The sequence below is a fragment of the Phlebotomus papatasi genome, chromosome 2 (genome assembly GCF_024763615.1).
Source record: "Phlebotomus papatasi isolate M1 chromosome 2, Ppap_2.1, whole genome shotgun sequence".
Lineage (NCBI taxonomy): Eukaryota > Metazoa > Arthropoda > Insecta > Diptera > Psychodidae > Phlebotomus > Phlebotomus papatasi.
The window spans coordinates 73284201-73428379 of record NC_077223.1 but is presented as its reverse complement, the minus strand read 5'-3'; the positions used below and the strand labels follow the sequence as shown (position 1 = coordinate 73428379).

At 33.6% G+C, this 144179-nt stretch overlaps 11 protein-coding genes and 1 long non-coding RNA gene across 17 annotated transcripts; 7 read left to right on the top strand and 5 right to left on the bottom strand.

Moving 5' to 3' along the window:
- Window positions 1-3844: 3844 nt before the first annotated feature.
- On the bottom strand, window positions 3845-5762 carry LOC129804330 (protein DENND6A). Its single transcript, XM_055851537.1, has one exon. The coding sequence runs from the start codon at window positions 5622-5624 to the stop codon at window positions 3984-3986; it is 1641 nt and encodes a 546-aa protein (XP_055707512.1). The 5' UTR covers window positions 5625-5762; the 3' UTR covers window positions 3845-3983.
- A 7305-nt stretch (window positions 5763-13067) lies between these two features.
- On the top strand, window positions 13068-16044 carry LOC129804322 (carnitine O-palmitoyltransferase 2, mitochondrial). The gene is made up of 3 exons (XM_055851512.1): window positions 13068-14462; window positions 14525-15031; window positions 15130-16044. Exons 1-3 carry the CDS (start codon window positions 13712-13714, stop codon window positions 15825-15827), a joined length of 1956 nt encoding a protein of 651 aa, XP_055707487.1. The 5' UTR covers window positions 13068-13711; the 3' UTR covers window positions 15828-16044.
- LOC129804378 (putative peptidyl-tRNA hydrolase PTRHD1) lies at window positions 16036-16631 on the bottom strand. Its single transcript, XM_055851633.1, has 2 exons — window positions 16387-16631; window positions 16036-16228 (listed from the first exon to the last, which is right to left on the bottom strand). The coding sequence occupies exons 1-2, from the start codon at window positions 16558-16560 to the stop codon at window positions 16040-16042; spliced, it is 363 nt and encodes a 120-aa protein (XP_055707608.1). The 5' UTR covers window positions 16561-16631; the 3' UTR covers window positions 16036-16039.
- Window positions 16632-24737: 8106 nt separating this feature from the next.
- On the top strand, window positions 24738-25522 carry LOC129804380 (uncharacterized). The gene is made up of 2 exons (XM_055851635.1): window positions 24738-25133; window positions 25200-25522. Exons 1-2 carry the CDS (start codon window positions 24916-24918, stop codon window positions 25303-25305), a joined length of 324 nt encoding a protein of 107 aa, XP_055707610.1. The 5' UTR covers window positions 24738-24915; the 3' UTR covers window positions 25306-25522.
- Window positions 25523-36332: 10810 nt separating this feature from the next.
- On the bottom strand, window positions 36333-39126 carry LOC129804371 (uncharacterized). Its single transcript, XM_055851625.1, has 2 exons — window positions 38614-39126; window positions 36333-37249 (listed from the first exon to the last, which is right to left on the bottom strand). Exons 1-2 carry the CDS (start codon window positions 38632-38634, stop codon window positions 36749-36751), a joined length of 522 nt encoding a protein of 173 aa, XP_055707600.1. The 5' UTR covers window positions 38635-39126; the 3' UTR covers window positions 36333-36748.
- Window positions 39127-50727: 11601 nt separating this feature from the next.
- Window positions 50728-51939, top strand: LOC129801035 (uncharacterized). Its single transcript, XM_055845793.1, has 4 exons — window positions 50728-50845; window positions 50911-51087; window positions 51148-51587; window positions 51666-51939. Exons 1-4 carry the CDS (start codon window positions 50816-50818, stop codon window positions 51937-51939), a joined length of 921 nt encoding a protein of 306 aa, XP_055701768.1. The 5' UTR covers window positions 50728-50815.
- Window positions 51940-64199: 12260 nt separating this feature from the next.
- LOC129804377 (holotricin-3-like) lies at window positions 64200-67747 on the top strand. 2 transcript variants are annotated; one of them, XM_055851632.1, is made up of 3 exons: window positions 64211-64335; window positions 67272-67557; window positions 67624-67747. In XM_055851632.1, exons 1-3 carry the CDS (start codon window positions 64321-64323, stop codon window positions 67641-67643), a joined length of 321 nt encoding a protein of 106 aa, XP_055707607.1. In that variant the 5' UTR covers window positions 64211-64320; the 3' UTR covers window positions 67644-67747. The 2 variants fall into 2 exon arrangements, with proteins under 2 accessions (XP_055707606.1, XP_055707607.1); XM_055851631.1 differs by having other exon boundaries at window positions 64200-64335; window positions 67272-67747.
- A 5446-nt stretch (window positions 67748-73193) lies between these two features.
- On the top strand, window positions 73194-82369 carry LOC129804365 (acanthoscurrin-2-like). Of its 2 annotated transcripts, XM_055851616.1 has the most exons (4): window positions 73194-73440; window positions 78043-78358; window positions 78970-79239; window positions 82031-82369. In XM_055851616.1, exons 1-4 carry the CDS (start codon window positions 73426-73428, stop codon window positions 82135-82137), a joined length of 708 nt encoding a protein of 235 aa, XP_055707591.1. In that variant the 5' UTR covers window positions 73194-73425; the 3' UTR covers window positions 82138-82369. The 2 variants fall into 2 exon arrangements, with proteins under 2 accessions (XP_055707591.1, XP_055707590.1); XM_055851615.1 differs by lacking the exon at window positions 73194-73440 and having other exon boundaries at window positions 78113-78358.
- Window positions 82370-82602: 233 nt separating this feature from the next.
- On the bottom strand, window positions 82603-86757 carry LOC129804379 (uncharacterized). The gene is made up of 5 exons (XM_055851634.1): window positions 86607-86757; window positions 86336-86416; window positions 86074-86236; window positions 85972-86007; window positions 82603-82780 (listed from the first exon to the last, which is right to left on the bottom strand). The coding sequence occupies exons 1-5, from the start codon at window positions 86613-86615 to the stop codon at window positions 82737-82739; spliced, it is 333 nt and encodes a 110-aa protein (XP_055707609.1). The 5' UTR covers window positions 86616-86757; the 3' UTR covers window positions 82603-82736.
- A 17400-nt stretch (window positions 86758-104157) lies between these two features.
- On the bottom strand, window positions 104158-109460 carry LOC129804385 (uncharacterized). Its single transcript, XR_008751975.1, has 3 exons — window positions 109152-109460; window positions 106547-106861; window positions 104158-106481 (listed from the first exon to the last, which is right to left on the bottom strand). It is a non-coding gene; the product is annotated as an uncharacterized LOC129804385 (long non-coding RNA).
- Window positions 109461-109736: 276 nt separating this feature from the next.
- On the top strand, window positions 109737-133564 carry LOC129804331 (coronin-6). Of its 4 annotated transcripts, none has more exons than XM_055851542.1 (8): window positions 109737-110006; window positions 110702-110954; window positions 115323-115445; window positions 120291-120673; window positions 127611-127785; window positions 127843-128136; window positions 128928-129107; window positions 132575-133564. In XM_055851542.1, the coding sequence occupies exons 2-8, from the start codon at window positions 110757-110759 to the stop codon at window positions 132809-132811; spliced, it is 1590 nt and encodes a 529-aa protein (XP_055707517.1). In that variant the 5' UTR covers window positions 109737-110006; window positions 110702-110756; the 3' UTR covers window positions 132812-133564. The 4 variants fall into 4 exon arrangements, with proteins under 4 accessions (XP_055707517.1, XP_055707514.1, XP_055707515.1 ...); XM_055851539.1 differs by having other exon boundaries at window positions 128907-129107; XM_055851540.1 differs by having other exon boundaries at window positions 109756-110006; window positions 110620-110954.
- A 3184-nt stretch (window positions 133565-136748) lies between these two features.
- LOC129801034 (uncharacterized protein K02A2.6-like) lies at window positions 136749-143848 on the top strand. The gene has a single exon (XM_055845792.1). The coding sequence runs from the start codon at window positions 137023-137025 to the stop codon at window positions 141169-141171; it is 4149 nt and encodes a 1382-aa protein (XP_055701767.1). The 5' UTR covers window positions 136749-137022; the 3' UTR covers window positions 141172-143848.
- Window positions 143849-144179: the final 331 nt, after the last annotated feature.

Genomic DNA, 144179 nt, shown 5'->3' with positions numbered 1-144179 from the left:
CCGTATTCAAAAACAAAATTAAAATAATATAACTTTCCGATATATCATAAGTTCATAAGCCCACCGTTAGGAGATTTGTAAGGACCCAAAGAGACTCAGCCTGATACTCGAGAATACTTAGTCTGCAGAATTTGATAGTAAAGATTTATCCGAAATTGTAATACGTTGAGGACTTAGGATCATCAAGTAGAGATCCTTTGCAAAAAGTGTTCTGAGAAAATTTGCATACCCGCAGGCGATTTATTTTGAATGAATCGACCGTAGAACGGATTTCAGAACAAGTAGTCAGAACAAAAATATTCAACTGTTTAAAAGAAATTCATCAACAAACAATACTTTTTGGACAGACTTCTTTAATAAATTGTTAGAAATTTTACCTTGATAAAAGAAACTATAATTTTATTCTGAAAAATAAGCATTAGGGCATATAGTTTTCAAAATCCCCGCATCACAAATAATATACATTTAAGCGTATTTCAAAATGAATTTCACAAACTGACTCCTAATGGTATGCAAACTTGCATAATTGTATGTACAGTAGACTCTCTCTCAATCGGGAATATGGGGCAAAATGTCATCCGGTTTAGCGGTAGAATTGAGCGTCAAAGCCTTTGCAAATTCCACAAAAAGCGCTCAATTATAAAGAATCACGATAAAATAGGAAGAACTGCAGCGAATTTGAGCGAATTAACTTCATAATTAAACGTGAAAATTGTCAACAAAATTTGTCGCCCGATTGAAAAGAGCCGATTGAGTGAGAGTCTACTGTACTAGTACAAACGGGAAACCAAACAGACTCATTGACTAGGTTCTCCTACTCTCTTACTCTCTCTGTGAGTATATACCCATCTTCCCATTTAAGTGACTTAAGTCCCGGAATTATGCACCTGACGAGATTATGCACATACAGTAGGTGTCAACAGTTTGTTGCCTCATGTATGTTCTGGAAATTAAGTGCAAAAAATGATGGAAAAAATTACTTTTCAAAACATGTTAAAAAAGTAAAACTACAACCTTTTATTCAGATTGGTCTTACTAACCAATAGAATATTGCAAACCACCCAAACATTCCTACCATTTTCTCTTAATATGGGCTTGTTTTTGTAACAGTAGGGACCTGTGTTCCTTCAACAATCAACTGACTGTGAATTTTTAGAGCAGACATTATTGAGTCACTATCAGAGATACTTAAAATGCTGTTAACAACCCTCTGAATTGATACCCTAGGTTTGCCAGTAGCGTTTTTTAGATGTGCTCATGCCTCATTCAAATAAATTCTGATGATTTTATATATATTCTGACGTGATTTTCCTTAAAATTAAACAATTGACGATGAAGATTCATTCCGGCAGTATCTCTGGACGATTTTCCTTCTTTTAACTTCTTCTAACTTGCCATTTAAACCTAAATTATGAATTATTAAAAAACAGATTATTTTTTGTTATTTATCATCACTTTTATACACATTGCTATTTGAAAATTACAAGGGTCCAACTAATTTTCGCGCATTTTTCAGGAGACAGCATGAAAGATTCAACTTTGTATAAATAAGTATCTCAATTTAATGACTGAACAAAAACAATTTATTTCTCTTATATTTGTATGAGCACTAATATAAACATCGAAACTTTTATAATTTTACCTTTAAAAATATGTTTTTTAATGAGTTAGCTCCTTATCTTTCTAAATGATGTGCAAATTTTGCTGAAATTAGAATGACAAGGTATCAACTTGCTTGAATTAGTTCACTGTTTCACAAAAATTTGAACGATGAATATATTTTGTGCCCCTTTACTTCAAACAAAATTATGCAAGTAATCAAAAAGATTAAAATTTTGAAAAACTTTTCTAATAACGAAATTTAATGACTTATATCATCTGAAAATTTATTAAATTGTCTTTCTAAGTGCATTAGAGTGAGTTGACCCCTTGTAATTTCCAAGGCGCGACATGTATAAACTTAAAATATAGCCGGTTTACTTTAAGTTCGTTGCATGTTTTTAAACAATGTGAGTCAGTAACATTTCAAATGAGGCAACAAACTTTTGACGCATGAAAAATGAATAACTTTTAGAAAACAATTATTTTTTGTATGAAAATGAAATATTTTTTTTCGAAATTCATAAATAAGATCTACGGATTACAAGCAACTAATTTGCAAAAAGAAAAATTTTGAAAAGTAAGTTTTTCTATCATTTTTTGCACCTGATTTGCCGAACATACATGAGGCAACAAACTTTTGACACCTACTGTACAATTATGCAAGTTTGCCTCCTTTTGGGAGTCAATTTATAAAATCATTTTTGAAATACGCCTGAATGTATACTATTTTGTGACGCGGGAAATTTGAAGACACTATGATTATTTTTCAGAATAAAACTTTAATTTCTTTTATTAAGGTAAAATTTTTAAGTATTGTAACTATTTATTGAACAACTCTGACCAAAGAGTAACTGTTGATGAATTTCTTCTAAACAGTTGAATGTCATTGTTATGACTACTTCTACTCCGCGCGAAATTCGCGCCCGAAATCGCCTGCGGGTATGCAAATTTTCTTGATGCATAGTCATTTCGCGCGTTTTTTTCGTTCACAAAAAAGGGCATAATCCCGGGACTGAGTGTACGTGCAAATGCGCGGTCACTAAATATACAACAAATGAAGGGATTTTCCAACGTTTTCATCCCGAGGTTGGAATCGACGCTAAGACGGCGATGGCCGCACGGGGGTAAGGAAAAAACAGAGATGAAAATAAACAAATCAAATCAATAATCTCGTCTGATGCATAATTCCGAAGTGCATAATGCCGAAAAACTGTGAGTGTATTTATGAATTCAAATAGGTCTCGTCTTTTGAAGTTTACCCCTTTAACGACGAGACAGTTTTCGCTGACCGAAAATCAACAATAAAAATTAAAACCGATAAACAAAACTTATCAAACGTCTTACATCTAACCTTCGAAAAGCCAACAGAGTCTAATTTGGTGTCTATGAACGATACGAACAAAATAGCTAAAAATTTTAAGTAATTTTTCTGACGATACCAATAACTGATTATTTTCATTCTAATGAAAAATATTATGATTGAGTATTGTAGTTTCTTTTTCCAAAATAATTTTGCTTAAAAAAAACCTGGAAGTATAAAAAATAATTAAAATCAATTTTCAATATGAGAATTTAAAATTCGTCATTTTTGAGCTTAAAAATTTACTATACAGCAAATAGCTGGAGACTTACAAAAAATATCCTAGATTCCTTCAACCTTCTGCTTTGCCTACCATTGGGAGTCAATTTATTAAATCATTTTTAAAATACGCCTGAATGTACTATGTTGCGATTTGGGAAATTTGAAAACATTTTGATACTTTTTCAGAATAAAACTTTAATTTCTTTTATTAAGGTCAAATTTTTAAATAATCTAACCATTTATTGAAGTACTGTTTGTTAATTCATTTTTATTAAACATTTCAATCTTCTTATTTTGACTACCTTTCCTCCGCGCGAAATTCATCCTACGGCCGATTCATTCAAAAGAAAGCCCCTGTGAGTATGCAATTTTTCTCGAAGCATAATGCCATTTTTCGGTCCCGAAAATGTGCATGATCCCGGGACTGAGTGTATGTAGGAAAAACTCTTCAATATGGACATAAATTTCTCTAATGTGTGTAGAGGCCATAATTCTAATATTTAAATTTAAACCATTCGCAGCGTTTACAACTACCTCTTGTTTACTACTGCATCGACTGCATCGGTTCCTCCTAATCCTTTAGAGCTTAATTTTATAAGTTAAATATTCTTGAGGATCAGTCTGAGTTTATTTGTGCCCTAAGAACACTAAAAACAGCCATTTCGGTAGAAAACGTGTGTATTTGAGTATGTGTTGTTTTTTGTACAAAAAAATGGGATATTCGATGGAGTCCAAGGGCAGGGGTATGAGATTGAGCTAGGGGGAGATTGGTGAAGGCACATTTGACGGTACGCTGGCATCAAGTGGGCGAATTGGATTTTAGTAGCAATCGCAGATCCTCAGGCAATCTCTGTTCAATGTCCCGAAGATGACGTTCTAGTTGCCCACGAGTTCCATCATCGCCATCTGTGCAGCTGGCAATCTTATGCCTCAATTTCAGCACCATATCCACCACTTCTACCTCATGCTTCCCCACCATCCATGCACTCAGGTCCACACTGGCGAGAGCCTGTAGATGGAGGGCATGTAGGGCATGTGTAAGTTGGGTATGGCGCTGTTCATGCCATGTCCGGAAATTCCCAGAGCGGAAGAATCGTCTGTACAGTCCCTCCCAATCCCCCCGGAGACTCGTAGTAAGTTGTGGTCCTGCCTGCGGAAGTGTGGCCAGGAAGTCTTCTTGTTTGAAGTGATGTGGTGTCGGTGGTGCCCCAAAGGGTGATACATCACGCATCAGAGGCATCAGGCTACCCATGTACCTCTCCAGCGGGATCATGAAGCTCTGCGTCAGCTCCAGCAGATGCCGTTTTAGCATAGCTGACTGAATAGGCATAGGGCGTCCCGTTCTGCCCATCACCTGACGCACCAGCGATCGTTCCTGCTGGAGATGGGCACGGTAGTGAGTGTAGACACCTGGTGTGGCTTCAAGAAGGCGTCCTGTTGATTTTACTCGTGGTAGGGTAGCTCCCCCCGATGGTCCATGGGCATCCGTGAGACGAATTGTATGTGGCCAATGTTGCAAGGTTTTGCTGAAGAATGGATTTGTGACGCCTAAAATGACTCCCGGAGCCCCATTGGACTTTGTCGTGAACTCCCGGAATTCACTATCGTGGATGGTGAAATAGGGTCTAGCCTCACCGCTGTATGTCAATGGAGCTATCATTGATATGAGACAGTGTACCAGATGGCAGGAGTCCGCTGGGGATGAGGCCATCACCACAATTGGCTCGCCCGTGAGTACAAGCTCCCAAAGCAGTTGAACGTGTGGCAGGAGACTAAGGAGGCCATGAAGAGTATCTGGTTCGTGAAGTGAAGTAATTCTCTCACAAGATTCATCCTGAGTGTCATTGTCTCCATCTCCGATGCAAGCTGAGAATTTCCTGGCCAGCAGGGGAAGTACAACGGGTCCCTGTGCTAGTGGAGGCCATTTCGCCACTGCAGAGGCAGCCTCTTTGAGCACAACTTCACTGTCTGTGGCCTCAAATACCATTGGAGCCATGTGATGGGCAATCCGGGTGAAGAGGGAGACAAATGGCAGACGAGACAGCAGTACGAAGCTCTTCTGGAAGTAGCCGCGGGGCAGATGGGGTGCCCGTGTCTGTCGGAAGTAGACAAAGCCCCAGAGATGCCCGGGATCAGCACGATGGGCATCGGTGGTGTGACGATTGTAATTGACATGGTTGGGTGTCAAATGATTAGGTGGAGCCCCATCTGGAGCACATCGCAATCTCACATGGTACTCAGTGTCCCCCATACATCCGGAATTGCTGTCGGGGAAGGCGAGGTAGCAGATATTGGTGCGTTCGCGCTCTGACAGTGTCACATGAGGTGGATAGATGAGTTCCAGGGCTTGGCCCAATTCCAAATCAAATGTCACGATGCAAAAACTGTGAATCCATTCGCTGAATCTCCCCCAATCGATGATGCATTCGCCAGTTGCCATGGTTCAGCATAATCTTCTCCTTTTTGGCTGGAGATTCACCAAGCACGTCAAAACACAAAATCTCACACTGAAGCTCAATTACTGAACTTCTCAATCAGCGGGCAGCGTGTAAAATGTCATAGGGAACCATTGCGGCTCTGAATATGGATAGGGAAGTGCGAGCGAGTTTTTAGAATGCTCAGTTGTTTGCATGCGGGATGCTCCCACGTTTTCTTAGTTTTTCGCTAATTTCTTAAATTTTTATGAAAAATAACATTCAAATTACTTAAAACAAGTGATTTCCTAACATATAGTGATGAAAAACTAGTGAAAACAGTCCAAGAAATGGTTAAAATCGCTAAAAGAATGAAACACAACCTAATTTTGAAGTGTCAAATGGACTCCGATATTTCACTTCGAAAATGGGGCATAAGTTATTAAATGGGGCTTCAAAATCGGTAAAACTTGGTTCTGTGATTCATGTGCAAGTAGCCTTCAGTGATTTTTACTCGAAATTAAGTCAATTTTTAATAGTTTTAACGCAATCAAAATACACCAAAAACTCCCTGATAGTTAACTACCGGACTGACTTTATGCAAGAATGGGGCCTTATTTGTTTGGTGGATCGTCAATAAATGTTAGAAAAGTGATTCTTTCGATCATCTAAAATAGGTTTTCAGTAATTTTAACCAGAAATTAAGTGATTTTTGTATAGTTTTGAATGACACAAAATACGTGAATAACTCCCAGATATTCCCTGACGTTTTCTTTCTATAAGATTGAGGCTCAGTTGCACGCACAGTTAGGGCAGAATCACATTGGCAATAAAATACTCGCCGTAGCCTCATCGTATTTCGTTAATTTACACATTTTCATTGCCATTCTTATGCAAATTTTCCATTACCGTATTACCTTATCTCAAACTCGGAGGCACTAGGTGAAAATAATTCAAGAAAATTGAAAAAAAATAAAAGGAAAGTTCGATAAACGGTGAGCAAAAAAAACTAACAGAAATTAATCGTACATTTTTTTGCTCACCGTTTATCGCATTTTCGTTTTGTTTTTTCAATTTTCTTGAATTATTGTCACTTAGTGCCTCCGAGTATGACATAAGGTAATACGGTAATGAAAAATTTGCGTAAGAATTTCAATGAAAATGCGTAAATTATCGAAATACGGTGAGCATTTTACTGTCAATGTGATTCTGCCCTTAATCGTGATTAAATGTTGGAAAAGTAAATCTCTGGATAACCTAAGACGGATTTTAGTGATAAAAATATCTGACGATTCTGGAGAGAGGAAATCTTGTTCATGCATCGGATGACGTAAAGTTTATGGTCTTTCACATGGTCCGTATTGTTGAAGAACTTGGAAAGTGACCGTAAACTTGAATTTTTTAAAGACAATACTTTAAGTGCATTGATAGAAGTTACATTAGATAGTGTTCGGTCAGGAGGTTAAGTAACTGATATTGAACAATTTGTCAGTTAAATCAGCATTTGTCTTAACTTCATTTTTGCGATTTTTTATATACATATTTAGAATCGGCGTAATTTTGTTTATTAAACGCGCTTGAGAAAAAGAAACTTTTATAAGCCCATTAAAAATTATTTTAAACATAAATTATCGTGAGTGCCCCTAATTAATAAAAATGTATCAGAATTTGTCGTAACTTCCATTTTTGGGGAAGTTACGACAAATTTTCATACAAAATTTTCTCTAATCAGTATTTGCAGTACAGTAGAGTCTCGCTATAGGCCATCGCTCTATAGTCCACAATTTATCGACCGTTGATTTCAAAACACTGATTTTAAGTTAGGTTATGTTTTTTAGTATGCGACATGCATAATTATTTTAATATTTTTGGCAAACTTTATTAAGTAGTTGTGATAATTGTGATCCACAATGAAGAGAGCAAGGACAAGTACCACAATCGCAAAGAAAGTGGAAGCCGTCGAGCAATTTCAATACTAAAAATCGTTGATAATTTTAAAAAATTACATGGACTTACAAGGGAAGGTCTCGGACCTTCGGACGAATTTCTTTATGAAACTTTGCATATTACCTAATTTGGGCACGACAAATACGATGGTGATAGTAAGAAACCTTGCAATTTGTTGTGTCACCCGTTACAGGGGGGGTGTTTGGGGGACAAAATTCACATTTTTGGCTGTAGGAGCCAGAGGGTTGAACATAGCGACTTGGGGTCTTCGGGTGACCCCCCCATAAGTTGACCTTGGGAATCTAAATATGACCTTCGTTTTTCCCCCACCCCTTCCCTTTCCCTAAAAAACACGTTTTTTGTAATATCTCGAAAAGTACTCTTCGGATAATTTTCATTGGCTGATATGTTTTAGACCTTGTCCAGACGGATATTTCGTCCATACATGCCAATGACCTTGAAAAATTTCTTCATGGTGTTTTTCAAGGTCAAATATACTACGCTAAAAAAAAACACTTTTTTCACACAATTTTATTAAAGTATAATTTTTTAAGAACCCTAATCGATTGCTTAATCAATATAAGCCAATTTAAGCCACTTTAATTCCATTGACACGCTTTTGACATTTATATATATATTTCAAACCCAAATGTCATTTTAAAAATATTTAATGTCTACCTACACCTAATATTTGATTTTGACTGATTTCCTGAAGTAAGACATCATGGTAATGAAATTTTCATGAAATTTGTGAAATTTATGAAATTTTATGAAACTTATGAAAATTTACTGGATAATGTTTTAACGACTGCTAAAATTAATAATTTTAAATGTATAACATGGATTATCATTTGTAAATTAAATGAAATGAGCTATATTAGGAGAAAACCAACATCTATTACGACAATAATATATTGAATTTCAAGTATATAAAAAGATCTATATGTAATCATGAACAAAAAATGCTACTTTCTGGAAGGCATAATTTTCAAAACTAAACATTTTAAAGTCATACTAAACATTTTTAAAAACTACGCAGATCCATCACAAAACGATAAAAAGTATATTTAAAACAAGTGTAGTTCAAGTATAAAACGACTAAACCTGTCCTACAAATAGCTCAAGTATAAAATGGTTAAAGAAAATGCTACAAATACGCACAGCTCAATCATAAAACGGTTCACTTTGCGTCTAAAAATACGCACATCTTTATCATAAAACGGTTAGGATCGTTCTTAAAAACTAGCATAGCTTGAAACATAGAACGGTTAAGATTGTGCTTAAAAATACGAACAACTGAATCATAAAATGCTCAAGATTGCGCTCAAAATTACGCACAGCTCAATTATAAAACGGTAAATGCGTTTAAAATCGCGCACAATATTCAATCATAAAACGAAAAATGCGCTTAAAATCACTCAAAGTTCGATCGTGAAACGGCAAATGCGCTTAAAATCACGCACATCTCAATCATAAAATGGCAAATGCGCTTATTATTACGGACAGTTCAATCATCGGTAAATGCACTTAAAATCACGCACAGCGCGATCGTGAAAAGACAAATGCGCTTAAAATCACATACAGCTCAATCATAAAACGGTAAGTGCGATTAAAATCATTCACAGTTCAACCATAAGACGATAAATGCGCTCAAAATCATGCACAGCTCAATCATCAGCAAATGCGCTCAAAATTACGCACAGCTAAATTATAAAACAGTTAAGATTCCGCTTAAAATCTCGCACAGCTCTATCATAAAACGGTAAATGTGCTTAAAATTACGCAAAGTTCAATTATAAAACGGTAAATGCGCTTAAAATTACGCACAGCTAAATTATAAAATAATAAATGCGATTAAAATCATTCACAGCTTAATCATAAAACCGTAAATGCGCTTAAAATCACGCAAAGCTTAATTATGAAACGGAAAATGCGCTTAAAATCACGCACAGGTCAATCATAAAGCGGTAAATGCGCTTAAAATTACGCACATAAAACGGTAAAAGTGCCTAAAAGTAGGCACAGCTTAACTATGAAACCACAAATGCGCAAAAGCTCAATAATAAAATGCTAAAGATTACGCTCAAAATCATGCACTGCTGAATCATAAGACCGTTAAGGTTGCGTTCAAAATCACGCACAGATTATTTATTAAACGGTTAAGATTGCGCTTACAATCACACACACATGAATCATGAAACGGTTAAGAATGCGCCTTTTACTGCGCAATCTTAACCGTTTTATGATTGAGCTGCGCGTGATTTTAAGATTCACCGTTTTATTTTTGAGCTGTGCTTGATTTTAAGCGGAATCTTAACCGGTTTATAATTGAGCTGTGCGTGATTTTGAGCGCATTTACTGTTTTATGATTAAGCTGTGAATGATTTTAAGCGCATCTGTCGTTTCGCGATCGCTCTGTGCGTGATTTTAAGCACATTTACCGATGATTGAACTGTGCGTAATTTAAAGTGCATTTACCGTTTTATGATTGAGCTGTGCGTGATTTGAAGCGCATTTGCCGTTTTATGATTGAACTGTGCGTGATTTTAAGCGGAATCTTAACCATAATTGAGCTGTGCGTGATTATGAGTGCATTTACCGTTTTATGATTGAATATTGTGCGCGATTTTAAGCGCATTTACCGTTTTATAATTGAACTGTGCGTGATTTTAAGCGGAATCTTAACCATAATTGAGCTGTGCGTGATTTTGGGTGCATTTACCGTTTTATGATTGAATATTGTGCGCGATTTTAAGCGCATTTACCGTTTTATAATTGAACTGTGCGTGATTTTAAGCGCAAACTTGAGCATTTTATGATTCAGTTGTTCGTATTTTTAAGCACAATCTTAACCGTTCTATGTTTCAAGCTATGCTAGTTTTTAAGAACGATCCTAACCGTTTTATGATAAAGATGTGCGTATTTTTAGACGCAAAGTGAACCGTTTTATGATTGAGCTGTGCATATTTGTAGCATTTTCTTTAACCATTTTATACTTGAGCTATTTGTAGGACAGGTTTAGTCGTTTTATACTTGAACTACACTTGTTTTAAATATACTTTTTATCGTTTTGTGATGGATCTGCGTAGTTTTTAAAAATGTTTAGTATGACTTTAAAATGTTTAGTTTTGAAAATTATGCCTTCCAGAAAGTAGCATTTTTTGTTCATGATTACATATAGATCTTTTTATATACTTGAAATTCAATATATTATTGTCGTAATAGATGTTGGTTTTCTCCTAATATAGCTCATTTCATTTAATTTACAAATGATAATCCATGTTATAAATTTAAAATTATTAATTTTAGCAGTCGTTAAAACATTATCCAGTAAATTTTCATAAGTTTCATAAAATTTCATAAATTTCATAAATTTCACAAATTTCATGAATATTTCATTACCATGATGTCTTACTTCAGGAAATCAGTCAAAATCAAATATTAGGTGTAGGTAGACATTAAATATTTTTAAAATGACATTTGGGTTTGAAATATATATAAATGTCAAAAGCGTGTCAATGGAATTAAAGTGGCTTAAATTGGCTTATATTGATTAAGCAATCGATTAGGGTTCTTAAAAAATTATACTTTAATAAAATTGTGTGAAAAAAGTGATTTTTTTTAGCGTAGTACATTTGACCTTGAAAAACACCATGAAGAAATTTTTCAAGGTCATTGGCATGTATGGACGAAATATCCGTCTGGACAAGGTCTAAAACATATCAGCCAATGAAAATTATCCGAAGAGTACTTTTCGAGATATTACAAAAAACGTGTTTTTTAGGGAAAGGGAAGGGGTGGGGGAAAAACGAAGGTCATATTTAGATTCCCAAGGTCAACTTATGGGGGGGTCACCCGAAGACCCCAAGTCGCTATGTTCAACCCTCTGGCTCCTACAGCCAAAAATGTGAATTTTGTCCCCCAAACACCCCCCCTGTAACGGGTGACACAACAAATTGCAAGGTTTCTTACTATCACCATCGTATTTGTCGTGCCCAAATTAGGTAATATGCAAAGTTTCATAAAGAAATTCGTCCGAAGGTCCGAGACCTTCCCTTGTTAGTGCGACCTAAGTGTCAAATTTGAAACCAAATATGGACTATAGCGAAACTCTACTGTAACTTCTTTTGCTCGTTTGCGTGGCTTGTAATTTGCAGCGAAAATGTAAAATTTCTCATTAAAACGTTCACCCAAATATCGAAAGACAGTGCGAATAATGCAACATTAAATCATTTTAATTCAATATTTGTGAGGAAAAAGAAAGAAAAAATCCCTGTCCATCTGTCATTAATTCAAAACAAAACAAGCGACACGACGCACAACATTTATTTAATAAAATTTATGAAACGAAAGCTTTTAGGGACAGGGATAAGAGTTTAATTGATTAATTTAGTCAAATAAAGGCACTTATTATCACTAGTCATTGAAATTGATATAATGCATTTTTGAAAATTGTCGTAACTTCCAAGATCTCCATACATTGGAAGTTACGGCTTTATAAACGATGGAAGTTACAATAAAATCCTATTGTGATTCATTGGACATATATCTCAGTATCTCACCTTTTAAATCATTTTATAAAGATTTTCTCGAGTTAACTTAAAGATTATTAGTGCCACTTTTATTATTTTGACTCAAAAGTATCGTATTCGGGGCTCATTTTCAAGAAAAATAAAGCTGAACTGAAAATTTCGTCTCCTGAAAAGTTGTCAAAAGGAAGTTACGACAAATGCTGATTTAGCTGACGAATTATGTCCAGTATGTAGAGTTCTCAGTGAAAATATTTTTAAGATGGCCTTAAGACCGATGGCGAATTTACTTTTAATAAATTACACAAAAAATGTGAACTCCTGCTAGGACGATAAAAACTCTGACACAGACAGAAAGTCTACCACTTTCATAAGTCGGCGATAATTTTTTTTTAATAAAACTTGATTTCATCTCCTCAGGTTTTTCAATGTCTCCATTTTGCATTTCTTTTACAGCGTTTAATACACGCTCACTTCCCTATCCATATTCAGAGCGGCAAGAGTGGGGTATCTCATGCAGACAGGTAGCTTCTTCCAAATAAGATTGTCATCATTCTTTTTATTCAATCATGGCTTCCTTGATGATTCTTGGTTTGTCTTTTTCTTCTGGAGTTTTTGATATGAATTTTGTTTCTTACCAGGGCCATATTTAGAAATGTGAGAGCCCAATGACCATTTGCAGAGTCCCAAAAGTTTTTCGTTTCCTAACGCGGCGGAGCCTTAAAATATTGCATTATATGCTCTCTATATACTTTATAGCCTTTATAGATATGTTTAGTGGTGGACGATTTAATTTAATTTTAATGTTAAGGGAACCCACCCAAATCCGGCGTGGTCCTTCACTCATCAATTAATAACTGGAACAAGGTTATTTTGTGGTGATGCACCCTGTCTAGGCTTTATGTAGGTATTTTGTAAAGTAAGCAGAATGTGTAGTGGTAGTGTATAATTAAGCCAATAACTGTAAGTACGTTCCAATAAAGTTATCAAGCTAATAAGCCGTGCTTTTTCAATTTTGCATTCGCTGTGTTATCGTATATCGCTTTGTCGCGTCGCGAACTCATTCATACCAAAGTCCAGTTCGCGAATATTTGATTAATACGCAAATTCCTTTACATGGCACTTGCGCCAATTACAGTTGATGCAGAGGAATGCCGCGAGGCTAAGCATTTCCTCCGCCACTGAGTCAGTTCCAGCTTGGCTTTTGTACTAATCAATCAGTACAATTTTAAATAAAATGTTTTAATTAGAAGGGATATTTGTGTGTAAGTTATTTGAGCCCCTACAGCTTTCCGATTCCGATTCCGGTTGAATAAATACTTTCCTCTTGCAATTTCTGATGTTGCACGATGTGAATTAAGTGGAATTAAGTTGTATCTGTTTGTATCAAAATCCAATTTAGAGGAGCAATAATATTTCGATTAGTAAGTGAATTCTTTTATATGGCACATGCCTCCGAAGCGGAGAGACGTTCTCTCGATTGATAGGAAGCGGGTTTCTCAATAATTGAACCCCAGTTTCGCTGTCAAATGTAGATACAATCTCCACCATAGTGCTATCGCCAGAGGATTAACCCAGAAAATCTTACTGGAATGATATTGTCTGATCCCCAGATTACCAGCAGTTGACTCTGAACCATGCTACTGAAGACGTTCACCCGTGCCTCTGGGAGGTTCTACTCCACCCTCCCTCACTCCAACTACCAATTCCTCCAACGCAGCTCTGTTCCGATGCTCCACTTCCAGGCATCTCTGCCTCGACTACCCATTCCTGAGCTCTCAGCCACCTGCACACGCTATCTCGAAGCCCAGCAAACTCTCCTGACGCCCGAAGCCCATGCAACTACAACGAAACTCGCGCAGGATTTCCAGAATGGACCTGGGAAGGAGCTTCAAGTACGCCTGAAAGCTGTTGACAGTGCCAATAAGCACACTAGCTACATCTCTGAACCCTGGTTTGAGATGTACCTCAGTGATAGGGCTCCACTGCCTGTCAACTATACTCCTCTACTTGGGATGAAATTAATTCCAGCTGCAGGGGCTTCTGTGGCCACTCAGGTAGCCAATATCCTTATCACTAGCGCCAGATTTATGAGAGCCCTCCGTGCACAGTCTTTGGCTCCAGAAGTCTTTCACCTTAATCCCCAAACAGCTGATTCAGCACTCTGGAAGACTGCTGTGAAGCTTTCTCCTCAGATTGGAGCCACCTATGTTTCCTATGCCTTCAAAGCCTTTCCGCTGGATATGTCACAGTACCAGGGACTTTTCTCTGCTACCAGGATTCCCCAAGAAGGCAAAGACAAGATCTTCAGGGCTTCTAGTGATCCCCAACATGTTGTGATAATGCGAAGGGGCAACATCTATCGACTGGATATCCTCGATAGAGATGGTTAGTTTACCGGGACTCCTATCCTCAAAATATGAGCTGTAAGATATTTTCTATGGTTTTAGGCAATATCGAGTCTCCTAGTGTTATTCTTGGGCGTGTCCGGCGTCTCATGGCCACGTCAGAAGCCCATGATTCACCTCAGCATCCTCTGGGTATCATGACGACGCAGAATCGGAACCAGTGGGCTGAATTCCGACAGCACCTCGAAGGCCTTTCTGAGAGAAATCGTAGGAATCTGCAGCTGTTAGATTCAGGAATCCTATGCGTGTGCCTCGATGATATCAGCTACAGTCCGGAGGATGTTACTTGCCGTGTCAGGGACTATCTGTTCAGCAATGCCAGCAATAGATGGTTTGACAAGTCACTCTCGGTTACTGTGAGTAAGGACACCAGGGCAGCCATAACTTTTGAACACTCTTGGGGGGATGGTGTTGCTGTCCTGCGGTACTTCAATGAACTGTACAAAGAACTGTCCACACAGCCAATAGTTACGGATGATATGGAAGGTTCTGCAAATGATGAAGGAGCAACAGAGCTACTATCTTTCGACTATGATGACAAACTTAAAGGTTAGAGTTGCTAACGGCTCGAAGAAGCATGATTCACTAAGTTTCCTCTACATAACCTCATTTCTTAAATCTTCAAACTTGTAAATTTCATCTTTCAGCGGGGATTGAGACGGCTCTGAAGAACCATTCAGAGGTTGAAAATAGCCTAGATGTCAACTACATGATGTCAGATGTTGGGAAAAAACACTGTAAGGCTGTCCAAGTGAGTCCCGACGCTGTGGCTCAATTGACCATTCAATTGGCGTATGCACTTATTTCTGGAGGCGGCACTACTGCCACCTATGAGTCTTGCAGCACAGCAGCCTTTCGATGTGGCCGTACAGAGACAGTTAGGCCAGCTACAATGGCTACCAGAGCCCTTTGTCAGCATTTGCTGGCATCCAAGGGCCATGCAGGACCTGAGGAATTGGCACTACTGCGCCAGTGTTCAGACAAGCATACCAAACTCACCAAAGAAGCCGCTATGGGTCAAGGTTTCGATAGGCATCTCTTTGTACTTCGCTATCTGGCTGCGAAAGACGGATTGATCCCTGAATTCTACAAGGATACTGCTTATGGTGCAATTAATCACAATATCCTGTCAACTAGCACTCTGTCATCGCCAGCTCTTGAAATCGGAGGATTTGGGCCAGTGGTTCCAGATGGCTATGGAATCGGCTATAAAATTGACAACGATATGCTGGGCGCCATGGTCACAACTTATCGATCGAAGCGCAATGGCGTTGAATTCGTGCAAGCTCTCTCAGATGCTGCTAAGCAAATTCGTGAGATCCTGCATGTGCAGGACAAAAAGTAAACTTACTAAATTTTCACGAGCACAACTTTTTTAATCGGTGTTAAGACTGGACATTTAGGCAAGAGCAAAAAGTGGAACTGATGAGTGAAAAACAGACGAATAGGACGTCAATGCATGGAATGGTGGTGCTACCTATAGGAAAATATTGGAACTAAAAATAGCGGTTTACAGGAGTCATTTTTTTTATACAATTGGGATTACAAATAAATTTGTTAAACAACTTTTTCAGCTTTAATTTTAGAAATATTGAGCCATTCACTAACTTTTACAAAAGATTCTGGGTAAATTTTAGTGCAGAGGCATGTTTTGATGTTCTCTGGTTGTTCAGTCCAAAGTTTATGGTCGACTTCTAAGTCTTTTAGGGTCTGGCTCAAGGATTCCAAAGCGCTATCTGTTGGAACCTAAAAGAAGAAAAAAAAAATAAAAGAACTGTTTCTCTTATAGCGATTTGAGTAAATTTTATTCCAATTTATTAAATATATTATCAATTTGAGGTTAAAGAAAATACAAAACAAGCATTTTGTAGCATAACCTCTGACTTAATGCATACCATGCATACCTTGAACACCTCCATGGTTATGAGATTTTTGTTACCAAAAACTGATTGAGTATTGGGATGATTGTGGTCCAAGTAGTTCACAGCAGAAGAAGCGTGACATGCTTGGGCCACGAGAGCCCCCGGCGGCCACGGTAGGTCCCCCCGAATGAAGATACATTGCACCAATTTATTCATTTGAATACCGAAAAATCTAAAGTAATGTAAACAATCGAACTGAAGAATGTGTCAATACACGATATGCATATGATAGGTATTGGGTAATGACTTGTATGCTGTGAAATAAAAACACATTAACATAATCATAACACAAGGTTGAACTTTAACTCAACATGAATCATAACACATGGTTAAAATTTTGTCATAATGATGTTATTCACCAATTTGACAAAACTTTTTCCAACATTTTTTTACAGAAAACACATTTTTGACAAACTTTTAACAACACTCAGTTGATCGTCGATTTATCGATTTAACAAAATTTTTATTTTAAGGGGTTACATGGGTCTCTCAGGTCAAAAAATAGGCCTTTTTTCTAATAATAATTTATTGTGTCGAATAATATTTTAGAAATTCCAACTTTTCCAATATGAAAGAGTAACATAGAACGAAATTAAAAAAAAATTGTTTTTAAAAATTTTGAAAATTCGACCGTTGGTAGCTGATTTTCGGAACCATTCCTCAAAAAAACAGACCTTAAGGTAGGCAGGATTTCTCCCAGTAGGTTCATCTGAAATCAAAAAACCAGATATACTCTGTTAGAGGAGTAGTTGGACCCCTGGATGAACGAAGGATTTTTGAAAAAAAAAACAAAATTTGGATTTTTGGCAAATGTTTTTGTAAAAAAAGTATCGATTTTACCCTATTTTTCAACACATTTTGTATTGTAAAAATTGTTCTGATTAAAGAAAGTGCAAATGCTTCGTTCAAACAGTAGATTATTCTTCTCAAAACAATTATGTAAAATTTTCAGAAAGATCGGTTCAGTAGACTCTCAGTAATCTTGACAACCGCCTTGTAAAACGGTGTTTTGAGAAAAACGCGTTTAAAGTTCTATGTGCGCGCGCGGGCGGAATGCATAACTAAAACTGTCACTGCTCTACCTCCGAGAGTTTTACTCCGATTGACTTTAAATTTTCAGAAAATATTTTTCAAATGTTATACCATAAAATAAAAAATAAATAAAAAAATGATTTTTTTTGACCTGAGAGACCTATGTAACCCCTTAAGATTATAAAAACTAAAAAAAGAAAAACTTCAGATTAATTTATAATCAACCATGGTGAGTAGTATGTCCTCTTTATGGGTCTTATTTTTCCCATTCTTCTATAAAGTGCTTTTAAATGTGAGGTTATGTTGAATATAACCTCAAAAATAGCATATAAAACCTTTTCAATTTGATAGATTCCTTTTTTTTTAATATTTGCTTTAAACCTAAAACCTAAAAGCAATTTAAAGCAAATTCATTTCATGAAAAATTTAAAGCAATTTAAAGCAAATTCATTTCATGAAAATGAAATGAATTTGCTTTAAATTGCTTTTAGGTTTTAGACCAAAACTTGGAATATTTGTCTTATATTTTTAACCTATTCTAATATAACCTTCAAATATACTCGCTAAGATAAATAAGAAAATTTATCAGTCTGTGTCAAAGAGTTGTAAATATTTCATTTTGTCGAATTTATTATTAAACTGTTGTTAAATATCTATTGACATAAAAAAAAAGTTCAAAATCCTCTGTATTTTATAAAATCTAAGGTTATGTTATGAATATAACAGAAATATGAATAAATTTCTGATTTTTTGCGGTCTAATGTTTTTTTTTTACTTATACTTGTAAAGTTAGACCAATTAGTTCCATTACAAGATTGAACCGATTTTCAAAGGTTTAATTCAGTATAAATTCATGATCAAAAATGTTAAATAATTAGTTCTAAAATCTTCGAGAAGAAGCGATTTTTTAGTACTTCATTGAAATAAAACAAAATATTCCCATAAGTAAAACATGGCCAAAGCTTTTGCAGAAATTTTAAATGTATTTAAACTAAAATCAACAATCAAGAAAAGAAATTATGAAGATGTTTTTACAAGTGTAGCTCCTTTGAATTATTTGGATGCCTTACGTAGGGGAGACTGGGGCAAAACTTGTCAAAACGCATATTCAATTCTTTCACGAGCTCTGAGAAAACTTAAACGTTTTATAATGAGCATATTCTTATAGGAAATTTACTGCTCTACAGCATTGCAGAAGACTATTCTCCTTTATCTCGAAAGAAATGTGATTTTCGAATCATTTTCTAAAAGTCGATTTTGTTGAGATTCTTAAAATTGCTGCGGCAAATTTTGTCAGTCTTCGGATAATTTATGACGTTTAACTCTCGCAAACGTTAAAAATATCAAATAGGGTTATTTTTATAGAAAATTTATTCCTCTACAACTTTGTCGAAGATATTTTTTCTCTATCTTAACGAGAAATGTGCTTAAATTGAGCTAATCAGTATTCATATTTCCTGTAAGCCAAATATTCCAAAAATAGGGCTCAAAATTTCATTTTTTTTAATTTTACATAATCCTTCCTCGAATCCATTGAAACTTCGCAAGTTTAAGAAGGTTTATGAAGGCTATCTATGATAAAAATTTCAAGTTCTCAGTCTCTTTTATTTTAGAAAATAGTGAATATTGAAATTTTCGTTTTGACTAATTTTGCCCCAGTCTCCCCTACCTTACGTATATTGCCTAAATTGCAATCATTCAGGCGCTTAAACAAAGAGTTAGTTCAAAAAGAATCATGCTTAACGTGTTCTTGAAAAGTTCATTATGCAATCATAAGAAATAGTCGTATGACTATATTGTTTGGAGAATACCACAGAGATTTTAATTAGTTCAACAAATATTTGGGATAGTGTAATCATAGACTATTCCTAAAAAGAATTGTCACGGTCAGAAAATTCATGAGTAATTGTATATGTAGCTATTTCCCAGATTTCCCCATAATAATTAAATTATTACACAAACTGGGGAAACTGCAACAATAATTTTTATTTCGGACATGGGTACTCTTCTAACTTTGATGATTAATCCAGACTTTTTTAAGAGGATTTATCTGCTTTCCAGAAAAATCCATGTAGATCTTTACACACCTGCTCGATAAATGGATGTTATCGCGTTATCGCAAGTTAGAATAAATTTTGTTTATCAGCCATTTAAATTATCGTACTCCAAAGTTTTCTCAGCACTAACATTCCATCAAATATTTGATATAAGCATTTGATCACTTGTCCAGGAACTCTGTCTTTCTACTCCTCCAAATTCACCAAACAATGTCTTCTGGAATCAGGCAAAAATGGTGATATTTATCGTGCCCAATTATCATGATGATAAGTTGAATAGCACAAGGGTGTTAATTTTTATGTGTATGATCCATAAAAGCGTGCTAAAAACGTTTTATTTCAATTCAATAAAATGCGATTTGGTCTAAGTTCCAAAGTACTTGCAGAAAACTCACTCTTCCTATTAAATTTGGTGGCCAGAAATATCTATCCAATTTGCACCAAATAACAGATATTTATCGATGTTTATGATTTTTTTTTGCAGAAAAAGTGTAAAAGCGGCAAAATATTTTGAGGCTTGTGAGAAAGTTAATCGATTTGTTTGGAAAGTTAAGTCAGTGTGACAAAAATACCGAAATGTCTCCTAAAAGAAAATATCAAAAAAATATATAAATAAAAAAAAACTTGTACGAGGGAGATATGAAAGTTCAATAAACCCGTAACTTTTTATCTTTCCTGAGATTCTTAAAAAGCCCCTCACAGAATTTATTGAAGATTTTTTTTGCGACTTTTTTGTGCCAGGAAAGCAGTTTTCAAGCTGCGAAATGAAAAAGAGTTTCATCTTTTATCATAAACAACATAAATACAAATATAAAAAATAAACCGTTGTAATGTGATTTTATTATAAGAAATTTTGTATAGGCTTAGCAAATTTTTCTAATACGGGGTATCACGTGGATAAAGTTAAAATAATAATCTTTTACGGTAGACTCTCTAAAATTTCGGTATTTGGAACCGATATAACACCTGAATTACAGAGAAATTAGGGCGTGAAAATGTTTCAAATGTAACGATTTGTTGTTTATCCATATCCAGTTAAATTTACATACTCATAATTATTGTAAATTCCATTAAAACCCTCAAAATTGAAATATCACAACGAAATTAAGAAAAATTATGGCAAATTTGAGCATATTTTGCTTCAATCAAATCACAATCGGACTTGTTATTATTAATAGTATGGGGATATATTGTTATGTCTAACGCACAATAACCTTTGTTTTTTAAACATGTTTTTGACATTTCGATGAGAGTATAAAAAAGATCTCAATCTAGTCATCTCGCTCATTCTCATGGGAAATTTTGAAAACATGTTTACAAACAAAAGTTATTGTGTGCTGAGCATTATGCCCAACGCACAATAACTTTTGTTTATTAAACATGTTTTTGACATTTCAATGAGAGTGAGTGAGATCTAGATCTAGTGATCTCTCTCATTCCCATGGAAAATTTTGAAAACAAGTTTACAAACAAAAGTTATTGTGCGCTGGTCATTACAATGTAATCATGTTATATTGTTGTTTATCCCGTGTTGGAAGAATCTGCTAAGTCTGTTTGTAGATGGCCCAGGAGCGGCTTCCCTGCAGATGTGGATGTTCTTCCACGCTCCTGGAGTTGTTGAGCATAGGCAGTGTATTGGGTGCATTTTTATTAAGTTTTATTCCGTGTGAAAATGTCTCTTTCTGAAAATTCAGTTGTATTGCAATGGGCGGGACTCGAATTCACAACTGTGAGAGTCGACTCAGAGATCTCATCCGCCCAAAACCAACTGTCTTGCCTATTGCGCCACTGAGATCCCCATAATCAGACTTGAAACATGTCAACTAACTATTTTCGAATTTAACTGCCGTCCGAATTAAAAAGTAGCCCGATCTTAAAAGAACCGAATTAGCGAGAGTCTTTTGTAATACAAATATCTCAATAAGATCAGTTGCAAGATCTTAAATTTCCGTTTCAGTTTTTTTTTTTGTTAAATTAGGGCAGCTGCACAAAATTTCGGCATAGTTGCATATAAGCGCCAAAGTCTTAGGGAGTATACACATTAGAACCAATTTTCGTCAAAAATTACATTTTTGACAGAATTTTAACATTTCCATCTACATCACTACGGGAATTTTCTTAAAAAGCATTTTTTGATGAAAATTGCTACCAATGTGTAGAGATCTTTAAGTTCTAATTGTAATATTATATTTTTAATATAAATTGTTTTTTCTTGCTTTCTTTAAGGAGCATTACTTGGAGTCTTCTAACTAGTTTATCGTCTTTGTTTTCTCCAAAATCATACGTAATACATTTTAAAATGAATAAAAATATAGACATTAGCTTTGGATCACCTTGTTTCTTATTAGTTCCTTGGCTTTCCCGAATTCTTCATAAGATTTTTTTACATCACCTCGTTCGTAGAAGTGACATATTTTGTTATTTTTTGCATTTTTATAATATCTAGATTATGAAAAAGCTAAAAATTCATCGAAATTTGAGAACCAAAGAAGTGGCCGGAATTGCAAGCTGGCCGAAATTTGATATAATTACCCAATCTTTAATTCTGAAGCCTTGAATATTTCGAAAAGTTTAAATAATGTTACATTTCTTATTAAATATTTTGAATAGTGATTTGTAATTTTATTGATACTCGTATTAGAGGCATCGCACAATTATTGGAAAAATATCTTAATTTGAAAGGTTTTAGATATTTGAAGCCAAACCTTAAAAACTACAGTAGAGTCTCTCAAATTCGAACGCTTTGGGGGGTATTTTTGACATTTATTTTTGATACAAATAGCACAGAAATATGATTTTTAAGCATTCACAAGACGAATTTCTTAAAAATAACCTAACAATTGACATTTTAAATCCAACCGGCGCGCGGCATTCGAATTTGAGAGATTTCGATTTGAGAGACTCTACTGTAGAAGAGATTATTTTTTTAGAAGAATCTCTAATTCTGGAAACTTAATATGTTTTCAATAATGCCCTAGACACACTTACGACTTAAGCCGAGAGACAGTGGAAAATGATGGAAATGTAGTTTAACCATTATTTCTAATATGATTACGCTCAAGTCTGTCAAGGCCCTAAGCTTCATGTTGAATTTTGTCAATTCTGTTAAAATTTTGTAATAGAACGCAATAGAAATAATTTAGTTAACTTTCATTGTATTTCAAAATTCTTTCACTTTGTGTTTAATTTCCATTTCGATTGACATCGAATATGAATTCTTAAATTAAGAAAAGATGTTAATTATTCCAAATGTTTTTTTTTGGTTAACCGATTTTCCGATAGTTTTCGGTTTTATATGTCATCACTCACACCCATAAAAGATTTACAGTAGTCTTCCAAATTCAAATTTTTAGAGTAACGTATTTCTTTTTAATTTTTTACATTATAATGTGTGTAAATATACAGGAAAGTAGAGAAATATCGTTCTTAATCAAGCTCAACACGATTTTTTTTTAAACATAACCTCTTCATATGACATTTTTTTAAATTCAGTGTCATTCAAATTCGAGAGATCCAGATTTGAGAAACTCAACCCTATACTTCAATTTTAATGATTTTACATTTTCTTGTATTTATGTCAAATGAATAAATACTAATAAAATATTTACAATTTGAAGGAAAACACGCAAATTTAGAGCTGCAAATTTTAATATTTTTTGGTAAAAAAAAGTGTGACAAATTGTACTAGAGTTTATTGAACGTAAGATAAATTGATGAAATTCACTGATACTGGTAACTTTTTCCTCAGTATTAGCGCGTTTTTACACAATAGGCACTGAAACTGTTCTTAATTTTCAAGTTTTAAAAAAGTTCGTTGCAGTTGAATAAATTGACTAAAATTGTCTTAGATTCTCAGAAGATGTATTCCTTCTTGAGTTAAGATTTTTTTCACAAATTTTCTATCAAATGTCCATCATATGAATAGACCACTAAAAGTGGAAGATCTCTTACAATGAATTTATCTGATTTATTCTTTTAGTATGCTTTTGAGAAGTTTAAATATAATGCTAAAGCTGTAACATCTCCAACAAGAATGGGCGACAAAAATACTACGAAAAGCTCGCAAAAAATTACCTGTGTTTAAATTATTTCACTTAGTTAATTTTTAGCATGCATTCTATTCTGCCAATTAGTACAATTAAATTTTACAACCAATTTTTTGTACATGGGAACAGAAATAATACTTTGCGAGAGGTTCTTCTAGAAAAAGAATTCTACAAATTAGTAGATATTTTATTACGAACCTTGTCCCATTAATTAATTCCGAATTTATGGCAAAATTTTTGGTATTTATACCGATATTTCTAAAATTAGTTATTTTGATTATACTTTATGGTATTTTTTTGGATATCAAAGAATGAATCATTGGTAAGATTGAACCTTCCCCAAATTACGTATATTTTTGGTGCTAAATCCCCTGTGAAAATACCCCAAATTATCGATCAATCGAGAAACGAGACTATCGAACGATGCCGTCATACCTTTTGTTGATCTTTTGATTCTGATGGCGTAATTCGTGCACTTCGTACGGGGCTAATTCAATGTTTTTACTACCTTTTAATATACCTTCTGTGTACGAATAATATTTTCGGTTTAAAAGCTTTTGTAATGGAAAGTTCAATTGAGATCATCAAATTTATTTTGGGAGGTGATCGAGATCGTCATCATAAGGGTTGATCATGATTTTGCTGAATATGGAGTTTAGGATTGGACTTTCCCAGAAATTCTCACACGATCAATTTAAGCTTTTGTTCTTGTGCTGAAAATGCGCTAATTTTTTAGATTTGTTTGAACAGGGGACAAAATTGAGTGGCGAGTGCAGAAGATCGGAAACTGGTTTTAGCTGGAATAGTGGTAGAAAAATTCTGCCTACGACGAAATATTAGTGAGTAATGCTTATAAATTAAGCAGAGAAGCATGGAATTGTCACCATACGTGTGGCTTGATAGAATTTGCAGGAAGATCGCGGTGAGGAAAGGATTGGCTAAATGAGATCAAGTCACATGTACGATGGATGCTCGATGAATCCTCCAATTCGCTGTAGACCAATCCAATTAGCGACTAAACTATAATCGCCCGAGACACTGCCAGAAGTACCGCGATCTCTCGAATGTCAGGGATTTGTTGTTGGAGTATGTTTTTCATCTCACGCCTCCTCCGTGGATCGCCAGCCTCTTGTGACTTTGTTTGTTCATCCACTTAAGATCACCGGCAAGTTAGTATAAAAGCATTGGAGTTTCTTCCTCGTAGCACATTCAGTCTCTGAGACTATTTCTGATAACAATAAAGTGTGATCTTTGATCATTTCTAAAGAATAAGCTAAAAGTGTGTGATTTTTTTTGGCAAAAATTCTGAGTGAAGAAAAATAATCTTGTGAATTCTAGTTAAAATCCTATACGAAAAATTAAATATTTGTGCAAAAATGAGGAACTTTGTGATATTCCTTTTGGTGATCGTCACTGCCACAACTGTTTGTGCTTTTTACGTGCCAGATGAAAATGTAGCAGACGATCCTGGAATCACTGATATCCAGAATCCAGAAATTGATCCAGAATCTGACATCATCGATGGTGACCAATTGATCCTTGTCCGGAATAAACGGGCGAGATTTGACTCTTTCTACGGTTCATCCATTGATAGGTACTTTAACTAACTCCTCCGTTCTTCCTACGTATAAAGCTAACGATCATCTCTGATCTTTTGCAGTGTCGAGTCTCCTGGTGGTAATCAGCTTTACTATCAGCCACTCTTCCGGTATCGCCAGACCAAGAAGAAGCGCAGACGTCTCTTTGTTCCAAATCTCTGGGGTTAAACTCTTCCATTATGCCTGCCTCCGAGCATCTCTGAGGTTCAAGCAAAATCTGTTTTCTTTGATGAAGATCAATATAACATCAACAGATCATCCAGTATCTAAATGTAGAATTACTATTTTTTATAATGTGATAACATTTTATTCCTAGACTATAAGATACCTATTTATATACCGCAAAAGCACTTGTTAATAAAAACACCGTTATTTTGTATAAAAATCTTAAGATTTTTCTTATTTGGATTCGTGGCTTTCGCAAGTTTTGTTGAACTGATGCATCAGATTTACTCGTCAAAAACGGAATTATTAGTGGTTACTCAAAATCTATTCAATAGAAAAGAAGCTTTTAGTTAGTACAGCTAATTGAAGTGTAAAACCATGACCATTGGTAAAGTGTTTCTTATATTTTCACTTGGAACATTGGCCCAAATTAAACAATTATCGAGAAGCCTAATCACTCACTTTCTCAACAAAATGCATCTGAGTTTTTGGAGGAAGACAAATCTTCATTAAAACAATTTAATTTCATGAAAAGTGTGTAACATTTCTCCTATGTTTTGTATTAGAGTCTAAATGTTAATTTTATAGCTGAAAGTCAACGTGAGACAACAATCTAAATTAAAAAGGGCAATTACGTTAGAATTGATAAATCGAATGAATAAGAAGAGAGAGGACAATTGATAAGTACTAATATTGTATAAATTAGTAAAATAAAGCCATTATTCTCTTGTTCAAAAATAAAATAAGAAGCACTTAGGGTAAGTGTGCCAAATTCCGGTCAGCTTGCAATTTCGGCCATATTTTTTGTTCCTCGAATTTCTATGAATTTTTAATTTTTTGCATACTCTTGAGATTGTACAATGCAAAAAATAACAAAAAATGTCACTTCGACGAGCAAGATGATCTGAAAAAGACATTGAAAGAATTCTGGTAGGGCAAGGAACTATATATGAATGAAGGTGGTCGAAATAGACCACCAATGCTATGTCTACATTTTTGTTCATTTTAAAATATATTAAGAATGATTTTAGAGAAAATAAAGTTGATAAACTGTCTGCAAGGTTCCAAGCAACACTCCTTATAAAAGAGTAACAAAAATATTCAAATTTTATTTAAAATATTACATTTCAAACTTGAGACTTTGTCGCTTGCATGCAACTATGCCGAAATTTGGCACACCTTACCCTATTCCATTGAGTATAGTAAGAAATTAAATTTTTGATCAGTAAAAAGTCAATATCTTAATAAGTAGGATAGAAAGAGCACCTATTGACAATTTATAAGAACTCGTTTCAGGACCTATTGGCACCCTGGGTATGATGTGAAAATGTAGATTAATGATAAATGTCATATTACATACATTTTATTAGATACATGAAACAAATTTTAATATTTTGAAGAAATTGCCAAAAAGTGTACCCTACCGAAGGTTCTTTCGATCCTCCTTAATTGAGAACTTTGAAAGAAGGAAAATAAAGAGTTTTTTATTTTCCCTGTAATCATGGCTTTTACAGATTCACTGATCAAATGTTTCTTTTTTTTAATTAATTGCGTAGTTTTATATACAATTTATTTTTGAATTTCATATCATGAACGAAAAGGAATATTAATTTTTTATAAATTGAAATTCTTCTATATTTCGCACCATATTTTGTAATATTTTCTTTTCCGTAATATTCCATGACAACATTAGTAAAATTATAAATAAATTGAATAAATTAAACAGCTTCCCAATTTTACTCCACGAACTCAAAGTGAGAGCAGTTACATTAATCGTCTTTTTTTCAACTTGTCACCGTTATGGAGCTTAAACGGTAAGAGATATCGACTTCCAGTCTTCGATGCCCCCCAATAAAACAAAAGCAATATTTCTAGAGGTTTTTCCACTCCTACCCTTCTCTATTCCCTCCAAAACCATGTTTTTTGGTTTTTTATCAAAATTGGACCAAGCTTTTTCAATGATTTTCGGATATGTTTTAGAGCTAGTCCAGGCGAACATTTCGTCCAAATGTACCTATTAAATTATTTTTTTGAATTATTGAAGGTGAAAGTCAATCTTTGGAGGGCCCATTTTTCAACGGATTTGGTGTAATTTGAAATTTTTGGAAAAATATTGTAATTTGGAACCCGGCTGTATCGGTCTTCATCGGTAATGAACCGGTTAAGTACCGATTTTTTTGATTTTCAAATCCTTTTGTGATTTATGAATCAATTTGATCTCTAGTAGACCAGTAAGCACCAAAAGATCATGCGAAAAACTAATTCACGGTGAGCTTTATCTCGTGAATTAAAGCATTTCGCAAAGCCTGGAAAGCTTTGCTATCTCTTTAGAGTTATTATTAATCGTATCGGTATATTTGTAACAATGTAATTATGTTGTGTTAGGGTCGAAGGAATACCTCTTCAACAGGAAACCCCTATTGACACTTTTGTCAACATGATGAAATTTATTTAATGTATCTGGTAAAATGCAAGTAATATGATGTTTTTTCTGTAATCTACCTTTTCTTATAAAAAGAGATGTTCAATTTTCATATCTTAAATCGGTACTGAAAGTATCAATACATATGGCATGATAAATTCTTAAAGTGTCAATAGGTGTTCCTTTCACCCTATATTGTTGTTGATCCCGTGTTGGAAGAATCTGCTAAGTTCGTTGGTAGACCGCCTAGGAGCGCCTTCCCCACGCAGTGCGAATGCTTCTTCCATGCTTCCAGAATTTTTTGGGCAGAGGCGGTGCATTTATTAGGGGATATCATTAGGGGAGACTGGGGCAAAACTTGTCAAAACGCATATTTAAGTCTTTCACGAGCTCTGAAAAAACTTAAACGTTTTATAATAAGCATATTCTTATAGGAAATTTACTGCTCTACAACATTGCAGAAGACTATTTTCCTCTATTTCGACAGAAATGTGATTTTCGAATCATTTTCTAAAAGTCGATTTTGTGGCGATTCTCAAAATTGCTGGGGCAAATTTTGTCAATCTTCGGATAATTTGTGACGTTTTACTCTCGCAAACATTAAAAATATAAAATAGACATATTTTTATAGGAAATTTATTCCTCTACAACTTTGTCGCAGATAATTTTTCTCTATCTTAACGAGAAATGTGCTTAAATTGAGCTAATCAGTATTGATATTTTCTGTAAGTCAAATATTCCAAAAATAGAGCTCAAAATTTCATTATTTTTTATTTTGCATAATCCTTCCTCGAATCCATTGAAACTTTGTAAGTTTAAGAAAGTTCATGAAGGCAATCTATAATAAAAATTTCAAGCCTCAGTTTCTTTTATTTTTAGAAAATAGTGAATATTGAAATTTTCGTTTTGACAAATTTTGCCTCAGTCTCCTCTACGTTATATCACAGTGAAAATCTATTTTTCTAGCCATTCAGTTGCTTGCACCGGGCGGTACTCGAACTAATTTTTTATTTCACATACGGTTTTCCTTAATTTTCCAAATGTTATCCTGCTGATTAAGCTGTTTATTTTTTGCAACAATCTTAATAGTCACTCCAGAAGGAAAGTTTAACCCCATTTGTGAGTGTTTTTGCAAATTACAAAATAAGTGAATAATTTTAAAGTGTCATTCAGTTTTTTGTGCAAGCCACAAAAATCTTGTGGCACATTGTTCAAATATTTCACGATTTTATGAGTATTTAAACTGCAATTATAAAAATTCTCATTATAATTCTGGGTGAAAAAAATTTCTAGACTGTTTTTGTATATATTGAGGATTAGAAAGTGTTCTGATCGATGCACTTCCTACCTTACACTGGAAATTTTAACTTATAGAACTTAAACTATCCTAAATCTTTGACAGTCGAGTATGAGTATTCAACAATTTACATTATTTTCAAAAATCTTTTATATATTTTTTGTATACTCTAGAACCCTATAATGTGAGCGCTTTTATTAGTTAAACATTGTCAAAAGCTTTCTTTGTTCCTTACTTCCTTCATTATTTAAATTAAACCTCTAAAACTGAAGTAATAATTTCAAAAAGTATGATCTTTAAAAATATAGTAAAATTGGGCCAACGGAGAATAAGCTCAATTTCAGACCAAATTTCCTTTCAGCGTGAAACAATTTTTCGTCGAATAATATGTGAGAAAATAAATGACCATAAAAGGTGTTGAAAAACATCTGCGAAGATATAATGCGATAAATATGTGGTTTTCCAATTAACTCCACCAGTTCTAACCAACTAATTTCTTTAGAATTTGGTGCAAATTAACCGTGACAATATTTTTTGGCTGGACCTTTATCGTTGACTTTACTCAATACACTTTCGTTAAGCTTGTTTCCAATTTCAAAGTCCGTGCAAAATGGCGCCTGAATGCAGGCCAAAATATTGACAAACAGTGCTAATGGTAGATGGGAAAAATATTTACCCATCTTGTATTTTTCTCAAATGCTTTTTTTCTTGAGTCAGATTCCTATGAATGAAAAATATTTTAAATGAGAAAATTAAATAAATAACATCTGAAATTTCTGATGAAACCAAAATTCTACAAATGGCACAAATATCATTCATATTTCCAAACTTTCCAAAATTTGATGTTATGATTTAATTTGGAGGAGATTAGGTGAGATTCTTAACAATCTCACCTACTATAATCCTAACAAAATTTCATGTCGTCCGATCGACCTCAAACTTGGCCAAAATGTGTTTCGCCACTTCCTGATCACGAATATATAAGTGGCTATTTTACGTTCCCGGCCGGCCGGCAATAGCTCCTAAACTAAAAAAGATATCGACTTGCGGTTTTCGGCAAAGGTTATATATGGGGTGAAAATTGCAACATGGTGCATTGACCCCCCACCCCCCACCCCTCCTTCCGCCATTTTGAAGACCTCCCTTTTTTTGTTTTCTCAATAGCTCCGCCCCTATGGCATCGAGCGGGCTCAAATTTTAGTATGTTATAGCTGGGCCTTAGAGCTTTCCATCAATACCAAACTTAAGGTCCCCCGACCCCCCTGACCCGAGCTATAAGGGTCCAAAAAAAATTTCTTAAAATGGCCATAACTCCGGTTCTAATTGTCAGAATTTAAAAAGTGAGGGCTTTTTGGAAAGCTCTCGTGAAATGCCACCTCCCCTTCTAACATCGCAAGTTCATAAAACCACCGCTAGGGGCGCTATTATTAAAAAGAAAATTTTTAAATCTTATAAGTTAAATAACTCAAAAATTCCATTGTGCATCGGGCTGAAATTTTAGTATGTTGTAGCCGTTGATCATACCTATCAAACAAAAAAAACCTTAAGTCGATCCATAACCCCTGACCCGAGCTATAAGTGGTCAAAGTTCGAACATTGACCGGCCTCTATCTCCGGTTCTAATTAACATAGCGACATAAATTTTACCTTTTTGGTTTCGTCTCGATGAGCACTTTCAGATGGAAGTTCAAAAATTCACCACAGGTGGCGCTGTGATAGCGTCAAAATTCATCGAAATTCAAAGTCACTTTTCTCAAAAACGGCATTGTGCAAGTTAATGAAATTTTAGTATGTTGTAGTCCAGTCTAGGACGTTTCCAAAATGGTGCGTAAGTGCGCTGTGGTTAAAACAGAACCGGAGATATGAGGGGTCAAAGTTCACAAAATTCAAAAAATCATATCTCCGGTTCTATGTGACCGATTTTGATGAATGAGGGCTTAAACGAAAGATCTCACCAAATACTACAACTTTCTAAAATATTTGAACTTCGTGGAACCAACACCAGGGGCGCCACAGTCGAAAAACCAATTTCAATATCACATAACCTCAATTATATCGACTGTAGCTGAACCGATTTTGATGATTACTTCGACATAATTGTAGAGCACATTTGTCTCTACATTTCGTCCATACATCATTTTCCGCTCAGACTACGCTATCACTCCGATTTTGCCGTTTATGTGTGAAAAAATTGATTTTTCCCATAATAACGCTTTGAAATCACTCAGATGCCAATTTGATTGCCTCTACTCCACAAAGACACTTAAAATATGGTTTTAAATGGAAAGTCCCACAAAAGACAACAATTCTTTGATATAGTTGAAGTTCAACAAATGACTACTTGGGGAACTCTGGATGAAAAAACGAGTTAAGAAACAAAAAACCTCGCTTATCTTGGCTTCTGAGTAATCGATGAGTTCAAGTTCTACGGCAAAATTATAGAGAACATTCTGGTCTACATTTCACCCATATATCACTTTTCTGTCAGTTCATCCAAATCCTTGATATTTTGGTTTAAATACAAAATTTGTATAATTTCACGAATTTGATTCAAGATAACTGAATGGCGTCTCCCAACTTCAGCTCCAAATCGAATTTGCATGCACTCCGAGTTAGCTCACGTTAAGAATCTCACCTACATAAGCCGGTTAGGATTACCTGTCCCTTTTTCAAACTTTTCAATGAAACGAACACAAAGAAAAAGTTTCAGTTGAAATTAAATCAAGAAGCATATGGTGCAAAATTTGTAAGGTGATAATCTACAATTCCTCACCTGTTGGAAATATTAGGTGAGATTCTTAACAATCTCACCTACTATAATCCTAACAAAATTTCATGTCCTCCGATCGACCTCAAACTTGGCCAAAATGTGTTTCGCCACTTCCTGATCACGAATATATGGGGGGCTAAGTTACGTTCCCGGCCGGCCGGCCGTCCGGCCGGCCGCTCTTTGGAGCTTAATAGCTCCTAAACTAAAAAAGATATCGACTTGCGGTTTTCGGCAAAGGTTAAATATCGTATGAAAATTGCAACATGGTGCATTGACCCCCCACCCCCCACCCCTCCTTCCGCCATTTTGAAGACCTCCCTTTTTTTGTTTTCTCAATAGCTCCGCCCCTATGGCATCGAGCGGGCTCAAATTTTAGTATGTTATAGCTGGGCCTTAGAGCTTTCCATCAATACCAAACTTAAGGTCCCCCGACCCCCCTGACCCGAGCTATAAGGGTCCAAAAAAAATTTCTTAAAATGGCCATAACTCCGGTTCTAATTATCAGAATTTAAAAAATGAGGGCTTTTTGGAAAGCTCTCATGAAATGCCACTTCCCCTTCTAACATCGCAAGTTCATAAAACCACCGCTAGGGGCGCTATTATTAAAAAGAAAATTTTTAAATCTTATAAGTTAAATAACTCAAAAATTCCTTATGCAATCGAGCTGAAATTTTAGTATGTTGTAGCCGTTGATTATACCTATCAAACAAAAAAAACCTTAAGTCGATCCATAACCCCTGACCCGAGCTATAAGTGGTCAAAGTTCGAACATTGACCGGCCTCTATCTCCGGTTCTAATTAACATAGCGACATAAATTTTACCTTTTTGGTTTCGTCTCGATGAGCACTTTCAGATGGAAGTTCAAAAAGTCACCACAGGTGGCGCTGTGATAGCGTCAAAATTCATCGAAATTCAAAGTCACTTTTCTCAAAAACGGCATTGTGCAAGTTAATGAAATTTTAGTATGTTGTAGTCCAGTCTAGGACGTTTCCAAAATGGTGCGTATGTGCGCTGTGGTTTCAATAGAACCGGAGATATGAGGGGTCAAAGTTCACAAAATTCAAAAAATCATATCTCCGGTTCTATGTGACCAATTTTGATGAATGAGGGCTTAAACGAAAGATCTCACCAAATTCTACAACTTTCTAGAACACTTAAACTTCGTGGGACCAATACCAGGGAAGCCACAGTCGAAAAACCAATTTCAATATCACATAACCTCAATTATCTCGACTGTCGCTGAACCGATTTTGATGATTACTTCAACATAATTTTAGAGGACATTTGTCTCTACATTTCGTCCATACATCATTTTCCGCTCAGACTACGCTATCACTCCGATTTTGCCGTTTAAGTGTGAAAAAATTGATTTTTCCCATAATAACGCTTTGAAATCCCTCAGATGCCAATTTGACTGCCTCTACTCCACAAAGACACTTAAAATAGGGTTTTAAATGGAAAGTCCCACAAAATACAACAATTCTTTGATATAGTTGAAGTTCAACAAATGACTACTTGGGGAACTCTGGATGAAAAAACGAGTTAAGAAACAAAAAACCTCGCTTATCTTGGCTTCTGAGTAATCGATGAGATCAAGTTCTATGGGAAAATTATAGAGAACATTCTGGTCTACATTTCACCCATATATCACTTTTCTGTCAGTTCATCCAAATCCTTGATATTTTGGTTTAAATACAAAATTTGTATAATTTCACGAATTTGATTCAAGATAACTGAATGGCGACTCACAATTTCAGCTCTAAATCGAATTTGCATGCATTTCGAGTTAGCTCACGTTAAGAATCTCACCTACATAAGCCGGTTAGGATTATCTGTCCCTTTAAATATGAAAAAAATTGATTATAGGAAATTTATTTACTCTAATTTTTACAAATTGCAAAACAGACCTTTTTCTTTATTTAACTTGTATTTTATTATTTTCTTGATACAACAGTAGCGTTTAATTTCTTTTTAATTCAATATAATTTCAATATAATTTAACAATAATTTTAATTCAAAATATGCACTAAAAATTTGCAAAGTATCACAGAATTTAATATCCTCACTAGTATCTTGCTCACCTTAGTTTTTCACAAATATCCAGTGATAAATTCAATTTCAATTTTCAATTCAATTTATTGACTCACAAAACTTAGGGTAGTTCCCTCTTACAAATTTGTAGCATAAAAAAATAGTTAAAAAAAAAAATTGGCGTTGATCCTTGAGTTCAGCTTTTAATTATTAAATTATTTGTTTAGGAAAACACAAAAATATTAATATTCATGAATTTGAATAAAAAGAAACCATATATAAAGCATAATTTTTTACCTGCGATTTTTTAAAATTAAAAGCTATTAGTAATTTTTAAATGTAAAACTTTCATGCTTTTAAATTCAAATTTAAATATTTATTTCTTTAATTATTGCAATTGTTTTCCTTGTTTTATTCAGAAAGATGAAACATTTTTTTTTAATTCCAGATCTTTTCCTTTACTGAGTTCCAGTTATGAATACAAATAAAGTACCTTACCTACTAAAATATTTTTAATTCTTCGTACTAGAGGTAATATACTAAGTTAAAGAAATTTAACTTTATTAATACTTTAATTATTTATATTTTTCAAAAAAAAATAAATAATTTTATTTCATATCAAAAATAATTGTTTTCCAAAAGTTGGTCATTTTTGAAAAATCAAAAGTTTGTTGTCTCATTTAAAAAACTAATTTAGAATGGTCAAAACATACAACCAACTTAATGTAAACCAGTTACATTTTGAGTTTATGTCATTTGAGAGGCAAATGGTGGATTTGTACATTTTTAAAGTTGCGAATAAAAAGGGTAATATTTACACCGATTTTATGTAGATCAATACTACATGGTAAAATTAACATTTGCGGAATGTTATTTTAACTTTTTCGGATTTCTCACAGTGAAAGTGCTTCATAAAAGCCTTTCCAATGGCCATTCAATGCTCATTGGGCTTTAATGTTCTTCTGCCCTCGAATTTATTATGCAAATTTTTCATATGACATTGTCACGTTGTTATAGAATTTCCCTACAGGGTTGCTTTACAAGGGCAAGGCTATCCTGATATTCTTTACTTTAATACTTTTAAATACTTTCACGAAATATTATACACTCTCAGACCTTCTGCACACTTAAAAAATTGAAAATAAAATATTTACATTATTGTAAAAATGGTTCAAATTCAACTTTAAAAAAGTTGTTTTTTTTTCAAAAATATGGTGAAAAGGTATTTTACACATTTCCAAAACCATTGTTAGAGTATTTTTAAGTAAGTATTCAATCATTCTATTTTTGGTGTTCTAAAATATTTCGTAATGTATGAACCGGTATGAAAAATTATTGCATTCTTTTATTAGAACTGCCTGAAAGTCTTTCAACCTTTATAAAAATTCATTTTCTTGCGCTCTTTTGCAATAAATAACGGTTTGATAGCTTTTCTTCCTGTACAAAATATAACTTTGAGTGTTAACCTTTCACTAAAAAATAATCAATTAGTGCAATTCTTAATACAAATAGCGGTATTGCCATTTCATTTTGCATTTACAGAATTTATGTAAGTATTGCATAAACAACACATTTTCTTACAAGAAAGTTTTTTTTTTGAATCGAAGTTTTCGAAGTATCAATATCATCAGTTCTATTAAATTGAGAAAAAACGGGGATGCGATTAACTTTTTTCCTAATTTTTTAGGTGTAAAAATATACAGTAGAGTCTCTCAAATCTGAATCTCTCAAATTCGAACGCCGTTTGGATTCAAAATGTCAATTGTTGGGTTATGTTAAAAAATTCGTGTTGTGGATGATTGAAAATCATATTTCTGTGCTGTTTTCTGAATATTTACTTACATTATGAGAGAATAAAATGGAAAGGAAGTTCGTCACCACGAAGATTTGTGAGAAATTCTGGGCATTTGATTCAAAGTGCAATTTAATCTCACGTAAATTCCGTTAGTTTTGAAAATATCGTTCGAATTTGGGAGGTGAGAAATGTCAAAAATACCCCCCAATCGTTCGAATTTGAGAGACTCTACTGTATCATTTTTTAATGTTAATATTACACCTTTTTAAGGGTAAAATTAACATGAAAAAGGGAAACTTTAACCCCTAATACACCTAAAAAGCATAATATTTACACCGATTTCGGATCAATACTGCAGGGTAAAATTAATATTTCCGGAATGTTATTTTAACTTTTTAAAGATTCAGGGAGATCACCTCCTTCCGAGGGCGTCAGTAGTGTTTCTCTTTTCAGGGACACGAAAAACACACAGGATTCTGTGTGTTTTTAGAATCAACTTAGAATCCTGTGTGTTTTTCGTGTCCCTGAAAAGAGAAACACTACTGACGCCCTCGGAAGGAGGTGATCTCCCTGAATCTTTAAAATTCTACATAACGTCAGTTACCACTCGAATGTTCTACGTTATTTTAACTTTTTCGGATTTCTCTCAGTGTAATTAAAAAATTTATGAGAAAATCACCTCAGAAAACATGTAAGTAAAAATGAAAGTCTCAATTTCTGTACTCGTAATCATTAAAATTTATTTAAATACATTTCTTAATCTCTTACTACAATTAAATAATAATTACAAAAAAATGCATGAACTATAGACTAATTAAATAGAATTTTCAGGGAAATAATAAGGAGACTATCAACACATTCATCAAAAAATGAATGGAGATCATAACTAAAGAGCAACATGAGTTGCATCACAACGATTTTTTTTGTCATCAACAACTCTTGAGTCCAATGTTAAAGTGATTAGCATTGAGATGTGATAAAACGGCATTAAATTTCAAAATGACTTGTTCCAGTGACTTTGAACTTGGTCTCCTTAGGAGATTTGGAGTTTTGGTCTCCTTTTGGTGGATTTATCTCATGACTTTTGGGGTAAAAATTCCTCTTTTTTTTGGTTCACTGCCTTGAGTGGATCATTTCTGGTACGGGTACCTCTGTCCGTACTGATAGGGAGCATAGTAGGGATTGTACTGTTGATAGAGTTTATTGTTGTGGACAATGAAGTGACTTGTGTTGGCAGGAACTATTACTGAAGGCTTAGATGATGATGATGATTTCTGTGGTTGCTGCTGCTTCCGCTTCTCTTTCAGCTTCTGCCGCCTCACCTGTTGCTGCCGGTAGACGAAGAGAGGCCTAAAGATGATGGCTCTCTTGTCTCTTGCATGATCTTCAAAGTCTTCTTCAGGAAGCTCCCGCAAGGGATTTACAGGCAACGTGTCAAGAGTTAGTGGTTTTTTTGATGTATCATGTCCATAGAGTTTGTTAATAAAATCAACATATTCTGCAGAATGGACAGGCTTTTTGAGGGGTGATTCAGCTACTGGAAAGAATTCAGGTGTCAATTCAGCTGGGAGACTCTGTGGAGCCCCATGGCAGACGACCAAAAATGTTATTAGATGTAGTAAAGACAGCATCTGAAAGAAGAATTAAAATTAATTTAATTTCAATGAAAAAGATTAGAAAAATTTAGTGAAATTATTAGTTTATTTAAATCATGATTCGTATATAAATTTTTAAGTCCAATCTCATGCTTTGATTGGTTATGGCTTTAAATGCCTTCCGAAAGTTTAGCCAATCAGAAAATGAGATGAAACTAAAATATTTTATGTGTTTAAATATTTATTTACAAATGTGTAAGCTTTAAATAAATATTTTTTTTTAGATTGAAATAAAAGTGATAGTCCTTGCTAACAAACGATTACAGATCCTTCTCAGGCTTATTTTAATCTAATGTACATTAAATCGGAATAAATAAAACAGAAAATTTATAATAAAGAAAAAATATTTAATTTTAATTACTTTATTGTTCAAAGTATGTATTATTCACATGAAAATTTTTATTTTATAAAATATTCTACTTTCATGGCTCTTTTTGAATGACTAAAGCTTTGACTACTTTGAATACTTTGAAGTTCCAGTCAATCAGTGAACGCGAATTATTCCATTGAATCCCATTAAATATTTAATGGGATTAAATATTTAATTACAACGCAAAAGCAGAAGCACAAATGCAATTGGGAATATTTTTAAAAGACAAAAGGTTCACAAAACTGAATTTTTATGTAAAATATTCAAATATAAAATTTTAGTAAGGATTTAAATCTGTTCTAACGATATTGACTTCCCGAAACAAAAACTTTAGATAATGAACTTTTACTGTCAAAAAACTGTCACAAATTTTAAAACAATGTATTCATTTAAATTTGATTCATCTCTTAGTTACACAATTTTGTGCAAATTTAACATAGGGTCGCTTGAAGCAGCAATTGTCATAACTGCCTCATCGCCTATTTCAGCAATTCTTGTAGCAATATTTAACTGCATAGAATAAATAAAATTGCACATTTAAGTGATGAGTAAACCACGACAATTGTTGATTCAATTGACGATAAGTGGATTATTCATAAAAATTTCCGTTAAAACTCTTTATCAGAAAAATTCCACGAAAAGCACGCCAAATTCTTGGAAAATTTTAAAAATTGCAAAATCAAATGAATAACAACTTCACCGCAAAGCATTGATCGTCAGAAGTTTTCTTTTTAAATAAAATCATGAACACATTGCCAAAATATTTTTCTAATAATTTCTAATTAGCACAGCGAAAAAATTTCACGACTATTTGCACTGAAATATAAACAAACAGCGGAAATATTCCACAAAAACCAAAATCACGATCATGGCACTTTTTATTTCTCACCCACTGTTCCAAAGGTGAAATATTTACACAATAAACAATCTTTTATTGGAAATATGTATGATAAAAAGATAAAAATCTCACTTTAATATGCGATTGCTCCATTCTTCAAAAATTCACGTTTATTTTTTTCTCTCTTCAATGGCTCTAAGCACGAGACTTTTTCTGGGATCCTTCCGTTGTGCCGCCAAGTCTTCAACTGTTCAGGATGAACTTGGTTCAGCATCTTTTATACAGCTTTTCGTGAGCAACAAATTCCAGTGGATTTTCACACTTTTTTTTTACCATCCAGCATCCCAATACATTTACTCAGCTATATAACTATTGGTGACAAAAATTCTGCAAATTGCTGCTCTTGAAGTTCTTCATAAATTGAGCTTAAAAGGGTGATAAGTATGTTTTCGCACTGGTATATCTCACAGTGGAAAGTACACGCGCTTCTCGGAGGTGGTTTGTTAATTAGTTTATGATTTATTTTTTTTTGCTTTCTTCCTCATGACTCAAGCCATGGGCTTTTGTGTCTATTTTGGGATGCCAATTTGTTTAATTAAATTATTTTTGTTTTTTTCAAAAAATATTAAAAATCATACAACAGAATTGTTCTTTTGAATGTGAATATATCCAATATATTAATTAGGGAAGTTAGGTTTAAATTTTGGGTGTGTTCCTTTAAACAAATACAAATTTATTTTTACAGCTGAATTTTTATAATTTTCTCAGTAAAAATTAAAAAAAATAAATGCGTTAATTGAAAGCTTTAAATAAAGAGTAAATAAATTTTGAAAATTGCATTTTTGAAACAATAATCCTATAGTAATATTATGGGGGCTTAGGACATAAGGCTTAGCCATATGGATTACCTGGGGTAATTTTTCAATTAGCGATATTTGAAAGAAAATTTTTACTTATAGTTTTTTATATTTATAACAATTATCTTAATGTATCTTGAATAATCTCTGCAATTGCATCTTATTTAGAAAATTTAGAATTTAGACCAAAAATTGGACTAAATCTCTAGACTGAAGATCGGTTTAAAGAATTGGTACTGAAGCCTAATTTTTTATTTATTTACTGAGCAAAGTATTAAAATCATTTTTAATCCATTCTTAATGTTTTTATTTTATTTGTAGCAATCATATTTTTAAATTTATTAAAAAAAATTGAACAATATAATTTAACGGGTTCTGGTCAAAATCCCAAACGCCAAAATCCCGAACTCCCAAATCCCGAACTCCCAAATCCCGAACGCCAAAATCCCGAAAGCCAAAATTCCAAAAGCTAAAATCTCCAAAATGTCTAGGGTAAGTGTGCCAAATTTCGGCATAGTTGCATATAAGCACCGAAGTCCTAAGTTGGAAATGCAATATTTTGAATTCATATTGATATTTTTTGTTACTTCCTTTTCGGGAAGGTTGTGTGGTACCTTGAAAACTAGTTTATCATCTTTGTTTTCTTTAACTCACTTTCTAAAATATTGAAAAATTAATAAAAATATGGACATTGCTTTGGGTAGTATTCCGGCCACTTTGAGTGAAATACCGGCCATCTTGTTTCTAACCACCTTTTGTGAAGTAACGGATAGAAAATTTCAAAACGTCAAACGGAACGAGTTTAATATTTAGTTTAATACGTTTATATGACCCACAAGCCCTGAGATCTTCCGCGTAATTTGTCCTGAAGACCTGAAGAGTAGCATCTCAAATTTACGCGCAGATTCCCGTAGCAATTTGCCCTTCCTGAACTCTTCCAAGGTCTTTTCCACATCATCTTTTTCATAGAAGCGATGGTTTTTTTTCTGGACATTGTAGAACTCAGAAATTGAAAAACAAAACACACAAAATGAATAAGAAATTTAGGAAAGCAAAAGATGTTGCCGGAATAGGCAACATTACTTCACCGAAGAGACGCTCACAAAGTATATACTTTTTTACGCGAAATACAGGATCCAGCTGGGAAATTTCACCCGAAATTTAAAGATTGATTAACTCTATTAACATAAACAGAAACAATCTTTAATAAAAACTACAGTAGACTCTTCGATATCCAGCACTTCGCTATCCGGGTGACAGCTGCCAAACACTGGCGGTTGATATATTCAAAATTATTTTCACTAAACATGAAGTTTGTCCAGAGTGAAATAAAGTATTATTAACATTGTATCGAAGTTTTTAATACATAATTGTGATAAAAAATGAAACATAAGCACACCATGAAGAAAATTCTCTTTTTCTTTGTCAGACAGAAAATAAATTCACACTGCACAAAATAGAAAAACCGTTGATCATTCAAAAAACCTAAATGTCATTTTGTCCCCCAGTCAGCCGGATATCGAAGAGTCTACTGTAATCAATTTTCATGAAAATCACCGAAGGAAAACCTTTTGCACTTCACCACAAATCGTAAGACTGCTAGAAACACAATCGATCTGTAACATTTTTTGTAAGACTCTTTCCACACTGAGTTTCTACAACGCAATTTAAATTAAAATTATACCTAAAATTTACCGGTCTTAGTATTAATACATCCTAAAATGAATAAATATTTAAAAGCAAAATGAATTCATTGACTATTCGAAGATAACATACATAATTTTAATTAATTTATTTCCATGGCCGAAATTACACTCAAAGTGGCCGAAATTAGAAGCTGACCGAAATTAGGCACACTTCCCCTAAATCGAAACATCGAACGCCAAATTTCGAATAGCCAAAATCCTGAATGAGTCAAAATCCCGAATCCTTAAAAATGTAGTAGGTACATTAACGACTGCACCCGTGTGTGTTGCAGGTAAATGAAATATTCAGTGTTTTGGCAAATTATTCCACTTATTATCTTACGTATAATTTCGTTCCTTTCAGGATTTAGATCATTTGGAATTTTGACATTCGGGATTTTCGGTTTCAGGATTTTAGCCTTTGTGGTTTTAACCCATAAAAATCCCACCCAAGGATAAGTGTTCAGGGTTCAAATCTTCATTTAAATCACAGAAATGAAATGTCAAAAGACTAAATATTTAGCATTAAATTGAGATATCTTGAGTATTTTAATTTTATTTTTTCTAAATTTTAAATTTAAACAAGACCCAGGAGGGGAATTCTATAACGCTCTGGCAATGCCATATGACAAATTGGGTTCGAACCTTAGGAGAGCTTTTTCGAAAATGCGATTCTGTAGCCGTGATATTGTCATTTCAGCTCACGTGGCATTGTCACAAGTCACATACGTATTTGAGATTTCTGGCAATTCAAATGACAATGAATTTTGTTAAATAACGAATTCTCTGGCAATCAACCAAGACGTACTGTATTTTCATAAAATCATCAAGTAAAGGGATTTTATTAAAAATTCAATAAATTGCATTTTCGAATTCATGACAAAAAAAGTTCGAATGGCATTGTCAGGTTTCGAACTCACGCATGAAAATACCACGAAAATTACAGAATTCCCCTACAGGTACACTATAGAAAAAAATTAAGGCGATACTCCTGTTCTTTTATTTTTTTTAATCAGATGATCACAAAAATAGTTACAGATAAGTAGGGCAACAGACTGGGTACATTATTATGATTCTTTTACTTTGGAAATGTATTTTTTTGTTTTTCTTTTTATTTCGCAAAATCTTTTGAGAAAAAACTGGAATATTCAATGAACTTGTTCTATTTTTAAGGTTTAATTTGTAAAGTACATACATCCATCGTATCTAGCAATTTTTGGGAAAATGACTAATTAATTAGCGCAAATCCAAATTGGCTAAAGCGTGTCCCAAGAGAGGTCTTTAACTTGCTCGCTATATTAATTGGTCAGTTTTACGAAAACCTCTTTCCCTCTCTATTGTTTTCTTCTCAGCAACTATGTCAAATCAATGGAAATATTGAAAATTTCTCATGAGTGCCGATAATGAGTCAAGGCTTCGAGGAAGATTCGAAGTGCCAAATAAACTGGGTCACTCTCTATATCCGACCACCTGATGAAAGATACTTTCGAAACTCCTCTCACGCGACTTTTCAAGACCATCGACTTTCGGTATTAATGATCCATATAGAATTTGATTAAAATGGAAAAGTTGATAACTAAAATAATTAAGAAAAAATTAAGAAGTGATAAGCTCTATGGTGGGTTCTCCTGTGATGCATCCCTGTGAATCATCTATTGTCATCTTTATTAATTGCAAGCTTTAAAAACAAAAAAATCTAGACTTGCTAATTGCTTACAAATAGCTTGGAGAGGAATTTTACTCACACAGATTTCTTGCAAGAATCTTTCTGCTTGCGTAATCCTGAATGAATAATTAAAGCTTCATTCACACAAACGAGTTTATGGAAGATTTTTGTGATTTTTCCACCTGCTTTCTTCCTTATTTGGTATCTTCTGAAATACTTTCACTTCCACACGATAAATACTTGAGAAAATGTAACACTTTCCTGTTGCAAATTAATTGTTCCACAATTTCGTATTTCATGATATTGAAAATATCTCAAATAGCCCAAATTTTTGTCTACTTTTAGCACTAAAATGACCCAAAATATTCTTTTTTGGACAAAAAAAAGCATTTACTTAAAAAATCAGTATCATTTGAAGCTTCCGACCGTTTATGTAAATTAATTTGACCACATCTTTTGTGCATTATGAGATGTCCCCATCGAGCCATATTGTATGCATCATCGTAAAATTAGTATTTTTCATTAGCACCTCAATTTACGTATGATTTACGTTTGAGAATATTGAACCATGGAATCTGACATGGAAGAGAGCTTTCAGTCAATAGAAGCTTTAGCAATTTTTCACAGTTTAAGATCAGCGATTCTTCGGATTGTGCAGGTGAGATGTTGTACAGAAAAAAAAACAAACCAAGGACCTATTGATGAAATACAGTAAATTTATCTTCAAGAAGTCTTAAACTCTCACTCATGCGTCTATTATGAGGATGCTCAAGGTAAAATGTCAAACGAGATTATTTGCATAAAACACGTTTCTTTGACTTGATTATGATGATTTTATGCTTCCTGATAGTAATTAATATTCATCTCTTATCTAATTATATTCTGTGAATCATCTGTAAATCACAGGAAAAATATTTGACCTATATAAATTGTCAGGAACGAGTTTTTATTCATATGACCAGGGAATTTTGAAAAATATCAAAATATATAAACTAATATTTTATAGCTGTGATATTAAAATACGTGTAATTTATGTGATAAAAAGAGAAAAATGGTGTATTTTTTTGTAATACAAATGTGATAATAATTATTGTTTTTTATAAGAATTGTAAGAACATATAATCTTTCTAAATTTGGACATAATTTATTTTTTAAGTGTGTAGAGGCCATTACCCTCAAATTCGACTCAAAATCGAATTAGCAAACATTCTTAAACACTACGAGTTTATTTGTAAAAAAATCTTAAATATCAACAGCTTATCTGGGTTTATCATTGCTTATTTTAAATAGTTGAATGAAAAAGAACAGTACAGAACAGAATTAATGAAAATTGAATAATAAAAGGGATACTTTCCGAAATTCTCAAACTCGTGATTTCGCATTATTTACCTTTTAATGATTAATCAATTAATTTGAACCGATTCATAAATCACGTATCGTAAAAGATGCCCCGAAATAGTTTAGATTTTAGTTTTTGGAATTAGTTTTTGGACAAAAATACTTATTGGTTCATAACTGATTCATAAAAAAGTTCAGAACCGATTGGAAGCGGTTTAATCTTGTTCGAAATTCCAAGATCTTTTCAATAAGGACACATTTTAGCTCCTTAGGTTGAGAAATATGCTCTCTAGGGCGATTTTGAGCTTTGAATTTGGAAGACCGTTACTAGGAATGATTCAACGGTATTTTCAGAACGAAGTCTCCGCCTAGGTAACCTCTAAAATCCCAAGAAATCTCAAAAATATGGTTTTGAAGGAGAAGGAGAGGGTGGAGGGAAATGAGCGAAATGAGAGGCTCGTTAACAATCCTTGGATCGAGTTACGGAGGGGTTCATCAAAGGTCCTAAATCTCTATTTCTAAGAGTTTGTCTTCTACATTTTATGACAACCGCACTGACAAAAGCGTGTCATAAAAAAACTCGAAACTTCAGATTTTCAAAAAAAAAGAAATCTACCAAAATACGATCCAGACCAATCACAAATTTTTTTAAAGTAAAATTTCTTTAAAATAGTCTTTTAAAAATAAATAGTCTTTTGAAACCTTGCTTGAATCTTTAGATTTGGATTTATGTATTTTATATAGTAATAATTTTGTATCGAAAATATCCAAATAGTAAAATATTTAGGGGAAAGTGGCCTTCCTTTGAATGCGGCAGCCTTTGAATATTTCAATTTTTCTCTTGATTTCCAAAGTAAAATCCCTTTTCTCTAAACTATAGTCAATACAACTCACTATCTTCTATTAACTTCGATTAACAAAATAGAATTTTTGCTTTGGGAAATAAGAGAAAAAAAGGGACAGATAATCCTAACCGGCTTATGTAGGTGAGATTCTTAACGTGAGCTAACTCGGAGTGCATGCAAATTCGATTTGATGCTGAAGTAGGGAGACGCCATTCAGTTATCTTGAATCAAATTCGTGAAATTATACAAGTTTTGTATTTGAACCAAAATGTCAAGGATTTGGATGAACTGACAGAAAAGTGTTATATGGATGAAATGTAGACCAGAATGTTCTCTATAATTTTGCCGTAGAACTTGAACTCATCGATTACTCAGAAGCCAAGATAAGCGAGGTTTTTTGTTTCTTAACTCGTTTTTTCATCCAGAGTGCCCCAAGTGTTCATTTGTTGAACTTCAACTAAATCAAAGAATTGTTGTATTTTGCGGAACTTTCCATTTAAACCCCTATTTTAAGTGTCTTGGTGGAGTAGAGGCAGTCAAATTGGCATCTGAGTGATTTCAAAGCGTTATTATGGGAAAAATCATTTTTTTCACACTTAAACGGCAAAATCGGAGTGATAGCGTAGTCTGAGCGGAAAATGATGTATGGACGAAATGTAGAGACAAATGTGCTCTACAATTATGTTGAAGTAATCATCAAAATCGGTTCAGCGATAGTCGAGATAATTGAGGTTATGTGATATTGAAATTGGTTTTTCGACTGTGGCGCCCCTGGTGTTGGTCCCACGAAGTTCAAACATTCTAGAAAGTTGTAGCATTTGGTGAGATCTTTCGTTTAAGCCCTCATTCATTAAAATCGGTCACATAGAACCGGAGATATGATTTTTTGAATTTCGTGAACTTTGACCCCTCATATCTCCGGTTCTATTGAAACCACAGCGCGCATACGCACCATTTTGGAAACGTCCTAGACTGGACTACAACATACTAAAATTTCATTAACTTGCACAATGCCGTTTTTGAGAAAAGTGACTTTGAATTTCGATGAATTTTGACGCTATCACAGCGCCACCTATGGTGACTTTTTGAACTTCCATCTGAAAGAGCTCATCGAGACGAAACCAAAAAGGTAAAATTTAGGTCGCTATGTTAATTAGAATCGGAGATAGAGGCCGGTCAATGTTCGAACTTTGACCCCTTATAGCTCAGGTCAGGGGTTATGGATCGACTTAAGGTTTTTTTGTTTGATAGGTATAATCAACGGCTACAACATACTAAAATTTCAGCCCGATGCACAATGGAATTTTTGAGTTATTTAACTTTTAAGATTTAAAAATTTTCTTTTTAAAAAAAGCGCCCCTAGCGGTGGTTTTATAAACTTTCGATGTTAGAAGAAGAAATGGTATTTCATGAGAGCTTTCCAAAAAGCCCTCATTTTTTAAATTCTGACAATTAGAACAGGAGTTATGGCCATTTTAAGAATTTTATTTGGACCCTTATAGCTCGGGTCAGGGGGGTCGGGGGACCTTAAGTTTGGTATTGATGGAAAGCCCTAAGGCCCAGCTATAACATAATAAAATTTGAGCCCGCTCGATGCCATAAGGGCGGAGCTATTGAGAAAACAAAAAAGGGGGGTCTTCAAAATGGCGGAAGGAGGGGTGGGGGGTGGGGGGTCAATGCACCATGTTGCAATTTTCATGCGATATATAACCTTTGCCGAAAAGCGCAAGTCGATATCTTTTTTAGTTTAGAAGCTATTAAGCTCCAAAGAGCGGCCGGCCGGCCGGGAACTTAACTTAGCCCCCCATATATTCGTGATCAGGAAGTGGCGAAACACATTTTGGCCAAGTTTGAGGTCGATCGGACGACATGAAATTTTGTTAGGATTATAGTAGGTGAGATTGTTAAGAATCTCACCTAATATTTACTACATAGCAAATAGCTAGAGACTTGCAAAAAATATTCTAGATTCCTTCAACCTTCTACTTTACAATTATGTACAGACATAAGAAAAAAAGGGACAGATAATCCTAACCGGCTTATGTAGGTGAGATTCTTAACGTGAGCTAACTCGGAGTGCATGCAAATTCGATTTGGAGCTGAAGTTGGGAGACGCCATTCAGTTATCTTGAATCAAATTCGTGAAATTATGCAAATTTTGTATTTAAACCAAAATATCAAGGATTTGGATGAACTGACAGAAAAGTGTTATATGGGTGAAATGTAGACCAGAATGTTCTCTATAATTTTGCCGTAGAACTTGAACTCATCGATTACTCAGAAGCCAAGATAAGCGAGGTTTTTTGTTTCTTAACTCGGTTTTTCATCCAGAGTGCCCCAAGTAGTCATTTGTTGAATTTCAACTATATCAAAGAATTGTTGTATTTTATGGGACTTTCCATTTAAACCCCTATTTTAAGTGTCTTGGTGGAGTAGAGGCAGTCAAATTGGCATCTGAGTGATTTCAAAGCGTTATTATTGGAAAAATCAATTTTTTCACACTTAAACGGCAAAATCGGAGTGATAGCGTAGTCTGAGTGGAAAATGATGTATGGACGAAATGTAGAGAAAAATGTGCTCTACAATTATGTTGAAGTAATCATCAAAATCGGTTCAGCGACAGTCGAGATAATTGAGGTTATGTGATATTGAAATTAGTTTCTTGACTGTGGCGCCCCTGGTGTTGGTCCCACGAAGTTCAAATATTCTAGAAAGTTGTAGCATTTGGTGAGATCTTTCGTTTAAGCCCTCATTCATCAAAATCGGTCACATAGAACCGGAGATATGATTTTTTGAATTTCGTGAACTTTGACCCCTCATATCTCCGGTTCTATTAAAACCACAGCGCGCATACGCACCATTTTGGAAACGTCCTAGACTGGACTACAACATACTAAAATTTCATTAACTTCCACAATGCCGTTTTTGAGAAAAGTGACTTTGAATTTCGATGAATTTTGACGCTATCGCAGCGCCACCTGTGGTGACTTTTTGAACTTCCATCTGAAAGTGCTCATCGAGACGAAACCAAAAAGGTAAAATTTAGGTCGCTATGTTAATTAGAACCGGAGATAGAGGCCGGTCAATGTTCGAACTTTGACCCCTTATAGCTCGGGTCAGGGGTTATGGATCGACTTAAGGTTTTTTTTGTTTGATAGGTATAATCAACGGCTACAACATACTAAATTTTCAGCCCGATGCACAATGGAATTTTTGAGTTATTTAACTTTTAAAATTTAAAAATTTTCTTTTTAAAAAAAGCGCCCCTAGCGGTGGTTTTATGAACTTGCGATGTTAGAAGGGGAAGTGGCATTTCACGAGAGCTTTCCAAAAAGCCCTCACTTTTTAAATTCTGACAATTAGAATCGGAGTTATGGCCATTTTAAGAAATTTTTTTTGGACCCTTATAGCTCGGGTCAGGGGGGTCGGGGGACCTTAAGTTTGGTATTGATGGAAAGCTCTAAGGCCCAGCTATAACATACTAAAATTTGAGTCCGCTGAATGCCATAGGGGCGGAGCTATTGAGAAAACAAAAAAAGGGGGGTGTTCAAAATGGCGGAAGGAGGGGTGGGGGGTGGGGGGTCTATGCACCAAGTTGCAATTTTCACCCGATATATAACCTTTGCCGAAAACCGCAAGTCGATATCTTTTTTAGTTTAGGAGCTATTAAGCTCCAAAGAGCGGCCGGCCGGCCGGCCGGCCGGGAACGTAAATTAGCCACATATATATTCGGAATCAGGAAGTGCTGAAACACATTTTGGCCAAATTTGAGGTCGATCGGACGACATGAAATTTTGTTAGGATTATAGTAGGTGAGATTGTTAAGAATCTCACCTAATAACTTTAGGTAGTCAGGAAAAATTATTTTCTTTATGGGACACCAGTGTTCCAATCGTCCTTAAAGGGTTAATAGACTTTTCTCTTTTGAAAACAATTCTCTACACGGTAAAAAATTTCGGCACATATTTGTTCCAAAAATTAGCTCGTCCAAGGACACCATAATTTTTGGCACAGTATTATTCATTTTACGAGACTCAAGAAGATAATCAATATTAGTAACAAATTTGTTCCAAAAAGTAGCTCGTCCACGGGCACCGAAAATTTTTGGAATAAATTTGTATTTTCTAGGAGAAACAAAAAGATACCCAATATTAGTAATGAATTTGTTCCAAAAAATAGCTCGTCTAGTATAAAATCGTATCCCTCCTCTCACACTCAGTCACTCCTCACCGAAGCGAGGAGGACACCAAATCTTCTTGCAATTTTCGTGCAACATGGTTTCACTTTTTTAATTTTTTTCACTTTTTCACTTTTCTAATTCGAGATTCCTTCCCCTCCTGCTGCCAGAACTCGCATATGATTTCGTCATGCACGAATCTGTATAAAACACTCTTAAGTTGATTCTTATTTGATGTTCCTTGTGAACTTTCGCCACCGAAATCCATCTCGACTGAAGTATAGGCCTTAACTGTAAGACAAAATCACTTACACGAATTTGTTCCCGACAATGCGAGCAAAAAAATCCCCATATGAGTAACAATTTCGTTCCAAAAATTACCTCGTCCACGGACACCGAAAATTTTTGGAACAAATATGTGCCAATGTACCGATTTGTTCCTGACAGAGGGAACAAAACAGCCGAGTGCAACAAATTCTATTTCAACTTTCAGGAACAAATTTCTATAAAACGAAATCAACTCAAATTTGTAGACATTCCACCGTATCAAAACGGTTCCGAAAAGAAAACTCTAATAAAATCGTAACTATATTTCGTAGCAAAACTGTAAAAAAAACTTTTGGGAACAAACAAATATCTTCTCTAGGTACAAATTGATTCCAAAAAAAAATTGCTCTAAGGAAAACTTGTTCCAATATTTTGGTCAGTGTCGAAAAGTCTTTACCGTGTAGTTCTGTAAGGAACAAATTTCATATAAATGTTCTGTGTGTAGTATTTTAGCCGAGATTCTTTACAATTATCTTAGTACATTTACTAAATGGGTTAATTTAAGTTTGTACTAAAACTTTTTGCACGATAATCTTGTTTATTTGGATAAATTTTCGCCTGATATAAAATGATGAAATGATCGTAAATAGAAGTATAAATAAAAAAAAAATATTATTAGTAATAAATTATTATTATAAATCATGTCGAGGCCAAATAAAATCTATTTTTGGCCTCGTGATGGAAGGATTAGTCACTCTCCGGGAACCGTCCAGGAGCATCGATTTAGTTCCTATGAAAGCCCTAAATACGCGTGGAGGTTCCTTCCTTGTACCCAGTAAAAAATGTTATTATTTATAATATTTTCTCATTGCTCTTTAATTACATTTTCCATCTTTTTTTTGGCGGCTAGTCTTTGTTTTTGAGCAAGATATGATGCTAGATATTTTTATGTGGATCAATCATAGCATATTAAATCAAATCAAAGAACCTTTTCTGAGGGATCCGAAATAATTGAAGTCTGATGCATTCGAAATCTGACCACATTGCCCTAAAAGTAAATTTGAAGCTGATTAAAATTTTATTTATGATATTTTAGATGATATTTAAAAAAAAGGAATGAAAGATATAAGTGTTAGAGGCGTTAGAGGTCAAAGTATTCAGGATATTGGCAAATTTCACTGTAAAAATAGGTGTCGCACTTTCATTGCTCAACGTTATCAAATTCTTCAGCGATGTTTGAAAGTGAATTTTTCTGCATAAATCTGCAATTACCCCGGGGGATGGTCAATGTGTGTCTGTGGCGAAGAAATTTCAGTCATTTGATCCCACCTATGCATTTCACTGAAGAGGATCCACAGAAAGTATTTAAATGGGTCACATTGCCCTCTGACTCCATTAGTTTTCTTTTGGTGTTTGCAGAGTGAAATTTAGTGCTTGTGGATAAAGTGCATTACCTGGGATATTGACCATCTGGACTGTGTGGAAGTTTAATCATCACAATGAACACTCAACAGTGGCTCATTTGTGGGGTGAGAATGTGAAGATAAAAGTGCCATTTGAGAAGGATTACTTAAAGGATATTTTGCTTCTGCAGTTGCTGATCGCTGTCCTAACACAAGATGTTGCCAATGCCTTTCCTCATACAGTTTTTGCAAAGAAGCTTATTGAGATCCAGAAACCCGTGGTGGAGGCTAAACTGAGGGCAGCTCATGAAACCAAGGCTTTAATTAAGGCCAAGGCAGCTGATGCTGCAGGAAAGGGTGTGGCTGCGGTAAGTTATTCCTTCTAAGGAATTTTTAGGAAGAAAAATTGTATAAATTCTCCCTTCTAGGCGGCCTTTATGAAGAAGAAGGCTCTCGCTGTAGCTGCTGCTCCTGTTGTCGTTGCCAAGGCTCTAAAGGCGAAACTTCTAGCCAAGAAGTTGGGACTCGCAGCAAGTCCACTCTTGCTCAAGGGTCTCAAGAAGCCACATCCAGTTGAAGTTCCGCCACCAGCTGTTAGCTATGTCTTCCCACCACAATATACTGCTGTTGCTCCTGTCGTCGAGGAAGTTGTGGTTCCAGGTCCTGAAGAGTTCACCTACATCGAAGAGGGAAAAGCTCCAGTTCCAGTTGGTTTTGTGGAGAATGCCCTCGAGAGCCTGGGAAATGCTGTTCCAATCCTCCATCCAATTACAGATCGCATGAGCAGACCATTTGCTTTCATCAGAAACGCCCTGAGTTCTGCAGTTCCAGCTCCGGGTGTCGTTGCGCCTCCAGAACCTCTATACCAGTGAGTAAAGCTCTTCAAATGTTAAGGGGATAATTTTGGCGCGAAATTCAAGAAATCTTCTCAATTATTTTATTTCAGGTTCCTGCCAGAACTTCCACCCAAATTCTTGCCAAAGTATACCCATGTAGAGGCAAATGTGCCTACAGGAGAACTGGGATTGGTCTCTGTTGAACATGATATTGTCCACGAGGAAGTTCCACATCCTTTCCCACCACCTGTTGAACAGGAAGTCCATGTAGAGGTGCCGCATGAAACCTACGGTGTTCCACAGAATCTCCCACACAATCAGTCTTACGATGCGCCCCAGTTCAGGCCCATCACCAGCTACGGAGCCCCCATAGAACACCATTGAGATCACGTAGAGATCTATCCTTGTTTTATTTAATCCTTCCCCTTCAGCACAATTTAGGTTAACATAGATTGTTCCTTTCGAGATCATGCCAGGAAATCCAAGAGGAGTGCACATTATATGGATCAGCCTCTTTAGTGGGCACTTTCACTGCGAAAATCTCTCCCGGAATTCCAAAACCTGCAGATTTCGCAAGAGAAATGTGTAATGAAATAAATGAAAGTCTCACACAAATTTCCCGGATTTTATGCCACTTTCTCATAGCCCCCAAAAACTCATAGGAAATGGTATTGAACCTTGTTCCCGTCGACTGGCTTTTATTACCTGCTTTTGTGAATCATCTTCTGGATGGCAATAAAAGTGCTCTCGAAGTGATGTTTTGACACTTAAAGACCATTGACCTGAGCCTTAATTGGCAAAAATAATTCGGTAATCATGTAGATGGGTTATAAGACTCAGCTTCCAGCGAATCCTCATTGAGACGCATGATGAAGTGGATTTTGGCGGACTCAACCGTTTTAAATAAACCGCAGTTAGTAATGTAATAAAATAATAAAGATCCTAATGGACTTCGCAACATTTCTTGATTTTTCTTTTGTGTTTTAACATCCGTAGTGGATTTGATCCATGGCTCTTTTCAAGAAATTTAAGGCATTGGACTAGCTTTTAAAATATAATATTATATAATGAGTAAAATTAATTAAAAACATATTGTAAAAACGAATTTTTCGAAGATTCAATCATCGCAACATATCACGCTTTCACCTATTTGGTCTTTTCTAGCTAAAATATCGTAAAAATTTTAAAAATGTAATTAAGTGAAAGACTTAAGCTCTGTTAGATAGTTTAAATTTAAAAAGATATGCCTTCAAAAGTACAATTTTTAACCCATTAACCCTTTAATGACGAGACACTTTTTACAGACTGAAAATCAACAATAAAAATTAAACTGAGAAACATAATCAATGATAAGTCTTACATCTAACCTTGAAAATTCCAACGGAGTCTGATTCGGTGTATTTTGTGCTTCTATGAACGATAGGAACAAAAATAGCCCAAAAATTTTAATAATTTTTCTGACAATACCAATAAATAATAGCCGTACTCACTATGGCGCTGTTATCTTGTAATATCGTTATCTCGTTATCTCGTTATGTTCTCGTAATGTATTTTATAAATGAAAAATTATAACAAGATGACAGATTACGGAGATTACGAGATAACAACGCCATAGTGAGTACGGCTAATATTTTTCGCTATAGGGCAGAAGCACATTGTCAATAAAATGCTTGCCGTAACCTCAACGTATTTCGTTAATTTACGCATTTTCATTGAAATTCTTACGCAAATTTTCCATTACCGTATTACCTTATGTCATACTCGGTTAGCAAAAAAAAACTGTACGATTAATTTCTCTTACAGTTTTTTTTTGCTCACCGTTTATCACATTTTCGTTTAATTTCCTCAATTTTCTTATATTATTTTCATCTAGGGCCACAGAGTATGACATAAAGTAATACGGTAATTGAAAATTTGCGTAAAAATTGCAATGAAAAAGCGTAAATTAACGAAATACGGTGAGGCTACAGCGAGCATTTTATTGTCAATGTGATTCTGCCCTTAATGAAAAATATTACGTATGAGTGTATTATAGTTTTTATTGCCAAATGGGTTTTGCTTCAAAAATTGGAAGTATAAAAAATAAATAAAATCAATTATGAATTTGAGAATTTAAAAATTCGCCATTTTTGAGCTCAAATATTTACTAAATAGCAAATAGCTACCCAATCAACATTTTCTTTCTAATTGGAAATCTGTCCAATTTCAGTCGACACAGTGTCGACAGATTCTGGGCAGATAATTTTCCAAGCGATTGGAAAAATTTCTGTCCACTTTTGTCCCAATTGGACAGAAATTGGACAGATTTTCGAAATTTTTCTTTCGAAAAAATCTCGAAAGAATCTTTCGAAATTTTTTCGACAAAAATTGGACAACAATCTTACCATGTTCGTTGCATTCTTCTTCTTCTTCGTTTTTCTGTTCAGTTGCTTGGTGCAAATTGTTTTGATTGTGTTTTTATTGAAAGAAAATATTGATTTAAGCAGGGCCTCGTTTAGTTGACACCGTAAAGTATTTAAACTTGTGTTTGAGTTAATATTTGGACATTTAAGGAGACCCAGGAAGTGGATAATATTTTACAAGCAGGTGAAGTATTATTTTGACCATAATTTTTCTTTATCTCTTTCTTTCTAATCTTTATTTCTAATTTTTTCTTTTACAGATTTAATAAATTCCGATGTAATGAATGGCACTATGTTTGCAAAACGGTTGGAAGATTAGGAAGATCACAGGAAATCTGTGCCTCTGTTCTGTGAGAAAATGTGCAATTTGGCAAATGATAACTCCATCGTCCATAGTGCCATAAATGCCGTGTTGTTTGTTCTCTGGCTAAACTGAATCTACACTATCTACCGGAAGATTCCCGGACTCTATGCCAAATCCCCAAAGAAGTGTATGTAGTAAGCCGGGTAAGCCTTGGGCTCGGGTAGTCTTGGAGTAAACCCATCTGAAAGATGTATTGAAGAAATTGTAAATAAAAAGAATTATAAAAAATAGTAATTTTTTACTTACACTCTTCAATCTAGGCAGATAATAGGAGTTTTTCTTTTGCTGCTCCAGCGGAAGTGTGATCTTCTTGGGTGAAAGTAGAAGAAAATGTAAAAACCAGAGAGGGTCTTTCTAGCTAGACACTCGTTCGAAGTGGCATTTCAGGATACCTGGCAGAATAACGTTGACGCGATGACCGAGGAGGCTCTTTTTATATATTTCTGACCAGAGAACCATGTCAGGGCATTTGGTGGAGTTGTAAGATGTGTAAAGCAGAGGATCTTTTCTGGACACATTTTGATTGAAGGAGTCCATCGCCACAACCAAAGATACGGAAGTGTATGTGAAATGCAGAGACTCTATCCTGGACACTCTTCCGATGCGTGGAGCATGTGAGAGTAGATGATTATGTTGCACGGGGTTCTGGAGAGCAAGAAATCTATTTCCGGACACATATTTGAGGCACTTTTCACAAAACAAAACAATTAGTGAGACAAACTGAAGGAATCTGCACGAGTTGGTATTACTTACGCGTAATAATTACGTTACGATTTATTACATCCGCTGTGTAATTTAGTAAATAATTAATTATTAAACTAACTAACTAATTCGTGTAACACCGGGATTCCGAAAGCATGTATAAATGGTTTTTGTATTATTGACCACTAATTTATTTTAAAGGGTTTTCTTAGTCAAAAAAATCTTGTTTGAATATCTACATTACATTGTTCACACAAAGCTTGCCCTTTTCTAGTATTTTTATGATATAAAACTTTTTTTTTACTCCAATACTCCAGAAGAATCCATTAGAATAAATGGTGCCTGACTTCAGTTTATTTTGTTTTCATTATTGGAGTCTATGGGTCACACTGAATAAAAATAGAAACAATATAATTAACTCGAAATGTTCTAAAAGGTTCAAACTTTCAGATAGATTAACATAATATAAAACATAAACCAAAAATAGAGCTTCTGATTTATTTTAAATCCAGGTATACACAAGTCTAATTGTTTTATAATTATAAAATAGGATGGCGAACTCTGTGTCTCAATTACTTTCGGTCATTCTCTCATAAAAAAATGTCCAAAATATCACCACTCTTTTCTCTCGTATTAATAATTATTAAGATAAACGTAAAGAAATACAAAGAGCTTAAGTATTAATCTTTCTCGTATAACTGATGGAGCTCATTGTTAGGAAGAAGAGCATAATGGCTCTTCTCTGCATTCAATAAATTAAAAAAGCATTTAATTTAGCAATATTTATTATATAGTTTTGACAGATCTACTTGGGAGACGATCAAGTTAAGTCCTGAGTCAGGATAAAGAGTTTTATTACTTGGTAGGTTGAGAGAAAATTAAGAGAAATTCAATATGGCGATAGGATAAACACTATTAATTAAATTACAGGTTGTAAACTCGTGCAATAGTTTGAGGTTTGTGGATAAATGTAATTAAAGAAAGAATTAATTAAATAAATGAATTAAAATGTAGAGCCGCTATAATTTATTCAAGTCCTAGCAGTTCGCCACTCGTGAATCCAATGATTGAAATAAATATAGTCCACTAACTCATGAATTTGTTTTCTTAACATTTTTTAATAAGAATATTAATTTTTTATAAGAAAATATATGATATAAACATTACTATTATAACAGAAGTTTTACCTAAATTTATTTATTCATAATAACTATAATTAGTGTTGGAAAAAGCGCTGGTAAAATCCACATTCCCCGTGAGATAAGACAAAGCGGCGTAATTAGTTAGCAAATCTACAGAATTTCTGTAAGCCCCCTTAATAATCACTAAATAAGGCAAAACGGGGATTGCTGCACGGTAAACGTTTCGAATGCTTACGATGCAAGACAAAATAAGATCTGCTAGTCAATAAAAGTCCATAAATAAAGCTAGATATGGGATAAAACGAGAATTATTAGCTAGAAAGCGTCTAGAATACCAGTGAGATTGACCATAATAGAGACTGTTAGTCCGTAAACGTTCAAAATACCAGCGAAACAGGACAAAATTAGGAGTGTGAGCAGAAAAATTTATAGAAACAAGGACTACTATTAAAGTAAACCACCGATATAAGTCAAATCGGAGACTTTCTTTCTGTCCATAAATGCCCCGAATGACAATGCGATAAAACAAAAGAGGTATTATTAATTCGTAAAAGCAGATAACACTTTCGATATAGAAGAAATCGGATAATATTAGTCCGTAAATGTCCGTTTCATCGGCGAGATAAAGTAGAATAGTGTTTTTTAGCCTGAAAACATATAGAAGACTCGAAATAAGAGACGAAACGAGGACTATTATTCCACAATATCAGCGATAAAACACAAAACAAAGATTACTAACCCGTAAACTCGCAGAAAACGTGCTATATAGGACAAAATAGATACTGCTAATCTGTAAATATTTTTAATACTTGTGCGATAGAACCTAGTATTTTAGTCCATATGTTGAGATAACGCTAATTAGTGTGTGTAAAATATCCACAGCTTCTGTATAAAAAGAAGAAATTTTCTTATAAAACACGCACTCCTTTTCTGCATTAAACCATTTCAAGAATTTATTTGTTCTTTATTTGTTCTGTATCATGGGTATTCTAGACGTTTTCCAGTTAAAAATTCTTGTTGCACTATATGTCGCTGGTATTCCAAGTGTTATTAAAGTGAAAATTTCCGTTTTATTCTATGTCGCGAGTACTCTACAAGTTTTCAATGTTAAAAATTCTCGTTTTGTTTTATATTGTTGGTAATCCGGGTGCTCATGGACTCAAGGTCCCCATATCGTTTCATATCGCACATATTTTAGTTGCTTTCTAGTTAAAAAAAATCTTATTTTGTCCTACCTCGCTGGTATTCGAGAGTTAATGGACTGCAAATTTCCGTTTTGTCCTACAGCACGGATATTCTTCACGTTTGTAATATTAAAAATTATCGTTTTGCCCTATCTCCTTGGTATACCGTGCGTTTATGGAACCAAACTCCCCACTTAGTCTGTAATTGCAGAACATTCTGCATTAGTAGATCCTGCTTTGTCTTATATCGCGCATATTTTAGACTTTTGCTAGTTAACAATATCCGTTTTAACCTATCGTGCGGGTATACAGGACATTTATAGACTTAAAAACTCCGTTTCGTCTTACTGTATTCATTTTAGATTTTACGAGTCCTTTTGGAAAAATTACGTTTGTATGATTTCATATTATTATTATATCTTCGTCAATTTGGGTAAGATTTTTTGGACCCATTATGTCCGTAAAGTTATGTCCGTCAGTTATTAGAAACTATTTTACATAGTTATATAAGGAAAAATATTGTGAAAAATACTCAATAAATATTAATGAAGATAATTGCTATAAGAGAAATTTACATAAAAATAATGAAAACTACGCTGAAATAAGTTTTTTTTTGAGAAATAAAACACGGGTTTTGACCTGGTTAGGATTTGTTCCTTTTTTTTCTTTGCGACGTTTCGGGGATTGTTGTCCCCTTCTTCAGGTCTACAAATTAAACAAAATTAATTTTTTTTCTTTTTTTTTGACCAAAACTGACCGAACTACATCTAATAAGTTTAATCCATAAAGCTAAAATATTGTTAAAATATTAGCCTTTTTTACATAATTTACCTATACTATACATTATTATTATACCGCGTAGAAAAATACACATTCCGTATTTTTTTCAGCAAATGGCGACATTTCAAGTAAATGAAATTAAGAGGAATATTCAAACTCATATTTCTCGTCTTCTGCTTGCTCTAAAATTGTATTTCGTACCTTTTATGACTTAACAAAAAATATAGATTTTTTTGGATGGAACTGCAAAAATAATAAAAATAATTCCATTTTTTTAATTAATTTTTTCAGAGAAATATATATTGTTCGTGTGAGGCATGAAACTATATGGTTCCTCACATAATTCTCTATCTGAAAAGCACTGCCGCACTTTCTATATAAATATAAAAATCATTGATTTCCTGCGATAAAGAAATCATAATTTGCATTCATTTTGGAAGATGGAATTATTCATCATTAGACGTGGTGCCAGAGATAATATATCCATTTTGTATGTGGAATATATTTTTCACAGCTGGCAACTCGCTGTGGAATTTATTTTGACTTTTGTGGACTGGACAGATATTGGAAAATATTTTGGGGAAAAATTTCGAAATATTGTCGACAGCGATGTCGACCGTATGTCGACAGATTATTCCCCATTTTCGACAATCTGCCCAGCGTGTGCCCAGTTTTCGCCCATTTCTTGACCTCATTTTTCGACATTTTGCCCAGTTTTTGACCAGAAATGTTTATTGGGTAGAGACTTGCAAAAAATATTCTAGATACCTTCAACCTTTCTACTTTACAAATATGTACAGACATAAGAAAAAAATAACCGGTGTTCCAATCGTCCTTAAAGGAATAAAAATATTATTTCTGAAGTTTAGAGTTTTTTTGTCATCTCGAATTTTATCCATCCGACTGTTCGTTTTGCCTTTAGCGGACCTAGAGGCCAGACAATTAGAGATAATGTGTTTGGAACTTCGGGGTATCCCTCTCATCATAAGGTAAAGGTTAACATTGGTCTTATAAAGAGTATTTTTCAATCGATTGGGGAGAGCTTTTGCTCATTCGTGAGGTGTGCAAATCCTTGACAAGTCGACATAACTGATTATAAACAAGTAGAAATCGGTTATTCACCCCGATCTTAAGCAATTTTGATCGTTTTTTAACCCTCTAACAGTGTTTTCTTTAATATGCGAAAAAAAGTTCTAAAACAATGTTTTCTAGGATAACTATGATTCAATAAAGTCGAAAACACCATCCATTCTTCATTATCTCTTTTAGTTTTTTGCGCTAGGTGAGAAAATATACAAATTTTTTGAAACTCTTTTTGCTTCTAAAATTCACATTTTTAGTTTTTTCAATTTTTTTAAGTACAATTTACAAAGTAGAATGACATATCTTTCAGTAAAAAATAAATTTATTTTAGTCAGATAACTTTAAATCGGTATTTTTATGGAAATTGGAAATGAGTTTTTTTGCACAAATATTTTTTGTTGGTTTTTTTCTGACCTGTCACACAAAACTGGGAATAGCAACAAAACGAAGAGTCAAAATGAGTTCAAACTTTCAAGAGATGTTTATAAGACTATTACCGAGGACACTATAGCACTTTTAAATAAATAAAATCTTTATTGTCGCTGTAAATGTGATTTTTGTGAAGACCGCCTGGACGCGGTCTTGCCCGTTAGAGGGTTAAGTGATTTGCAATTCACCTCAAACCGGTTATGAACCGGTAAACACTAAAAAATGTGTAGTAAAAAATATCTTATTAAAATCATTAAACTCATGAATATTATGATTTTTTCTCATCAGTTGCATTGCAAAATAACAATTATATAATTCGAAACTAATTTTGAGTTACAGGATTTAAACGAGTTCGACCACTGAAAAAAAAGGAGGTGCGATTAACTTTTTTTCCTCGTAACATTAACTCTTTCTAGGTGTAAAAATATATCAACATTTTTTAATGTTAATTTAATACCTTTTTAAGCGTAAAATTAACATGAAAAAGGGTAACTTTAACCCATAATACACCTAAAAGCATATCACAGCGAACAGACTGGGCTTTTCTACGTGGTTATTGCTTTTTTACGCCTTCATTGCCTTTTTACAAGTGGAAAAAATATTCAAAAAATTACGGTACCAAACTAATTTTTGCACCAATTTGATGTTTTTCCGTTCCCTGAGACAATATTCTTTAAAAAGAAAATGATTTATTAGTAAAATTTGCCAAATCTGAACACCTCGAATCAAGAGCAAAAAGCAATTGACCAAGGTACTTATAATCGGAAAATTTTACTATACATCATTTTCTTTTTAAAGAATATTGTCTCATAAAGCGTAAAAAATATCAAATTAGTGCAAAAAATGGTTTGGTGCCGCAATTTTTTGATTATTTTTTCCACGTGTAAAAAGGCAATGGCCATGTAGAAAAGTCCAGTCTGTTCGCTGTGAATATTTACACCGATTTCGGATCAATGATGCAGGGTAAAATTAACATTTCCGGAATGTTATTTTAACTTTTTCGGATTTCTCTCAGTGACTATTCCGGAAATCTGACACGCTTTCCATTTTAAAAAGACTTTCTTCACATGAAAAATCAATTTTGATAAATTATCCTTACAAAATTCATACATTATATAACTTAACACTAAACCTACCAAGACCCGGTCAAATTTACCGGTTTTAATTTTTTTTTAAATTAACACATACGGTACAATATCACTATCAAACTTTATGATTTTTTTTAAAATATTATTATGTAATAATATATTTTATATGATATATTTTTTATAAAAAATTTCCTCTTTTCCAAGAAAAATTTGTTGAGTATCCTACCTACACTTACCGTGGTCTATCATTTGACAGAATTAGGAAAAACGACCAAAAACGGTCGGTTGGTTTAGTAGTGTTAAATCCAGTGAAAATCAACGATTATCTGAAGGCGCTCCCTCTAAGAATTCTTTGTGAGATTTGTAAGAATTTATTTGATAAAATATGATTAAAAAATGGACTGAGCAACAATACAATATAAGTTATTGTTTGTACTTTATTGAGAACAACTATGTTGTTGTGACTTTGAAATTTCCTGGAAAGCAGTGAAATTTAATACAGATTAACTTATTAGAAATAATTAATCATGTTGTGTTTTCCACTAATTTAATCCTATCTATCCTTATCATACTAACTACAAGATAATGTCAATAAGGTCAATAATTACTTTAACATAAATCAAATTAATTTCTTAGATCGTGGAATCTGCCAAACCTTTTTTTTTTATAAAGTTCAAAAAACTATTTGATCTCTCTCTCAATTCACTTTCTTGAGTGATATCATTTTTAGTTCATCTGACAACGAGATCGTGATCTTACACCATCTACACCATGAATAGACCCAGCAAAAAAATCTTAAAACGAGTTTTTAGATCCATAAGCCAAGTATCTGTTTTGCTATATTCGTTTTGATGGCAAAAAATACGATAAGAACAAAAGAGCTTGGGATTCCCACAGAACCGTCCGACGTTGATATTCAATGACGGATTGCTTAGAATCTTGAGCTATTACAGATAGACGTTTTTTTCAGTGTAAATAGCAAAAGTAAAAAAAGATTAATGAAGGAAGAGAAATAAATAACCCCGGTGTGTATAACCATTGAAGATATTTTTACTCAATTTTTATTATTTTGTTTTGCATCAGTTTATATTTTTAAGTAGAATTCTTAATTAAATTCAGGGTTGGGGGATTTTTCTTTCCATCACTTAATATTCACAGTTCTCAAAACAAAATAGACAAAAAACTTATGTGTTGACGCAGTAATTTTATGGATTATGGAAGACAATATAAGAGACTATAAACAATAAAAACTTTATACGAAAATCATGAAATTTAACCAAAAAACAATAATCAGTTCTTTGTTAAAATATAAATGTACGTTTAAATTATTTTAGAAAATTTTAGTCAATTAATTCAAATTGCTTGTATTGTTTTTTAGTAAAGTTAGTTTAGTATTGTTTTTTCAAGAAGTGAAAAATCAAAAACTAAATAAAATTTGTTATATTGAATTATAAAGTTATTGCTCTCAAATTGTTCTAAAATAAAAAATATAAAAATATTATTTGAAGCAGAGTTAAATAAACATTAATAATGTGGAAAAGTTGCTTAGATAATATCGTCCTAACATGATTCGTATAATTATTAACAGTTTTTCATTAAATTAAATTGTGATTTTAATTTTTCTGCATCTAAAATTTAAATTCATTTAAAGAAAAAAGTATAGATATCAAAAAATTTAGGAATTATAACATTTATAATCCTTAAGAGGTTGAGTATGTCACGAAGACTAACAAACAACATATTTTCCTCATTTTTTTTCATGTATAATTTGAGCTCTTAAGCATATAAAAGTACAACGTTTAAATTATATTATCGGAAATTTTTAATAAAAAAATTAAAAATTAAAGCATTGAGACCCGATTTTCGGAAACATTTTTGGGAAGAAACTGACTTTTCGATAATCACGATTACAAAACAAAGTGTATATTAATCTAAAGTCGAAAAATAAAATATTACCTTTTAGCAGATGAGTTAAATCCGTACTTGGACGAAGGATTTTATCTTTGCTTGATTACAACTAATTTTACAGTACAAAATGGTGTAAAATATGCCGAAAATGATAATTTTTTGTATAGTATAACTTTCCCAAACTGCAAATTTTAATTTTTTCTAAAACCTTTCATCGGAGTACGATTTTAAGTCGTCTGACCATTAAAAAGATCTTGGTTTTTGATTTCTAATGAATATGCTTTAAGTTATCGTAAAGTAAGTTTTTTAAAAAACTGTTTCTGAAAATCAGGTTCCAAGGGCTGAATTTTTAAAATTCTAAATTGAAAATTAGAAACAAATGTTATTTAAATCTTATACTTTTATGTGCTTAAGAGCTTGAATTTATTTTTTTAATATGTTGAAAAAAAAATTAGAGAAAATATTGTTTTATATCTTTCCTGATCTACATAATCCCTTAAGGGATAAATAACTGAAAGACGTAAAATATGAATGAATGAAAGGAGGGATGAAAGTTTTCAGGAATATTAAAATATTTTAAATTAAAAGTTTTTGAACCATGAGAACGACAAAGAATCTGGTTAATTAATTCCTGAAAATATATGATATTTTCTTATATAGTTATAGAGAATTATTACTTCGTCTTAGAATCCAATAAGAACTACGACGTGTATTATTTTTTCTCTTTATTTTATTTCCTTTAATATAAAAGAAATTGGACATATATGATAATTAAAACAAGAAATAAATTAAAATCCTTATTATTATAATTAAGATTAATTTGTAATAAGTATAAATATAATAATATAATTATTTATAGTTTAAATAGCAGACTTCAGAAAGTCAATATAAAAAGAAGCTGTTGATCTATTTCCTGTTATTCAGTATTTTCCTTTTTGTATCACTAAGTTTGTACACCTTGTACTCAATGTAGAATTTTTGGTTAATTAGCGCAGCTGTAAAATTTCAGTAATTTCTTTCTAAAACACTTAACATTGTTTCAATAGTTTTTTGTGGTAAAAATTTTCTTCTACATACCTTAGTCAATAATTAAATTCCATTATGACATTAACGTAACTGCATTTCCCTAACCTAGTGCGTCTTAACCATCTACAATATTTAAATTATTTGGGGTCAATATTTATCATCGAAATGTTTATGAATATTGCTAATTTTTCTATCACTCATTTCCCCACAGAAATCTCCCATACAAATAACCTATTACGCAATTAGCTTTCTTATGAAATATCGACAGAAAAAAATCATTGGAACCTTATTTTGTGTCTGGAGGAAAATCTTTTGCTCTTAAATCAATTCTTGAAGCTTGATTGATTTTAGCGCGCAAAAATGCCATTGTCAAATTGTTCTAATTTTTATGTTTCTGTATTTTCCACTGAGTAATACTGGGAATTCTTTTTGTTAATAAATTAAAATACCCGAGTCAGACAAAAAGTCGAGAGTTTACGATAATGAAGAAACATATACAGTTCTTATCAGTTGGCGCTTTTAAGGGTATGACGGAACTCTGAAATTTAGTATAAAAGCACAATCTCAGTCGAATAGTACATCAAAAAGTATCTCTGACTCCTGTAGTGAATCTCTCTTGTGAAAATTTATCTCTTCTCTTAATTTGAAGCTCTAAAAATGGCAAAATTCATGGTGAGTGAATAAAATAAATCAGTGCAATTTGAAGATAAACGCGATTTATCTTACACCCTAAGTCCTAAAAGAAATTGTGCATTTAGTTCCTTTAAAATGAAGCTATTGTGAATCTTTTTTATTATTTAAATCTTCATCAAATATTTAATTAAAATTGAATTGTTTTTTAAAAACAAATTGCATCTTAATATTTTTATTCAACATTGTACGATTATTTTAAGCTCATCTTTTTCTAACTACTGTAGCTCAAATTTTGGTTTTATTGCAGTTAAACATAAAATAGAGTTTACTTCTAAATATTCTATTACAATTAAAGTAGTGGAGACTGGGGCAAAATTTGTCAAAACGCATATTTAATTCTTTCACGAGCTCTGAAAAAACTTAAACGTTTTATAATGAGCATAGGAGAGACTGGGGCAAAAAGTCACAAATCGAAAATTTTAAAATTCAATATCTTCCAAGATAAATAAGATAGCGGCTTAAAATTTTTTCCATAGATAGCCTCCATAGGTCTTCTTCAATGTCGTAAGTTTGTTAGAATTTGAACAAGGAATTTAGAAAATAAAAAATATCGAAATTTTTAGCCATATTTTTGAAATATTTTCCTTGAAGAAGATAACAATTATTACCTACTTATTTTCCAAAATTGATGCACTGCACTGGTGAATATTTCCCAAATTATCTGGATATTCTTTGAATACAAATCCGCTATCTATTTTAGAATTTTACAAAGATCCTTTTCTCCAAAAATCCTTTTATTAAAAACGACCACTTTCCTATAAAAATGCCCTAATTAGAAATTTTGGAGGTGCTCGGGTAGCTTGTAAAAAAATAAAATATCCGTATTGTGACTTTTTGCCCCAGTCTCCCCTATTCTTATAGGAAATTTATTGTTCTACAACATTGCAGAAGACTATTCCCCTTTATCTCGAAAGAAATGTGATTTTCGAATCATTTTCTAAAAGTCGATTTTGTGGCGATTCTCAAAATTGCTGGGGCAAATTTTGTCAATCTTCGGATAATTTGTGACGTTTTACTCTCGCGAACATTAAAAATATAAAATAGACATATTTTTATAGGAAATTTATTCCTCTACAACTTTGTCGAAGATAGTTTTTCTCTATCTTAACGAGAAATGTGCTTAAATTGAGCTAATCAGTATTGATGTTTTCTGTAAGCCAAATATACCAAAAATAGGGCTCAGAATTTCATTATTTTTTATTTTACATCCTTCTTCGAATCCCTTGAAACTTTGTAAGTTTAGGAAGGTTCATGAAGGCTATCTATAATAAAAATTTCAAGCCTCAGTCCCTTTTATTTTTAGAAAATAGTGAGTATTGAAATTTTCGTTTTGACAAATTTTGCCCCAGTCTCCCCTACTTATAATAATTAATAGGAAAATATTTAGTCACATAAGGTACTATACTCCCTTCTTTCCCGAAAAAAGTCGTGCGATTGCTACATTTTTTATGACAAAATGTACGACTTTTTAGGAACAGAGGGAGTATTAAAATCTTCATAACTTGCTGTTACGTACTTTTTGAAGTTATGTCCTGAACAGAAAAGAGTGGAGAATTTCAAGCATGCATGACTTTAAAAATAAAAAAAAACAATAATAAATCGCCTGTTGTATCTGCCGTTGTCGTATCTGTATTTGGTAGAAACTAGATTCAAACGTCGCTTCTTAAATCAAATGCTGACACAAAAGAAAAGCAGATACGACAATAGTTAAAGCAAACGACGATATGGAAAATGTACTCGTACTATATATCAGGCAATACCGATAAATATTACCAAAACACGGGATCTAGAATTCAGTCTAGAAGAAGTTTGGCCAAATTCCAGAATATTTCTAAATATTAAATGTTTGTTTGTTTATTGGTACTTTCTGTATTGGGCATTAAGCCTCTATTACAACCAAGTTAAATTATAAACAATTTTAATGGTTATTGCAGATTTAATGGATTCAATTACCAGTCAAAATTATCCAAAACTTTCGCCAAATTAGAAATTCAAGTAGGGGAAAGTGCCCATGCTTTATACCATTGGAAGCTTCGTAATAACTAAATTTTTCCTATGTTTCTCAATTAACGTGACTCCGCAATTTATTTTAAAAACTGGCCAATTTCCCATAGTTTTTAAAATATGATTGCGATGATTCCAATGGTATCAAAATCTAAAATATTTGAAACCAGTTTTATTTACTCAATCTTTACTTGTTTTAAAAATATAGTTTTTTTTTCAAAAGAATTTTAATTCTTTTTTCCAATTTTAGAACTACTTAAAGGAAATAATATTATAGCATAAAATTCAAATAAATTAGCAATAGTGGTCTAATGATGAAAATAAAAAATTTGCAATCTTAATATCTTAAGATAAGAGCGACTTATATCTCCATTGCTGATACCATTGATACGATAATTTCATACTGTAATGATAGATGCAATATGCAAAACATACAGCTCAAAGGTCACAATTTACAGCTTTTCTTTCTCAAATTAAAACGCTTATTAGGATACTTTTGATATTTAAATTTAAAAGTATACTCAGGGTTTAATTGATAGAAAGATTTCTTTAGGCTAAATTTTCTTTTCTTAAAATTCAGTCAAAATATTCTTATTTGCGTCTTTGAATGTGCTAACCTTTTAATATTTCAATATTTCTTTTATTTCTCAAAGCAAAAATTCTATTCTATAAACTATAAACTATACTATTAACTATTTTTATTATTAACTTTGCTTCGATTAATCAAAGAAAATTTTTGTTTAAAGAATAAGAGAAGAATTGAAGTATCCAAAGCTCGTACATTTAAAGGTAGATCACTTTTTCCTATACGAAACTCGCTGAAATAATTGAAAATATAAACTAATTTTTGAAATGCTAAACCAGAAATTGAATTTAAATAAAATCCGTGATATTATGTTGTGTTTTTACAGTTTGTAGCTGTTTTTGCTGCCCTCGTGGCTATCTCAGTTGCTGTCCCTAGGCCTGATAACTATGGAGCATCCGGTGGTATCCATGGTGGTGGTCATGGTGGAGTTCATGGTGGTGGTAGCCATGGTCTTCGTGCACCAGTAGTACGGCATGAACATGGAGGAGTTCATGCACCTGCGGAATCCCGTTCATTAGGACATGGTGGAAATGTTAGAGATCATAAAAACTGGCGCAGTGGTCATGGAGGTGGACATGATGGACATGGTGGACACGGTGGATATGACAGAGGTACAATTAAGGATTTTCCAAAAGAAATATTCATTGTGAAAAGTCTAATTCTTCTCTTGTTTTTAGGACACAACACGCGTTACTAAACCTCAAACAGCAATCTCTACAACAGCCAGTCTAGAAGAGAATCTTCTATGTTCTTTGCAAAAAAAGGTCGCACTTACAACAAAAAAAAAACAAACAAAACAACTTCACGGTATTTTTTTCCGAGTCCAACACCATTAGTCTTTTCAATACCTTCAGTGAATTCTTATATACCAGGAAATATTGAATAATAATTCATAATTGTAATTTTTCGAGTTGTCAGCCATTGAAATCATAGATAAAAATTATTGTACAATTTACTGAGGAACTTACTAAATTAAATAATGTGCGTTGATTTGAAATAAATGAAAAATGTAAAAAATTTCGTTTCCAATTTTTCATTGATAAGTTTTTATCCCAATCGACCGATAAGGTGTCCGACCTCTACATGATGAACCTTACAATTATCTGGATTGAGCAATTTTTTGCGTCTCGCAGTCTTCATAACTTTTACCAAAACAATGAATAATATTATGAAATTACAAGATAAGAAGATACTCATAGCTGAGACACTATGCTCTTATTTATGAATTGGAATCTCCAATTCACACTGCGAAAAACAAATATTCGAATCAACTAAAATAGGTATTCAACTTAGAGGAGAAGGTTTTCAGGTTTCGCACACACTCTGGCTTCAAACACTTCATGTTCTTCCCATATTCCATTAATGAATCTGACCCTATTCAAGAAAGGGGTGACTTTAAACTATAGATAATAAAATATATTGCCATAGGTCAGATTCATTAAAGGAATATAGGAAAATATGAAGTGTTCGAAGTCAGATTGTGTGCGAAACCTGAAAGTATTCCCCTACAGATTTGTCTTCTATCAGTCAGTAGAATAAAAAAAACATCAAAACCCTTGAAATTACAAGGCAACATTTGGATTTTCGGCCAGCACTGAAAGTCAGACCAATCAGTATTGAAATGAAAGTCGGCCACCTCTTCTAAAACTTGATATTTAACTAATCAACCAATTAAATAATATTTTAGTTTTCCATCAAAAAGTTATTATTTGAGTAATGATGGAAAACTAAAATTATTTTTATTTATTTATTTAATTGATTATCAAGTTTCAATGGAAGTGCTCAACCTTCAGTAGGGGAGACCGGGGTACAATTAGCCAGGGGCAGAAGTAGACAGTGGATTTTTCTCGGTTCCCTTAAAATGTACCTTGAGCAAAGTATTTTTTAATGAAAGTAGGAACACATCCCCATATTCCCAGAAATATTTTTAAGTCTGATCCTGTTATCCTAGAATTTAGAAGCATTTTTATAAAATGGGTATAAAACTGCAGTTTTGATGTTTCAGTTTTTCGACCAGCATTTGGTTTTCTGAGTTTGTAGTCAAGATTTCATAGTTTTACCTCGTTTCTGGTTTCATAAACCTAATTAAAAAATATTTTTCACTTGGATAATAATTATCCAATTTTTTATATAAGATGAAAAAACTAAAACAGCCCTCGGGGCAGTTGTAGCCACTCTTCCGTGGCCGGATAAAACTATCAATGATTTTTCACTAATACATGGATAATTGTTAGATGAAAGAGTACTATTGATATTCCAAGCAATATTGCCATTCGGATGAAAAATTTGTGAAATAGATTTTTTCAGGATATTTTCATCAATTTTGCCGCAATTACAAAAATGTCATAAAAAAGTCGGCTAAAGTCTTTTTCATTAGGTTTAAGTTACATATTTAGTATCAGTGGGCTTCAGTGGATCAAGTGAAATAACACTTGGTATTTCCAGTTTTAAAATTTCGTCTGGAAAACTGGTGGCAAATAGCACCCCGAAAGTGGCTAAATGTACCCAGGCCGGGGCAAGTGTAGCCAATGTGTCATACTTTTTTCATTATCCTCTCTAGAAAAAGCCAAGGATTTGAGAGCTCTGAACTATACGGTTTTATACAGCCAATATCTTAATGCTACTTATGAAACATAAAAACATTAGACAAACTTTATCATTTTTTCACAAATCATGCGCGAAAAAAAAGCTTCATTTGCTGGCTAATTCTACCCCTGTCTCCCCTACTGCTTGATCCGACTTTCAAAATCCGGATTCGAATTTGGTGATTCTTTTGGGAAGTCTAAAAAGCAATATCCGTTACTTTTACTATCAAACACCGCGTACAGGAACCATTTGAAAAATGGATTGCATTGACACTCGTAATCTTTACATAGGAGTTATCACTTCCTCTGTTTCTTATGAACGTTTTTAAGGAAACTTCAAAGTATTTTACGTGATCTTTTAGCATAATTTGTGAAATATTGATAAATAGGCAATAAGAAATCGAAGAAATACATCCATTTAGAAGACTATTAAAAATCACATGTGAAATTTTGAAGATAAAAGACGAGAAAAGTGTTTTAATTGAAAACAGAGAGGGAATGATTACTTTTCGATACTATCGAATCGATTTTATTGATAAATCTATATCTGCTAGATTAAGAAAATATCGACTTTTACGCATTGTTGGGCCATTTATTGTAATACTCTTATGAGAATGTGGCCTTTGAAAAATATCTAATTTATTTATTACAATATGTACAGCGATTGTTTAATTAAACTTTTCAGAATCAACAATCGATGCGATTGAAAAGAAGTTATCATATCACCGCAGCTTTTATGAAATATTGGACAAATAGTTTCTGTGAATAAATTTAAATCTTTTGTGCAGTAAAATCATATCAACGAAGAACAAAAGATCCTCAATACTTGGAGAAACCATTGTAACTACTGTAGTTTTACTGTTGGGAAGGGTATGCCTTTGCAAAGAGCTTCCAATCCAAAATCCTTTAGATTCCAAAAATCACAAAAACGACAAAGGAGCACCTGGAATTTCCCAAAACAGGTGAGGAAGGACCTGACAGATAGGATATTGGTGGGACATTCAGAAAATTCTTGTTAGTACCGTAAGTGAGAGTGATTTTGTCACCCCCTGTTCGTAGGGTAGAGTAATTACTTTTCGTCACCTTAAGGTTTGATACCCTTGTAATTCTTAAATTTTTTTGTTGAAATAAAATGAAATTTCGTGTGCAGATGCTTTTAAGTATTGTCTCTCTATTGAACCAAGAGACTTCTCGGGAGTTTTTGGGTATCCGGTTGAAAAATTACATTTTTTGCAACAATGCACGTTTCAAACTTTTCGCCACTTTGTGAATACTTTTTCGCCACCTGTTTTTAAGTGAATTTTAAGAAACAGCAGCTTTCGATAACCTTCAAAAATACACGGAACGGTACTTTTTTTATTTAACACCGATATTAGACAATTATTAGAGTATTTCAAATGATTTTTTTTCGCATTTTTTATTCGAAAGAAAAGTTAATCAAAAATCACGCCGGTTTCGACTATAATCCGCGAGGTGCGCCACTTGTAAAACGCTTGGAAAAATAAGTGGCGAACTTACTTACACAGCCGAAAAAAGTAAGCCCTATTTCACCACATCTCAATTTTTTTTGTAGCACAATATTAAAAATTATATTACAACACAGTTTAGTTAATAACTGGTTAGCTTTCAGTGAAAAAATATCAAATACTGTACAGAAAAAAAACGTAAAATAATGCAAGACAATTTCTCTTAGCGTCGACAGATTTCTTAACAACCCCATACTTTTTTGGTGATTGTTCATCTTGTCGAGAATTTCTTTTAATTACTTGCAAATAATCTAATCGGTAAAGAACCTGATATGGTTTTCTGAGTCATAAGACTAAAATACCAGATTTAATACTCATTTCGCAGTTCCATGAACTCCAAATTCTCTTCAAATGTGATTTTAATTTAGGTGGCGAAAAAGGGCTTACTGGCGAAAAAGTACTGACTCTACCCTAAGCTTTTATTTATTTCTAGAACTTAAGGAAGGTCTTCACCGATCAGACATGGTAGATAGGTTCGGTAAGATAAGATAAGATTTTGCCAGGGGTCAGTTCTCCATTTCCTATGTAAATGTCCTAATTCAAAAGCATTTCCAGACGCTTTAACTTTGACTGAAGATTCAACACTAAGTTCATATTTTTTTCTGAAGAGAATTACATAAATTTGCTCCTTGACTTTTCTAGAATGTTACTGTTTAGTGTAAATTCTTTAAATATAATTTGAAAACTTCTTAAATACAAGAAAAATACGCGAGCGTAAAATGTTTCTATTGGAAACATATTAATCTAAATGGAGACAAGGGAAAATTTCTAATTGGAGACAAACAGTGTAAGTGAAACCGCGACGAAAGGCTTCCAAAACCTTATTGAGTTGCTCCTGAGTGCAGGATTTGTTCTTATTCCTGGTCTTTTCTCCTTTCCCATCTAAAACAATAAGAAAATCTCTTCAAAAAAATCATATTTCCAGGGTTTCCTATTGAAGCATTTGCAGACACTTCAGAAAAACCCTTTTTGTTCACGAAATAGGTAATTATTTCATTTTAAAACTTCACGTACCGTTAACAATATGACATAAATGTTAAACAAAACGAATAAACAACAGTCACCTCATTGTGTTTTTCATTGGAAAACATGGTCGATCGATGAAAAATTCGATGATGAAAAGGTACACTTTTAATTTTTCTGAGAAATTAACAAATTAAAATTTGTGAATATGACTGAATTTTCGCTTTATTTGGAGCAAAATTAACTAAATAATGGAACTGTGGTATAGAAAATATATAAATATAATAATTTAGTACTGTATTTATCATGAAAACAGTGACGTTTCTATTTCGAGTAGCGAAAAATTTCCATTTGAAGAACGTTTTGAAGTAGCCTAATTTACCCCACTTTGGTCCGACGTTTTAAATTTTTGTTCGACTTTTGAGAATGTTATGTTTTTAGTAAGCTCTTAATTAGCATTTTTAATTTATAGCTTAAAAATGAATTTCGTGTTGAACTATTTCTTGTAAATGTCCGACTTTTCGAATGTTACCCTAGGAACCTATTTAATAAATATAAAATAATTTGATATAACTTCTTGGAATATGAGAAATATTCTCATTTGAAGCATGTTCTGAAATAGGTTATTCTACTCTACTACTTTTTTTTGTGAATATTGGAATTTTTTATGAATATTGAAAATTGCATTTTTTGCGAATATTGTGAGTATATTGTTACAAAACTAAGCGCCATCATTTGTAGGAACTTGGAATTTTAAATACAACACGGTCAAGTACAGAAAAGTGTGCGACCCATTCAAAGAGCATGAAATATTATCATTAGTATGTGAGATTGTTGAGAATCTTGTCTAATAACAATTCCCCTAGACAAGAAAAAAATTAAGAAAAAAAATGATAAATGGTGACACTTGAATGAACAGGATAGAAATCTTTTACTTTTTTCTACAATTTTCTAAACTCATTCTTCAAGCTTGTTCTTGCGACAGGCTAACCCAAAAAAAATGTCGGTATAATGTTCTATCTTTTTACCAATCTGTTACAATCTAAAAAGGTGTTTTAGAAGCTCAAAGCCTGCGAAGACGAATCAATCTGAGAAAAAGAGGTGAAAGAGGACAAAAAAAGGCCGAAAATAATAAGTTTAGATATCGTACAGTCATTCTTGCTGTATCTATTTTTCGCACACAATCTCAGAATCCTGGCGTGAATTTCAGAGCTAATCCGAGCGATTAGAGGCGCGTCTGGCTATCCGTGTGGTAGTCGAGGCTGAACCTTGAAAATTTTGGTATAAAAGCAACTGGACACTTAGAATTGGGCATCAGTGGCCTTAGTCTATTACCCAAGTGTTGTGATTAGTTTTGTCTGGGATCAGTGGGATATTCAGTTCTTGGAGTTCTTGCCAAAAAATCATGGACAGAACCCTGGTAAGTGCCACAGTGTTTTGGATTACTTCACCAACATTCTGAGTGATTATTTTACTGTGATGGATCATTAATTTTATTGCTACATGAAATGGTGCTTTTATGAGACATCATAATGCAAAGTGCGAGAACCTTTGACTCTGCAACAAAAGAAATTTTTGCAGATCTTCTATTTTTTGTTCTTCAAAAATCATGGTGAATAGTGCAAACTGGTTTCTTTTCATTTCCCTCAAAAAATGATGGATTACGTGTGTGCTTTGTGAGGGATCAAACGGGATGAATCTTAATTTATCTCTCGAACAATTTGAGATTAATAAATGCTGAAAATTTGCAGACTTACCAAATAATTCAAAAGATCGGCATCTGTTGAATAAAAATTTCAATTCCACTTCGAATAAAATTTCCAATGCAATAATTGCAATGTTTCATGTACCTGTGATTTAGTGGAATTTTTCCTTAGTGTTGTGTTTCTGTGATCGATTATATTAATTTTATCAAATTTCCTATGAAAACTATTTGTAATTAATAAGCAGAAGAAAAGATCAGCAAGAATACATAAAGCTTCGTTTTTATGGATTTTCTACACTTGAAACATTAAGAAGTACCGTAATATTTCATCTGAGAACTTAATTTTCAATGAAATATTTCACTATCTGCAATAAATGAATCAAAATCGGATGTTAGATAATTATTCACATTAAAATATTTTGATGATTTTGGTCTAACATTTCATATTATTTTCTCTACATTATTAAATGAATTGGATTGTTAGTATCATTTCTCTTAAATTTAACTGCAGTGTAGCTTCTGGCACTGGATACGATCTTCAAATCTTTAACTAATGAAAAATTCTGCTTACGGAAAAAATCCAACCTGTATTCCCTTATTCAGTTTACACTCAGTCCCGACATTATGCACATTTTCGGGACCGAAAAAAACGCGCGAAATAACATTATGCATCGAGAAAATAGGCATACCTTCACGCGATTTCTTTTGAATGAATAGGCGCGGCGTAGAACGAATATCACGCGGAGTAAAAGTCGTAAAAGTACTAAAAGAAAAAAGATTCAATTATTTAAAAAAAACTCATCAATAAACAGTAGGTACTTTTTGGCCAGAGTTTCTCAATAAATCGATAGAATATTTAAAATTTTCACCTTAATAAAAGAAATTAAAGTTTTATACAGAAAAATAAGCATATAGTCTCTTTAAATTTCCCGCGTCATAAAATAGTAGGGGAGACTGGGGCAAAAAGTCACAAATCGAAAATTTGAAAATTCAATATCTTTCAAGATAAAAGAGATAGCGGCTTCAATTTTTTTTCCATAGATGGCCTCCATAGACCTTCTTCAAATTCGTAAGTTTCTTAGAATTCGAACAAGGAATTAAGAAAATAAAAAAAATATTGAAATTTTTAGCCCTTACAACAGATATCAATTTTGACCTACTTATTTTCCAAAATTGATGCACTGGTGAATATTTTCTAAATAATTTGTATTTTTTGAATACGAATCCGCTATCTATTTTAGAATTTCACAAAAGTTCTTTTCCCCAGAAATCCTTTTATTAAAAATGGCCATTTGGGGTAAAAAGTAACAAAAGGTATGGAGCAAAAGTGATAAAGACCGAAGTAATTTCTGATGTCTCACGGCGAGAAGAAACGCCATTTCCGCGTCTCGCCGCTTTTTGTTTGCATTGGTCAAACGATTAGCAGTCTTTTGTGTATTTTTTTTTCTAAAATAGCTTAAAAAGTGTTTTTATCGTTCAGATAGAGAAAACTGTGTTTTAAAAAGGTGTATAGGAATAAATTTCCTATGAAAATATGTCACCCAGCTATTGTTTTAAATTTGCGAAAGCCCGTAATAAAGCAAATCAAAATGTGATAATATCCGATACCTGGTCAGGGGCCTCTCGACATTTCATTTTTCCATACGTTTTTGCATAGATGCACTGAAGACTAATGGCAAGTATTTTCCTAAAGAGAATTGACTTATTAGTCTGATGTATTTTGAAATCGTGCAATAAAAGCTATTTAAAAATATATATTTCATAATGTTCGCCGATATAATACAAGAACTACGAGCAAATTTGTTTAAGTCGCGGTACAATATTTGCAAAAATTTTACAAGGAAAAATGGAAAATAGCTTCACTTTTTATTAGGCTTGATGGGCCCCTGTACCTGGTACTATTTGCCCCAGCATTTTTGAGAATGGTCACAAAATTACCTTTTAGAAAACAGCTCGATAAATGTATTTCCTTAAAAAATAGAGGAAAATAATTTTTACAAAGTTGTAGAGCGGTAAATTTCCTATAAAACTGCACTAATTAGAAATTTCTGGGGCACTAGGGTAGCTTGTACAAAAAAATTATCCGTTTTGTGACTTTTTGCCCCAGTCTCCCCTATTCTTAAATATATTTCATGCCTAAAACTACTCTGAAAAAAAGTTTTGTTAAACGAACAAATGGATTTTATACAAATTTTGTCAAAAGTATGTTATTTACCAATTTGACAAAACTTTTTCTCGCATTTTATATAGGAAAACACCCTTTTGACAAACTTTTAACAAGATCCAGTTGGCCGCTGATTTGACAAAACTTTTTCCTATTCTGTATATTAGAACATACTTTTGACAAACTTGTCTTGTTAACTTGCAAAGCTTTTTTTTCAGAAGAGAACCCGAAGAAAATCGTGAAATCAGATTTTTTTTCAGAATTTTAAAAGAAACCATTTTTTGGGTAAAATTTTGACGTTTTGTTTTAGTTTAACTAAAATTAATTATAAAGAAGATAAACCTTTATTCATTTAAATCAGTCATTGAAACGCGAGCGAGATTGTTCTCGCTGGCTGATTTGGACCATTAAAATATCAAACAATGTAAATTAATATGGGGAGGCTGACTTTTGAGTCTGTGCTTCCCATGCCCCTTTCTATTTGTTAAAAAATTCACTTATTGTTTATACAGTAGACTCTCGCTTATCCGTGGAACGGGACCGAAATGTCACACGGATTTTGAGAGTGATACACATCAAATTGTTTGAAATCTAACGATTTTTTTGTTTACATTGCAAATTTATGGAGTGAATTCTGATCTGACTGAATCAACATTCTCTCTAAACATGCGTACTGTCCAAAAAAGTTACAATGAGAAAGAATTAACAGTAGATAGAGCACATTTGCTTTAACAAAAAAACCCAAAACGGGGAAAATATGTCAACAAAACTTTTAAAATTCAACTGTCTCACGGATTTTTTTATGTCACCCGGAAAAAGAGTCCACGGATAAGCGAGAGTCTACTGTAATAATACAGATTGTGAATAAATGTGCTCAAAAAAATCAGTTATTAAATTTTTTTGAATATTTCCCGCCTTAAAAAAAACTGTAAAAAAGTGGAAAAAACGCACTTCAAAGTTTTGAATTTTGGCTATTTGTCCGAGAGCTTGCAAATTAGCTTGAAAAGTAGCTCAGTGTTTCATTGGTTTCGTCTTTGTATCTTCGGAAGTACTTTCAATTGGCTTCTGAAATTTTTATGGTATATTCTTAGCTTAGATATTTTATCTGTCGATTTAAGATAAGATAAGATTTTGCCAGGGGTCAATTCTACATTTCGGATTACCGATGCATCCAGGCCATCAATTGGGCCCTTATGCTTCCCCACTTTCCTATTCTATCTTATCCCCCGATATGGGTAGCCGCCCTATATCACAGCTCTGTGGGCAACCTGTGCCGCTGCTATATCAGAGCAGCCCATTTCGGTGTGTGTTTGGATCAGTGACAGTGAATATTTGTATCGACTGAAGTACCACTTTAAGGGCCTCGAGTGGGTCAGTGGATAGAGTAGTAGCTCTATGACTGCGAGGTCTGGGGTTCAAAGCTGAGCAGCAGCAGAAAAAGATTTCTCATGCCATATCGGCTTTGAATTCGTCCAGTGAATGAATGAATAGTAATGTCAATGGTGCATATTGGCAAAAAAGTGAACCGCCTAAACAATAGAGGCTGGTACGAAAACGAGTTTCGACATGAAAGTGGTACTTCAGTCGATACAAGTATTCGCTGTCACTGATCCCAAACACACACCGAGAAGGGATGCTGTGATATAGTAACGGCACTGATTGTCCACACAGAGCTGCGATATAGAGCGGCTACCCGTATCGGGGGATAAGATAGAATAGGAGTGGGGAAGCATAAGGGGCCCAATTGGTGGCCTGGATGCATCGGAATATCCGAAATGGAGAACTGACCCCTGGCAAAATCTTATCTTATCTTAAGTACCACTTTCATGCAGAAACTCGTTCTCGTACCAGCTTCTATTGTTTAGGCGGTTCACTTTTTTGCCAATATGCACCATTAACATTACTACTCATTCATTCACTGGACGAATTCAAAGCCGATATGGCACGAGAAAATTTTTTTTCTGCTGTTGCTCAGCTTTGAACCCGAGACCTCACAGTCATAGAGAAACTACTCTATCCACTGACCCACTTGAGGCTCTATCTGTCGATTTAAATAATAAAGAATTATAGACCTATTTTGACCTTGTAATTTAGAGTTCCCCCATAAAATAATGCAATTGTCTAATTTGACAAAAACATCATTAATTTTTTAGATTCTGGTGACGATCTTACTGATCGTGGCCAGTTGCCTGGCATTTCCTGGCGGATACGGAGGAGGAGGAACCACCCTCGGACACGGAGCACCCCATGGAGGAGGAGGAGGAGGATTAACGGGAGGGTTTTCAGGAGGATTCTCAAATGCTCACAGTAGTGCCAGTGCCAGTGCTCACAGTAGCAGTGGAAGTTTTGGTGGCCACTTCGGTGATGGTGGAGGTGGTGGTGGCCATGGCGGTGGCGGCCATGGTGGTGGTGGTCACGGCGGTGGTGGCCACGGCGGTGGTGGCCACGGTGGCGGAGGTCATGGAGCAGGTATGTTAAGAATTGATGATCTTACATATCACATCTTCAATGGAAACTTTCAAGGAATAGTTTCGTTTTCCAAAGATGTAGGATGAAAGGAACACTTGTTGGCACTTTGAGAATTTGTGTCATAACCTATTGGTACTTTTCCTTTAGGGAAAATTGGTTAATTTTTAAACATGAAATGCATGAAATAATACACTGTGATTTTTTAATTTGATATCGGATTTTAAAGAAACAAGATCTATATAAATTATAGGGATTATTTATATAATTTATTTAACTTTTAAGGGTAAAATTAACATGAAAAAGGGTAACTTAAACCCCTAATACACCTAAAGAGGGTAATATTTACACCGATTTCGGATCGATACTGCAGGGCAAAATTAACATTTCTGGAATGTTATTTTAACTTTTTCGGATTTCTCTCAGTGTTATTAAATACATAAGTTTTAAAATGTTGATGAAACCATCATCTCTCTACTGTTCAAAAAGCGTTCCTCAGCCCTACAGAAAAAGAGATTTATTTGTCTAGATTTAAATAATTGTTATTATCCTATCGAGTTCAATATTCAAGTTCCTCGTTAGCTAATTGACTGAATTTGATGTTTGAAAACAAGGTGGACACGGAGGCGGAAGTCACGGCCACGGAGGAGGAGGACACGGTCATGGTGGAGGAGGCGGCGGTGGCGGCGGAGGTGGTGGAGGCTTTGGTGGAGGTGGCGGAGCTCATGGACATGGTGGACATGGAGGACACGGAGGACATCACGGTGGCCACGGACATGGATCACACTCGGGAAGCTGGGAGAGTGGTAGTCACGAATTTGGCGGTCATCATGATGCCCATGGACATGGAGGTCATGGCGGCGGCGGTTTTGGAGGTGGCCACGGTAAGATTTAAGAAAAGAACTTGAATGAAATCGAATGGCCGTTGTAGAACCGTTAGATTACGAATAAATAAAAAGTAAAAAAAAATAGGCCACGCCCCTATAACAATTATAAATGACAAAAAAGGTTTTATGATTTTCTCTCAATATTTTGACCAAAATTTAACTTTTTATGATAACATTTTAAACCGTTTTTCGGAATTTTGAATACCAAACCTAAGTCGTAACTCATTATATAAATTATAGGACATAGGCGGGACTTGTTTATACACGTCCTATTGTTGTCTCTTGTTTAAGGATTTTAATAGGACATAAGATGTATATTAAAAGTTACAAGTAGGCAAGTACTAAATTAGAAGTACGAGTGGTAAAATATGTCCTTTTTTACGATTCAGTCGCATTATGGTGCTATTCCAATGAAAAAGTGACCATTTAGCACATTACTGTTCTCAAGTACTAAAAAAGACCATGTCTTTTCCCATACGTCATTTCAAGGAGAATAATGAGTAGAGAATATTAATCCTGTTCGTCGACTTTTCACTACTACTGACCACTGAGCATTCACAGGAAAACGCATGGAAAACCTAGGAAAACCCACGGTCGAGGTTAAAGTTGCCATCTCCCGAACATCCAACTGCATCATTCTATCAAGCGTACATGATAGGTTGCTCCACACTGACTGAATGTCAGATGACATTGTGATCGGGTGAAAGCTAGCTCGGAGCGAATATTCGATTTTGGATTTCGGTTGAACTTTTCTTTTGTGTTGGTTCCTGTCATGATTATTTGGTAATTTTGGAACACGACGAAGACTGGGGAAAATATGAAGTTTTTGTTTAAAGAGAAGAACCTTATATCTTGTCTATAATGGTAAAGAAAATGTACAAAATACTATATGAAAGTGAAAACATTAAATTAATCTTGTCCATTTTCCAACAAGCTTTCACCCGATCACAATGCCATCTGACATTAATTGAAATAACATGTGGGAACAGTCATGGTCTTTTTAGTACTTAAGAACAGTAATGTCCTAAAAACATGCTCATTTTTTCATTGGGATAGCACCATTAAGCAATTAAAAAAAAGCGGAAATGGAGCTTATTTTTTAAGCAGTGGTCTTTTTTAACAAAAGTTTGGACGGGTTATGTCGGGTTTGTTGGACGCATCATAGACAAATTGTACTTTGACTAGTAATTCGTTCATGATTTCTAATAAGTTAATTAAAATTTGAAATGACTTTAGAAATAAGTTAGGAAGCTATTCTATTAAGCAAGGAAGGTTTCAAATGGTACTATTGACTGTACTAAAAACAATTTCAGCCCACACTTTCCTTCTATTCGAATTTATCAAAAAAGAAAATTCGTAGTCTCGTATAATCAAGTGTGCTAATCTGGGCGCTTCGCTATCTGCATCGTTTATGAGTAATCCACTTAAAATAATATTTTTATTTTTATTTCCGTAATATAGTCACTACAGTAACATAATATAACTATTCAAGTTTGAGAAAAAGCAAAAATAATATTTTTATCCATTAAATAAGTGATTGTAATCGACTCATTTCAAACTTGTGCCAGCTGGGTTCTTCACTAAAAATTTTCTAGTCAGTGATATTTTCGATAAATGATAGCTGGTTGATTGAAAACATTTATTGTTTTTTCCTTGAGAAAAAAAGTATTTTAAATCCAAAGGTTTAATTAAAAGTGAATTAGCGAAAAGGCGACCCAGTTAGTGCATGCTGACTTATTTCAGTATTATCATTATTTTATAAATTTTCTTTAATATTTTTGATAATTTTTTTAAATTTTATGTTTCTGAATGAAACAATTAATAATTCTATGGATTTAGAAGTCGTAAAAAAGAATTTCATCAGTCCAAAAACAAGCGTTTAAGTAGCACTCTACGGAAAACGATCCGGTTACCCCACCTTACTATATCTAACTAATTATTTCAATTTCGTTACTCAAATATTAAATTTTCCAGAGGAACAAGATCAATCCCCTGGCAAGTTGGCCTTTTTATATAGACCTATTTGAAGCCATTTTCTAAATTGATCCCGGACTCACCTCACAGTGCTCCGAGGAAAAAAATTATTTAAACAAAAATTTAGTATATTTATCCCTCCATACGGAAAGGTATCTTATAATACGGAAAAACTTCTCACTTTTTTGTTTTTTAGTGTAACGGTCCTGAGTGCAAAAAAATTCCCATATAAATTTAAATCGAAGTATGAGAAAGTGACTTCAAATTTCAGGCAACTTGCCAGGGACGTAAACAAGATCGTTCGATAAGTTACTTGCAACAAAATTATAATATTTTTAGTTTTTTTCAGTTGGTAATTGTAAAGAACGTAAATTGAATAACATCAGTTATGAAATGTGCTTTTTATGATGGGGATTTGAGCTTGAAATTCTACATATAGAATATTTCGCGAAGATCAGAAGATGATATCATTTACTTTAAATTCAATTAACTTGTTGATAGCTTTTATTGAAAGAGAAAGTGTTATTTGGAGAAGGTCATGGTCAATTAGTGCTACTCCTGTAGGAGTGTCATTAAATTAGTTTATCGCGTTTACCATAACGAGTCATTTAGATTCCAAATGAAACAACACATTAGAATGGGTGTTTATTTGAGAAAAACCATTAAATATTTATTTTGAAATTGATAAAGTTGCGAAACTACATTTTTTTTATTTTAAGAGGCGGGACTTTATTCAGATCTTTTATAGGAAAATAAAATACAGTGTTTTTTTTCTTAAAGACTTTATTAAACAGTAATAATTTATTTTTTGCAGGAGGTGGATTCGGTGGTGGCCACGGCGGAGGATTTGGGGGAGGCGGAGGCGGAGGATTTGGCGGTGGACATGGAGGAGGATATGGAAAACCAGGATATGGAAAATAGGGATTTGTTCGCACCATGTTTGTCACATCCTCACCTGAAATCTTGGATTAATTATTCTTATATCCATGCAGCACAATGTAGAACCTCAAGAATCCCACGAAAAAAAAATTATGTCGATTTTAGTGTAAGAGAGACAAAGTCTCAAGTAGCATTGTTACAAATCTAATCAGTAAATTGTAAAAGAAAAGTGTATGTGAAGATTTAATAAAAAAAAATAGTAAAATGATGAAAATATCAACTCAAATGACGCAAATTATGGAAATCGCCCAAAAATGCCATGGAGGAGAGGTGTGACGAAAGGCCACAAATGCTAATTGGAGGTAGATAAACTCTGGATGATTTTTTGTAGAATCTTTTTTCGCAGTCTCCTCATTGACCTGCTACATGGTCAGCAGCGGAGAATGTCCAAATAGACAGAATTCCACTCGATAATTAAATGAGTTATGGTGGGAAATTAGACTCGTCTTTGGGGTTTTTCATTAATTTTTATTGATTCACACTTTTTCGAACGTACAAGTTTTAGTTGATTGAGAGCAAATGGTTTTTTTTGTGTTTTTGTTAGTGAAGCAAATGGAAAAGTTCCTCCTTAGAGAAGTTATCTACCAGTAGTAATATCGTGGGTAGCCCCAGCCCCATCGACGTCCTGAAAAAGAATGAAGTACTTCATTGATTAAACTTTTTTTAAATTTTTAATTGTTTATTTGATGCTATACGGGCACAACTCCAGTGATAAGTTAACTTTGAGTGTAATAGGTGAGATTTTTAAGAATTCCACTTAATAATTGCTCAAATTTGTTCTTAATTTTTTAACTCTTTTTTTAAATGTTTACTCTCTTCTTCTTTATAGATAAAAGAGAAAGAAATTCATTTAAAGCTATTCCATAAAAGTAAATTCGTGGCCCTTGTTATACTGAATCATGTTATTTGTATTTAAAACTTCATTTTTATAATTTTATTCTGTGGATATTACGAAAATAATGCTATATGGCATTGTACTAGGGATCACGTAAATATTTACTAAAAATCAATAATTTCATAAAGATTTTAAATACTAGACATACATACTTTACAAATACTGCAAATATCAAAAAACTTATGTAAATATTCATTAAAAAACTAAAGAAAAATATAAATCACTAACATTTTCTTAGTGAAATGTGTTTTTTTTTCTATATTGTTTTCATTTCACGTGATTTAAAAGAATTTCAAAGAGAAGTATTATAAGATTTAAGATTTAAGGCACAATCACATTGATCGTCAAAATCCTTATTGTCTTTGTGCTTTCCTTAAATTTACTATCCGAATTAACTATCCGAATTGGCGAATTCTGACATAGTTGGTTAAAATAAAATAGTACTCGATTTTGTACTGTCCGGTGGAGTGCAATATCTGGTGAAAACGGATTAAGATCTTCTTTCGCTTTTTTCTATTTTTTATTCGCTACAACGTTTCGGGAATATATGATCAGGTCTACAAAACGTTCCTTCGTTTCCTTTGAAAATGTCTAAATTCTTTTTAAAAAAGTGTAACCAAACTGTTGAAAACGTTTTGTAGACCTGAAGAAGGCGACATAATATTCCCAAAACATTATTGTAGCAAACAAGAATTGAAAGAAGAAAAAAAGATCTTAATCCGTTTCCACCAGATATTTAAATAGAACATTGTGTATACTAAATAAATAAAATGAAATAAACGGTTAGATTTGTGTCTTGGCTAAACTATGCGTGTTTTATATTACAATAACGATTTTTCTAAGAATTGCCTTAAGGGGTTACATGGGTCTCTCAGGTCTAAAAAAATCACTTTTTTATCTTTTTATTTTATAGTACAACATTTGAAAAACATTTTATGAAAATTTCAAGTCAATCGGAGTAAAACTCTCGGAGGTAGAACAGTTTTAGTTATGTATTCCGTCCGCGCGCGCATATTGTTGTAAAACTTTAAACGCGTTTTTCTCAAAACACCGTTTTACAATGCGGTAGTCAGTATTACTGAGAGTCTACTGAACCGATCTTTCTGAAATTTTTCATACTTATTTTGAGAAGTATTATCTAGTGTTTGAACGAAGGATTTGCACTTCCTTTAATCAGAACCATTTTTACATTACGAAATGTGTTGAAAAATAGGGTAAAATTGATACTTTTTTACAAAAACTTTTGCCAAAATCCAAATTTTGTTTTTTTCAAAAATCCTTCGTTCATCCACGGGTCCATCTATTCCTCTAACAGAGTATATTCATTTTTTGATTTCAGATAAACCTACTGTATTGTGAGAAATCCTGCATACCGCAAGGTCTGTTTTTTAAGGAATGGTTCCGAAAATCAGTTACCAACGGTTGAATTTTCAAATTTTTTCTAATTTCTTTTGAATTTTGTTCTAAAGTTACTCTTTCATACCAAAAGTTTTCTAAAATATTTTCTACACAATAAATTATTATTAGAAAAAAGTCCTATTTTTTGACCTGAAAAACCCATGTAACCCCTTAAACAAGGGATTCTTATTCACTTCAGTGCCGAGTTTTGACATCAAAACAGTATCGCTTTGACTACAAATATCACTCACACCAGCTCTGAATCTTAAAAATTCGTACTTTTAAGTAAAACGATTAGGTTCGAACATTAAGTATAATAAAACTCTTAAAAAGTTCAACAGAAAGATATGTGATTTGAAGAAATGAAGCTTAAAGAAAATGCAAGTACAGATTTTAGAATTAAGAAACTCATTAAGCATATTTTGTAGGCCAATTTTAAATCTTCTTAACTGTTTGGTTTGTATTCTAGCTCAAAATTTTCGGACTTTAACGATTGATATCCTTCTCTGAGAGAAATCCGTAAAAGTTAAAATAACATTCCGGAAATGTTAATTTTACCCTGCAGTATTGATCCAAAATCGGTGTAAATATTACCCTTTTTAGGTATATTTGAGGTTAAATTTACCCTTTTCTTGTTAATTTTACTCTTAAAAAGGTGTAAAATTAACATTAAAAATTTTGATATATTTTTACACCTAAAAAGTGTTAAAGTTATGAGGAAAAAAACTTAATCACACCCTCTTTTCTTTCTCAGTGTTTGTATATCTAAAATGCCTGACTTAATACAATACAAAATTAACAAAAATAAATGAAAAATTAATTCATAATTGATTAATATTAAGAAAAGTAAAGCAGAAGAACCGTGAGGTAATCCTTAATCAACACTTTGCAAAAGTCTGGTTTGAGTCCCGGCTCACAGTTTTCTGTCTCTACACTGAGAGAAATCCGAAAAAGTTAAAATAACATTCCGGAAATGTTAATTTACCCTGCAGTATTGATCCAATATCGGTGTAAATATTACCCTTTTTAGGTATATTGGGGGTTAAAGTAACCCTTTGTCATGTTAATTTTACCCTTAAAAAGGTGTAAAATTAACATTAAAAAATGTTGATATATTTTTACACCTAAAAAGTATTAAAGTTATGAAGAAAAAAGTTAATCGTACCCTCTTTTTTCTCAGTGCACGATCAATGTGTTTTATCCCTTAATCATAAATAGAGAGTGATCTCACAAATATATATGCAATAAAATCATGAAATCTTGTTTACATCCCAAGAACATTAATATGCTAATCGAATAATCAAAATAAAAGATTATTTTACGTACGATCACCTCTCAATGATCACTTGAACTTGAAGATAAATTGATTAAGCAAATAACCTAATTTCTTGATATCTTTATTGTGATCGCTTTGAATTGGTTTTTCACACAAAATGCAAATAAATTAATTTTAATTTTTTATAGAGAATTTAAGAGATTTGTAATGCATTTTACATGCTTTATTTAAAAGATCTTTTACTTACCCCATCCATATCCACGACCTCCCCAACCTCCATATCCTGTGAATTAAAAATATTCAAGTGATTTTAGAGAAACGAACATCGGATTACAAGGGAGAAACTTACCTCTCCAGCCACCCCAACCACCCCAACCACGTCTCCAGCCGCCTCCCCAGCCACCATATCCCCAACCTCCCCAAGCACTCTCAGAAGGATTGAGGCCTTCATTGGCTTCCTCTTCAGCTGCTACAGCTGCCACATCACTTTCCTTGGGAACTTCTCGCGGATGCTGCAAAATTAGAGCAAAAGATCACGATCACGATATGATCATATTGAATTTTCATCCACATTCAGGCGTTTTATTGATTTTATTTTGAATTTTACGCACAATTTCAACGGGTGCTGCAGGCTCTTCTTCAGCTGGATAAGCTTGAACACTCACGGCAACGAGTGCAAGAATCACGATAAACTATAACAAAATATTAAGAAAATTGTTTGTTAAATATTCAAACAACTCTAAAGCAGTTTGGAAAATGATTTTATAGAAGAACTAATTTAATTTAGAGATTTTAGGAACATAAAGAGTGATCTAATGCTGTTTTAGCGAATTCCCAATTAGCTTCAATTTTTTTTTCAGAATTATAGCACGATCGCAATACCTTGATCATGATCTTCTGAGTAAAGCTAAAATTAACACAACACGAACTGTCCACTGACACTGATCTTGTTTAGCAAATCCCAAACACTGGACTCTTCAGATCTTAGCTGATGGAGGTGTCTTCTAGAACTGCGATCTTCATACGCGATGATCGCTCTTTTTATACCACCGCAACGCATTTCCAGTCAACAAATCATTGTTGTGAAAAAAAAAGCCGAGAAGAGTGTGTGCAAGGAGTATCGGACATGTAAGCCTCGCATCCAAATAGCCACGATGACTTGCCTGGAAGATTGAAGGTGTTTGTCAGAATCAGACGCTAAGTGAATTAATTGACACCCAGCCAGGGAAAGGTTGAGATCCAATGGGGAAATTTTGAGATTAGCATTTTGCTATTTCTTCTTCTAGTTTCTGCACACGAACTCTAACACGTGGTGAGTTCGATGATTCCTGGAGAAGAACCGTCTTCTTAGTCTTATTTTCGCAGCGGGAATTCTCATCACCATCATCATCAGCCTCTTCCCGCTGGATTTACCGCCAAAAATCAATAAACAAGAAATCTAAAACGAAAGACGGGTTAATGGTATGATTAATACTTTTCACGCGATTGTAAAAGATAAAAAGAGATTTCACAAATACCAAAAATTAAACACACTTCTGTGATCTCAAGAACCCTGAAAGAAGATGATGATCTCTGGAAGATTGAAATTAGTCACAAGACCTTGTCCGATGCACTTTAGTTTCTGATTTTTTTGGAGGAAATTAAAGTATTTTTGGTCATATCTTACTTGGGTGGAGGCGACCTTTTTATTTTAAACATTTTATTTAAAAACTGTCGATTTAGGGGAGAGCTGCCCTGTTCAGAATTATGCTAATTGCAAAAATATTTCTTTTACCAAAAATAAATTTTCTAATATTTTACATTAAATGATTCATACATGAAATGATTCATACATGACAAAACTTTTTGATATGATTAATTTTAAAACAATTAGAATATTTTTAGCTGTTTAAGTTTAAAGCAAAATATTGTTTGCATAGAGTTTCCAGAAAATAAAGCAAAAATAGTATAGTAAAAATTTTCGTATTTTAAGGATTCAATCATTATACAAATGTAATTTAATACTATTTGATATCATAAAATGCCTTTGATTTTTTGAAAATTAATGGATTTTTAAAAAGTTTTCTTTGTTCGTCGCTAGCGATCTTAATCCAACGAATAATTACTTTTATAGTTTAAAAAGAAAAAAAAAACGTAAGATTTATTTGTTAATTTGAATTTATCGGTATTTAATGAAAAATGTTTACCTACTGAATTTTTGAATACTTAATTTGCGTTCTCCAAAAAATGTTTGAAATATCGAACTTTGGAGCGTTAAGTGTAAAAAAGAAGCAAAATTTTTCTCATTAAAAAAAAAACAATATAAAGTGTTTGAAGGCGGAATGTCTGCGAAGCCTGGAAGACTTCCCCTATATTCTTAGGTAGTTTTTATATCTTATATAAAAAGACTTTATAATTCAAGCCATCCACTGGCATAAAAATTCATCCACACCCTCAACAAGAGTTTTATTCAAAATAAAATTGTATTAATTATTAAAAAAATGATTTTTAAAATAAGTAGGGGAAAGTAATCTGCTTTTGAATGCGGCAGCCTTTGAAAATTTTTTTTCTCTTATTTCCCAAAGCGACAATTCTATTTTGTTAATCGAAGTTAATAGAAAATAAGGGAAGAGTACCCCGGATCGGAATGTTAAAAGACATGCCCCATATTTAGTTGAAAGTATAATCCTCAAAACAATAATTGGTATTTTTATGTATGCTAATTGATACATTAGTGATCCCTTTAACTATATCTGTGCTTTGAATTTTTAATTTTTACAATAAATTAATAAAAAAATATGTGTAATTGCAAATTTGCACTCTGTACCTCGGATCGTCAGGAATTTAATCAGGTGTCTCAGGGAAAATTGGTTTTATAAATTAAATCTGAGTTAATGCACTGTATTCTTGTGAGCGTTAAATGGTAAAAAGTAGCTAATAATTTTCAAAAACCATTTAATTTGGAGCAACAATGTGGTATTAATCAGACAATCCGAGGAACACTGCCGATCGCTGGTGCTCTTCCCTTAGTTAGTTATTTTTACTATAGGTTAGAGAACATGATTTTTGCTATGGAAAATAAGAGAAAACTTGAAATATTCAAAGGTTGCCGCATTCAAACAAACGCAGGGCACTTTCTCCTACTAGGATAACGCACTCTAACTATTGGGCACCCAGTGGGTCAAGTATTTCGGGTTCGAATTCTCTTTAGGTCACCAGGAATTTTTGTGGCGTTAAAGGTGTTCAGACGGCATGCAGTGAGCTTCACTGCACTTGATTGCATGGGGCATGGGATTGACAATCTCACCCGCATTAGAAAAAAAAATAATGCGGAAAGGTCTAGTTTCCTCTATGGAATATTGTGCCAGCATTATCATTACAAGGGGATCTCAGTGAAGCAATAGGCAAGACCGTTGATCTTGGACAGATGAGATCTCTGATTAAACTCTCACAGTTATGAGTTCGAGCCTCGCCCGGTGCAATAAAACTGAATGTTCGAAAAGGACATTTTCACATGGAATAAAAACGTTAAAACAATGCTGCATCTGCCCAACAACTCCGAGAGCATGGAAGAAGCATCCACACTGCGGGGGCGCTACTGAGCGGTAACATGATGGTAACATCACTGAGAGAAATCCGAAAAAGTCAAAATAACATTCCGGAAATGTTAATTTTGCCCTGCAGTATTGATCCGAAATAGGTGTAAATATGTATTACCCTTTTTAGGTGTATTATGGGTTAAAGTTACCCTTTTTCATGTTGATTTTACCCTCAAAAGTTGTAAAATTACCATTAAAAAATGTTGATATATTTTTACACCCATAAGTGTTAAAGTTATGACGAAAAAAACTTAATCGTAGCCTCTTTTTTTTCTCAGTGATAACATGATTACATTGTAACAAAATATATCCTGATACGATTAATAATAATTATTTTTACTAGGCTGACCCCCTCTATCAGAAGCCACGACTGCGTATGTGCTTTGTTAACCATTTAAGGATGAGAGGATCAAAAAGAAATCATTTTTCTTGAATTTTTAGAGCAAAAAATCACTTTAGATGGCTTTAGGAACAATTTCATTTTCGAGTGAACCAATCGTTCTTAAAAATGTTTCTAGATTTTTTTTATAATCTATTCTGGAAAATTCTTGAAAGAGTCATAAAATACCACGTGTATGTGAAATATAACGTACTGTGAGATTTGCAAAATAATACAAATTTTATTAAGGGCACGATCCATATTTTTTGAAAGCAGATCGAAAAATAAATTATTTATAATAAATAAATTTTGAGTTTATCCATTGTCTCTTAATCATTTTGTGGTGACCCCAATTGAGGCCACCTTGTTGCCTCCGGATCCAGATGATGATGTTTCCTCAATACACTATTTTTTGAGTTGCTATATTTTTTATTAAGGAAGATTATTACACTGCCCAATGGCATGGGCTACGTTTACACAGTGACTCAACCAACCTCTTGAATCTAGCTACTCTTTTTATACTAAAATCCTCCACTCGCACCCTAATTCTATTCGACATTATTTCCCGTGGGAAGGTGTCCAATTAGTGATTCAGGACGAACCTCTAGATAACGATCGTCTGCAGACGATCGTTAAGTGCCTATAAAAATATCCAACTATCCACTTTCGCTATCTCTAGAGTTTTCTCCAACACTTTCTATATCCTTAAGAAAGGGGATGCTTAATTGAGATGACCGAGGACCACACACCTTTTCGATCTTTGTTATCTTTGTCCCTATCTCTTTTCAGGATTTTATATCTTTCTTGGCGCGAGCTCTTATTTTACGACCGTCTCGAAGAGAAAGTAATCTTAAAAGCTTGTCACCATAGATCACCCACTTTACGAGTTTTCCAGGAATAGAGGATGCCTTTGTTTGCTTAAGCCAACAAATGCATCCCCTTTTTGGTCACTCATATCTCGCCCATTGTGATCTTACGAACACCTGCCTAATGGCTTAAGATGTTACTTTGTCTCTGGGCTATAAATTTCGTAAGGATAATTGGATAGAAAACTCTCGCGGCGCTAGACATGATCTATCATGTCTCTTCTTGATATTTCACGAAAGAACCAGCGCGATCATGAATATTTGAAAACCGAGTTGTGATGCACAAAATGCGTCACAACAATTTTTAATTGTGATCTTAATCATTAAATTGTATACAGATTTGTATTTTAAATTAATTGAATTGAATTGAATTGAATTTTTATGCATTAATTAATAATACGTGTTGTTGCGATCGCTGCCGACTTATATGAAGTTAAATTCAAACTTTATAGAAAAAATTATTAATATTTAAATTTGAAAGAAATTATTATAGTATTTTCTTCCCTTTATTAATGTTTTTTCTTTTAATTATTATTTTATTATTTCATTTAACAAAGAGTCGACTGACGCTCTTACCCACTGCCCAACTAGATCCTCAAAACAATATGTTATTTAATTAATAAGATTTTTTTTATTAGTTTCCTATTAGTCTAATCTTCAGTTACTGTCTTTAGGTTTTTTCCTCTTTTTTAACAATTATAAAGGGATGATCCTGTTATTATGAATGTCTAGAGATACCTGAAGTTTAATCAATTTAACCATTAGATTAGAATATGTAATCCATTCAGCAGATCCAGTATGATGAAGCCCCGTTGGCCCCTACATTATTTGACTTCTCGAACTCGAAGATAGGGAAGTATATATTCATTGTAAATGGAAGTCAAAATAAATGGAATAATTTGACACTAATTGCAAATCAATCCACAAGGACATTTTTGGGCCATAAAATATGGAAGTTGTTAAGTCTTTTTGAACAAAAATTATTTTACGAAGATTTTTATGTCTCCATAATAGCCGCAACCGCTCGTGGAATCTTCATTTGTGAAATATGTTATAAAATTTGCCATTCATTCAAAAGCAATAAAATGAAATAGCATATTAATAAGAAATATAAAACACCAAATAAGTGTAAAAGGTTGCACTAAATGTTTTTATTATTGAATTTAGAATCTAAGTGTTTTAAATTCGTCAAAACGTTGGATTCTTCATACCATAACGATATCTTGAAGAATGTCCGGGGATCGAGAGATTGTCTTTAGGAGGAATCACGTCTAAAATATCTACAAACACAATCTTTTCTTTTCAATCTGTTGAAAAAATGCTAAAATGTGCTTATTTTGATAAAATTAAATTGCCATTCGTTCAAAGTGAGTCTAAATAGTTCCACTGTAGCCTTTGGATAATGTACGAAAGGCTTCCTGTAAAGTGGTCTTCAGACTAGAGGTTTAAGTCAGTTCACAAAAGTTTGAAATTTTCAAACAGTAAGAAATTTTTAATAGGTAATTTCAAAATCAAATTGATGAAATGCCATAGTATCATGCTAAGTACAATTTGTTTCTAAAAATTTCGCCTTTTTAGAAACAAGAACAGTTAAGCTATATGGATGAACTTAAAGTCTGAGACCCGTGTAATATTGAGAATTTAGCCGAATCATGGGTTTACCTCAGATCTGTTAGAAAACTATATACCACTCCTTAAAAAATCTCCAAAACCCAGTTTTATTCCACGATCCCCAAAAATATTAATCAAACCTTTCGTAGCCAAAAACTTATATAATAAATTCCAACAAAGAAATGACACATTTGGGAAAATTTTGTGTATTGAACCAAAATAAATTTCCCCAAAACAAAATATCTTTTGTAGGCTTTTAATTAAAGTGTTTCATTAATATGACTTGTTATATCATAAAAACATAAAATCATAATCTGTCTCATCTAGAGATTCAACCTTGATCATTTAGGGCCCCTTATAGTAAAATTTTCTGGGTCATCCTGAATATTTAATATTCATAAAGCACTTGTTTTTCTAACAAGTCTGTTTTTCTCTCACAAATAAAATGTCCAAATTTATTGTCCAGCATCCTCCACACGCATTTGCCTTGATGGATTACAGGTATCATAAAATAGTATAAGATGAGAAAATGTCTGATATTAAATTGATAATATTTAGCAGTAAAATTGACCATAAATCGAATTTAATTTCTGCTAATGACTTGCGAAGATGAGAGGCCCCAAAATACCATTTGAAAAGGAATTCAGGTGATACTGAATGCAACTCAAGGTAATCTCTTCGTGTCGCTCAATAAAGAATTTCAATGGTTACAATTAGATAGTCTCTAATTGTAGCAAGTTAATGTGATATTGGTGCAAAGTGACGACAAGAGAGACATTTCTGAGTAATTTGTATGCATTTTGTTGTTATTTAAATGAGAAAGAGTGCTCATATTTGCATTATGAGGTAGTCGTTGATCGAAGAAGTGCTCAATAAACTGCCCGGCAAGTGACATTTTCACCATATTTTTTTTTCTTAACACACCCAAGAAAAAATATTTTTGGTATGGCAGAAGGAAGAGCAGCATATTTAGAATTTATACAAATTCCAGGTATCGCACATAAGGAAATAAAACCACAATAAAAAAAATAATCTCAGCTAAAAAGCGTGATTGAGAGCACATTAAAATTGGCGCCAAAAATTTATGATAGCAGATCCACCCACGGGAATTTGTGTTTTGACGCAGAATTTTTGTTTTGATCTTCATGTCCTGTCCACCAAAAATTGATTGTGTAACGAATATTTCAAGTTTACACTTTACTAACATAATCGTAATTTTATTCATAAAAATGTATATTTAATTAATTGTGTTGATCGTTGAGCATAATTTATGAGATCGCGTGGACTCAAATGGCATTTTTTTCTTTTATTTCGAAATGACATATCATGGGATTTCTGGACAGATTGATCTTATTTTCAGTAACACAATCATGGTCAATCAATTTACACTGGTGTGTAGTGGTTCCCCGGAATCTGATCACTTTGCCTCTCTTCTGCTGAATTTCTTCCTCATATTTTCTGAAAAGAAGACTATTTTGACGCAGCTAAATAGAGTGCTAATTGTATGATTTCACAAAGTATTCACTTTTGCTGTATTTGTAAAAAAAACAGAGACATTCAGCAAATCATATTTTCCCACCCAATATGAGTCAATAACTGCTATTTTGAAGAGCTTAACTATCAAGATGTACTTGAGATTAGTGGGATAATGGTCTAGTTCTAAATAGAGATAAAATTTATTTGTTGATGAATCAATTTGATGTGGAATGTAGGAGATAAAATAGTATGCGATTGAGATGTATGTATAACGGATGATACGCTAAATATGATTTTACGTTAACCCTACGAAGATAATAAAATTTCGAGAACACAAATTTTATTTTATTTAAAAAAATCGGGTAATTTTTTATAAATTTAATTTATTTTTAATTTATTTTAATTTCTTCAATCTTCATTTGCCAACACAGGTAGTCTAATTGTTCTTTCTAATCTCTTTGTGAATAAAAACCTTTTTGTAAGAATTGTTGTTTGTTCTTTGTTGCGATTGTAATGGTTTCAGTTTATTTGTGACAATGAAATTGAAAGAGGTGAAAACCCATATTTTATAGAAACGTTTTTTCTTATTTTAACAAATAAATACAAATATAATTAAATTACTCATTTTGCTACTTTAAAGAAATTTTATAGGCTGAAAAAATACACACTGAGAAAAAAATGGGTGTGCGATTAACTTCTTTTCCTCATTTTTAGGTGTAAAAATATATCAACATTTTTTAATGTTAATTTTACACCCTTTTAAGGGTAAAATTTACATGAAAAAGGGTAACGTTAACCTCTAATACGCCTAAAAAGCATAATATTTACACCGATTTCGGATAAATACTGCAGAGTAAAATAAACATTTCCGGAATGTTATTTTAACGTTTTTCGGATTTGTCTCGTATACACTTATGGACAACGTACAACAATTTTAAGTTATCTAAAACTAATTTTGAAAAATCGTTAAATTAGGGGGAAGTGGGACAGTTTTGAATTGGGGTAACTTTAAAATCGAACTCTTTTCTCATATTTTTAAATGGAACTAGAACGAAACAATTTAACTCGACAAACCAATTCTGAAGCTAACTCAGATAAAGCTCAGTTCCATTTAAAAACAGGAGAAAGATGCCTGATTTTAAGGTTGATCCAATTCAAAGGTCACATACATCCCCCTATCAGTTTATGATGTGATTAACAATTATGTGAGTTTTCAAAATCTGTCCATAAGTGTATAACGTTCACAAGTGTAGACTCCATCCCAATGCTCAACGCACTGTACCTTTTCTTAACCCATTCCTTACCATGGCATTATATATCATACGCAAATTGAGTTATTTTAGATGATTTATTTCTGGGCAATTGATATTCGAATTGCTGTGGGGAATGAATTTTTAATTACTTTTTTAGACTTTCAATTACTTGGGAAAATAGTATGACAGAGACGGAAATACATTTTCTTGTCCTTCACTGAGAAAAAAAAGAGGGTGCGATTAACATTCTTTTCCTCAGAAATTTAACACTTTTTAGGTGTAAAAATATATCAACATTTTTTAATGTTAATTTTACACCTTATTAAAGGAAAAATTAAAAAAAATTTCTTTTCAAAAAAAAATCATCAATTAATCTGTAGGAAACTAATTCCAAAATATGAACATTCTAAGTATTTCTAGTACATTGACTGAAAGGGTTAATAAAGATGTTTTCAAAATTACAGATAATTAGTTTCAGTTCCCTTTCACTTCCTGTGAAATCTAAAATAAACATCATATTTTCTAAACAATAATTCTAGTGCGTTGGGCAAATGCTGGAAAATAAAAATAAATTTCTAAAATTATTATGAAAAATGCTGCAGTAAATTGGTAAATATTTTGGTAAATATGGTAAGAATAAAAAATGTTAAGTAAAAAATAAAAATTAGTAGTGCAATTTTAATGGCAAAGGGAAAATTAAGAAATTATTAACCATTTGGATATTTACTTGCCAAAATTGATATTTTTACTTGCGAAAACTATTTTTTACTTACCAAATTTACCAATTTACTTGCTAAAAATGTTGTTCCCTAAGAAAAACACAGAATTATTTTTCAGTGATATTTGACTGCAGGTATTTTCCAATTTTATATAAAATATTTTAAAGTAATAATGAATTCTGTTAAAAAATAAATATTTGCTAGAGTATTATAAAATATAAATTAAAATGTATGTGAGAAAATATGCAAAACAATTTGTAGTTTAAATCTTAATTACTTATTCATAAACTTCAGACATTAATTTATTCCGGCACTGTATAAATTAGCAGTATAAAAAGTTAAAATTGAGTAGTAACAAAAAAAATTAATACAGTGATGTTATCGTCCAAATTTTGGTAAAGAGAAAATAAAAGGCTTTTCATTCTATCTGCAACAATTTTATATGCTAAATATATAAATTAGACCCATTTTTGTGAATATTTAGATTTTTACTGACCATAATTAAATATTTTACTGCTCAATTTTTACTGCCCAATTTGAATTTTTTAACTCTTCATTTGTTTTTTGCCATTTCCGCTGGAAATAAGCTAACCGTGCTATCACACTAAGATTTTTCAATTTGTAAATTCAATTTAATTTTCAAATGAATTTTTCCTATGCGTTATTTTGCATTAAAAATCATTTCAATTGATAGATTTTCATTTATTTATTGATATAAACTAATACTTGAGCCACCAAAATATGTTTAAACATGCTAAAATAGCACAAAAGTGGTTGCTCAATTAAATTTGAATTCAGCAAATTAAAATGTTTAAATTACTCATTAATTTCAATTTTATTGCAGTTAAATAAGTAGCTTTTTGAAGAATATTGTTCATATTAAATTTATTTACTCGTAATTTATATTATTTGTGGCCAAAAAGAAGATAAGTATATAGTGATTAGTGATAAACTTGTACGCGAGTGAAGATTAAGGTATTGGGAGTAATTCATTAAATTTCTCCAAAGCCATTCGAAGGAAATTGTTGTGTCAAGAAATCGCAGTTGGAATGACTTCATATAGATTTTCAACAAGACTGTATGATAGTCTCTTCATGAGCCCCCTAGCCTACAAGCTTTGGGGATTCTTTTGCATAACAGATAAGTGACTTATAAGACATTTTAAGTACTATCACACATTTTCCGGAGTCATTCACAATCAATAATCTCGCGGCACTATTTAAAATTGAGCAAATTTCTTGCAAAATGTGTCCTGACTGAGAATTTTCAATCAAATTCTAGAAATCTTTTAATGCTCAATTGGCTCAACTGATTTTCAAATTAAATTGTGAAAATCCTAGTGTGATAGTACCGTAATGGAAATTTTAAAAATCTAATGAAATTTTATTTTTTTTTATGTTTTCAAGGTACTCAGTTATAACTATACTTATTCGATTTATATAGTTATAGTATAAAAAACTATATTATTTCAATTTTTGGACATTAAAATGAAATACACACTTTCAATGAAATCAAAATTTAATCATTTGTTGGATAGCTATCATAGTTTTAACGTAAATAAAAAATACCAGATTTTTCTTTCAACTTAATGGACATTTCCTTTAATTCGGAATAAAAGAAGTCTTCAAACTTTAAAATAAAATTATGTTTTATATATTACGGGACAACATAATAATAATTTTCAGTTATTATTTTTCGAGGTGCTCGTCACCTTTCAGATTAAAAAATCTAAAGAAAATTTGACATTACTGACATTGAGTTTTCCACCTAAACATAGAGAAAATTTTAGGAAAATAATTTGAAAAACACGATATTTTTTAAACCTATAAAAATTTGACGTTATAAAGCTTTAGTAATTCAATGCCCCAATTAAAATTTCGTCTAATTTATGGAACGAAAGAAGATAATGCATTACATATATGATAATCTTGTACTCTAGCCCATTCATTATTAATTCGAGTCTTGTTATTCTCAAGCTAATCAAAAGTTCAAGGTATATCAGAGCATTAAACCTGATATTGGACATAAGGTAGTTCAACTGTTGTTTCATAATTTTTACATTAGTAAATACCAATGCTTCATAAAATAATAAAATTCGATTATAATTGAAGACGTGGTTTTGATTGCAACGATTAATTTGATGTATGATATTTCAGCGTGAATACAGTTATATTCTGAATCTCCTGGAAAAGATTTTCAGGTGCACGGTGCACCCGGTATATCTAGTCTAGATATTAAGTATTTATAGAACTAAATTTTTTTCCTTGTAATTAGAACTCTAATCTACCATCAGAATATTGAATTAAATTAAAGATTGATTAATTACTTTTCCGTCAAATATTAAAGGTGAATCATTTTGCAGAATTATAAACTAACCTTGTAGCACTGAATTCTTCAGTTAATGGATAATTTTTCTGAGTGTTTTCTGCACTTTTCAGATTCATTCGAACTTTTTTTGGTACAATGAAAACGTCTTTTTTCACTGAAAGATTATCTGTCGCCCATTTAAATAGCGACTTACAGATGTAATTGCACAAAATGTATGCGTGAGACATATAAAAGAGCTTTTTATTTTCTGTTCAAGAACGGGTTTGATAGAGCACGAGAATTTTTACAGAACAAACAAGGAATAAAAATTATATTATATATTTTATTTATTTATATTTTAGTCTTTATACTTTTTTGTGTTATTCTTCGAGACAAGTAAATGTACTTGAAATTTTCGTTCGTGTAGAACTGGATCTCGGGATTTAGTGACAAGTGTGTCTTCCCATATAATTGCCTTTTTGAGAAATTAACTCATACACCTTCTGACGACAGTGGCGATAAAGGCATAAAGCAAGACAGATGAGTAGCAATAATTCATAAAATTTATTAAGTTAACACTTACACGCTCCATAAGCAGAGATGGTTAGTGTTTTGATTGTGGAGATGATGCTACTTTTTACTTTTTTCGCAATAAAACTCACTCAAATTATGACACTGGCCATGAAATGAAGAAATAAACAACGCTTTATGCTTTATCGTGAGAAAAAAAAAACATGTAACACACCCTAAAATTCGCAAAACATGTTTCATTTTAGGTGCAAATTAATCCACAATCAGCATTTTAAGGGTTACGAGCATAAGCGCATAACGCATGGTTTTCAAAATTTAAGAGTCAATGGGTCTTTGTTCACTTATCTGGTTAAGAGATTAGTCTGGAATTTGGTGTTCTATTAAGTTTAATTGGAGAAAATAGAATACGGTATTTAATGTCCTGATGCATTTTTTCAAATTCAATTTCAAATTTTTATCCTAATTCTTTCAAATTTTATTTCAAATTTTGTCCTAATTTTATTTATTTTATTTATTTATTTATTTATTTATACATACATTTGACTTTTGAGACACAAATCTCTTGAAAGCAAAGAGTGGTAGTTTAAGAAAAAGAGAGTAACAATAAGCGTCCACCGCCGTCTTAGCGTTGGTGACCAACCTCCAGAGCAAAACGGTGGAAAAGCTCTTTCACAGGTTGTGTAAGCCAGGAGCAACACATTAAGTGTGCAGGGTACGCGTTACAATAATTGCGCATTTGAAAAGAGAAAAGAAAGAAAACAACAAAAAAAAGTTCAAGACGTTAAAAAGGCTCGAATAAGCCGCTGCCTCTTCTCTCTGGGTAACTCATTCCAAAGAGTCACTCCCAAGACAAAGAGTGAGCTGTGAAGCACGCGACTCCCCGACCTTGGCACGACGAGACAAGAAGACCTAGTGGACGAGCCAGGCTGCAGAAGCTCCGACAAATAGTCAGGCTGACGAGATTTTAGCACGCGGCACAAGAATTCGACTGCCCGTGACTGCAGGAAGTGCGGAAGGGTTTGTCCAAGGACTTGCTCACAGTAGCGGGAAACATGGTCATAAGGACGAAGTGAGAAAATGAATCTGACACAATTGTTAAATGTGACAGACAAGCGATGCAGAGATGCTTTGTCGCAAGAGAAAAAGAGCTCAGCACCATAGGAAAAGAGGGGAAGGAGCAGGGCACGGACAAGTAGAAGTCGAACAGCCTGAGGGATAAAGCATTGATGTCTTCTAAACGTGTAAAGGGAGAAGTTCACTCTCTTACTTATGTAAGAGACATGATCGTCCCAAGCTAAAAAGTCGTTGAAAATAACTCCAAGATTCTTAGCTTTTTGGACGTAGGGAATAATCTCACCATTGAGATTAAGAGGGATGGGAGAAGGACGGGATTTCCCATTAGAAATGACTAATGCCTGTGACTTTTTCGGATTGAGCAGCAACTCATTAGCATTGGACCAACGTGAAACCACATCAAGAAGAGAGTTAGCCTTAAGAAAACAGGCGTCCGGTGCATTGTAATTGCCAAAGCAGTACAATTGCAAGTCGTCTGCATAAAAGTGATAATGACTGCCACTGAGACTGCTAGCGAGATCATTAATGTATAAGGAGAAGAATAAAGGTCCAAGAATAGATCCCTGCCCGATTCCTTTCGTAAGAGGCAAAGATGGTGAGGTTATGTCACCCAATTTCACAGATTGCGTTCTGCCAACAAGATAGGATCGAATTAACTTCAGACTAGAATTAGAAAAATAGAAAAAATGCTGCAATTTATGAAGAAGGAGATCGTGATTGATACTGTCGAAAGCCTTAGAGAAATCAAGCAGTATTAGTATTAGCAGTATTAGCAGTATTATTTAAATTTCAAAATTAGTACTCATTCTCTTATTTCTTTCAAGAAGTTGTTTAGAAATGTAAAGCAAGCTATGTTGGGTCTAACTTAAAAAAAAACACCAATCAATTAAATTTTTATTTTTAGAATTTTATCATAAATTAACTTTAACAAAAGTTTTAGAACTGTATCACTAAATAACAAAATTAGGCACTATGTATATTATGAACCTAACCCAAGAAGTAAAATAGCTGCCCTTTAGAATTAAAGAATATTCTAAAACCAACCATACCACAATGATTAAGAAAAGGCCGGGTTAATTAATTACCTTAATTACCATCCCAAGTAGCAAAAACTACACAGTAAAAAGTTGTGTGAGAAATAAAGTTGTGTATTTGAAAAGTTGTGTAAATTCACAAGGTTGTAAATTGTAAAATTACTATCATAGTGGTGGTACGATACTAACATAATGCTAGTAAAATTATGTATTGTGTAAGGAAATTTGTGTACAGTACTGTCTCTCTATATGCACACTCTCTATATGCACAGCTTTTGTGTCGGTTGCATTCAAAATCAATTTGTTTACATTTTGGAAAAGTAATAAAGAAAATTATTTTCTTTGTAACTAGTTTTTCTTGTTTTTAATTTTCTTAATTTTATTTTTTCTGTCTCATATTATATTTAAAATAACACGGGAAATTCTAGAACAATAAAAAAATGATAATTTATTAAAAAAAAAGAAAAAAACCGTTGAGAATTTCAAAAAAAGTTGTGCATATTCAGAGAGAGAACTGTCAAAAAAAGTACCCAAACTGTGCATATAGAGACAGCACTGTATTGGAAAATTTGTGTGAGAACTGCCAAAATTCCATTGTTTACTATTGCAATTTTTCTAAGATTTCAGATAGATTTTGCATTTTTAACTGCCTAATTGTCTTCTGGAATCATTCATTGGATTCTTAAAATGTGCCTCAGTCGTGAAAAATGAGGAATAATTATGTAATAACAGAAAACAGAGGAAGCATCATGTAAATTAGAAAAATTGACGATGCAACTCTTGGCCATTTGCTGAAGAGAAGTAAGCAAGTCGGTAGCGCAGGCAGAAAACACGAGACCATCAACGCAAAGATTATGGGTTCAAGTCTCAGACTCTCTCTTATTTTTTTTTCCTTTTTTTATTCTTTTTTTCTTTTTTTTCTTACACAGTAAAAAATTGTGTGAGAAATAAAGTTGTGTATGGGAAAAATTGTGTAAATTCACAAGCATTATGGTTGTAAATTGTAAAATTACTATCATAGTGGTGGTACGATACTAACATAACGCTAGTAAAATTATGTATTGTGTAAGGAAATTTGTGTATGGGAAAATTTGTGTGAGAACTGTCAAAATTTCATTGTTTACTATTGCAATTTTTCTAAGATTTCCGACAGATTTTGCATTTTTAACTGCCTAATTGTCTTCTGGAATCATTCATTGGATTCTTAAAATGTGCCTCAGTCGTGAAAAATGAGGAATAATTATGTAATAACAGAAAACAGAGGAAGCATCATGTAAATTAGAAAAATTGACGATGCAACTCTTGGCCATTTGCTGAAGAGAAGTAAACAAGTTGGTAGCGCAGGCAGAAAACACGAGACCATCAACGCAAAGATTATGGATTCAAGTCTCAGACACTCTCTTATTTTTTTTCCTTTTTTTATTCTTTTTTTCTTTTTTTTTCTTAGTTTAATACCGAGACATATCACAGATAATACAAATAAACCGAACAAAATTGCTCTACAATCAAAATTATAGACAGGAAGCCATTTTATAAAATTGAAAATACACAACTTTGCCAATACACAACATTTCCAGTACACAAAATTTACAACCATAGCACTCGTGCAAAAATTACCAATCGTAGTGGTTGTAAATTTTTTTACTGTGTAGTTCTCATGACGTAAATTTTAGTAAGTCTTGTGTTAGTCATGCTTGTGTTAGTTGCTCTAAAATGCGTAAAAAAAAACAAGGAATAAACACAATCGAAGAGGAAATACCCAACTAGCATTTTCTTATTGACAATTTTTATTTGTAGTCAAAGTTGTGTATTTGAAGTATATATACTAAAATTTGCTAAAACTCTTAGTTTTATTGCAATTCTTCAACATTGAGAGTTTTTTTTAATGAGATGCATTACGATTCTGAGCATGTCAATTTAATATGGGTTATATAGATGAATTTCGTCGGATTTCAAATTGTTTCACGTCCGAATTTCTCGGTAACTCAGAAAACAGTTCGCCCAAAATCCCCAATTGAGGGGAGTCTCACAGTATTTTATTTTGATGTACTCAGCTCTTTGATATCCGAATAATTGCAGACAAAATTACATTTAAACATTTTGATAAAGAAGTAGGTCTCTGTTTACGTTTAATTTTTGTATCATTATTACGTATCAATTCTATTAAGAAACTTTCATAAAATAAACAGCTAAAATAACCTTTTAATTCAACCGTTTGAATGTTTGACAGCTATCACCCAGGTATCGAAAGCTGTCATAATTAATAGTCATCGTAATGTCGACACTTTAACATAAAACTTACCTTCATTTTGATTGTTGTCACAATATTAGTGAAATTGTAGTTATTCTACAGTGAATTTTAAGTCATAATTCTATAAATAGAGTTTAGAATTCAATTAAAATATTTTCTAAAAATTAATTAAAATTAATATATTTTCTACATAGCAGAAACGTTGTATTAAAGATAATCAAACAACGTCTTAATCATATAACCTCGTGCTCCTGCAGTCTACAGCTTCAGTGCCATTTGGGCTAAGTTTTTTTATTTAAATTATTCTCAGTTACGCTTTATTAATCTTTCAAGAAGGTTTGTGAAATAAAGAAGCTGTTTAATTGCAATTCTATCACATATATACGTTGATGCCCTTGCTTAATTTAAGCTTCAATATTTAATTAAAGGTACTTTGTATAGTTTACTAAAATATAAACCGAAGACCTTAAATTTACTTCAGTTCTCTTATAAGTAACTGACCTATAAAAGGCTTAAATCCAAAGTTTTAATATAAAATGCTTTTAGAAGTCTCTAAGTAAGTCCCTTCAATGCATGATATTCCTTTTAATGGCAAATCAAAATATTCGAGAAAGATACATCAATTACGAGCACTTTACCGATTTTTTTCCGATTAAGTCCTATGTAGCTGGGTTGGAAATTTCAAGATTTTTCGAAAAAAAAATCAAAATTTAAACAAATCGGTTGAAAAATAGGCCCTCCAATGTGATTTAACTTTGATCTTAGAAAATTCGATAACGTGCCTATGGACGTAACATTCATCTTGGCTACCTCCAAAACACATTTTAAAATGAAAAAAATCTAGGAGCTATTTTCAAAATATATTAAAAACATGATTTTGAAAAAAAAAGGAGGAGGAGAGTGGAAAAGGAAAAATCGTCTGAAGATAATGTTCATTTATGGAGGGTCACCGAAGACCGGAAGTCGATATCTATTACTGTTTATGCTCCAGGCCGGAGGCAAATTGAAAAAAGTGGATTATATAACTGCTTTCTCTTTGAGTTTTAACAGTAAAATCAAGCCCCTGGTAAGTGGCCGGTGGAGTTCAAGCCACTTTCTCATACTTCCACTTAAATTTGTGTAAGATTTTTTATTATTTCGTATTATAAGATAGGATACTGTATTGAGGAATAGAAATATTAGATTTCTTGTTAAATACATTTTCCTTCAGAGCACTATGATCTGAGTCCGAGATCAATTTATGAGTTGGCTTAAAATTATCTCCGTGTAGGAAAGTCAACTTGCCAGTGTCTTGAGCACCCCCCCGAGACTTAGAAGTTTCAGTGTGAGTTCTTCTTTAATCTTATTTCAAATATTTTCGTTATTTTTTAAGTACCTGTAAGGTACCCCCTTATTCATCAGAGATGGCGCTTTAACAGAGTTGTAATTAGGGGTAAAATATTTTTGTATTTAATTTTACTTAATTTTTTTTACTCAGTGTTTTTAGTTTATTAGAATTATGTTAGAATATAACCTAAAATGACTCCATTTTGCTAGGAATATTTTCCCACTTTCTTTGTTTCGTTTAGGATTATTAACCCTCTAACAGTGTTATCTTTAATATGCGAAAAAAAGTTGTAAGGAAATGTTTTCTAGGATATTTATGAGCCAATAAAGTAAAAAAAATCATCCATTCTTTATTATCTCTTTTAGTTTAGACGCTAGGTGAGAAAATATTTTAAAAAAAATGAAACTTTTTGCTTTTAAAATTCACATTTTTACTTTTTTCAAAATTTTTCAAATAAAATATACAATGTAGAATGACATATCTTTAACTCTTTCGTCTCCTTCGGGACTATGGGTACCCATGGAAGCAACAATTTTTTTAGACTATCTAGAATCGATAAAAATCTGATTCTTCTGGATAATTACAAACTATAAAGATGTCCAAATCTAGGATATTTTTTGCAGGATCCTAATTAACTCCTGAGCTTAGATATTTTTGGTCAAAAATCGTGAATTTTCGATTTTCTGCTTCCTTGCAGATATTGTGACTTTTTTGATATTTCTAGACCAGAATAAGGAAAAACCTCTCGGGGCCAATAAGTATGATAACTAGCAATTACAGATTGCATAAATTCGAAAAATATTTCTTTCTTAAATTTTCAAAAAACTTGTTCAAACTTTATGGGTACTCTCGTCCACAAAACTCTAGAGGTCAAATGTAAGGTTATCCCGCCAATGCCTGCCATTTGCTTTTTGACACCAACCTTTTATCAAAATTCCAAGCGGGAACTACTTTTTTGCCAATATGGCTGATAATTTTGACATTTGGCAGCGAGGCAGATTGCTTTCGGGGAAGTTTCTCCTATTCTTCCGGATTTTGGTGAATTCTGTTTGTCCAAGAAGTGTTTTTTTGGCTCTTGAGAAAGCTTAATATGTCTACAATAACTTCGTGTTGAAGGAAATGTGTTTTAAAGTGTTATTATGTGAAATATTTTGAGGAATCTGTTGGCAAGCAGAAACTTGGTGTCTTCTTGACCACTTCCTGGACATCCCACAAGATACTGGTCAATAATTCTTCTTGTTTTAGTGATCAACATTGTAAAGGAGTCATTTAACACGCAAAAACAATTCACAAAATTGATATTATTGGCTTTTGGAAAATTGAAGTTTGTCTCCTTTTCGCTCTTTTGGGGACGAGAGTACCCATGAGTTTTCCAATTTCCCAGAGGCGGACAAAATTCTTTCTCTACAAAAGTATCATATTTGATCACTAAGACTTACAATAAAGTGAGTTTTACTGAAATTCGTTCGCTGGATATGTTGTGGTTCGGAAAGAGTTAAGTAAAAAATAAATTTATTTTACTCAGATAACTTTAAACCGGTATTTTTCTTGGAATTAGAAATGAGTTTGTTCTGTACAAATATTTTTTGTTGCTTTTCTCTGACGTGTCACACAAAACTGGGGATAGCAACTAAACGAAGTCAAAATGAGATCAAACTTTCAAAAGATGTTAGTATACCGAGGACATTATAGCACTTTTAAATAAATTGTAATCGCAGTAAATGTGATTTTTGTGAAGATCGTCTCGAGAGGTTTTACCAGTTAGAGGGTTAAAGTGGCGATAAATTATTATGGAACGCATATGAAATTACAAAAATAGGGCATTGCTTTTTAACCAAAGTTTAAATATCAGCATGAAGTGTTACGTTTACTGTAATGCTAACGAAGTACAAAATCAGTGATATTATAATCGATAGATAGAATCATAGTTTGTTTGTTTATCAAAATACTTACATTTACCCAGAAGTTTTGTCAAATTGCAAAAACCTAGGCGAATCTGAAGCACGAATCATTATGTGGATCCAGCATGACACAGAATTTAAATATTTTGTCAAAAACTTGAAAATTAGGTTTGAGTAGGGTATAAAAGAGACTTTCTAATAGACAGTAAATTTATTTTAAAAATAGATTTTAATAAATACATTGCTTTTTATAATTATTCTGAACAATTGAATGCCTTTCAAGCTTAAGTCCATCTAATAGAATTTGTTTCTATAACACAAATCAGCAAAACACAAATGATATATTCATATGCCTTTTACCAGGATCTCTTATACCGTATGATATTGCATACAATCCATTCTGATGGTCTGTTACCACTTGAAATAAAAAGATGCTGTTCATCGTGACATCTGAGGAAAGAAACGATCACACTTAATTAGTGGTGCGTATTGCTTTCCATCAAAAGATGTGGTACCAATGTATTGTAGTAGGACTGTTGAGCCTAGAGGAGTTGGGGAGAAAGCCCGTCTCGACAAAGACTCTTCTAAGCCAACAGTACCAATCATTGTCCAGTTGGGGTGTAACTTTGAGAGGTGTTGTAACCACAGCTAACTTCAAGTGACGATATCGCTCAGTCGGTCTTCACCAGTGAAGTGGGGAGGACGCCAGATTCGTGGCTCTTTTTGAATGGGCAATGGGGGTTCACTTCCGGAGATTAGCGATGAAGGGTACTCTAGCATGTTCTGGTGTGGACCCGTAGCAATTTTTGCTGCGGTTTCATACCTGGAAACTTAAGATTGTTTACAATAATTTTCCAATCAGTATCCAAAAATAATGAATTATCCAATTTTCAATTTATTTTTTTTTTAAATTCAAGTCAATTTAATTTCATCTCATTTCGTCTTTTTACTACCCTTCCCATGCGTCCATCGCCGTCTTAGCGTTTATTCCAGCTTCCAGGACTAAACAACAATGTCATTGTTAAAGCTGCATTGGAAATAAGCCAGACATAATTGAGAGAGAAGAAAAACCACTTCCAAGCCAAATGCTTTTTAGAAAAGTGGCAAAGTTTCCAATGCTGAAAAGCTCGAACTTGTGACTAAGATTCTAATTCCTCAAAAGTACTTTGAGATCATTTACCAGTTTACAACCAACCGATTTATTATGCACCTAGAGTCGCCCAAAAAAAAATTACAGAGACACAATACAATTTCGAATAAAATTGTATTATTGGTTATTGGTGGGTATTGGTTATTATTGAGTTATTGGTTCATAACCGGTTTACGTACTACCGATATGTAACCAATTGATACCGGTTTTTTTTGTCAGAAATTGAAAGACTTTCAACGAGCCCTCACATGAACCCCTTTGGTTGGGAAATATGCTCTCTGGAGCCATTTAGACCTTTGATCTTGGAAATCGTCTGAAAAAATGGCCCGCGGGACAGGTTTTTACTTTTCTCTCTGTGGAGTTCGAAAAAGGTGTGTCTAATTGAGGTTCTTAACAATCTCACCTACTATTTCTATATTCGGGAATTCTTAAAAGAGACAAAGCAATCATGTTGAGTGGATAGTTTTCGGAAACAAACCTAAATATATATTGTATGAATTTGAGAAGATTATGGAGTAAAAATTATATCTTCTGTGACGATTGATAGTAATTATTTAAAAAAGCAGGACCGAAAATTTTAACGCTTGTACTTCGAGGGCTTCACTTTAGAGTCACTTTCCTAAATAATATCTTCTGGCCAGACGTCGAGGCTGCATATAGCTTTATTTTTGTTCAAAAGTGAAGCTGAGAGCTTCAGGCGACTTGCTTACACTTCTCGCATCTGAGATCTAAGAGAAAATTTTCAAAAAAAAAAAATCAAAAACTTGTAAAAATCCGGCCTTTTTCTTTATAGTTTCTTTAACCCGAATTGTTTTTATTTCTTGTAATAAAAAATAGGTGTGATTAGAAGGAATCACACCTATTACTAAATATATATTTAGAAATTTACCACTTTAAATGAATGGATATATAAAAAAGTACTCAAACGGTCTATTTTTGACAAATATCAATAACATTGATTTTTAAGAAATAAATTTCAGTAAAAGCGAAATGTTTCTAAAAACTTACTTATCTCACAAAAGAATTAGCAGTCTTGTTTTAAAACTAAAACTCTTCGTTATATATAAACTTAAAGATGAGATCCTGATTGAGAGGGCTCAAAAATCGATATTTTATTGGCCTTACTGATAATAGTTTCCTTTAGAATTGTACATCACAAATTTTAAAGTAATATCTATATATTTTTTCAAAATTACGCTTCTGAGAAACTCAGTATGGCCCTAGAAAAGCTCAAAAGAAAAAAAAAACTAATTGATCGATCGAGTTGCTTACAAAACCATTTGAAATACTATAAAAACTCTTCAGTGAATGTGAACTAAAAACATTTAGAAAAAATGTTTTTGTCGATCGATGTTTTTTGTTATATATGAAAAACTAAAAAATTTAATTTTGAGTTAATTAATTTGATCCACATTGAGGCGAATTAATATTATTTAATTTTTTTAATATCTTAGTCCAGTAGTTTTTCTCTAATCACTAAAAACAACACTTTAATTATTTGTGAAGCAGATTTCTGTAAATGATTTTTAATCTTGCTCTTCTAATATTTTGAATGTTACAAACTCACGTATAAGGTTTATGAATAAATTTGTAATTTAAGTGGCAAAAGAAAAAAAATTGATTAACGAGGGTTTGAATTGAATTGCTTGCCCCCCCCCACGCTCCCGACTAAATCGAAGTTACACGTAAGCTGAATAGAAACAAATGAAGAATGTCACAAAATGAATTAAGGAAAGTTTATCACTATTAAAAAATACAACAGACTTCTTGCGACCCCTAATTCGTCTCTGGGCACAAAAAACTTTTTGCCGATTTCGCAAAATTTGACCAAGTTTCCCATGTTCTCTCTCACTATATTTTTTGTGTACATTTACAATTCTTATACCAATAAAAGCCCTATTTATCTGACGTATTATGAGCCAAATCATTAGGGTAAGCACGTATTAATAAAAAACATATTGGCACAATACCTGTGGAATGACACCTCCAGAGAATTTCGCTGGTCGCCGTTGATGCAATTTTTCACAAATACACCTATTTTTTCTCACTTTGCAGCACAAAGAAATATATTCAAGAGTTTTTACACACCTTTTCACTGGGTTTTACGGGACTTTCTTCAATATTTTCCCGATTTTTCCACAAGAACTGCGCAAGTTAATTCGAGGAAATTGCTTCGCGTGGGAACTGTCAGAAGAGGTTTTGATTGTTTTTCCGCCAGATTCGCTAGTAGTTCGCTACTAGTTCTTCGCGCAACCGCTCGCGCCGCCCTCACGCTCGATTTTTGAATTCTCTATAGAGAATTTGCTAAAATAACGACATTGACAGGGGGGTGGTCTTGAGTAAAGTGAATGAGCAGCGAAATGAAGATTAAGATATTATTCTACAACGTGTCACTTGGACATTTTTCTAGGCAGGCAGTGCAAATAAGAAAATGCTTCTTGGGCTTATTTCATATATAATTTGTAAAACCGTTGGTCGTTGTAATTCAAATTTAACGACATAACGGATTGCGTCGCTGAGTCGCCTGCTACTCGGGTGTCCCGAGAGATGGCACTAGGTTATTTTAAGAAGAAGCTGTGGGGTGGACGTGACAAGTCTGACAAGACGATACAAACTCCATGGCTGCACAGCCCATATTTGGTTCGATTTAATAAATTAAGTTTTCTAAAGGATTAAAATCCAAAATTGCATGTGTTTGTGGCTTAGATGTCCAATTAGAGTGTCCAACGTGAAGTGCCTTTCTCCGTGACAATTGTGTCGTGTGGTGCATTTGCAAAAAGCGATTAATCTTTTGAGTGAAATTGAGAGTGGTGTGAGAGGAAAAGGTAAATGACGTGTTGAGATTATTTCACCGAAATACTTTGTGTATTTATCTGTGAGAAAGTTTGGCATTTGATGGAATTCTGTGTACATAGGATACTTGGGGTTGGGTAGGGTGTTTAGGGTGTTACTTGGGGTGGTAGAGTTTACCCCCAAGTATTAAAAAAAATTGCGCGAAAATAGGTTATGTTTTGATTGTTTAATATTCACCTTAAAATAAAATCTCTGTGGGCGGTGAAATGTAGAATATCTCATGATATTTTGGGGCCTCTCGACTGCAATTCAGCGAGACTAATTATCACAGAAGATTTACATGCAAAATCGAGCATGAATGTGGGACTTTCCCATCACAAAATGCCGCGCGGATTTTCTCCTGCGGAATATAATCAGTTTGAGGGAAACTCGAGACGCCGGAAAATTGTGACCATTTAAGGTGTGTCCGACTTTCCGATGTTATCTCAATTAGAGTCCCTGAATGCGTCCGGGGGAGGCTTTTGAGGGACAAAGAAGAGTGGAGAGAGCGTCAGTGATAATAATAAGCGACTTTGAACGCGATAATCTTCACGCATTCTTATCTCTGGTGGCTCTCAAAACGCCCACACTTCTTGGCTGAGACAGCTTCGAGGCGACTTCTCGCCACTTTCACCACAGACCGACCGCCACTCCAGCTTCATGCCTAATGCATCCACTCTCGCTGCAGATCCAAGCGTGATCACCGTGAGTGCTTCCTGCGAAATCTCAACAGACGCCCCAGTATGTCCTTCAGAGTAGTCCGGAGTTCAAAGTTCCGGCACGTCTATGGCCAAGCCCTCAAGCGTGAGCAATGCTATGATAACATCCGCGTATCCAAAAGCAGCTGGGACTCCACTTTTTGTGCAGTCAACACAAAATTTCTCGCCATCATTGTCGAATCTGCCGGCGGTGGAGCATTTATTGTTCTGCCCCATAACAAAGTGAGTATCTAACCTTTCTTTTTCCTCATTTCTTTTGTTCTCCAAAATCGTTTTTGCAAAATTGCGGAAAAATTTCGGAAATTCAACGACGAATGATTGATTAGGTTAGAAATCTTATAATTTCGTGAAACTGATTTTTTAGAAAATTCCACTCCTTCTGCGATTTTGAAATAATTTTAATTTTGAAATATATCGTGAATTTAGGAAAAGTAAAACCAGATAATTGATTCTAATCACATTTTTAAAAGTCAGATAACCTTTTTAATGTTTCATTACTAGGGGAGACCGGGTACATTTAGCCAGCAAATGAAACTTTTACTTCGTGGAAAATTTATGAAAAATGATAAAATCTCTAATGTTTTTTTAATGCATTATATTAAGTAGCACTAGGATATTAACCGTATGGTACTGTATAGTACAAATAAGGGGTAACTTATATTCCCATTTTTATTAATACGAGGTTTTTAGTTTCCCGGGATTCGCGATGCAGTTTTTAGGTTTCTTGGGTTTCGTGATACAGTAGACTCTCGCTCAATCGGCTTTTTTCAATCGGGCTAAAAATTTTGTTGACAATTTTCACGTTTAATTATGCAGCTAATTTGCTCAAATTTGCTGTAGTTCTTTCTATTTCATCATGATTCTTTATAATAGAGCGCTTTTTGTGGAATTTACAAAGGCTTTGACGCACAAATCTATCGATAAACCGGATGACATTTTGCCCCAAATGCCCAATTGAGAGAGAGTCTACTGTACAATGTTTGAGTTTTTCGTGCTCTCGCATCACGCTGCAATTCTTAGATTCCTCGGGTGTCACGAAGGGTCTCGGACAATTGACAAGGGTTTCTCTATATTAGTTATCCATTGAATTCAAATATCTAAAATCCCTGAGTTGCTCTAGAAAAGTCTTTCAATATCTTTCACGTCATTGTTCTAATTAGGTCAAAATTGATGAAAACACTTTGAAAAATTCTGTTTCAGCAATTTAATTTCCAAAAATACTTTTTCACAGAACTATTATCCATTCGTTAGAAAAAAACATTGGTTGTTATAGCATTCCCCAAAAGACTGACTAAATCTGTCCCGAAAGCCGTTTCAGTATCTTTAAATTTATGTAAAAGAATATTATAATTATATTAATATAATAAGCTCTTAAGCATATAAAAGTACAACACTTGAACTATTATTTTCTAAAATTTTCATTTAAAAAATTTATAAATTCAGCCATTGGATCTGATTTTCGAAACACTTTTAGGAAAATTACTAACCTTTTAGAGGAAGAGATTATTCAAAGTAGGTTCATTCTAATAAAAAAAACAAATATTTTCCTGTGATCATGAATTAGACTCACACTTGATCAAAGGACAAGAATTTTTTGAATTCTGGAAATATCACGTAAGAATTTCTTGGGTCCGAATTAGGGGGTAATACAGTAGACTCTCGCTAATTCGGCTCTTTTAAGATTGGGCTACTTTTTAATTCGGGCAGCAGTTATGTCTAGCGCACAATAACTTTTGTTTGTAAACATGTTTTCAAAATTTCCCATGAGAATGAGCGAGATGACTAGATCTAGATCTCACTCATTCTCATTGAAATGTCAAAAACATGTTTAGTAAACAAAAGTTATTGTGCGTTGGGCATTACATTTGAAAAAAGTTTGTTGTTATTTTTCAAGTTTTCTTATGATTATCAAATGAATCAAATATGCTCAAATTTGGCATGCTTTGCCTTAGTTTTGATGTAATTTTGCATTATTAAGGGATTTAAATGCAATTTGCGATATATATAACTGTGTAAACTCATTATGTATGTGCAGATGAATAAAAAAATCGTTGCATTTAAAAAGCTTGTCGTTCGAATTTATCTCTAATTCGGGTGACATTTCGATTCCAAATGCCCGAATTTGAGAGAGTGTACTTTACGAAGTTTCATTAACAAATTCGATTTCGAGTTGGAGAGCTTTCCTTGTAAATCCTCAGGTTCAAAACGATTAGGGGAAGGAGGGGAAGGCTTTGACCGTTCTGAAGCTTCAGATTATGTTCCATACCACTCGATTTTCCAATTTTTTTTAAGGTGGCACACTGAATTATAAATCCAAAACTTAGCAGTTTCTTGAAGGAAAACGAAAAGAACAAGCTTCATGAAATTTTCGGAATGTTTATACGTATTTCAAATGCTTAGGGGTGAGTGAGGAACCTTTGAATTGGGGAAACTTCAAAATTGAACTCTTTTCTCCCATGTCAAAATAGAACTATGCCTTATCATCATACAATAATTCAGCTTCACATTTTGTTTGTAGAGCAAAATTATATTATGATAATGTCCAGTTCCATAGGAGAAAAAAGACCAATTTTAGAGGTGTCTCAATTCAAAGTCGCCCCACCTCCCCCTAAATTTTTTTTTCGAAAAAAAATCACAAAATGACTCCCTACTGGCCGCAAATTTACACCTCGTAATCCTTGTATGAGAAATAAAATTCAAAAATATTTTCAATTTTCATAAATGTATTTCATAGTTAAATAAAAAAAAAACCGGAGAAAATTGTAAAATAGGGACTTTTTTTTAGGTTTTTTCAAGTTCATTTTTTGAGACAAAATATTGACATTAACACGCTGTAAAAGATATTCAATTTTTTTTCTAATACAATTTAGGTGCAACTAGAAGAAAATTTAATTCTGAAGAGAATAAGCCTATATTTATTTTATTTGATCCATAAGTTTTTTTAATCCTCCCCGCTAATTTCAATAAATTGTTAAAATGGGAAGTGGAAAAAATACGCTTCAAAGTTTTGGGTAATCGCACGAACGCTTGCAAATCTTTTTGGCGTTTTTTGCTTTCGTCCTTGTATCTTTGAAAATAACTCGAAATAGCATCTGAAATTCTTGTGGAATATTTTTATATAGTTTATATATCGATTTAAATGATAAAAAATATAGACCACTTTTGACCTTGTAATTCAGGCTACTCCGTTAATGAATTTTTCACCATTATATACTAAAACTAAAAATTCACTTGATAAAATTAAGTTAACTTATGCCACTTTTATGGCCACTACGTATCAAGGGAAATTAATTTCTAAATTAGTAGGGGTTCTTCAAAGATCCTAAGCCTGTATCTCTAACTGCTCGGCTTTAACTCTTATGACAGCCGGAAAAAACGCGTCCAGAACGGAACGTCAATTTTAAGAACTCATTTGATTAAAAAAAGATAACAAAAATGTACCATTTTTTTGAAAAAGAAAATGCAATAAGAACCCGGCGTTAAAGGCTAATATTTATGTAAATACATCCCTAGAACCCTCATTACTTTCACTTTTCCAATTTAAAACGTTCTCATAATCAGATTTAAAATTAAAAACAACTCAGTTAGTGTTAAGTTTTATGCATTTTAAGAGGGTTTCTTGTCTCTAATTGTCTCTACAATAAACGTTCCTTCAATTTGTAAAAAAATTAAAACCCAGGGGTGACATGATAACTTCTTTTCTATAGTATCGACTGTCGAATCTGAAAAGTTTAAACGATAACTGTGCGTTTTGTAGCTAATGCAAATATTTATCAACAGTCACATATTATTAAGAATGTCACAATAAATGGCATGACATTGCTATAAAAGTCATCATTCACTTAATCTAACAGATATAGATTTATCGATACTATGGATTCGATAATATCAAAAAGTTATCATTCCACACCAGTTGAATCGCAGAAGGTTTATGTAATCGAATTCAAATTGTATTTAAAAAAAAAAACCAAAATTGTTCCGGATGTACTTATTAAATTTGTAAGCAAAATTTATCACAAATCCCACTTCACCTTTTAAATATAAAAGTTGAAATTTCCAAACAAAAGTATTACTCAATTTCTTTAACCCATTCCTATATAATTCCTTTCAAGTAGGATTAAGAATTGTACAGAAGCATTTTCCAGCTTTAAATGAACCCAAGTTACAACAAATGGAGATATAATTGTGATTAATGGTTGTATTTAGTTGAGATTTTTCACCGAGAACATGAGCTGTATTTTTACTCAGAATAGTGTCTAATCGGATAAAAAGCCAAAGAGAGAATCCCTCCACGCGGATTTTGGTATCAGGGCGCGAGATGCATGAAATTGTGTGTGAATTGCGTGGCACAGAAAGGGTAGATATATTCTCGCACAATTCTCACATTTGTCGGCACTCTTGGCACGTGTCCAAAGAGGATTTAAATTAGAATTTTGGAAGCTAAAAATAAAGTACGTCTCACACTCGTGCCCAGTATAAATCTGTGAGAGATTGCGGGAAAGGGAGAAGGAACAGTGCCAAAAATTGTGCATGTTCTCCTAAAATGCACACAATGCAATATTAAACATTTTCTGGGCATTTTCTCCACAGGTGGGACGCATCAATGCAGATCATCCTCTGGTTGGTGGTCACAAAGGACCCGTTCTGGACATTGCCTGGTGTCCGCACAATGACAATGTTATTGCATCTGGCTCCGAAGACTGTGTCGTAAAGGTAAGATTGCAAATTACTAAATACATTTGCTTTGTCTGTAAAATATCGATAAGAACTTCTAAGCACGTCTGAATCACTGGCAGAAGGTGGAATGCCTCAATAAAATTTCCACTGTGCCTCCACGGGTGTGAAGAAAGAAATATAAAATGACGAGAATTTGAAACAGTTTTAGGTCATGGCTGGGAAAATGCTCATTCGTCATCATTTCCCGCCCTGACAATTTTGGGTCAAACACCGTGGAAGATTGCGTGGGAATTTATAGAATCTCTCCCAAGTGGAAGATCACACATCAACCTCCTAGCAGTTGGGTTTCACAGCGGTGAAATGGATTAGTCGCAACTTTCGTTGCAAAAAGCAATATGTTGATAATATTTTTAGAAATTCTTTCTTAGTCAATGAAAAATTTCTCTGGTTTATTAACTATTAATTGAGTTCAAGAAATTAAACATCATAATAAAAAACAACAATATAAGCCACGCCTATAGGGAAAAGTGCCCACACTGAGAGAAATCTGTAAAAGTTAAAATAACATTCCGGAAATGTTTATTTTACCCTGCAGTATTGATCCGAAATCGGTGTAAATATTACCCTTTTTAGGTGTATTATGGGTTAAAGTTCCCCTTCTTTCATGTTGATTTTACCCTTAAGGGTGTAAAATTAACATTAAAAAATGTTGATATATTTTTACACATAAAAAGTGTTAAAGTTATGAGGAAAAAAAAGTTAATCGCACCCCCGTTTTTTTCCCAGTGCATACACGGTCCCAAGCTTTACAATGACTAAATTTTTTGTATGTTTTTCAAAAAAAATGTGACTCATCTCTTCTATATTTTAAAAACTATAGGGGAAAGTGTCTTGTTTTTAAAATATATTTCGGAGTCGTATTTATTCAGAAACATAGGAAAAATTTAGTCATTGTAAAGCTTGTGACCGTGTAAAGCATGGGCACTTTCCCTTACACAATATTATATAACGCCCATTTAATCATTTCAATTAAAAAGTTTATAATTTTATTTGCATAAAAATAAGATAATAAAATTAAAAAAAAAACATTATATGAATAATTTCAATCTGAGGATGGCTTTGAAGAAATTTATTCGTGAAAAAAATAGACCACGCCTCTCAAAAAACTTCTATATAAAAAATAGGTTATCTCGGAAAGTTTTTCAAAAACATAATTTTTGGTGAGCACGTACATCGATTTTACAGGATAAAAATAATGAGATTTTCGGTAGACAGACACGATAGTGTAACAGTAGGTACCTAAAGCATGACCTTTAAGTGGGCGTGGCATAAATTAATTTCCTTTTGTCTACAACTGAATTAGGGTTAAAAATTGCGATAAATTTTTATAGCAGGTTGCCTCAAATTTCCTCAAAATGTTTACCTATTAAACATTTTGTATAAAGGCCTCTATACACTAGCAGAATTTTTTTTAAAAATGCCTTTTTAAAGAAAATTTCCCCTGTCCTTGTAGGCAGAAACGTCAGAATTTAAAAAAAGGCGACTTTTGATGAAAATTGCTTCTAGTGTGCAGGCAGACACATTAAGGCGGGACATACTTTTTTATATAACGGGTATTTTTGACCCCTCCATTTATTAAAACATTGGCCTTTTATTAAATCAGAAAAGAATTGGAATGGACCGTTGTAGTGTACAGTGGGACCTCGATAGAGTCAACTAATTATTTCCAGGCCTGTTGACTCTATTGGATTCGGTGACTCTATCGGACTCTATCCATGTGATAATATTGAGGTCCATCTACGATTAAGATAAGATTTAGAAGAGCTCCGGTAGATAATTGTTGAAAATTCTGTTAATTAGAATTTATTTTACACTTTTATTGTACGAAAGAAGAGATTGATAGTTGTTCTTTCTGTTAGGAGATAACTATGGCACTAATCACTCGAATCCTTGATCAAAAATCACATAGGGTAAATGTCCTAATTCAAAACCATTTTCAGACGCTTTAACTTTGACAGAAGATTCAACACATTAAGTTCATATTTTTTCTGAAGGGAATTACATAAATTTGCTCCTTGACTTTTCTAGAATGTTACTGTATAGTGGAAATTCTTAAAATACAATGTGAAAACTTCTTAAATACAAGAAAAATACACGAGTGTAAAATGCTTCTATTGGAAACAAATTAATCCAAATGGAGACAAGGGAAAGTTTCTAATTGGAGACAAACAGTGCAAGTGAAACCGCGACGAAAGTCTTCAAAAACATTGTTGAGTTGCTCTTGAGCGCAGAATTTGTTCTTATTCTTGGTCTTTTCTCCTTTCCCATCTAAAACAATAAGAAAACCTCTCCAGAAAAATCATATTTACGAGGTTTCCTATTGAAGCATTTACAGACACTTCAGAAAAACCCTTTTTGTTCACGAAATAGGCAGGGGCCTCTCGACATTTCATTTTTCCATACATTTTTGCATAGAAGCACTGAAGACTATTGGCAAGTTTTTTCCTAAAGAGAATTGACTTATCAGTTTAATATATTTCGAAATCGTGCATTAAAAGCTATTTAAAAATACATATTTCAAAATGCTCGCCGAAATAATACAAGAACTACGAAAAAATTTGTTTAAGTCGCAGTGCAATAGATGCAAAATTTTTACAAGGAAAAGTGAAAAATATTTTCACTTTTTATTAGGCTTGATGGGCCCTTGAAATAGGTAATTATTTCATTTGAAAACTTCACGTACCGTTAACAATACAGGTTAGCACCTAATTTAACTGAAATTATCCAGAAATATGACATAAATGTTTAACACTAAACCTACAAACCGTTTTTGGTCGTTTTTCGTTCAAATGACAAACCGCGGTAGGGTAGGATGCTCAATAATTTTGTCTTGGAAAAGAGCAAAAAATTAAAATCTAAACACTGAAAAATATATTACATGCATATTTTAAGAAATTAATAAAGTTTGATAGTGCCATTGTACCGTTTAAATATGTATTAATTTTAAACCGGTCAATTTGACCGGGTCTTGGTAGGTTTAGTGTTAACAAAACGAATAAGCAACAGTCACTTTATTGTGTTTTTCATTGGAAAACATGGTCGATCGATGAAAAATTCGATGGTGAAAAGGTACACTTTTAATTTTTCACAGAAATTAAGAAATAAAAATTTGTGAATATGGATGGATTTTCGCTTTATTTGGAGCAAAATGAACCAAATAATGAAACTGTGGTATAGAAAATATATAAATATAGTAATTTAGTACTGTATTTATCATGAAAACAGTGACGTTTCCATTTGGAGTAGCGAAAAATTTCCATTTGGAGTAGATTTTGAATTGGCTTAATTTACTCTATAATGCAAATTATTACCCAAAAATTGTAAATTGCTCCAATTTTTGCTAAAAAGCGAAAATTTTCGCAAATTCTTGTTCAAAAGACAGTTGTTTATAATAGGGTTTCTCGCAAAGGAATTGGAGATTTCTTTCTTTACACAATATCATCAATCGTTAGATAAAGTGGTTTTTTTATAAAAAAATCTCATTATTGCACAAATTGGAAAAATCATTAATGATGCAAATTTTTGCACTATACTAGGTCAGGGAGCCTTGCTCAAATTGCACATATCCTTGGCACTAGGGTCGCCAAATCGCACGATTTCTTGTGCAAATCGTCAAATAACGGTTTGAGTAAATCATGAGTGGTACTTTTAATCGTTCCTTGATGGTTATATACGTAGTAAATTTCCAGATAAACTTTAAGAGATCGAAATGTATGTCATCTCAGGTCCCGGTCAAAATCCCGAACGCCAAAATCCCGAAAGCCAAAATCCCGAACGCCAAAATCCCGAAAGCCAAAATCCCGAATGGGCCAAAATCCCGAAAGCCAAAATCTCGAATTCTTAAAAGTGTCACAGCTACTCCCACGATTGTACCCACGCTTGCTGGAGGCAAAGGGAAATCTTCTGTATCTTGGGAAATTATTCTAAACATTTTCCTCCACATAATTTCATCAATTTCAGGATTTTTAAAATTCGGGATTTTGGCTTTCGGGATTTTGGCTTTCGGGATTTTGGCCTTTTCGGGATTTTGGCTTTCGGGATTCTGGCTTTCGGGATTTTGGCTTTCGGGATTTTGGCTGCCACCGGTCATCTCAATACAGTTGAACCATATAACAGCCTTTATCTTACTAGATAATTCGGAAAATGAATGACTCAAAACGCAATTGAGGCTTAAAATTCTTGAAATATTGTTATACACAGAAAAAAATATTTTGTAAAATTGTTCGTAAATGTTTGTGAAATCCTATGGTAGACTTATGAAATGCTCGTGAATCATATAACCCACAAACAAGTTCGTAAAATTTTGTACTTTTTTCACAAACCTTGTTCATAAAACGATCATTTGACGAACATTTTTTGTACTTTTACAAGCATTTGTTCGTAAATGTTCGTAAACACACAAAAAAATGTTCGTAATATTTTCATTCGTAAATTTGTTCGTAAATTTTTGCCAGACAAACAAAAATTTACGAACAAATGACAAAATTTAACGAACATTTTTTGTGTGTTTACGAACATTTACGAACAAATGTTTGTAAAAGTACAAAAAATGTTCGTCAAATGATCATGTTACGAACAATGTTTGTAAAAAATATACAAAATTTTACGAACTTGTTTGTGGGAAATACGATTAACGAGCATTTCGTAAGTCTACCGTGGGATTTCACAAACATTTACGAACAATTTTACAAAATATTTTTTTCTGTGTAGAAGAATTTTCATTAACATGAAACACTTTTGAATGAAATGCTCGGTTTTCAATCATCTCCGTATCAATTTTCATCGCGAAACATTTAATGATTGCCGGCTTGTGTTCTTCAGATCTGGCAAATCCCAGATGGTGGTTTGTCGAGGACACTCACGGAGCCCGTGGTGGACTTGCTGTATCATCAGCGTCGCGTTGGTCTGGTGCTTTGGCATCCCTCTGCCCTCAATGTGCTTCTGTCTGCTGGATCGGACAACCAGGTGGTAATCTGGAATGTGGGCACGGGTGAGGTACTGGTGCACATCAGTTGCCACCCGGACATTGTCTACAGTGCCTGCTGGAACTGGGATGGATCGAAGCTGGTGACAACGTGCAAGGATAAGAAGATCCGCATTATCAATCCACGAAATGGAGAGGTAGAGAGTGAAGCTCCCTGCCATGATGGCTCCAAGGCAACAAGAGCTATTTTCCTGCGACATGGACTCATTTTCACCACAGGGTGAGTCATTATGGAAAATTCCAAATCCTCCTTTCCCCCATTTCGTCAGTATTATAACTTTTTTTGTGCGATAGAGAAAATTACGCCACTTTTGGGTGAGAAGAAAAGGATTGAAATGGGCCGTAAGAGTGGAAAAATAAATTTGTCGTGAATTTTGCAATTTGGTATTCTCGCCAGGCGTTTTCAGTGCGCGGTGTGCGAAAATGTAGCAAAAATAGCCTATGAGAAATCATCAGATGAAGAAGAATCGTATAATTTACTCATATAGACACGTCCTGGTGGAAAAATTCTGCCAGAGAAAGATGTCTTCAATCACTACATTAGCCTCTTTTTGGGACAAAGTCTCGGGAAAATCTGCGTTTCAGAGAATATTGACTCAATTTTTTTTTCTACCAACACAAAAAGTATCATAAACTATCCAGAATGGAAGAATATGTCTGAGAAATTTCCACTCGATAAGATTAATTTCACAATGATAAGATTATAAAAGGCTAAGCGTCATACTTTAGATAGAATCAGTTAATAATCGCAGAAATGAAATTATCAAATTAGTCTTGGAAATTGCTCTTGACACAAATTCAATTAAAAAAAAAATGCTTTTTATTTCCTCACAATGACCTAACACTTTGGCGGGAAAGTCTACTTCCCGAGCCATGAAAATGCATCAACAGTGACTCAACACAAAAATCATTCAATTGACTCAGTTGATTTTCTCTAAAAATTCACATTTTTTTAAGTGATTTTATTAATAGATTCAAAACAATTTTATTCCACTATCTCTTCACTTTTCCTTGAATTGCCAAAATGAATCTCAAATATTTTGACGGTGCCTTATAAGGCCAGAAACATTTCCTGCTGAATCACATCCTCTGCAGATATTCTTGTGCTACACATATTTATTTTCAAAGCTTGATAACCCAATAACGTTCATTGACACAGGCGCAAAGCTGTTAAGCGTTCAAGATATATCGGTGATTCTTTGTTGTCGAATAAATTAGACAAGGTCGACGAATATCTTCGATAAACGGGTTGATTAGTATTGATAAGGGATAGGGAATTAACGTAGAATTTGTCAATTGTTTCTTTGAGGGAATGTATGGAAAATTTTCAATAGAAAAAGTAAAATTTAAAGAATAATTCACTGAAGACAGAAACTAAAGGGCACATTCCGAAATACCTATAAAGTTATCTTCTTGATTACAGCCCAAGGATTATGAGTTCAACATAATCAGTGAAATATTTGATGAATTGCATTTAAGTAATTTTTGTCTGGCGCCGAGATTCATTATCATTTCAACTCTCAAAAATAAACAGAGAAATAGAAAACAATCTATATCAAATAATACCAATTTGTTAAAAGTTATATTGGTTCTAAACACTCAATTCTATTTTTGTTTTTACATATTTAAATTGATTTTTAACGATTGCTTCAGAACTCAAAATAATGTAGAGCTGTAGAGCATAATTCATGACGCATTTATTCATATTTGTTTATTCAATACCAAGATTAAAAAATCTTAAAATTACGTTTCAGTAAGATTTCTAATATCTATGTAGATTTTCACACCTTTATTTAAGAACTTCTAATGGATATTTTACAGCAAATATTGAAATAAACCTAATCCTTGTTGCATACATCGTTAGTGCATTCCTCAACAAGTGGCATGAGCAGAGGAATTCTGTAACGGTCATAGGGGAAAGTACTCTCTCTTCGAACGTTCATGCCTTCGAATTTTCTTTTAGTTTTCGTAAGGGACTTACACATTTCTATTAAATATTAGTTGGCTTCATCAATTGTTGATAATTCCGTGATAATTTAGTGTAAATCTCTTACGAAAAACAAATGAAATTCACATTGTTCGAAGGCATGAACGTTCGAAGGCATGAACGTTCGAAGGGAGAGCACTTTCCCCTATAACAAATTATCATGATAAATTTGGGGACAGGACATCAATAAAAAGGCCAGTAAATAACTATTTCAAGGAGCTCTATGAAGCTCCTGATATGAATTTGATTATCAATTAATTTTTACGAATTTACCACATAAAAATTCTTAAATTTGTCATATGACATTATCACACTCTTACAAATTCTCTTGGATAAACTTTTGTCGCATTCATATAAGAATTGTCATATCTCAAATAATACTTGCAATCGTCGTTCGTTGAGCATACCCTCATGGCAGTGGCGTACCTAACTACGTATACGGGGCGTGCAGTTGTATCACAAAGGCGCCCTTACCATGGGTTATATATCGAAAGCAGAAGCATCATAAAAAACACATTTTTTACTATAAAACCTTTACGGATTGTCTAAAGTTATTCTGTTACATCTGTTAAATACTATTAAAAGTTTTATTTTTGGGAAATTAAAAGATTTTTTATATAAAATAATATTAAAAATTAAAAAAATAAACGCAAGTTTCAAAAATTTTGATTTTTGCATTGTTCATAAGTATTATGGAGTACCAACTAAATTCCCTGAAAAATTAATTTTCAATTTTGAGTTTAACTGGTTTCATTTAATTTTGAAAATGCTGTAAAATTTTGATTATTTTTAATAAAATATACAAAAGTGGGAGCTCTCTTTTTCAAGGAATGTAGTACTTGATGTTACTGATCAAGAGTAAAAATCTAAATTTTGAATTATGGTATTTTTGAGAGTAATATTTTAACATTTTTTTTAAAAGAAAAATCTCAAAAGGCTGTTTAAAAAAATTGAAATTATGTTTCAAAATTAAGTTATATATATCGTCTTAAAGAGAATAAAATTATCTTTCAAATTAAAAGTAAGAAAAAATCTCAACCTGATGATATACCACTTTAAAATCGTAGTCTGTACCGGATTTTAGCACAACCTTATACATTTTGAAATTGAACTGTGCATATCTTCGACACAATGTAAACCGTTTTATGCTTGAGCTATGCAGCTATTATGCACAATATGAAAAGTGCGAATTTTATGCACAATCTGAACCATCTTATGCTTGAGCTCTACGTGTCTGCAGAACAATCTTGACTTAAAATTTTTAAGTATTTTTTTTTTATTTTCACTCGAAATCTTGAAAGAATATAAGGACAAAATGCATTTTAAAAGCCATAGGGGCGCCAAGAAAGCCCTGCAAAAAATTTGGCGCCTCCAGAAAGCCTCTGAATGAATTTAAAAAGTGTCGCTTTTTATTTGAACACGAAATCTTGCAAAAATATAAAAGCAAAATGCTTTTTAAGAGCTAGAAGAGCATTATAAAGACATGATGCATTTCAAGAACTAGAGGGGCGCCCCATTGTCTCTAAGTCTCTTTTATTACAATATTTTTTAGTTCAACTTTTCAAGAATAAAGGGTTATGGTGTGTGCTACGAGGCAACTCATGACAGTTCAATGTGGGAATAAGCCGACGTTAATTACAATCAACAATAGGGAAATCCGGAAGTCGTCGGGAAGAGACAATCACTCAGGGAAACACATCAACTATCTCCAGAGCTTTCGGCTCGGTCTCCAAGCCTTCATCAATGATCAAGTCTTGCAATTTTTCTCTGAGACTCGTTCAGGGTTTTGATCAGGATTACAACAGGGCATGAGAGGGGACGGGGGCACTATTCTTACACTGTCTTTTACAATTTTTTTTTTTGTAATATTTGGCACGATTTTCGGATCTTCTTCTATGTCTTGGGTCTTGCTGGGAATTTCTCTTTCATATATTACAAAAAAAATGTAAAAGACAGTGTAAGAATAGTGCCCCCGTTCTCTCTCATGCCCTGTTGTAATCCTGACTAAAACCCAGGAGCTATCCAGAGCTATCCAGCGTTAGCTCTGGTTAGTATATCATCAGGATAACAGGCCTGACGGTTTGAAATAACGGATTGGAGATTTGAGAATTCATTCCACTTAGGCTGAGACGAAAAGCATTCTTCCGTTTTTATAATTAAAAGTTTAACACTCGGGAAAAAGGAAAACCAAGGCAGTGTATGTGAGATTTGATTTCACTTAAGTTAAGAGGTTACGTGGGTCAAAAAGACAAAAAATAGCATGTTTTCTCTAAGCATTTTTCAAATATTATTAAAAAATAAAAAAAATAGTAATATTATTTTAAGCTCTTAAGGCCTCCACACATTGGGAGCAATTTTCGTCAAAAATCGTATTTTTGACAGAATTTTGACGTTTGTACCTACAACAGTGCAGACTATTTCCTTCAAAAGAGCCATTTTTGACGAAAACTGTTTACAATGTGTAGACACCCTTAGACATATAAAAGTACAACATTGACACTATATTTTCTAACATTTTTAATTAAAAATTTTAAAAATTGAGCCATTGGGATCTGATTTTTGAAACATTTTTAGGAAAAAATTAACCTTTCGGGTTAGGGGCTGGGATCTAATATTCAGAGATCTTTTTTGAAAAGAAGTTGTTTTTCGATGGACAAGGTTATTCATAGTAGGATCATCTATAAACTGACAACCAAATATTTCCTGTCAGAAAATGAAGAGTCCTCGAAAGAAAGATTTTATTTTTTCTTACTTAAGACAAAACGTTGTGTAGGTTACATCGAAAATTGCAATTTCTTATATAAAATGTTCCCAAGAATCCAATTTTTTTTTTAAATCCCTTGTTCAAAGAACTAGTTTGATTCATCTCCTAACAGAAATCCTAAGTTAACCGCGTCAACATGTTTGTTCTCTCAAGTAACCCTGTTATTCAAAATCTATTTATAACTCAATCAGGACTTATCTGAAGACCTTTTTAACCAAAATTTTCCTATAGAATACCTTACGATGATGTGGTAGACTGATTTCGACATTGAGCCGTTTGAAAATCCTGAATTGTTGCTGTTTTCTTAACCCTTAACAGTTTCTTATTTTGGACACTTTGAGGATAAAATTGGACACTAAAAATAAATTGATTAAAATGATGGATTTTTATTCCAATATTTGGTGAATAATGAATTCTATCTAAATATTTGTTCTTTTTGGAAGATTTTAACACTAAATACGTTAAATTTTGAATATGATTTGAGTTGAAATTGCTTTGTTGAAAATTCAGTGTGAGCAATTGCTTACGAGAAATATGACAGAACTTCGTATTTACTTCAGCCTTATTTAGTTTTGGTGAAGTACTAACAATGTTTCTTCGTTTTTTTGTTTTCTTTTGAGTGATATTATTGAATATTCATTGAATATTGTGTTGATTCACGTTAGTGGTGATTTGTACACTTGACCTGAAGTGAGATTTTCCTTCTGAATTAGATTTTTCGTGTGAAAAATGGGAAATTTTTTAAGACATTTACCAGTGAGGTGATGGCTCTTATTTTCGACAGGTGTTTTTCTCACGAAATTTCGTGAAGTTTTAGCTTTTGTGATGACTAGGTTGGACAAATGCCTGGAGAAACAAAGGAGCATCATCTCTACGAAAGAGATGTAGCGAGAAATGCCTTGAAAGGCTCCCGGAAAGGCCAGGGAATGAGCGAATCCGCACGTACTTGGATTACCGAAGTCAACTCACTTTAATGAATAATATGGAAAGTTTCCGGGCTTCTTGTGACATTCTACAGTTCCCTTACATAAACAGGAAGAGTACTTGCTAAGATTGGTTCATGAAATGAAGAACAATGGGCATCCTATTGAGGCGGATTAGCTGTCCAAATTTACAGCCAAGTTGTCCAAATTAATAACCAAGTCGTCCAAAATAAGAGTCAAATTCACCTCTACATATCAATTCATTTTTAAACGTATTAAAACTAATTTTAGTAAAAATAAGACGATAAATAGCTTGTCAAGTTTCTAAACAACCCTTCTGAAAAGAGAGTAGCAAAAACGTCAATTGGGATTGAAAATATCGCACTTCAAACTCGGAACATCGATGCTTATAAGCAGACTGGACAAAATTATGAACATTTAGCCTAAGAAGAAAAGGAACAGATTTCTTCCTTTTGATTCTCTAAAACACTGAGAAAATCTCAAGTGTCCCAAATTGTAAATGGTTCTAAATTACCCCATTTTACCCTATATCTTTTTCGTAAATTTTTTTTTAAATTTTTCGTTAAGATTTTTCTCAATGCGAATTTTTTAAACAATTTTTAATTTTGGAATGTTTTTCTTATCAATTTAATCGGTTGTACACCGGTACACACTCAAGAATTAAGTGACAAGATGATTTACGGGAGAGATCTATCTCGTGGGTTCGAAACAGATCTGTGGTAAGTGTGCCAAATTTCGGCATAGTTGCATGCAAGCGGCAAAGTCTCAAGTTTGAAATGTAATATTTTAAATACAAATTGATTTTTTTTATTCTTTCTTCTGAAAGAGTGTTGCTTGGAACCTTGTAAACAGTTTACCGTCTTTATTTACTCTAAAATCATTCTTAATACATTTTAAAATGAATAAAAATATAGACATAGCTTTAGTGCCCTATTTCGGTCACCTTCATTCTCATAGTTCCTTGCCCTTCAGGAATTCTTCCAATGCCTTTTTCACGTCATCTCGTTTGTCGAAGCTACATTTTTTGTTATTCTATTGATTTGTATAATCTCTAGAGTACGTAAAATCTAAAAGTTCATGGAAATTCGAGGAATAAAAAAGGTGGCCGAAATTGCAAGCTGGCCGGAATTTGGCACACTTATACGGGTTTCAGACCTAAGGCTTAGCCAAATGGTTTAACTGCTCTATTTTTTTATCAATCATGATTTTTTGGGAAGATTTAACTTAGGATTGAATTATTAAAGATAAATAGCCTATTAGGCTCTCAAAAAACAATTAAATTGCACGCTATTCAGGATTTTGAGACCTACGGGAACTGGGCTAAACCTCTAGTCTGAAGACGGGTTTACCCTAAGAAGTTTTAAGCTCTGAAATCAAAAATTAAGCTACGTGAACTGCCTCTCACTCCCCGAAAATCAAAAATTTTCTTTTAATGTTTAATTCTGTGTTTATTCTTTCTTAGTTTCAACAAAGGATCGGAAAGGCAATACTCCTTGCGGGCGCCGGACGCTCTCGAGGAGCCAATTGTCCTAGTGGACTTGGACACATCAAACGGTGTGATGTTCCCACTGTACGATCCTGACACAAATCTCGTCTTTCTGTGCGGCAAAGGAGATTCTGTCATCAGATACTTTGAGGTGAGTGGGATAAGAATAAGTCCTGATTTGGAATCTTTAAATATTTTGTTGTCGTAGATCACCCCGGAACCACCATTTGTGCACTACATCAACACATACCAGACGCAAGATCCTCAACGTGGCATCGGGATGATGCCGAAGCGCGGGTGTGACGTGAATATCAATGAAATTGCCAAATTCTATCGACTCAACAACAACGGATACTGTCAGATTATCAGTATGACGGTGCCAAGGATGTCTGAACTATTTCAGGAGGATCTCTATCCTGACACCATCTCCGACGAGCCAGGGACGACCGCAGAAGAATGGCAAGCCGGAAAGGATGCTGATCCTGTTTTAGTGTCGCTCAAGGTGAGTCCTTTTGAACATTTAACCTTCCGGTGGGAGTGTGTTTGGTGTTGGGTGATTCAATTGCACGGAAAACTGGTGGTAGTCTTTTTTTCTTTTAATTTTTGGATCTCACAAATAATTTTGTAATTTTAAAAATAATTCTTGGTTATTTGGAAGTTGATGCAAATTTTCTGAATAACCTTTCTAAGCTCTCTTTTGATTTTCTTCTATAATACAATTGGCATCTTACCCATTTATTGGCTTAAGTAGATTTATTTATTTTTTAACCCATTTGGTATAGAGAATAATTTGAAGGGTTTATTAATCTTAGGGGCTTTATTGACAAAGATTGGTGTTGAAATTTAATATGGGCAAATTAATTGGATTCCTCATGAGTGAGAGTAGCTAATTAAGTGAAGAAATTGTCTATTGAAGCTACTTAGAAAGTAAATTGCGCGCATTGTAGTTTTCAAGACCCGCATGTTAAAGGTCGAATCTATAAATTTCACTTTAATTGATTCCACTATTCGGTGCCTGGTAGTTGTAGATCATTTTGTAAGATAATCATACTTTATTCACTCTGAAGAAACTTCATTGCGCGTGTAATTTTGCAATCAAATTAAAAAAAAAAACGTTATTTAATTTTGAAAATTTTGTTATTCAAAAGTTCAATCCACTCGAAAAACCGTGTCTTTGAAAAAGCGAGACACCCTTCAACTGGCACATTTCCTGCCGGTTTCCCTCTTCCCAATATATCCCCAAAAAGAATAGACGATCTGTGTCTCAAATAGGATCGAAATCTTCTTGTACAGGGCGGCTATATTTCGCCATCGCAAGCGAAGCAGCTCACCGTGACAAAGAAGTCCAATGTACTCGACAAGATACCACCGAGAGGCCCCAAAGGAGCGGCAGGTGCTGCACAAAATGCCAATTCCTCTGCCTCGAATGCCGCCAACAACAATGTTGTCATTCAACAGACTTCCGGAGTATCGGTAAGTAATTTCATTTTCCATTATGGTGTCTACTAGATAGAAGCAATTTTCGTCAAAAATTCTGACGTTTCTGCTTCCAAGGATAGGGCGAATTTTCTTTAAAAAGGCAATTTTTTTTAAAGAAAATTCTCCTACTTTTTAGCGGCCTTTAGATCATATCAAGAAACAAAATTAAAGACATTTACTCCAAACCACACTTCAAATTGCAGAATTAATTGCTTTAGAAGAAAGCAATTGATTATAGGTTTCCTTAAATGGTGTAAAATCAATCCCAAAAATTTCATGATCGAATGTGGTCGCACAATGCTTTAAAAAATATTTCTAGAATACCCTAACTGTGTTATCACACTTGCACATTAAAATTTTAACATGATTCGCATTAATCGTCGCTGGTGAGAGTCCAAATGTGTAATTTCTGTGTTTGAATCATTTTATATTCAAAATTTGATCTATTTGTTGATAAAAAGGTAGACTTGGCCCGCCAAATTTGATATAAATTGATTTATAGCATTAATGCGAAAAATTAATGCGATTTTCTCTTTAATTTTTTAATGTGAAAAATATTTATGCTTTAGGTAAATTTAAACTTATTTTTGCAGGCCAAGTCCACTTCTTTATCAATAAATAGAAAAATCCCAAATATTAAGTGACTCAAAGACACAAATAACATATTTGGATGCATACAAGCGACAATTAATGTGAATCACATTAAAATTTTAATGTGCAAGTGTGATAACGCCGTAAGACTGCCTAAAGTTGTCTTATCATTTTGACTTATTTATTAGGATCATCTTTTTAAAAGTTCGTCTAAAAGACACTTTGAATAAATCCCAAAAGATTTTTAAAGTCAGCCATATGTTATGAAAAGCAATCCCACAATTTAATAAACTATAAGTAACGCGAGAATATTTTAAAATCGAATAAGTTTAATATGTTTAAGCTCTTTTTTGACGATCCCGATATCTAGAGGGAGCGGAGTCACGAATTGATCCCAAAAAAAAGTTTAAATTTAAGCTCAAATAAGGTGAAATTAATCCCACTTTAATCCCAAATCAATCCCAAAATCTTGTAAAATTTTACTGATTTAGTAAGATCATCTTTTTAAAAATCCGCTGGAAACTTCAAATGAATCCCAAGAAATGTTTAAATTCAATCTCATAATATCTTGAAAACCAAGTAATCCCACATATTGTAATAAAAAAAATCCCACAATAATGGATTATTCTAAAAGTATCGCGATCTCGATATCTAAATAGAACGGAATTACGAATCAATTTCAAAAAATGCTCAAGTTTAAGCTCAAAGTGAGGTAAATCAATCCCACAATTCCATATACTCTGAAAAAAAATCTCTTGTTAAACGAACAAATGGATTTTGTTGAAATTTTGTCAAAAGGATATTATTTACTAATTTGACAAAACTTTTTTTTGTATTTTGTATGGAAAAACATTCCTTTGACAAACTTTTAACAAGATGCAGTTGGCCACCGATTTGACAAAACTTTTCCATATTCTCTATGGAAGAACATCCTTTTTACAAACTTGTCTTGTTAATGTGACAAAACATTTTTTTCAGAGTAGCCATCCGCGCATCGCATACACTGAGAGAAATCCGAAAAATTTAAAATAACATTCCGGTAATGTTAATTTTACCCTGCATTATTGATCCAAAATCGGTGTAAATATTACCCTTTTTAGGTGTATTAGTGATTAAATTAACCCTTTTCCACGTTAATTTTACCCTTAAAAAGGTGCAAAATTAACATAAAAAATGTTGATATATTTTTACACCTAAAAAGTGGTAAAGTTACGAGGAAAAAAAGTTAATCGCACCCCCTTTTTTCTCAGTGTATCAATCAGTAAAAGAAAGTCAATTTCTACACTGAGAAAAGAAGAGGCTACAATTAACTTTTTTTTCAAAATATATCAACATTTTTAATGTTAATTTTACACCTTTTGAGGGTAAAATCAACATGAAAAAAGGTTAACTTTAACCCATAATACACCTAAAAAGGGTAATATTTACACCGATTTCGGATTAATATTGCAGGGAAAAATTAACATTTCCAGAATGTTTTTTGAATTTCTCGGATTTCTCTCACTCAGTGTAAATTCTCTAAAGATCAAAGGTTTCCGCAAAGGATAAAATAAATTCTATTCTTATGGGATTCCGAAATAAACTAAAAATCAATCCTGTAATTCAATATGGGCAATCCAATCTCTATCGGAAAAGAAAACAAATCTTCAATTTGACAAAATCAATCCCGAAATTTTTAAAAAAAAAAGTAATCTTATCACATAATCAAATTAATCCCACACATCTTGGGATTGATTCTATTCTTATGGGACTCCGAAATAAACTAAAATCAGTCTTATAATTCAATATGGGTAATCCAATCTCTATCAGAAAAGAAAACAAATCTTCAATTTGACAAAATCAATCCCGAAACTTTTAAAAAAGGAGTCTCATCACATAATCAAATCAATCCCACACATCTTGGGATTGATTCTATTCTTATGGGATTCCGAAATAAACTAAAAATCAATCCTGTAATTCAATATGGGCAATCCAATCTCTATCGGAAAAGAAAACAAATCTTCAATTTGACAAAATCAATCCCGAAGTTTTTAAAAAAGAAATCTCATCACATAATCAAATCAATCCCACACATCTTGGGATTGATTCTATTCTTATGGGACTCCGAAATAAACTAAAAATCAATTCTGTAATTCAATATGGGCAATCCCATCGCTATCAGATAAAAAGAAATCTTCAATTTGACAAAATCAATCCCGAAGTTTTTAAAAAAGGATTCTCATCACATAATCAAGTCAATCTCACACATCTTGGGATTGATTCTATTCTTATGGGATTCCGAAATAAACTAAAAATCAGTCCTGTAATTCAATATGGGAAATCCAATCTCTATCAGAAAATAAAACAAATCTTCAATTTTACAAAATCAATCCCAAAATTCCTTAAAAGCAAACCCAATACATGGGCATTTTAATCCCACCCATTTTGGGATTGATTCTATTCTTACATGGAATTTCGAAATAAACAACAAAACAAATTGGTCAGTAAAAGGTTCAATTTTGATCAGTAAAAAAATCCATTTTACCCAGTAAAACTAAAAACTATTTAGAAATTCCTTCTCATCAAACCGGCAATGCCAATACGATTCATAATTTCTTAATTTTCTCTTTGGCAACAATATTTTCACATCAAACTTAACTATTTCCTTTTGATTTACATACCTACCGGTCAAATTTCCTTTCTACTGACAATTTTTACCAAAATACTGCTCAATATGTTGCGACTTTTATCTAAATGTGAATTAATGAGGGGTCGTCGAAAACCACGGGTGGCTATCTCATACCATTTATGCTGTGCATCTGTATATGCAAAACAGATGCAAGTTCTATAGTTTTAGAAATTTTTCCAACAAAACGCTTTCATATTCGCAGGAACAAGAACTGAAGGAGGTGCTCGATGAGATCCGCAAGAACAAGGATGAGATCCGAAAACTGAAGGCGGTGATTGTTAAGCATGAGAATCGGATTCGTGCCCTGGAGGCGCCAAGTAAGGCGAAAACAGAGAATGAGAATGGATCTAGTCATGTCGATGCTGGATCCCAAATCCGAGGGACTTCAGACTTGGACGCACCAATTGAGACACTCAAATTGGCGCCCGACGAAGTGTAGACTATATAATTAAACTTCATCATCGACTTCTTCACCCCCTTGCCCCCCCCTCCCTCTCAGAGATTTTTTACGCTCCCCCTTTTCATGCTATTTATCTCCCAATGTCGTACATTTTGACACGGAAAAAAAGCAATTATTGTGTTTTGTCGAGCGAGAAAATGCAGGAATTTGAACAGTAAAGGAATTTAACTAACAAAATGTATAGAGGAAAATCAAGTAATTTTCAAGCATAAAGTTTATAAAGAACAAAAAATTAAGAAAGTGTTGGTAAAATTGTGTAAAGTATTTTGTAGCGCATTATTTCTTTCACTTAGGAAAGAGAAAATGTTTGCCTTTTTTTTGACTTTCTATATTATGTGTAGAAAATTTGTGCCCTAAAATCAAATTAATTAAAAATTGTATAGAACAAGAAATTGTAACTTGAAAGAATTTTACAAGGAAAAAATATCTTATAAGGCTGTGCCAATTTGTTGCTTGAATCACATTGAACAAAAAGAAAAAAACAAGTTTATATTTCAAAAGATTTCTTCGCGCATTGTAAAAAATGGTAAAACATTAAGAATGATAAAGTTTTGTTAAAAGCATGATTTATATTGTTAAACATGAAATTATTACTGAAACATGAAGAAAAAAAAAACAATCAACGACTCTTAACAACGAAGATCGAAAATTGTAGATGATTTTTTTTACACTTGTAAAATGTTTTATGTATTTTTCTCGTTTTTTATTATATATTCCTTTTTAGCCACCTCAGTAAGCTCTAAAATTTTTCTATTGCTATTTATTAGGATTACGGTACATTCGGATGGTTAGGTTATGAAATAATGGGGTACTCTACAATGCATCGGAGTCTTTACAACAGAAGATAAGGCCAACAAAAATTACGAGAAAATGAAAAGCAACATCCATTGTAGACCGAAATATTCAAACACATAAAAAATTATTTCCATCGCGCTCGGTAATTGGCTAGGGTTTGAAAGTATTCAAAACTTCAGCCAATCAGAGAACGGGCTCGAACCGATCATATTCATTGAGGAACATTTCACTTTTCCTTGGATTATTTGCAATAACCTTGATGAAATTTGCATGAAAATGGAATTTTAAGCCTCGGGCACACCTTTTAGGTCGACATAAATTCATGAAATCAAAATTCGCGTCCCTTTCTCTCTCAAAAGATTTGCATAAATCTATCCCTCTCTTTCGGTGTCGAAATTGGACTGAACTAAATTTAATTTAGTGTGATGTTCAAAAGAAGAAGAAGAGTGCGGAAGAATAGGATAGACATATCCAAAGCTTTTAAGAAACAAAGAGATGTAAAATTCGCTTTCATGAAATTTTCCTGATCTAAAAGATGTGTCGGAGGCAATTATGCCCCGCCCAAAAATTCATCTAGCTGAATGACCCTTCAGAATAACGATTAATTAAAGTTAATTTTCTCGAGTTTTTAATTATTTGACAGTGTTTTTCTGCGGTATCTTGCTCGCATTAATCGAACTAGTTTAATTTTTACGTAATCTAAACTTCCCAAGTGTAAAAGTGGCTCCGCCCTATTCAGAAATGGCACCATAATATGGTTTTAGATTAGAACTTTAATCCAGTTCCTGAAGGTTTTGAAATCCTAGATAACAATTACTTTTAGTGGTTTTAAAAAATGCAATTGGTCATTTGCCATTATTCAGTCCTAAACCAAAATTTACCTAAAAATGTTGTCTGATAACTATTATTTAATCGTGTCGACGCCTAAAATTATGTTTACACAGAGAAAAATATTTTGTAAAATTATTCGTAAATGTTTGTAAATTCCTATGGGGGACTTACAAAATGCTCAAATAACAATGCACAAACAAGTTCGTAAAAGTTTGTACTTTTTTCACAAACATTGTTCGTAACATGATCATTTGACGAGCATTATTTGTACTTTTACAAACATTTGTTCGTAAATGTTCGTAAACACACAAAAAAATGTTCGTTAAATTTTGTCATTTGTTCGTATTTGTTCGTAAATTTTTGCCAAACAAAAATTTACGAACAAATGACAAAATTTTACGAACATTTTTTTGTGTGTTTACGAACATTTATGAACAAATGTTTGTAAAAGTACAAAAAATGTTCGTCAAATGATCATTTTACGAACAATGTTTGTGAAAAAAGTACAAAATTTTACGAACTTGTTTGTGGGTTATACGATTCACGAGCATTTCGTAAGTCTGCCATAGGATTTCACAAACCTTTACGAACAATTTTACATTTTTTTTTCTGTGTACAGTCAGTAATATAAGAAATATGTGCAAATGGATGCATAAATGCTGTCTAGGCCTAGAACTAGGGCTGCCAACCAATCATATGGCTAACCTACCTCTCTACAGGGTCCAGCATCTTGCAACAGGGGTCCAGTCCTCATTTTCGTGATATATCGCGTAGCGGTCATTAATGTAAAATAATTCCCAAATGAATCTTTATGTAAATGTGAGATTTGGTTTCAACAAAACAGGCCACATGTTAGGGGGATGCTACCAGACAATTACAGGGGTCCCGGAATTATGCATAAATGAGATTATGCAAACACATCTACAGTGGCGGCCAAAATAATAGAATCACTTTGCAAAGCTTATTTTTTTAATTTTGTATTTTTTTCTGAAGTAGAAATCTTCAAATTATTAGAATCGTAGAATAAGGGTTATTTTGGCCGCTAGAGGTCTCTATTTTACCCAGAATACGTCAATAGTGAACTTCAGTTCGGTCAAAAAAATTGTGAAACTGTCATTTATGGTTTCTAAATATGGCTTTATTTAAACTTATTCGATTTATAGACCACATTCTTTAATTTAAATGAAAGTGGTCTTATCGTGTTGTTCAAAACAATCTTCACTACTGACGTATTTTGTGAAAAATAGACAACTCTAGCGGCTAAAACAATACTTATTTGACGTAAGGTGATTATTTGAACATTTATCAAAATTATTTCAGGTAATTGGAATAAACAAAAATGCTAAAGGTAAAATAATGGTCTTTGCGGAGCTGATTCTATTATTTTACCGCCACTGTATGCATTTTTACAGGGGCCCATCAAGCCTAATAAAACGTGAAGATATTTTGTAAAAATTTTGCAGATATTGCACCGCGACTTAAACAAAGTTCCTCGTAGTTCTTGTATAATTTTGGCGAACATTATGAAATATGTATTTTTAGATAGCTTTTAATGCACGATTTCGAAATATATCAAACTGATAAGTCAATACTCTTTAGGAAAAAACTTGCCATTAGTCTTCAGCGCCTCTATGCAAAAACATATGGAAAACATGAATGTCGAGAGGCCCCTGCATTTTTACCTACCACTAGGAGCTAATTTGTGTAATCATTTTTTTTAAATACCCCTAAATGTATGCAATTTTCTGAGGCGGTAAATTTGAAATGAACTTCTTATGAGCAGTTGGCGCTGAAAATACAGTAGACTCTCTCAAATTCGGGCATTTGGGATCGAAATGTCACCCGAATTAGAGAGAAATTCGTGCGACAAACTTTTTGAAATGCAACGATTTTTTATTCATCTGCATACACATTTTGAGTTTACGTATACTCAAACATATTGTAAATGTTGTGACGGAATCCGGCCCTGCCTAAAGGTGTGGAACGTGGGCTCGCTTCCACACTAAAAGTAGTATCTACTGGAGTGAGTCTGTCTTTTTCTGCGCAGCCTTAGTGACGAGCACATTAATTTAGTCTTGTGAACTTTAAGATATAATATCAATTATATCAGTGAATTAGATCAAGTGTTTCATTTATTTGGTGGATGGGAATAGTGGTGTCTCTATCTAAACACTCGGCATTTGGGGCCCCCATCAGGATTCGGCGACAACGCTGGAATACTAACTCATTCCTTATCATCTCCCCTTTCAGGTGAGAACACATCAAGTGGCGACAACGCTGGAATACTAACTCATTCCTTATCATCTCCCCTTTCAGGTGAGAACACATCAAGTGACGACAGAGGATTGGTGTCGTGCCCAGCAGCAATTGGAAAAAAATCACCAATTGTACTTGAAGATATTCATCAGCTCTAGCCTAGAGCGCCACGTTGACTCCACATTCCACTTGGAAAGTGCCCGCCATTTACTTCATCGATTTTCTCAATCGATCAATTCCAGTACTTCACTGGAAGGCGCCGCCATTTTTGCTTTCGGAAGTGTTGTCATTCCAAAACGTAAACAAACATGGAGGAAGAACTTTTGCATGTTTTGAGATCGACCAAGGAACTTCTCAAACTCCAAGCGAAAATGAGTGAGGATCAACATGCTGAGTTCATGGCTACCCTTCACCAGATGAATACTTCAAATGACAAACGCCCAGAGCTCACAATTGAAGCTCTTTCCGGCACAATTGAATTGTTCACGTACGATCCAGACAACAATGTGACATTTGATATTTGGTTTGCCAAATATGAGGATGTTTTCCGTGAGGATGCGAAGGCTCTGGACGACGCTGGACGTACAAGATTGTTACTCAGGCGTTTGGACAACATTGCTCATGCAAGGTATGTCAATTACATTTTACCGTCTGCGCCCCGTGACAAAAAGTTCGACGAGACAGTCAGTGTTTTACGCACGATTTTCGGCCGAGGTGAAAGTCTCTTTGGAAGGAGATGGAAGTGCCTTCAAATGCAAAAACGTGAATCGGACGATTATACAACATATGCTGCCACTGTCAATAGAGCTTGTGAGGATTTCCAGTTCTCAACAGTCACGCCAGACTATTTCAAATGCTTGATATACCTACTCGGGCTTCAAGGCGATGCTCATAAAGATGTGCGTACACGACTTCTGAACAAGTTAGAGACCGAGGATATTTCTAACCTGAACCTGGAGCTCATGGTCACGGAATCAAAACGCCTTCTGTGCCTCAAGAAGGATAGTGCCCGAATTGAGTCATCCGTCAAACAGGAGCCTGCCTCCGTCAACAAGGTTCATACAAAGAAGCCTTTCAAAAAGGATTCTCAGCAGAAGCAGAAGAAGACACCCAGCTCTCCGTGCTGGTTATGCGGAGCAATGCACTACGTGCGTGAATGCACATTCAAAAATCACACTTGCTCAGAGTGTGGTTCCAAGGGGCATCGTGAGGGGTACTGCGGTCTTGGTGAGAGCCATAAGAAGAAGCTTAAGGGTAAGAAGCAGCCTCAACAGCGATCTCAAGTCAATATGGTAGCCAACGCACCCTCTGGACGGAAGTATATCGCCGTCACAATCAACAATTCTCCGCTTTCTCTCCTGTATGATACAGGATCGGATCTGACAATCATCTCTCAAGAAAACTGGATACAACTTGGATCACCACCACTCACCCCAACTCGAGATCATCCTCATGATGCTCAGGGAAACACCATTCGTCTTCTGGGTGAGTTTTACCCTTCTATCTCTTGCAACAATATTAACAATAGAAGTGGACGGTGTGTGGTAGCTGAGGCCAATATAAATTTATTTGGTACGGATTGGATTACTCTTTTTAACCTTTGGGACACTCCAATCACGAAGATTTGCAATCATGTGTCTACCTCTGATTTTATTGCATCTCTCAAAGACAATTACCCCAGGGTTTTCTCTTCTACTCTTGGGAAGTGCACTAAAGGCCAAGTCTCATTGCAATTAAAGCAGAATGCTACACCGGTATTTCGCCCCAAAAGACCCGTGCCATTTCACCTTATGGAAATGGTTGAGGACGAATTGCAACGCCTGGTGAACCTGCAAATTATTACTCCCGTAGACTATAGTGACTATGCTGCCCCAATAGTTGTAGCTCGCAAACCCAACGGGAAAATTCGAATTTGTGCGGATTACTCAACCGGATTAAATGAGATTCTTGAGTTTCATCATTATCCAATACCTACGCCAACTCAAATTTTTGCGTCTCTCGGAAACAATTCAGTTTTCTCCCAGCTAGATCTTTCTGATGCCTATTTACAGCTGGAAATGGACGAGCCTTCAAGGAAAATACTCACTATCAATACGCATAGGGGGTTATTCACATTTAATAGACTTTGTCCAGGCATAAAATCTGCTCCCGGTATCTTCCAACAGACCGTGGATACCATGCTTCAAGGCATAACGGGCGTTTCGGCTTACTTTGATGACATTTTGGTAGCCTCGTCCACAGTCCAAGGCCACATGGACTCGCTCAATAAAATTTTTCAACGTCTTGAAGATTTTGATTTTCGCGTACGATTAGAGAAATGCAAATTCTTTCAATCTGAGCTAAAATTTCTCGGAATTATCATTAACGGTCAGGGGCAACACCCAGATCCTGCGAAAATCTCAGCTATTGTTTCAATGCCCGAACCATCAAACATTAATGAACTTCGTTCATTTTTGGGAGCTGTTACCTTTTACTCAAAATTTGTAAACTCCATGAGTACACTACGTGCTCCATTGGACCGCCTCTTCCGCGCAAATGCTCAATGGAAGTGGACTTCAGACTGTCAACATGCATTTAATCAGCTGAAGGCAATTCTCTCATCCAACTTACTTCTTACACACTACGACCCAGTATTACCAATAACTGTGGCTGGGGATGCAAGTGAAGTTGGAATCGGCTGTGTGGGATATCATACATACCCTGACGGATCAGTAAAAGCGTTCCACCATGCTTCACGTACTTTAACTGATACCGAAAAGCGTTATTCGCAGATTGAAAAAGAGGGACTCGCACTCATCTTTGCGGTGACCAAATTACATCAGTACATATTTGGTCGCAAGTTCATTCTCCACACAGACCATAAGCCTCTTCTCGCCATTTTTGGCTCAAAGAAGGGAATCCCTACACATTCAGCAAATCGTCTTCAGCGTTGGGGCCTTACCTTACTATCTTATTCATTTGAAATAAAATACATAAACACGGATTCATTTGGATATGCGGACGTATTGAGTAGACTCATCGCGGCACAGTCAAAAGACGAACAAGATGATTTCATCGTTGCTGAAGTCAAACAGGAAGACTTCCTAAAGCGAGAACTGGGATGCAGCATTTCTCAGTTCTCCCCTGTTACATTCAAAAGAGTCCAAGAGTGTACAGCTGCCTGCACTACTCTACAAAAAGTCATTAAATTCGTACAATCTGGGTGGCCTTCCGCCAAGAAAAACATTACATCCAGTGAAGTACAAAGTTTTTTTGACTTGAAAAATTCGTTAACACTCACGAGAACATGCTTGCTTTACCGAGACCGGCTTGTCATTCCCCAACCATTGCGCAAGGACATACTCAAAACTTTGCACTCAGGACATCCAGGCATCGTTAGAATGAAAGCACTTGCTAGATGCTTCGTATATTGGCCGGGGATCGACGAGGACATCAAGTCAGTTGTGAAAACATGTTCCCTATGTGCTCTGGCGGCCCGATCTCCGGTAACATGTGAACTGTTTTCGTGGCCAATTTGCACACGACCGTGGCAACGTGTGCATATTGATTTTGCCGGACCTGTGGATGGAGTGTCATTTTTCATCATGATTGACGCTTTCTCGAAATGGCCAGAGGTCTTCATCACAAAATCCATTTCAACCTCTGCCACAATTTCTTGGATGTGGGAATCGTGCTCGCGATATGGATTCATGGAAGTGCTAGTTTCGGACAATGGCACGCAGTTTACAAGTTCAGCGTTCTCTCAATTTTGCGAAACACATGGCATCAAGCATATCCGTACGTCTCCATATCACCCACAAAGCAATGGCTTGGCAGAGAGGTTCGTTGATACACTGAAACGGGGTCTCAAGAAAAACAGTGACATCACCGATACTTCTCAGGCGCTTCAAACATTCTTGATGGCGTATAGGAATACGCCCAATGAAAATACTCATAACGGCGCTGCACCAGCTCAACTTATATTTGGTAGGTCTCTCAGAACGCAATTGGCCTTGCTTAAACCGATTGAAGAACAAAGTCAACTCAGAAATACTAAGATGGAAGAGCAGTTCAATCTAAAGCATGGCGCCCGTTCGCGTTCCTTTGAGGAGGGAGAGAGAGTCTATGTAAAAATTTTCAAGCAAAATGGATTTAAATGGGAACCAGGACGTATAATCGAACGCATTGGCTCGGTTAACTACAATATTGAGGTTTTCCTCAGCTCAGCAAATAAGCTTATCCGAGCCCATATCAATCAGATTAACCCTAGATCTGTGCCCGATGGTAACAGTGCTGATACTTCTTTGGAGCTCGTTGACCTCCTTGATGATAGCCATCCTAAACCTGAACATCCAACTGACACAGATCAGATGCCGGATTCGACTCCAACGACTTCTCGGCCTTCACGTTTCCGTGTGAACCCTCGACACCCTACACGCACATCATTGCCATTCTTGCGCTCCAGAGTACGGCAGTGAGGTGGTTCATTTAAAAAAAAAAGGAGGGAGATGTTGTGACGGAATCCGGCCCTGCCTAAAGGTGTGGAACGTGGGCTCGCTTCCACACTAAAAGTAGTATCTACTGGAGTGAGTCTGTCTTTTTCTGCGCAGCCTTAGTGACGAGCACATTAATTTAGTCTTGTGAACTTTAAGATATAATATCAATTATATCAGTGAATTAGATCAAGTGTTTCATTTATTTGGTGGATGGGAATAGTGGTGTCTCTATCTAAACACTCGGCATTTGGGGCCCCCATCAGGATTCGGCGACAACGCTGGAATACTAACTCATTCCTTATCATCTCCCCTTTCAGGTGAGAACACATCAGTAAATATCATGAAAATTCCTTAATAATGCAAAATCACATCAAAACTAAGACAAATCATGGCAAATTTGAGCATATTTGATTCATTTGATAATCATCATCAAACTTGAAAAATGTCAACAAACTTTTTTCAAATTTAACAAATTTAATTGGCGCCAAATATTATATGTTTTGAATATTTTACGGCGTTTCTGTAACTTATTCGAAAAAAACCTCCTGAGGGTATGCAAATTTTCTGTATGCATAAAGCCATTTCGCACGATTTTCTTCGGTCCCGAAAATGTGCATAATCCCGGGACCCCCTGTAACTGGAATTAAGCTTCCGTTTCTAATAGGAATTCTTTTGGGATAAGTCCCGACTCCATTTGATAGTCGTATCTTTTACTTTTCACTGAGAGATTTCGAAAGGGGCGTGGCTTTTTTTGCAAACGGATTCTGCAAGGACAGCTCATAAATAGAGAATAAGTTTAAAAGAGCTTTAGATGCTACAAAGTTCTGCTACTAAACTCTTAAAAAATATCATGAAAACCTAATTTGGCCATATCCCCTGAAGGGCCTTCTGTAAGCTGAAACTATGCAAAAAATGGGCGGGGCTTGTTTAGTAAGTTGGACCAATGCGTTAATAAATGGAGATTTAACCCATTCAGTCAATGTACCAGAAATACTTGAGATAGGATGTTCATATTTTGGGATTAGTTTCTTACAGATTAGTAGATGAATTTTTTGAAAAGAAAAAAATTTTATCTCATATGGGGGCGCGGGGAGCCTCTGTCAAACACACATCTTAACGGTCACTGAATTTAAATTCTGTGCATTAATTCATTACAAACTCTATTGCTTTAGATAGAGTGACTATCCAAGAAAACAAATTGGCAACTAGAATTCAAATCAGGAAAGAGGAAAGAGGCCAATTTTAACAAATTCAACGGGATGTCGTATTTTCCCCGAAGCAAGAAAATAATAACAAAATGTAATTTCATCTCTGTCGGACTATTTTTCTCAAGTAATTGAATAACTAACGTTACTAAAAATCCATTCCCGACAGCAATTCGGATAAAAATTGCCCAGAAACAAATCATCAAAAATCACTCAATTTGCGTATGATATATAATACCATGGTAAGGAATGGGTTAAAGAAAAAAATCTGTGAAAAAATAAACTTCAGTAATAATTGGTCTTTGCTTAAAATTGTCTAAATTTTGTACATTTTCAAAATTTTTATGGGAAGGACTTAAAATTTTGTTAGACAGAAACCTCATGAACCTCATCGATATTCCATCTGAATGTACTGCTAAAAAGATTGTGTCAAAAAGAAAAGAAAGGAAAATGAAAGAGATTTGTATGAAGATGCCTATATTAATTGTAAATGTTATTTATTTGTTTTCTTCTTTTCGAAAGTTTCTGTGTTTGAAAATATCTTTGAATGGGATGAAATTGAACAGAAAAGCGATCATTTCTCGCAAAAATATCAACACAGCTTAATGCAAGAAACTGTTCACTGAAGAGAGAACAAGCAAAATTAATCAAAGTTGTGTTCGTTTTTTGATTTACAACGTCCTTGTTTTATCCTTAATCTTTTTTTTTACAATGGAGAAACTTTTATCGACTATCTACACACCTAAATCTGTTTTCATTAATAATTAAACTTTTTTTCTTTCTTATGGAAGTCTACATTTATATAATTTTATTTTTCTTTTCATGTCTTATTCTTCTATAATGTGTATTTTTGCCTTTTTACAAGATTCTCTTTTGCTTATTTATATTCTTTCACAGTGAAAAGAAAACCGAAAGAAATTCACTTTTGAGTTTAACAAGGCGATAAAACACAGAAGAATGTTCTATTTATCAAATTCTTTTTGTTCTTTCTTTCCCAAACAAAAAAAAAACCTATAAGAAAATGGAAAGAAAAAAAATATCCTTACTATATTTTGCCCGTGTGGACAAAGGAAACAAAGAAATTATTTGTTGTACAAAAGAGAAAAGAAAAGAAAGGAAGGAAAACTAAATAAAATTCAGTATCAGAAATGTTTTTTTTTTCTTTGAAAAGAAACTCTAATTAAAAAAAAAAACAGAGGAAAAGTAAGAGACGATCCGGAAACAATTTAAGTTATCACTTCTAATAAAAATAGAAGAATTCTACAAATTAATTTAAAAAAAAAAAGAAAAAAGAAAGAAAACATGACTGAATAAGAGTGTCGAGAAGCTACAAATAATTAAATTATTTACTAGCACAGAAATACAATAATTTTTTTAGACTAACATATAAATTAAAAAAAAGAAGAAAAAGTGAAAAGTAAATTTGCATAAAAAGAAATTGTTTTGTAATTGAATTATTCATTTTTTTTTATCTTATCTACTATTATTTTTTTTCTTTATATCTCTTATTCCTCTTTATTCATAAATCATTTGTCATAATTAGTTCTTTTTTCTTCTCTCTATCTTTGCCTAATTTCTGAGAATCATTTTTCTCATATCATTTCTATTATTAATTATTATTATAATTTCATTTTTAGTTCTTATTACAATTTCTTTCTCCTCTTTTTTTAAACTATCCTTTCTATAACTCACTGATTACTTACTGCAATATTTTTTTTCATTTAATTATCTTTTTTTTTCAATTTAAAATAATACACTTTTGATCTTTGTTATTTCTTTCTGTCT

Bases quoted from the DNA above. Each gene is read 5' to 3' on its own strand.
- LOC129804365 (XM_055851615.1), top strand. From the start codon at position 78,188: ATGCTCACAGTAGTGCCAGTGCCAGTGCTCACAGTAGCAGTGGAAGTT. The intron at 78,359-78,969 runs GTATGTTAAGAA...TTTGAAAACAAG, and splicing joins TGGCGGAGGTCATGGAGCAG to GTGGACACGGAGGCGGAAGT. The intron at 79,240-82,030 runs GTAAGATTTAAG...TATTTTTTGCAG, and splicing joins CGGTTTTGGAGGTGGCCACG to GAGGTGGATTCGGTGGTGGC.
- LOC129804378 (XM_055851633.1), bottom strand. From the start codon at position 16,560: ATGAATAAATTGGTGCAATGTATCTTCATTCGGGGGGACCTACCGTGG. The intron at 16,229-16,386 runs GTATGCATGGTA...TTCTTCTTTTAG, and splicing joins TAACCATGGAGGTGTTCAAG to GTTCCAACAGATAGCGCTTT.
- LOC129801034 (XM_055845792.1), top strand. From the start codon at position 137,023: ATGGAGGAAGAACTTTTGCATGTTTTGAGATCGACCAAGGAACTTCTC.
- LOC129804331 (XM_055851539.1), top strand. From the start codon at position 110,757: ATGTCCTTCAGAGTAGTCCGGAGTTCAAAGTTCCGGCACGTCTATGGC. The intron at 127,786-127,842 runs GTGAGTGGGATA...TTGTTGTCGTAG, and splicing joins CTGTCATCAGATACTTTGAG to ATCACCCCGGAACCACCATT. The intron at 128,137-128,906 runs GTGAGTCCTTTT...TGTCTCAAATAG, and splicing joins CTGTTTTAGTGTCGCTCAAG to GATCGAAATCTTCTTGTACA.
- LOC129804330 (XM_055851537.1), bottom strand. From the start codon at position 5,624: ATGGCAACTGGCGAATGCATCATCGATTGGGGGAGATTCAGCGAATGG.
- LOC129804380 (XM_055851635.1), top strand. From the start codon at position 24,916: ATGAGGAACTTTGTGATATTCCTTTTGGTGATCGTCACTGCCACAACT. The intron at 25,134-25,199 runs GTACTTTAACTA...GATCTTTTGCAG, and splicing joins TACGGTTCATCCATTGATAG to TGTCGAGTCTCCTGGTGGTA.
- LOC129804322 (XM_055851512.1), top strand. From the start codon at position 13,712: ATGCTACTGAAGACGTTCACCCGTGCCTCTGGGAGGTTCTACTCCACC. The intron at 14,463-14,524 runs GTTAGTTTACCG...CTATGGTTTTAG, and splicing joins GGATATCCTCGATAGAGATG to GCAATATCGAGTCTCCTAGT. The intron at 15,032-15,129 runs GTTAGAGTTGCT...TTCATCTTTCAG, and splicing joins CTATGATGACAAACTTAAAG to CGGGGATTGAGACGGCTCTG.
- LOC129804371 (XM_055851625.1), bottom strand. From the start codon at position 38,634: ATGGAGCAATCGCATATTAAA. The intron at 37,250-38,613 runs GTGAGATTTTTA...TTCTTCTTTCAG, and splicing joins TGGAGCAATCGCATATTAAA to ATGCTGTCTTTACTACATCT.
- LOC129804379 (XM_055851634.1), bottom strand. The intron at 86,237-86,335 runs GTGCGTAAAATT...CTAATTTTGCAG, and splicing joins CTGCAGCACCCGTTGAAATT to CATCCGCGAGAAGTTCCCAA. The intron at 86,008-86,073 runs GTAAGTTTCTCC...TTTAATTCACAG, and splicing joins TGGTTGGGGTGGCTGGAGAG to GATATGGAGGTTGGGGAGGT.
- LOC129801035 (XM_055845793.1), top strand. From the start codon at position 50,816: ATGAACACTCAACAGTGGCTCATTTGTGGG. The intron at 50,846-50,910 runs GTGAGAATGTGA...TTGCTTCTGCAG, and splicing joins AACAGTGGCTCATTTGTGGG to TTGCTGATCGCTGTCCTAAC. The intron at 51,088-51,147 runs GTAAGTTATTCC...TCTCCCTTCTAG, and splicing joins CAGGAAAGGGTGTGGCTGCG to GCGGCCTTTATGAAGAAGAA.